General features: G+C 38.7%; 1 protein-coding gene across 2 annotated transcripts; it reads right to left on the bottom strand.

Annotated features, from left to right (window-relative positions):
• Positions 1–46204: 46204 nt before the first annotated feature.
• LURAP1L (leucine rich adaptor protein 1 like) lies at positions 46205–99539 on the bottom strand. Of its 2 annotated transcripts, XM_042913255.1 has the most exons (3): positions 99317–99539; positions 98025–99222; positions 46205–46770 (listed from the first exon to the last, which is right to left on the bottom strand). In XM_042913255.1, exons 2-3 carry the CDS (start codon positions 98334–98336, stop codon positions 46396–46398), a joined length of 687 nt encoding a protein of 228 aa, XP_042769189.1. In that variant the 5' UTR covers positions 98337–99222; positions 99317–99539; the 3' UTR covers positions 46205–46395. The 2 variants fall into 2 exon arrangements, with proteins under 2 accessions (XP_042769189.1, XP_042769188.1); XM_042913254.1 differs by having other exon boundaries at positions 98025–99539.
• Positions 99540–144179: the final 44640 nt, after the last annotated feature.

The following is a 144179-nucleotide window of genomic DNA, read 5'->3' as shown; positions in this document are numbered from 1 at the left end:
GCTCTGTGCTGACAGCTTGGACCCTGGAGCCTGCTTAGGTTTCTGTGTCTCCCCCTTTCTCTGCCCCTCCCATGCTAGCATTATGTCCCTCTCTTTCTCTCTCTCTCAAAAATGAATAAATGTTAAAAAAAATTAAATTTTTTTACAACTTTCTACATATCTTCCACTCACTATATCTTCCACTCATTTTTCTTGCTATATCCCTAAGTAGTTTAATTTTAAAATTTAAAATTTCATATAAAATAGGTATTTAATTGCTTTTCCGATTGGTTCTCGCTGGCATATAGAACCACACACACATAAACATGGAGTGTTTTTATTTATTAAGTGAATGTTTTGGATTGTGTAAGTGGCTTAGCATATTGCCTGCAAATAAAGACAAATGTTTTGTTTTTGTTTTTCAATGTTTGAACTTCTTCATACTTTTAATTTTCATGTTATTCTACTTAGAGTCTCTAAATGATAAAACAGAATTGAGAGTTCTTATTTTGATCCTGACTTCACAGTGAATGGTTCTGTTCTTTTACAGTTAAGACTATAAGCCAGTGACTCTCAGTGCATGGTCAGTGTTGTGGACCACTGATCAACATCACCTGGGCACTTGTTAGAAACTCAAATTCTTTTTCTTTAAATTTATTTACCAATTTTGAGAGAGAGAGAGAGAGAGAGAGAGAGAAGGGGTGGGGAAGGGGAAGAGAGAGAGGGAGACAGAATCCCAAGCAGGCTCCACATTGATTGCACAGAGCCCGGCGTGGGGCTCTGTCTCACGAAACTTGAGATCATGACCTGAGAGCCAAAATCCAGAGTCTGATGCTTAACCTACTGAGCCACTCAGTCACCCTGGAAATTCAGATTATTGAGCCCCACCCCATACCTACTGAATCAGAAACTCTGAGGGAAAGAGGATGATCCCAGAAATCTGTGTTTCAATAATGTCCCCCAGATTATTCATTCGTAGGCAAACTAAAGTTTGAGAATTACTCTTCTAGGTATGCCTTTCATTAGGATAAGAGAAGTCATTTATTGAAATATAGCTGAGTTTTTGTTACAAAAGGATCATATATTTTATAGGGGCACCAGGGTGGCTCAAGTCAGTTGGGCATCCGAATTCAGCTTGGGTCATGATCTCACAGTTTGTGAGTTTGAGCCCCGTGTTGGGCTCTGTGCTGACAACTCAGAGCCTGGAGCCTGCTTCGGATTCTGTGACTCCCTCTGTCTCTACCCCTCTCCCACTCATACTCTGTCTCTCTTTCAAAAATAAACAAACATCAAAAAAAATTTAGAAAAAGAGATGATATATTTTATGGATTCTTTTCTGAATCTATTAAGACCATATGCTATTTTGTTTTTGAACAACATCAATATGATGGATTATATTAATGACTTTTTAAAAATAATTTAAAAACATCATTGTACTTACGAGACAGTCTCTACTCATTTGTGATACACCTTTTGTGGTTGTGAACATTAATTATATTTAAAAAGTTAATATGCAAATTGGAAAACTACAAGGACTGGACATCTAAAGTCATAACAAAGTGCCTTTCAGCATCTTATTTGCCTTTGTCAAATTGACAGTCTGCAATTATTTGTTTATTGCAGTCTGTTTTGCTCTTAGTATTTGCGTGACAAGGGCACTTAGCACTTCTGACATTCCTACCTTGGTCCGATTGCCCTTGTGTCAACAGTGCCTCACAGAAAGCTAGTACTTAGTAACTGTGCTGGGGGAATGAACTCTCTCAAATGGTCTGCGCTAGGAGGCAGGTCCCATACCTGCTGGATTCTCCTCTGGTTTTACGGCAGATTCTCTAAACTCTGTACCTTATCCCGATAAGTTCACTTCCTTAAGAAGAACAAGTCCGTATTCTATCCACATAGACTCTACATTGTGCGATGTCTGAGCAGGGCTTAGGTTCCTGTATTTTCAGTGCATGTCTATTTTGATGAGCCACAAAACCTGTCCCAAGAATATTCTGAAATCACGTGTGGTGAGAGGTGGTTGCTTGAGAGGAGACACAACTGATTTCAGAAACATACTGGCTGGGTCCCTTTGGGCAAGTGACTTCATGCTTCACCTCGTGGAGCACTGTGTCGTCATTTGTGGAGTGGGACAACAATACCTACCTTGTAAGATACTATGATATATGTAGAGACTAGATGAAAAATTAAATGGCCAATATTTATTGAGTGCTTATTCAATCAACATAGCGTTTAGAACTTTGTATGTATAGCCTCATTTAATCAGTAAGTTCATGTGAATGTGGTGCCTAACACCAAAAAACTAATAAATAAGAGTAGACTTTTAAAAAGCTGGTCAATAAGAAAATAGACTGTAGGGGCACCTAGGGGGCTCAGTCGGTTAAGTGCATGGCTTCCACTCAGGTTATGATCTCGCGGTTCCTGAGTTCGAGCCCTGCGACAGGCTCTGTGCTGACAGCTCAGAGCCTGGAGCCTGTTTCAGATTCTGTGTCTCCCTTTCTCTCTGCTCCTCCCTCGCTCATGCTCTGTCTCTCTCTCTTGCAAAAATAAACAAACATTTTAAAAAATTTTAAAAAGAAAGTGGGCTGTAGATAGGAAATGAATGAGCATCAGGCACATTAAAAATGGATATAAATAATTCACAAATGTCTAAGATGTAGTTCGTGTCTTCAGGAGCACCCAGTACATGTAAAAACAACCTATTTGTTAATAGGTTAATTTATTAATGACTTATTCATTACATAAATGATTAAAATATATTATGATTTGTATACAGATCTTACTGGCATATTGCATTTGAAAGGAATACCAGTTAACAAAATAAATATTTTAAATTATATTGTGTTCACTTAGAAAGAGCAAGATTAGCTAGTTAAAACAAGGGATTCTTATTTGGATGTTTATAAAGTCTGAAAGCAAACAATAATTGAAATCAGGTTCAAGGGGCGCCTGGGTGGCTGAGTCGGTTAAGCGTCCGACTTTGGTTCAGGTCATGATCTCACAGTTCGTGCACAGCTTGTAGGTTCGAGCCCTGCTTCTGGCTCTGTACTGACAGCTCAGGGCCTGGAGGCTTCAGATTCTGTGTCTTCCTCTCTCTCTGGCCCTCCCCTACTCATGCTCTGTCTCTGTCTCTCAAAAATAAATAAATGTTGGGGCGCCTGGGTGGCTCAGATGGTTAAGCATCCGACTTCGACTCAGGTCACTATCTCGCGGTCCCTGAGTTGGAGCCCCGCGTCGGGCTCTGGGCTGATGGCTCTGAGCCTGGAGCCTGCTTCCAATTCTGTGTCTCCCTCTGTCTCATGCTCTGTCTCTCTCTGTCTCAAAAACAAATAAACGTTAAAAAAATAATAAATGTTAAAAAAAAATTAAAATCGGGTTCTATTTTTTTTTTTCTTTCAATTGTAAAGACTGAAGTCACTCAGAAAATGCATGCTGTGGGTGAGGCAATTCCTTAGTGGAGACAATGGAAACACAGAAAAGAAAAGGGGACAATCCTGAATCACTCATCACAATGAGTTTGTGTTAAGCCTTAAGTTTCTGTCCAAGGGAAACAATTCGGCAGAGTGATTCAAGAATTATGCAATACCAAAACTCTCTGTCTTGGGTCAGTGGTCAGTGTATGTTAGACTGAAAGAAAATAAAAGAAAAACATTTCTATCGGAGCCTTAACCACTCACAAGCAATGCACAATGCAGTTTACTCAAAGGTAAATGGACTTACTGTGATTGAGCTGGTTTATATGAAGGATGATCCATTACTTAGACTTGCAGAGCATCTATGCAGGTGATACAACTTTTGACATGTAGACTTCCTTAATGTATGGGCTGTGAAAAACCTGCTGGACCCTGAAGACTGTGTTCTGAACAGGAATGATTCAAGCTGTTGCAGACCTTAGTACTTGACTAATGGTAACTTTCACACTATTTCTTGAATTTATTTCTACCCGTACTTGTTAGTGACTACAACCTGCTCACTGTTTGAAGGTTTGCTTCTAACATGATCCTTTGGGCTTTGGGCTTTTTAAACTAACTGAGAACACATCCTTCAATTATTCATTCATCCAGTACATATTTACTGAACATCTACTATGTGCCTGCGACTCTCCTAGGTGGTAAGGTACAACAGGGAACAAAAGAAAAGCAAAGGTTCTCTGCTCTGGCATTTTGGCCTCATGTAATTTGCATGTAACTTTGCTATACTGGCCATGTGCCTGAATTGAGAGGGGGTGGGGGAGTAGGGAGGGGCAGAGGGAGAAGGAGAGAGAATCTTTTTTTTTAAGTTTATTTATTTTGAGAGAGAGAGCGAGAGAGAGAGCACACATGTTCATGCAGGAGTGGGGGCAGGGCAAAGAGAGAGAGAGAGGGAGAGAGAGAATCCCAAGCAGGCTCCAGGCACTCAGCTTGGAGCCTGACACGGGGCTCGACCCCACAAACCAAGAGATCATGACCTGAGCTAAAATCAAGAGTTGGTTGCTTAACTAACTGAGCCACTCAGGTGCCCTGGGAGAGAGAGAGAATCTTAAGCAAGCTCCACACTCGATGCAGAGCCCGAAGTGGGGACTCGATCTCACAACCCTGAGATCACGACCTGATCTGAAATCAAGAGTTAGATGCTTAACTGACTGTGTCACCCAGGTGCCCCATGAAATGCTTCCTTAATTCCTTCACTTCATGCTTGACTAACCCCTATTCATTTAACTTAAATGCTACTTGTTTAGGAAGGCTCTCATTTCCCTCCCTCATACTAGATTGGGCTTCCAATATGTAAATTTTTGTAACTCATTATATTTTCTTCGAAGCACTTACAACAATTTGAATTGGGTAGTTACTTGCATAAGTAGCCTATCTTTGGACTGGCACTATGGTCTGTCTTATTTACCACCAAATTCCCAGAATCTGTAACAGTCCTGGGCACAAAAGAAAATGCTATAATATAATCCAGTTTTTCGGAAAAATTTGCAGGAGATAGATTCATGTCAGGTTGGGTATTTGACATTTTAATGTATCAGCCTTATGTAATATAAAAACACTTTAATGTTTTGTCTGTTTTACCCCCTCCCCTGTACTCTTTCTGGTCACTGATTGCATCATATTATAGATGCCCCAGGTCTCGTTCTTTGACAGATGAAGTATTGAAACCTTCTGCACCACCCCCCCTTTACACATACACCTGTACTTGCCCAGCTTCAGTGTTCACATTTATTCCCCTTCTTGCTTTTGTGTACTGGTTTACAATTTTCTCTATGCCATGGGCTCTAGAAAAACTGGGAGGGCGTCACGGATAAACTTCCCATCCCACACCATTCAATATTGTGTCATGTGTCCACCAAATCCACCTGCATTGTAAAATCCATTTCGGGGCGCCTGGGTGGCTCAGTCGGTTCGACGTCCGACTTCGGCTCAGGTCATGATCCGGCGGTCTGTGAGTTCGAGCCCCGCGTCGGGCTCTGTGCTGACAGCTCAGAGCCTGGAGCCTGTTTCGGATTCTGTGTCTCCCTCTCTCTCTGACCTTCCCCCGTTCATGCTCTGTCTCTCTCTGTCTCAAAAATGAATAAATGTTAAAAAAATTTTTTTTAAAAATCCATTTCATTTCCAGTTTCTTTATTCTTTTAATTTTTTTAAATTGTTTTTTAATGTTTATTTATTTTTGAGAGAGAGAGAAAGAGAGAGAGAGAGGCAGAGCGTGAGTGGGGGAGGGGCAGAGAGAAACGGAGACAACAGAGTCTTAAGCAGGCTCCAGGCTCTGAGCTGACAGTTCAGACAGGGGTGAAATCATGACCTGAGCTGAAGCCAGCCAGGTGCCCCCAATCTCTTTATTCTTAACTAGAGCAAAATAATTTTTTATGTCTCTTTCTTTCCATTCCAACTTTTCTGCTCTCTCTCTCTGCCCCAGGACCAGCTGAATCACTTGTACATATTTGCACAAAGTACCTGGCTTAGTGCAAATGAAAGCGGGAAGGAACCCTTTGTTACAGAATTAAAAATGTTAAGACACCTGACAGCAGGGCATTAAACCCAACTTGGAATCTTTCGAAGTGCAAGGCCTGGCCACTGTACAATGCTCAAGTCCAGGGATCTAGCCTTGTCCCTCTTTAATTTTATTCTGCCCCTTCTTTTCCTCAGTCTCCTTCTATCTATCTACCCCTATTTCTTTCTCTCCCTGACAGATGTGACCAAGTCTCTTTCCTTCCCCCATGAATATTTCCATTTCCTGTGTTAGGCAAATTGGGATCAATCACCAAAAGTTAAAAATGCAAATAAAAACGTTTGTGGGCGGGAAAAAAAAAGAGAAGAGAGAGCCAAGCCATATGAGACTCTTAAAAACAGAATAAACTGAGGGTTGATGGGGGAGGTGGGAGGGAGGAGAGGGTGGGTGAGGGGCGTTGAGGAGGACACCTGTTGGGATGAGCACCGGGTGTTGTATGGAAACCAATTTGACAATAAATTTCATATTAAAAGAAAAAAAAAGTTTGTGGTCTTGTCTGATTTTGTGGGTAAAATCAACATCAATTTCACTGAATACTTGCTATTCATTTTTAAAACTGTATTTTGAATGAACTTCCAAGTTTTAATGACCAGCCTAACACCATTTGCAGTTTCTAGCTTTATTTTTTAAAAGAAATTACAGCTGGAAATTCTTCGAGGATGGCTACTGTACATTTCTGGCTTTGCTCTACAAACCTGGCAGATAGATAATAATGTAATGGGGACCAGAAAAGGAATACATGTGTGGGGAAAGCCCTTGAAAGTATACTGTTATCCCCACCATATGAAGTGAAAATGATCGCTACCTGGGTATTCCAGCTCCAAAATCAGGGCCTGAAAGTCTTCTTTCAGGACCAGATTAAATGTCTTACCTGGTTTCTCCAGAAAGCAGAGCTTGAGGCCAAGTGTTGTGTCCTCCTATTTTCCATTAGGCAATGCAATGCCGGGGAGCAGGAATAAAGAAAAAAGGTAGTGAGGCAGGTTAAACCAATATAAAGTTTGCAGCTTGGTCTTGTGGAAACATTCGCCAAGAAGGCTTAGGCATTACATTATAGGACTGTTAATCATGTGGGAGAAAAGGGAGAGAATCTAGCCACCAGTGACTCCTTCCCGCAGGTCCGTAGTTTGTCGACAGGATATGAACTCCCTTGGGCATGTGTGAGTGTGACCAGGGCCTGCGGTGAGCCAGGCCTCTTGCAGAATGCAAAAGGCGCTGTATCGACACGAAGAAAATTGTGTTAACTTGAGCATAAGAGAATCGGATAGAAATTAGGCAAAGCAGGTCATGAAAGCAGAGCGGAATTAGCAAAAAGGCAGTGTGTTAAGAGGCGAATCTGATTTCAAGCACGGTATGAAGTAAACTGATACGTTGTGTCATTGAACACTAACAGTTCCATGGATCTGTAATATATATTTCATGTCATGGTTTCATTCATGTGCCCTGATCCATTGAAACATTTCCCGACTATTAGATTAGTAGGTTATTTCCGTTGTATTATTAATATATTGTCACATGAAGTACTCCAGCTTAGTTTGGATGCCTTATTAATCCTCTCTTCATATTTAACTCAGACTTAACTCTGGGATCTTGGCTTCAAGCACTCTTGCAAGCGGGCTGTTTTCCCGTGATGTTGGTCTGTGGCTGACATAGAAAAATCCAAAATTCCGTTCAAACCGGATCTTATCTTTCTAAATGGTGTCACTGTTTAACGGGAGAGCCGGGCAGGCTCCCCTCTTTCCATACGATGCTTCATTTGGAGTCCATTTCTTCTTTCAGGATTTGTTGAGCTCTTCCTGTGTTTAGCCAGAGGCTGGAGATACAAAACTAAACGAGACACCACGGTCCCTCGCAAAGCACTCCTAGTTCAGTGCCGAAACCAGCTGCCACAGACAGCAATAGACTTCTTAACATTTCCTGTGTACATAATAACTAGGAAACATAATAGCTAGGAAAATGGGGACGGTGTATTTGCAACTCAAGTAGTGGTAGAGCCCATAACAAGAATTCTGGTTCTACAAAATCCAGGCCAGGTAGGAAGATAACACAGTTTTTGTGGCAGAATGTTTCTCCGAGTTTGGGAAGATCGGATCCAATGTGATCTCCCGGCAGTAATAACACCACAGAGGAGAAAGATAAAATGTTACTGTTGATACATCTCCTTTTACCATCATTTCACTGGGAATTAATTCTCTGTGCCAGAATCGAGTGGGGTCACTTCTCCTTTATGTTGTCCTGGAGTGAGGTTGTTGGGTTGCAGGGAAGGAAATTGGCTTCTTTGCACTGGACATTCAAATATTTACACATTGTCCTTGAGGTAACACTGAAACGCCTATGAGCTGAAAAGCGGGTATTTTATACCTCAGTGGTGACAGTGACAGGATTTTAGGGTGAAAGATGTGGGTAAAATGCAATCTGAGTTAACTAACCCAATTCGAATCTGCATGACTGCCAAAGCACATATTAAACACTGTTCATTTTGCGGTTTAGCACCTTAATGCTCTCTGGCACACTGTAATGCTGGTCATAATCATCAAAATAACAAACGAACTCTCTTTAGTGGATACTTTTCATAAAGTAGTTACGGTCTCTATTCCAAAATCCTGATGGAGATCTCACAGGAATTAGGAGAGTCTGTGTATTTAGAAAATCACAAAGCACTTTTATTGTACTTCTTTCCCTAAGGTGATTAAAGCCATAAAATCTTATAAAATGGGACAGAGTAAAGGGAGAAGCAGCCAAATTAATATTGGTTGTGGGACTTCTCATAGCAATAATGCAAGATTTTCAGTATCCCTATCCATACTCCCTCCCTTCCTTCCTTCCTTCCTTTCTTCCTTCTTCCCTTCCTTCCTCCCTCCCTTCCTTCCTTCCTTTGTTCCTTCCTTCCTTCCTTCCTTCCTTCCTTCCTCCCTCCCTTCCCCCTTTCCCTCCCTCCCCTTTTCCCTATCTTCTTCTCCTTTCAAGGTATTGTAATACTGTGATATTTTTCCCCCACTGGTAAAATTTCAGGTATTTCTTTCAAGTTCACCTGACTGCCATCCATTTCCCATCTTCTAAATGGTGTTACAACAAAGAGAATACTTTACTTAAAAATGTCTGATAATTTTGGAATCACAGGAAAGAAGATGATTTTCTAACTTTATCCTGTTGCTCATGTGACATAAGAATTTTAATCCATTAGAATATGTTTGCTTTAAATATGCTCTGGTATGTTTAAACAGTACATACAAAACCAAGCTTTTTCAGTAGGATTACTCTTCCGTACTGATGACAGACAACATCTTTCTCAATGTTCTGCCGTTAACAATAGATTTTATAGAAATGGGAAAAAAAAGTTCAAGAGGATAATCTTTCTGATTTCTCTTTTCTGTACTATATGTCTTGTCAATATCTCCCGCCACTAATTAAATTCATCTCTGACTTTGTTCTTCTCTGTTAAGTCTTAGTTTTCCTCTATTGCCCAAATACCTTCTTGTCTTTTTGGTCCCATAAGGAAATCTTCTGAAGTTTAACATCAGATAATCTGGGACTGATGGAATTGTGTGTTCTCTCTCCAGGTTGCTTTGTGAGAAAGCTCTACTGAAAAAGCCTTGTGTGCATTTCTAAGTCAATGGCATCTGTCCAGCAATATGTCCAATTTGCAAGAAGGTCTGATTGAAGCCCTTCATGATCATACATTGGCGAAATAATTTGCCTGAAGGGGAAACGGCTCATTAATAAGAGGAATGAATTGCACATTGTTTTTGCCTAATAATCACACAGCTTCCTTGTAACACACATTCCTGGCATTTGCTTCAAATTGTCTACCTGCTTAGTGACCCTGTGTATGAGAGTTGAAGCAACAGCCTTGAAGAGCTCCATGTTGTACATGCCAAAGTTACCTCTGAATCACAGAGCAGATCAGAAAGTCTTCTGTGTGTTCTCCTAAAGGGACTAATTATTACAAAATATATCTATCTAGGCTCATAGGCAGATTCTAGATCTGGATTCAAATTAAGGCCAAAGGTAGTACTGAGAGTGCAGGTATGTATTTCAAGAAACAAAAGGCTCATTTTAGAAAAGACAGCTAGAGTGGCTCAGTGGTTTGAGTCTTGGCCTCTTGATTTTGGCTTAGGTCATGATCTCATGGTTCACAAGTTCGAGTCCAGCATTGGGCTCTGCGCTGACAGCGTGGGGCCAGTTGGGATTCTCTCTCCCTCTCTTTCTTTCCCTCCCCTGCGTGCTCTCTCTCTCAAAATAAATACATAAACTTTAAAAAAGACAGCTTATAGTTAAATATATTTAAGAAATATATCTATGTCTATATCTATATATATCTATATATATATAGATATATATAGATATATATATGTAAAATGGTTTTCTTATAGAAAACCATTTCCCATCCTTTTCTAAAGGGGCTGCTTCCCAGCATCTACGTTTGTTTTGACTCCTTGTAAGGACCACGAAGAAGTTGAGGCAACCTCTCTCCCTCTCTTGAAAACTGAGGATACAGAACAAGAAACAATAAATTTAATTCTGCACGAACTCAGGAGAGTGGAGCATCCATATTCTCCCATGTGCATTTTGAAGCCGAAAGAGCCAGTTTTCACAGAGACATGTATGTAAAGAAAGTTGGGAATTCCCTCAAGGGTCTTGATATATTTCCTGTCCCTTGAGGATTGCCTGAATTCCTTTTTCTTTTTTCCTTTACTTGGACTAGACTGAATACTTGCCAATTATTTGCAGTCAACGATTGTGGACTAATACAAATACATAAGTAAATACAGGTAGATGCTTTCTTCTATTCCCATTTAGAAATCGGAATTGATTTACAATTGTACACAGAAAACAGCCAGAGGCAAAGCATTATACTTGAATAATATGCAGCAGACGAAACACAATAATTAAGAATTGACAAATCCCTTAAATTGTGCACAGGCTTATGCAACAATCAAAGCACTAGAGAACAGAGACACAGCAAAAACTCAAGTTTCTAAGGAGCCCACATCAATGGCAGCTTTAGTGGGAGTAACTCAGGATAAGTTGGGCTGGAACAAATATTTACATAGAAGAGAATTCAGTAATGCAATGTTATGGCAATCGTTATTTGTGAAAACAGATGTATCACTACAAATCATAGTCTCTGGAGGGATAATTTATAACCAAAGCTATTTTAATTGCTTTGCACCACCCTCCTTTATGATTGTTTTACTGGGAAAAGATGTTAAAAACAAAGTATCTGAAAACAAAAGGCTGTGGATTCCTTTTTTTAAATCAAGAAATAATTTATGTAACTAAAATGTGAATACCCAAGACTTTAAAAAATGCATTCCTGGTGTTTTGTTTTTGTTTTTTGTTTTCTGCTGTGGAGAATCTTCATTCTTAAGGGAAAGGCAAATGGTGTCTATGAGTCATCACAATAATGAATAGAACATTTCAGGCCACTGGAAATTACTCTTTAAATTTTCTCATCTCTTATCAAGCAATTATACTCCAATCATATATTTCAAAGGTAATTTTTGTTAATCGTCTAGGGGAAGTATGACTTCATTTCTCCTGAAAAACGAAAACATATTTCTTTATTAAAAAAATTACTCAGTACTTGATAATTGCAACATACATTTATTCAGCATTTCCACCATGGTCAGGAGTAATGTTGTTAGCCTAAAATTAGGAAAGAAATGGGATAACATCAATTTCCCTAGACAACAGTTTATTTTCATATCCATTTCTATTTTTTGAACAAGCGTCATTTCTATTCTTAAAGTTGGAAATACAGATACAAATAAATTATGAAGTTTGTCCACACTTCCAACGGCAGGCTAATTGAGGAGAAGACACTAGGCATGCGTTTGTTAACTGGCCAGCAGACCTGGATACCGGGGGCAGTCAGGGAGACGAAGACATATTGTACTGAAAGGTGAGCTATATTCAGCACTAAATTCCATGTGTCTTACTAGGGACGTGGAACTAGGTGTGGCAAGTGCTGGCAGGAAATCTGAATTATGCAATTATAATCTGAAAGGCTCATCTACTGTAGGGCCTTGGCTGGAATAGGAACTATCAAAATGACAGCATACAGGAACCAAATTAGGACTCTAGACTTAGTGACCCGGATACATAGGAGCTGGTGGATTGAAAACTCGGTGGTGTTGGTTGGAAAGTGGATATGTGAAACTGCTCTCAGGCCTGGAAGGAGGAAATACCGAAGTTGTTTCAACCATGCCTGCTCTATATCCGAGTGGTTTAGGGATATTGGGATGATACTGATTTTGCCCACAGGTCATAGGGAAAGCAAAGGATTAATCCAAGTTTTTTACTCACATAAAACACTATTGTCTTGGGGGTCCCTGAGTGGCTCAGTCGGTTAAGTGTCTGACTCAGTTTTGGCTCCGGTCCTGATCTCAGTTTTGTGAGTCCCGCATAGACAGCACAGAGCCTGCTTGGGATTCTCTCTCTCTCCCTCTTTCTCTGCCCCTGCCCCCATTCATGTTGTCTCTGTCTGTCTCAAAAATAAATAAACTTAAAAAAAAATAAAACTCCATTATCTTACTCCTATTGTAACCAATTTACTTAGGGTTCAGGGGTTTCTTTTGCCTATAATGTTTCAGCTTCATTTCCCTTTTTTTTTTTTTAAGTTTCTTTCTTTTTTAAAATTTATAATAAATATAATTTATTGTCAAATTGGTTTCCATACAACACCCAGTGCTCATCCCAACGGGTGCCCTCCTCAGTGCCCATCACCCACTTTCCCCTCTTCCCCAACCCCCGTCAACCTTCAGTTTGTTCTCAGTATTTAAGAGTCTCTTATGGTTTGCCTCCCTCCCTCTCTGTAACTTTTCTTTTCCCCCTTCCACGCCCCCATGGTCTTCTGTTAAGTTTCTCAGGATTCACATGTGAGTGAAAACATATGGTATCTGTCTTTCTCTGCCTGACTTATTTCACTTAGCATAATACCCTCCAATTGCCTTCATATACTCATCAATATAGTATCATATACTCATCAAAACTTGTCTGTTTTGTCTTCCCTTTGGGCCGTGCAGTTGTGTATCTTTGGAAATTCCTTTCATCCTGTCTTTATTTGTGTTAATTCTATCTGTTCTTCAAATCCTAGTTCAATTCTTATTTTCTGCTATTTCTCCAGAGTTGGAAAAAGCATTAGGGATTCTGAATTCCTTTTAAAAACAGTTATTACTATAAAATATATCACATTAGATATAAAAGTACAGAAAACAATTAATTTGAAAGACTCATCACTGTAACCACAACCCAGGTGAAGAAAAAAGGTAGTATTAACCTCCCAGAAGCCCTTAATGTGATTTACCTCTTGATCATTTCCTGTTTGTTCTTCTTTGGAGGTAATCACTGTCTTGACCTTGCAATAATCATGTCTTTCCTTGTACTTGTTCATTTGGGCTTTCACTGTTCATGCATATCTCCAAGTAACATTGTTGCTTAACTTTGCATAATGGCATCTTACTGTATGCATTTTGTACTTCTTTTGCTCAATATTAAATTTATTAAATTTATGCTAATAAATTTGATCTATTTCACTGCATGTAACCACAGTTCATTTACATTTTTGCATAAGATTCCCTTTTCTAAATATTCCACAATTTATTTATTCATTGTACTGTGTGCATATAGGATGAGTTCTTTGACTATTTAACTGTGTATTTGTATTTAACTTTATGAGAATAAAGAGAATAAAGATTCTCAGTTTAAAAGAGAAAAATGACTTGCCAATGTTGTTGCACACATTTATATTGACTGCTTGTTTTTAGTAGAAAATTGTTTTTGGAAGGGAGACCCAACATATCTTGACTTTAGGATCAAATGATCTCATATTATAACCATTTATCTACATGTTCTTTCTCACCTAAGTCAGGAAAGAGATATCCTTTCTTCTTCTTCTTGGTTGCCAAGGACCACCTAATTTTTTACCTCTAACCAAAATTTTGGCAGGCTATTCTTGATATTGTCACAACTAGATTTCTGATGGAAGGTAGTAAGAACATTAGATTGATTTTAAATGGTAGCAACCTAGTAATTTAATGATCTTGGTGAGAAAAAAATGCATTAGAATACATATGTATGGCAATTGTCTGTTAAACAATTAAATATACTTTATTTTCAGTACTATCTCCAAACCAGGATTTTTGCTGCAGATTGGTTCACATGCACACAATTCTATATAAAGAAAAGAAATGGACAAATGCTTTATTAACGGGAAGGTGAAGTCAGTTTGTCCTTTTCACCAACTCATTACGTTCTTCCCAAATCCGTTTGCCTGAGGCTGACTGACCGTGACTCTCCTTGTTTACTCCCTCAGTGACTGAAATCAGTGGTTGCAATATGTGGAAATAAAAGGTGATGAATGACACTGCTTGTTCCCCCAAATTGGACAATTGCGGGTATCATGAATCAGTGCAATTATGACATTTGTGGAAAGGGGCAATGAAAACAATGACCATAAAATGACCTGCTGAGTCCACTCCTAATAAGGTAACTGGGGGAGTTCAGTAGTCAGCCTTTAGCTGTTCTGTAGGATTCATACAAGAAGAGGCTATTTATTTTATGTTTTTGCTTCCCGATGAAAACGTGTCCTACTTTCTATATACGTCTGTAACTCTGTCTTTTGCTTGTTATAGAAAAGGGACAAAAGTGTGTACGTGTGTATGCACTTTGGTATAGTTTTAGTATAGTTTTCTATATGAATGTATATTAATATATACTAATATGTTTAAAATTTATATCTATGATCAATATATTAATTTGATTATGTATTTACTATTAATATTTAATTCTAAATATTTTCATATTTATATATACTTTTGTCTAAAAATCTTGGTGTATAATAAATATTAATACTTATAAATATTAAATGTTACTATTAAATTATATGTTAAATATTAATATAGTAAGTTATATGTGCATATATTTACATATGCTTTTGTATTAATTATTTATATATTTATATATACTTTTGTCTATCTAAAAGCATGGAGATATATATGTGTATGTACATATATATCCACACTTAAAAAAATTTTTTGTAAATGTTTATTTATTTTGAGACAGAAAGAGAGAGACAGAGAATGAGTGGTGGAAGGGCAGAGAGAGAGGGAGACACAGAATCTGAAGCAGGCTTCAGGCTCTGAGCTGTCAGCACAGAGCTCGACGTGGGGCTCAAACCCACAAACCACAAGGTCATGACCTGAGCTGAAGTTGGACTCTTAACTGACTGAACCACCCAGGCTCCCCAACACTTTTTAGTAATACAAGTAAGATTTCATTTTTTTAAATTTGGAAAAGTGCTTTTTGTGAATTTTAACCACAGCATCATGCATAATACCTTCTAAGACTCATAAATTAACGTTAAAAATACAGGTTCCACATTTTTAGTGCTAGTCTTCTTGAAATGGATTCCTTATCTCTTTTTTTGACCACTGAAACCTTTTTTATTAATGTTCTTTTTTTTCTTTTCAAATTTTTATTTAAATTCTAGTTAACATACGGTGAAATATTAGTTTTCAAAATAGAATTCAATGATTCATCACTTATATACAACATTCAGTGCTCATCACAGGTGCCCTCCTTAATACCCATTACCCATCTAGCCCATTCCCCTGCCCACCTTCCCCCCTTAGTCCTCTGTTTGTTCTCTGTCGTTAAGTGTCCCTTATGGTTTGTTTGCTTTCTCTCTCTTTCCCCCTCTCCTGTATGTTCATCTGTTTTATTTCTTAAATTCCACATAGGAGTGAAATTGTATGGTATTTGTCTTTCTCTGACTGACTCATTTCGCTTAGCATAGTAACACTCTAGTTCCATCCACATCGTTGCAAATGCCAATATATATATCATACATTATATATATCATATATTATATATATGTATGATATATATATGTATATGATGTATACATATATTATATATAAGCTATATAATTATATTTTATATATATACCACCTCTTCTTTATCCATTTATCATTCGATGGGCACTTGGGCCATTTCCATGATTTGGCTATTGTAGATAATGCTGCTACAAACATCAGGGTGCATGTACCCCTTTGAATCTGTGTTTTTCTATCCTTTGGATAAATTCCTAGTAGTGCAATTGCTGAATCACAGGGTAGTTCTATTTTTAACTTTTTGAGGAGCCTCCATACTCTTTTCCAGAGTGGCTGCACCCGTTTGCATTCCCACCAACAATGCAAGAGGGTTCCTTTTTCTCCACATCCTTGCCAACACCTGTTTCTTATGTTGTTAATTTTAGCTATTCTGACAGGTGCAAGGTGGTATCTTATTTTGGTTTTGATTTGTATTTCCCTGATGATGAGTGATGTTGAACATCTTTTCATGTGTCTGTTAGACAACTGGATGTCTTCTTTGGAAAAGTGTCTATTCATGTCTTCTGCCCATTTCTTAACTGGGTTATTTGTTTTTTGGTTAAGTTCTCTAAGTTGTTTATGTATTTTGGATACTAACCCTTTATCAGATATGTCATTTGCAAATATCTTCTCCCATTCCAGAGGCTGCCTTTCAGGTTTTTTTTGTTTTTTTTTTTTTTTAACGTTTATTTATTTTTGAGACAGAGAGAGACAGAGCATGAATGGGGGAGGGTCAGAGAGAGGGAGACACAGAATCTGAAACAGGCTCCAGGCTCTGAGCTGTCAGCACAGAGCCCGACACGGGGCTCGAATTCACGGACCGCGAAATCATGACCTGAGCCGAAGTTGGCCGCTTAACCGACTGAGCCATCCAGGCGACCCTGCCTTTTAGTTTTAACAAATGAAATATCCAATCTTACATCTGGAGCACTTCACTTCTCATGCAACTGCTATGGCTCTTTTCTGTGAAGAATATAGCTTGCTTACTTCCATAGAGGCTTCTTGGAGTTCCTGGGAGGTAAGGGACTCAGGACTGCAGATAGGGTTTCTAAGTTGTAAAAACAGGGTCATTATCTTGATACTAATCTCATCCCAGTAGAGGCCATGGATGATTTGTTTAGTTTTCTCTTTTATTCTTCTCCAGACATCATCTAGATTCTCTTCTAACAGTTTTCCTCATCTCATCTGAGGACAAGAATCAAAGGAATTAGAGGGAATTCAATAAAGATATTACATGTATTTAAAGCCACTTGGCAGATGAAAAAACCCACTGAAGTAGCATGTTAAATATGGATTAACTCTTTGATTCTTCAAACACCCCCTTTAATATTCCCCATAAATTGTTAGCAGTGGCATTTTAAGCTAAGGATTGTGTGATTCTCTTCACTTCATCAGGTAAGCCAATCTTGAAATTGTATGGAAGATGAGATTCTAAAATTGTTTTACTATTTTATTTTTTAAATACCTCAAATTCTTAATGGTCATGGACCCCCATTAGGTTGTAAACATTTCATAATCTTGTCCCATCTAAATTCTTCAGCCTCCCACCACTTATACCTCAAGGTAGTACCTAAACATATTGAATGCCTCCCATTTCACTAAAAATGACATATAATTCTGTTCAAATTCATTCTGGCAGACCCTATCATCCATTCCTAGTCATGCAAAAACAAAAGTTTTATCACCCATTTGCAATCATAGAATAATCATTTCTGTATCCCTAATATTCTTCACTATCTCTTTAATGTTATCCCACATCCCTTGTGCTTGTTGTAAGCATAGCACATACAATATAATTATCGCAGTGTATTTGGCACTCTATCCTTTTTACTTGTTGCATAAATACTACACTAGATTGAAGAATCTCTGACATTTCAGAATAGGTTCTGATATCATAAAATAAGTAAATGAATGAAAGTAGCCAGGGACACCTGGATGGCTCAGTCAGTTGAGCGTCTGACTTCAGCTCAGGTCATGATCTCATGGTTCATGGGTTCGAACCCCGCGTCAGGCTCTGTGCTGGCAGCTCAGAGCCCGGAGCCTGCTTCAGATTCTGTGTGTGTGTGTGTGTGTGTGTGTCTCTTTCTATGCCCCTACTCGCTCATACTCTGTCTCTCAAAAATAAATAAAAATGTTAAAAAAGTGTTAAATAAATAAATAAATAAATAAATAAATAAATAAAAGTAGCCAGTAAAAATATAATAGAAAATACAGCTCTAACCTCACAATTTATGGAATAGGGCCAGATATTTTGAAAATAAAGAATCAATACTTTTGTTTGCCTGTTTATAAGTAAGTAAACTCTCCAAAATTCAATTACCAAATAATATGGATTCAATGTGAGTTGTCTATATAGCTACTTCTAAACCTGGGCTGATTCTTTCAAGTTTTAAAATGGAATGGAGTGGTCTTGTTTAGGGAGATTAAAATGAATCTTATACATAATCTTTGAGGGAAACACTAAATCTGTTCCATTCCATTGTGTTGAATCAGACTAAGCATATTGCATTCAGTGCCTAAAGTCAGCTAGCAAAACTAAGATTTTATTACCACTATGTCACCATGTACATAAAGAAGATTCTCATATCTTTTAATGTAGAGTACTGATCCTTTTTCTTTTTTGGAAAATAGGAGACTGGAATGCAAAATCCAAACTTCTGTGGTTTTTTTTCCCATACTCATTCTTGGAACAGAGATGAATAAAAATATACATATGGGCATTCAGATAATCAAAACTAAGGAGAGATTTCAGCCTTGAGGGCAATTATGCTTTTACTCCCATATGATTTAATATTTTAGTGAAATTTGTCAAATAAAAGTAGTTTCAAATCTACTTGGATTATCTCTAAAGGAATAACAAACTACTTGAGCGACATCATTATAAATGAAATGGAAAAACACATCTAGAATCTAGAAGTTGGTTAAGACTGTGGTTCTTATTATTTCTCTGTGTCACAAACCTCCCGGAGAATCTAAAGAAAATGATGGTCCTTCTCCTCCTAATGTTGTTACACACAATTTTAATCAGTTAAAAAAAAAAAAAAAACAAAACTGCCAAGTTAGAAACACTCTATGCCTCATATTAAAAAAAAAAAAAAAAAAAAAAATACAGGGACCAGAGCAGAACCTAATCCTGAAACAGATTGCTGCGCAAAGTAATCTTTTTCTACTAATTTAATTGAATGCATTCCTCAGATCATGTGAAGGTCAAATGGCAGAAAGCTGATGTATAAAAATTTAGATTTCCAAAGATGGAAACTAAGACTGGCTGAGAAGCTAAAACCGTAGGGGAGACTTCCTAGAAAATTGTATACAGAGAAATGAGTCCCAAAATCTGGTATAAATTCTGCCCAAATCCTTGGCTGCATGCTAAATTATGCAGACCCAGGAGAAAATGCCAGGAAACTAAAAAAGAAAAACAACACAGATATTGAAGCAGATATGTCAACAACTATACACAACAGAAGAGATACAGTTTACAGTTTGAGTTGAGACAAATTAACAGCATATTCAAACAAACGAAAGGTGAACAACACTCAAAAGAGTGCAGAAGAATCCAAAGTTGCTACAAAGGATTTTATATAATGTCTGATTTTCAACTAAATATCATTGGACATACAAAGAAAGAGGAGACTGTGACACAAACTCAGGAAAACTAAAAATCAGTAATATAAATTGACTCACAATAGGTAGAGATATTGTATATATTGTATATAGCAGAAGGAAATTTCAAAGCAGCTACTAAAAAACATATCCAAAAATTTAAAGAAAATACATTGGATCAGATGGACTTGACAGATATATTTAGAACTCTGCATCCCAAAGCAACAGAATATACTTTCTTCTTGAGTGCACATGGAACATTCTCCAAGATAGATCACATACTGGGCCACGAAACAGCCCTTAATAAATATAAAAGAATTGAGATCATACCATGCACACTTTCAGACCACAATGCTCTAAAACTTGAAATGAACCATAGGAAAAAGTCTGGAAAACCTCCTAAAGCATGAAGGTTAAAGAACCCCTTACTAAAGAATGAATGGGTCAGCCAGGCGATTAGAGAAGAAATTAAAAAATATATGGAAACAAATGAAAATGAAAATACAATAATCCAAACGCTTTGGGATGCAGCGAAGGCAGTCCTAAGAGGAAAATACATTGCAATCCAGGCCTATCTCAAGAAACAAGAAAAACCCCAAATACAAAATCTAAAAGCACACCTGAAGGAAATAGAAGCAGAACAGCAAAGACACCCCAAACCCAGCAGAAAAAGAGAAATAATAAAGATCAGAGAAGAAATAGACAATATAGAATCTAAAAAAAAACCCAGTAGAGCGGATCAATGAAACCAAGAGTTGTTTTTTTGAAAAAATAAACAGAATTGATAAAACTCTAGCCAGGCTTCTCAAAAAGAAAAGGGGGATGGCCCAAATAGATAAAATCATGAATGAAAATGGAATTATCACAACCAATCCCTCAGAAATACAAGCAATTATCAGAAAATAGTATCAAAAAATTATATGCCAACAAACTGGACAACCTGGAAGAAATGGACAAATTCCTAAGCACCCACCCACTTCCAAAACTCAAACAGGAAGAAATAGAAAATTTGAACAGACCCATAACCAGCGAAGAAATGGAATCAGTTATCAAAAATCTCCCAACAAATAAGAGTCCAGGACCAGATGGCTTCCCTGGGGAATTCTACCAGACATTTAAAGCAGAGATAATACCTATCCTTCTCAAGATGTCCCAAAAAATAGAGAGGGAAGGAAAACTTCCAGACTCGTTCTATGAAGCCAGCATTACTTGATTGCCAAACCAGACAGAGACCCAGCAAAAAAAGAGAGAATTACAGGCCAATATCCCTAATGAATATGGATGCAAAAATTCTCAACAAGATACTAGCAACTTGAATTCAACAGCATATAAAAAGAATTATTCACCATGATCAAGTGGGATTCATTCATGGGCTGCAGGTCTGGTTCAATATTCGCAAATCAATGTGATACATCACATTAATAAAAGAAAAGATAAGAACCATACGATCCTGTCAATCGATGCAAAAAAGAATTTGACAAAATTCATCATCCTTTCTTAGTAAAAACCCTCAAGAAAGTCGGGCTAGAAGGAACATACTTCAACATCATAAAAGCCATTTATGAAAAGCCCACAGCCAATATCATCCTCAATGGGGAAAAACTGAGAGCTTTCCCCCTGAGATCAGGAACACGACAGGGATATCCACTCTCACCGCTGTTGTTTAACATAGTGTTGGAAGTTCTAGCATCAGCAATCAGACACCAAAAGGAAATCAAACCATCAAAATGGGCAAAGATGAAGTCAAGCTTTCACTTTTTGCAGACAACATGATATTATACATGGAAAACCCGATAAACTTCACCAAAAGTCTGCTAGAACTGATTCATGAATTCAGCAAAGTCGCAGGATACAAAATTAATGAACAGAAATCAGTTGCATTCTTATACACTAAAAATGAAGCAACAGAAAGACAAATAAAGAAACTGATCCCATTCACAATTGCACCAAGAATCATCAAATACCTAGGAATAAACCTAACCAAAGATGTAAAAGATCTGTATGCTGGAAACTATAGAAAGCTTATGAAGGAAATTGAAGAAGATACAAAGAAATGGAAAAACATTCCATGCTCATGGATTAGAAGAATAAATATTGTTAAAATGTCAATACTACCCAAAGCAATCTACACATTCAATGCAATCTCAATCAAAATTGCACCAGCATTCTTCCTGAAGCTAGAACAAGCAACCCTAAAATTTTTATGGAACCACAAAAGACCCTGAATAGCGAAAGTAATATTGAAGAAGAAGACCAAAAAGAAGCATCACAATCCCAGACTTTAGCCTCTGCTACAAAGCTGTAATCATGAAGACACCATGGTATTGGCACAAAAACAGACACATAGACCAATGGAATAGAATAGAGATTCCAGAATTGGACCCACAAAAGTATGGCCAACTAATCTTTGACAAAGCAGGAAAGAATATCCAATGAAAAAAAAAGACAGTCTCTTTAACAAATGGTGCTGGGAGAACTGGACAGCAACATGCAGAAGAATGAAACTAGACCACTTTCTTACACCATTCACAAAAATAAACTCAAAATGGATAAAGGACCTGAATGTGAGACAGGAAACCATCAAAACCCTAGAGGATAAAGCAGGAAAAAACCTCCCTGACCTCAGTCGCAACAATTTCTTACTGGACACATCTCCAAAGGCAAGGGAATTGAAAGCAAAAATGAACTATTGGGACCTCATGAAGATAAAAAGCTTCTGCACAGAAAAGGAAACAATCAACAAAACTAAAAGGCAACCAATGGAATGGGAAAAGATATTTGCAAATGACATATTGGACAAGGGGCTATTATCCAAAATCTATAAAGAACTCACCAAACTCCACACCTGAAAAACAAATAATCCAGTGAAGAAATGGGCAGAAGACATGAATAGACACTTCTCTAAAGAAGACATCCAGATGGCCAACAGGCACATGAAAAGATGCTCAATGTCACTCCTCATCGAGGAAATACAAATCAAAACCACACTCAGATATCACCTCATGCCAGTCAGAGTGGCTAAAATGAACAAATCAGGAGACTATAGATGCTGGCGAGGATGTGGAGAAACGGGAACCATCTTGCACTGTTGGTGGGAATGCAAACTGGTGCAGCTGCTCTGGATAACTGTGTGGAGGTTCCTCAAAAAATTAAAAATAGACCTACCCTATGACCCAGCAATAGCACTGCTAGGAATTTACCCAAGGGATACAGGAGTACTGATGCATAGGGGCACTTGTACCCCAATGTTTATAGCAGCACTCTCAACAATAGCCAAATTATGGAAAGAGCCTAAATGTCCATCAACTGACAAATGGATATTGAAGATGTGGTTTATATATACAATGGAATACTATTTGGCAATGAGAAAGAGTGAAATATGGCCTTTTGTAGCAACATGGATGGAACTGGAGAGTGTTATGCTAAGTGAAATAAATCATACAGAGAAAGACAGATACCATATGTTTTCACTCTTATGTGGTTCCTGAGAAACTTAACAGGGAGGGGAAGGGGAAAAAAAAGTTACAGAGAGGGAAGGAGGCAAACCATAAAAGAATCTTAAAAACTGAGAACAAACTGAGGCTTGATGAGGGGTGGGAGGGAGGGGAAAGTGGGCGATGGGCATTGAGGAGGGCAGCTGTTGGGATGAGCACTGGGTGTTGTCTGGAAACCAATTTGACCATAAATTTCATGTTAAAACAATAAATAAAAAATAAAAGTATAATCGTTATTTTATTCACTATAACTTTTTAGTTTCTCTCATGGTATTCTTATGCATTTTAATATTCTTTTTTTGATCATATCTGTAACAAATAAGAACTTTTGTAACATTTTTCTTTCTTCCAACATCCATTCTTCACCAGTACAATGGTATTTTACTTATTATATATTTTTTAGTTTCTCTGATGTTATTCTTATTCATTTTAGTATTCTTCTTTTGATGTTAATTTTGAGAGAGAGAGAGGAGGAGAGGCATTAAGAGAGGGAGAGAGAGAAAATCCCAAGCAGGCTCCATACTGTCAGTGCAGAGCTCCATATGGGGCTCGATCTTATAAACCAAGAGATCATGACCTGAGCTGAAATCTAGAGTCGGATGTTTCACTGACTGAGCCATCCATATCCCCTGCATTTTAATATTCTTACACCCTTATTACTTTGTTTTAGTCTTAAGTAATTGCGTGCCCCTGTATGTGTGTGTGTGTGTGTGTGTGTGTGTGTGTGTGTGTATTATGTCAACTAAAGTTCCAAACAAACCTGGCGCTACAATAGATAACAACAACAAATGGATAAAAATGTTTAAGCGATATGAATAACTGAATAGAAAATAAAAACAGGCAAATTTTAGAGGTAAGTCAACATTTGGAAGAAGGAAATGGTATATGGAGATTCTGCCATTTGTGTGACTGTTAGAATCCCAAGCAGGCTGAAGTTGCTGATTTATGGAGTGGTTAAAACTCTAATAAGAATCCTGCAGGCTTCCAGGCCTGAAGAACCAAAATACTGAGTTTAAGGCAACCAAAGTCACTAAAAGTGAGGGAGAGTTCTCAAAAGGAGAGTGTGAGGGAGGATTCCCAAATGGCATATAAAACCACGCCCACATCTTTGAACCAGGCACAGAACAAAATCCTGATAAGGATACAAGGCCAGCATGAGATTGGAGCAGATGAATGGACAAAGTTTGCTTTTTCAGTCCAACCAAATTAATTAATTGCTAAAACTAACAAGCCAATGGATTCTTCAGAAGAATATAACGGAAGCCAGAGTCTTTACAATGTAACATTGACAAAGCCCAACATAAAATTCAAAGGTAAGTGACACACAAATCACTTCAAAATTCTTCAAAAAATGAAATAAAACAGAACAAAATGATGGAGACCAAGTCTGAGGTAAAAGAGGTGTTGGAATTCCCAAGGATTTTAAAACAGCTATTCCTTTGGTGTTTAAAGATATACAGGACTGGGGCGCCTGGGTGGCTCAGTAGGGTTAAGCGTCTGACTTCAGCTCAGGTCATGATCTCGTGGTCCATGAGTTCGAGCCCTGCGTCAGGCTCTGTGCTGACAGCTCAGACCCTGGAGCTGTTTCAGATTCTGTCCCTCCCTCTCTCTGCCCCTCCCCTGCTTGCATTTTGTCTCTCTCTCTCTCTCTCAAAAATAAATAAAAACATTTAAAAAATAAATAAAGATATAAAGGATAATACGTTCACCGTTAATGAAAAGATGGAAAATGTTAGCAGAGAAACAGAAAATACAAAGAGAAACCAACTAGAAATTCTAATAATGTGATTTCAGACAGGTAAAAAGGAACAGGGAGAATTTTACTATCTTTACTTTTTAACATTTTATCGTGAAAAATCTAAAAATTATTCAAAAGATAAAAACTATACCAAATGAGCACCTGTGTAATACTGGTCACTCAATTTCAAAAAAACACAACATGAAATGATTCTTTTATTTTATTTTATTCTCTGCCTCCTACGTTTTTGACTAGATATTTTAAAGCAAATTGTAGTTGTCACATCATTTCATCCACACGTATGCAGCTCTGATAAGGAATTTGAAAAATGTATCTATGTTTCCATCTACGAGAAATATCATTATTTCTTTAGTTATCTAATATCAATGATATGTTCAAATTTTAATTTTCCCAAGGAAAGCTTTATATCTAGCCAGTTTGTTTCAATTTAGCTTCAACAAGGTCCACATATTATATTTGTCTGCTAGGTATCTTAAATCTTTTAATTTTTTCACTAAAATTTCCTCTTCCTCCCTTGTCTGGAGAAACCTGGTCTTTTGTGTTATAGAATGGCCATATCCTGATTTTGGGTGATTGCTTTTGCATGTACTTAACTTGCTTATCTATCTCTAGTATGTTTTTATTCTCCGGTCATTAAATCTAGAAGTTCAATTAGAATAAAATGGTTCCTGTTTTCAGGTATTAAAATTTAGATGATGTTAATCACTTCCTATTACATGCCATCATTAGGTCCATAATGTCTGATGTTTCTAATTTTTTCCATTTATTTAAAAAAAAATTTAATGGTTTTATTTTTGACAGAGAGAGAGAGAGACAGAGCGTGAGTGGGGGAGGGACAGAGAGGGAGGGAGACACAGAATCCGAAGCAAGCTCCAGGCTCTGAGCTGTCAGCACAGAGCCCAATGTGGGGCTCGAACTCACAGACCACGAGATCATGACCTGAGCTGAAGTCAGCCACTCAATCGACTGAGCCATCCAGGCGCCCCTCCATTTATCTTAAATTGAGAACTCATCAGCCTTCTTTTGAATATGTTCTCTTTCTCTTGACAACTTTTTTAAAACTTTTTTTAATGTTTATTCATTTTTGAGAGAGAGAGAGAGACAGAGCGAGACACAGAGTCCAAAGCAGGCTCCAGGCTCTGAGCTGTCAGTACAGAGCCTGATGAGGGGCTCAACCTCACAAACTGTGAGATTGGGACCTGAGCCGAGGTCAGATGCTTAACTGACTGAGCCACCCAGGTGCACAGGTAGCATCACATTTTAATTGATAAAACCCCACATAGCTCAGCTTCTGAGTTTCTTATATACATAAATAAACATATTTTCCTCTTCACAAATTCAAGGAATTCTACTAGGTTCTGGGGATTAAAGTGAGGTTTTCAATTCTTTTGCGAGAATTTGATTCAGACTCAATCCCACCCTACACTAGAAACTAAAATAGCAGTTAACTTGGGAAGTTAAGAGAAGAAAGAAAGCAGGCATAAACAGTGGGATATAGATACTCTCAACTGAGTGCTATTTCAGTGAGAACCATTTACCTAGTTTAATTAAGAAACCCAGCAGGGCCACACATGAACAATGTACAAATCAAAAAGGTAATTGTGCCAGGCTAAGAAGTAAAGCACATAATTATAAAATCGAATTATACCAAATCAAATTAGAAACTTGTTTTGAAACTAACTAAACAACATTAAAAGTCTTTCTGGAAAATGACTAGTGGGTGAGATATTTTTTCTGGTATTAATCATACCATACGTACTTACTGAGTGTCTATAATGCATTTGACACTACATGAAACAGATTTATTAATTCTTAGTTCTGATAGAAAACAGTCCTAAGTGCTGATAGCTTTGACTAGTTGTTTAAAAGTCTTTTCGTGGGTGGGGGTCAGATATTCCTTTGTGAAAATCTCAGCGTGAAACCAACACCTTAGGTTTCAGTAATAGCTGGTTACCTTATCTAGTTTTCATGAACCTGTAGCATTTGCAAGAGAATCTTGATTTTTAGAATATTTCATACAGAAGACTTTCAAACGAATCATGGACATCGCAATCAGCAAACAATAAATGATTGATAAGGGCTTCCTCTGAGAGCCGCCTTTTATGGAATAGTGAAGAACCATGTCAGAAGTAAAGCAGGAGGTGTGTTCTCTAAATTTTGTGAAGGATTTTCAGTTAGATACTGCTGTCTGATTTACTCCTCACGCAGTTTTCAAAGAGAACTTTTCCACAGAATGCCCGAGGAAACGGTTTTGCAAAGGATCATGTAGTTTCTCAGTGGAATCTTCACCTTGAAACCAGTTCAGTTGACTATGACCCTGAAGAACTTCGCAGTAGAGCACGGGAACCTCACGCTTACAATGGCGTGAACTTGACATTTCCGAAAATAAACAACTTAACGCTTAATCCATAGAAATCTAACCTATAAAAATAAAATTAAATAATGTATGTGAAAATGCTTTACAAACTATAAAACAATAGAGACATTCATTTCTATACATGAATCCGTGATCAAGATATCAACATATGACACTAAGAATCTAACAGTCTTCATACTTAAAACAGCCTTTTAGAATAGATATTGCAGGGGCACCGGGGTGGCTCAGTCAGTGGAGTGTCCAACTCTTGACTTGGTTCAGGTTATGATCCCAGGGTCATTGAATTGAGCCTTACGTGGGCTCTGCATGGAACCTGCTTCAGATTCTCTCTCTTTCCCTCTGCCCCTCTCCCTCACTCGTGCTCTCTCTCTCTCTCTCTCTCACTCTCTCTTTAAAATACAGTAGATATTGCAAGTTATTTTTACCACTAGTATAGAAAATCATCTACTTAACCATAAACGAAATACCAATAAAAATGGGCAAAAAGTAAACAGTCTAGTCATAGAAGAAAAAATAAATGCCAGTTAGGATCAACAGATGCTCCACCACACTAAATATTAGGGAAACAGAAAAAAATAACAGTTGAAAATATTTTTTAAACTAAATAAGTAAAGTTTAAAAAGTAATGTAATATCTAAAAATAGTGAAGGTGTTGAAAAATGGACTCGTTGGGGTGCCTGTGTGGCTCAGTTAAGTGCATCTGACTCTTGGTCTTGGCTCAGGTCTTCATCTCAGGGTTATGAGTTCAAGTCCCACACTGGGCTCTGTGCTGGGCTTGAATTCTACTTAAAAAAAATTTTTTTTTAAAGGACTCTTAAATGAATATTAATTAGTTGGTATACCTTAGTTTATCTTTATTTAAAAAAAATGTTTATTTTTGAGAGAGAGAGAGAGAGAGAGAGAGAGAGACAGAATGTGAGTGGGAGAGGGGCAGAAAGAGAGGAAGACAGAATCTGAAGCAGGCTCCAGGCTCTGAGCCTTCAGCGCAGAGCCCAACACGGGGCTCGAACTCACGAGTCGTGAGATCATGACCTGAGCCTAAGTCAAGAGTTGGACACTTAACCGACTGAACCACCCAGGCGCCCCTGCCTTAGTTTATGTTTAACTTAAAAAATGTAACTGCTATGTTAAAGTGTTTCGTAGTAAAAATGGAAAAAAATACCACAAAAATGAATAAGATAAATTTCAGATATGCACATATTCCTTTAGAAAGTTGCAATCATTCTTCATAAAAAGTTCAAGTATTTGTCACTTTATATTTCATGAAATATTTTATTTTACTGTGTAAGCTTCAAATTATTGTTATTAATAGTTCTATTAATGATTGTATCAATATCATTTCCAGTGCATACCGTATTAGCTTTTTCCCAATTGCTAGGTATTTAAGTTATTTCTACCTCACTAGTTTAACTAATGTCTTGATAAACATTTGTGTATTTATGGCTTTTTCCTCCTTTGGGATTACCTCTTATATGTTTTGCTCTCAAAACTTTTAAATTTAAATACTTTCAAATTGTAAAGAATAATACAACCTTACTTGTATACAAGCAATTTATGTATACCAATATATTTTTGAAGGTTTGGGGAATTTAAGAAGCAAAATAAAACCTTATTTTTGGTCATTATTTAATAAGTACTGAAATTACTTTCTATTTTGTTAACTGAGTTCCTCTTTTTTGAAATTTTTATGTCATTTATTTATTGGAGCACTGATGCTTTTCTTTCTAATTATATTCTTTTTTATCATTCCATTTGCAGCAATTATATTTGTCAATCTATTTTTTTCTGAATTTCAGAACTTTTAAGTGTTACATATAAAATTTTTCATTGTTTTAAGATCTGATTTTCATCTCAATATGTTTAAATTTTAAGACATTTTCTTCTCTAGCTCTCATGGTTATTTCAAAAATCAGCACTCTAATACACATGGGATTTATTTTGGTTTATAGTATGAGCTGTAGGTCTGAAACAGATTTTTGTCTTAAAATTCCTAACATGTTACCTCAGTGTCATTGATTAAATAAACTATTTCCCTATTGTTTTCATACGTTTCTTTTATAAATATTAAATCTTTATGTATAATTTTATCTATTCTATTCCAGGAGATCTTTTTTCTTATATCAGCAACATATTGTCTTAATTATTATAGTTCTAAAAAAATAATTGTGTGGTAGGGATTTTTTTTTCCTTTTATTCTTCCTTTACTGAATATATTCGTCCATATTTTTCCCAGTCTTCTCCCTAGATGAAAATTAGAGTGGATTCTTTTTTTTTTTTTTTTTCTTCTACAGCCACCTATATTACCATCTTATTTAGCTCCATAAACTAATTGGAAAATTTATGCATTTAAAATATCTTTCTATTTTCCCAAGTTTTATATCATATCTTTCTGAAAGGTTCATAGTTTCTTGGGCTTTGTTTTGTCCAGGTAGATCAAATCATTTCTCATGAATATAATTCTTTTTTTTTTTTTTTAATATATGAAATTTATTGTCAAATTGGTTTCCATACAACACCCAGTGCTCATCCCAACAGGTGCCCTCCTCAATACCCATCACCCACCCTCCCCTCCCTCCCACCCCCCATCAACCCTCAGTTTGGTCTCAGTTTTTAACAGTCTCTTATGCTTTGGCTCTCTCCCACTCTAACCTCTTTTTTTTTTTTTTTTTCCTTCCCCTCCCCCATGGGTTTCTGTTACATTTCTCAGGATCCACATAAGAGTGAAACCATATGGTATCTGTCTTTCTCTGTATGGCTTATTTCACTTAGCATCACACTCTCCAGTTCCATCCATGTTGCTACAAAAGGCCATATTTCATTCTTTCTCATTGCCACGTAGTATTCCATTGTGTATATAAACGACAATTTCTTTATCCATTCATCAGTTGATGGACATTTAGGCTCTTTCCATAATTTGGCTATTGTTGAGAGTGCTGCTATGAACATTGGGGTACAAGTGCCCCTATGCATCAGTACTCCCGTATCCCTTGGATAAATGCTAGCAGTGTTATTGCTGGGTCATAGGGTAGGTCTATTTTTAATTTTCTGAGGAACCTCCACACTGCTTTCCAGAGCGGCTGCACCAATTTGCATTCCCACCAACAGTGCAAGAGGGTTCCCGTTTCTCCACATCCTCGCCAGCATCTATAGTCTCCTGATTTGTTCATTTTGGCCACTCTGACTGGCGTGAGGTGATATCTGAGTGTGGTTTTGATTTGTATTTCCCTGATAAGGAGTGACGTTGAACATCTTTTCATGTGCCTGTTGGCCATCCGGATGTCTTCTTTAGAGAAGTGTCTATTCATGTCTTCTGCCCATTTCTTCACTGGGTTATTTGTTTTTCGGGTGTGGAGTTTGGTGAGCTCTTTATAGATTTTGGATACTAGCCCTTTGTCCGATATGTCATTTATGAATATAATTCTTAACTATTTTATATATTTTTCCTTATTGTGAATGGTATCTCTTGCCCCATCTCTCAGATGATATTATTTTAAAACATTGAATTATTCATTTTACTAACTCTTATTAATTTAAAAATTTTAATATGGCAATTTTGGCTTCTTTTTGAGAGACAGAGTGAGTGAGCAAGGGAAGGGCAGAGAGAGAGGGAGGCAGAAAATCCCAAACAGGCTCTGTGTTGTCAACTTGAGTCCAATGCTAGGCTCCATCTTAGGAACTGTGAGATCATGACCTGAGCCAAAATCAAGAGTTGGGTGCCCAACCGACTGGGAAACCAACTGGCCACCCAACCATTCTAATATGTTGATGGTACAAATGGTAATGGTAATGATAATATGTTGATGGTATGAATACTTCCTTCTAATGATTTTAATGGCTGAGAAATTACTTTTATTTATTTGTCAGGGCTTTAAAACAAAGTCAACTAATTTACTTCTAGAACTATCTGTTGAACACCTACTGAGAATGAATATTATAAATTATATAACCTTATAGGCAATCAGGAGCTGAATGTTTGTGACTCCATCTTCAAAATGCTTATACAAACATACACTCATGTACACATATACTCACATCATATAGCAAATTCTTAAGTAACAAGACATGTAGTATGTTCAGTGCATACTACTGGTTTATGGAAAAGCTGACTGCCACCTGGAAAAGATAGATCTTCAAAGATAAATGGAAGAATTAGCGTGTCTGTTTGGCTCAGTAAGTAGACCATACAGTTCTTGATCTTGGGGTTGTCAGTTTGAGCCCCAGGTTGGGGGTACGCGTTACTGAAAAAATAAAAATAAATAAAAAAAAAACAAAGATGAATGAATTTGGATGGATAGAACGCAGAAGGAAAGGAATTCTTGAGCATGAAGAAGAAAAGGCAAAGGCATGAATAGAGTACTCTCAAGGCATATTCTGAAAATAGGCAGATCCACGTTCAAGGAGAGAACAGGTGGTTTGTTTGACTTTCCGTGGCTCATTTATCTAGCTTGACTCACTCATGACCCATGCCTTTGCTGGTCTCTAGAACTGCCTAATCTCTTGGATAGTGGGTGAGAGTTTACCCATTTGAACCCACACCTCTCTCCCTGGTTTCCTTTGTCAAAAGGTCGCATACTTTTAGCTTGGTATCTTGATTAACTCTCTAATGTGGCCTCTTTCTGTTTATCTCCCTGGCCTCTGGACCTTGGCTGTTGGGCCTGATTTGTAGTAACTTTTGGCAATTTTTTATCATTGACTTTACTTTTGAATTTTATTGTTAAGAAAATCTTCAATGAAGATTTTATCATGTGGTTTATCCTTAGATCTTTATGATGTTTTTTAGTCTTTTTGCTCCTCCTGTTGGGAAGAAAGAATGCCCTTACATTGTAAAGCTAATACTGGGCAGATAAAGCTGTAGGTTTGAAGTATAAAATGAGGACACGATTTGCAATAGAAGGCTCTTAAAGGGAGTATGTTAGAGTACAGAACTACAGAATAACTATGATGAAAGGGAAGTGTTTTTTTCTTAAAGTTTATATTTGTTTTGAGAGACAGGGCATGATCAGGGAAGGGGCAAAGAGAGAGATGGGGAGAGAAAGAGAGAGAGATAGACAGACAGACAGAGAGAATCCCAAGCAGGCTCTGCGCTGTTAGTGTGGAGCCCAATGCAGTGAACCGTGAGATCATGACCTGAGCGGAAGTCAAGAGTTGGACACTTCACTGACTGAGCCTACCAGGTGCCCCACAAGGGAAGTTTTAAGTAAAACATGATTTATAGTTATTTGTTCAAAATTAAGCTGTGTGAAATATGAAATTGGGTAGACTTTCATAGTTAGGAACTCAAGCCTCTGCAAGAATATGGAAGTATTGGCTTCATTAAAGAAAGGGATCACAGTATTTATTTAAAAGTAAAGTGTTTAACTTAAAGCAAACCTAATAATTTCCAGTTGCCAAATCACAACGACACCAGCAATGAATAATTTAGATTTCACTGTAGCATTCTTAAGATATAATCTTGTGGAGGGGCGCCTGGGTGGCTCAGTCGGTTAAGCATCCGACTTCAGCTCAGGTCACGATCTCACGGTCCGTGAGTTCGAGCCCCGCTTCGGGCTCTGGGCTGATGGCTCAGAGCCTGGAGCCTGCTTCTCATTCTGTGTCTCCCTCTCTCTCTCTGCCCCTCCCCTGTTCATGCTCTGTCTCTCTCTGTCTCAAAAATAAATAAATGTTAAAAAAAAATTTAAAAAAAAAAAGATATAATCTTGTGGAGAAAAGTCCATATGATTTGTTTTTCTTTTCCAAGTTTGTGAGCAAAACCTTGAAAGTGAGTTCTTAAGGCTTTCAAATCCTCTGAGTTCATACATGTTACTTATCAAACCTAGTAACCTCAAATCAAAAATGAAGGACTTTTTTTATGGTGATATTTTCATTTTTTTTTCCAAAATAGCATTCAGCAGGCCCAACCTGCGTAACTTTGCAAGTTCTTTGAGAGACCTAGGGTTTTATGTTTCTGCATTAGTCTGCCATCTTAGAATGCGCTAGATGAGATTTCAGCCATTTTTATAGACCTGTCAGTGTTTTGGAATTTGGGTGTATTTGCATTGTGACTCTCATTAACTCAAGAGGAAGCCTCTAGTCATCAAGGTGATAAGGACTTTCACTCTAACGGCAGGCAAATAGATTTTTTTAAACAACAATTTGTCCTGCTAGCAAATACTTTTAACCTAACATCATGCCAGAGAAACTCCACAAGAATTTGAATGTTCCAAAGTTCTACAAGTGGCAACAAATTTGGAAGAAGGTAGAGTCTTGATACAGTTTTGATAAATCACTTGGTAAACTTCTACTGACTTAAAATGATCTCTTTGTTAAATGGCATCTCGGACTATAAATGATATCGCCAGCCATCATTTTTCACCTATTATCTTCTCACTGATTTCACAAACCTAGTAGGAAAAGTAGGTCAGGTTTGGTTAGATTTTTAACTCTACTCTTATTTATATTGGCTGTGTTTTTCAGTCTGTAATAAATCTACCAAAGTAAGTCATCATTTATCTGGTATTATATCTGTAAGGGACCTAAAAGAAGAAAGAGACATACTACATAAATACTTTTCCCCCCATTATTTTAAACATAGCTCCAAGTGAAATTTGTGACAGTAAATTAACAAGGCTTTTAGAAAATCTTGACATCTGAAGAATTCTTTATGAACCTTCGTTGGTTTCCAGAAGCTAAATTTGAGAAGACCGAATCTGAATTTAGCGCCTTCTCATTATTCTGAAAATTTGACTGTTACTCTAAAGCATGTACCACTATAAAGCCAAACACTTGTTTTTCTTTTTAAAAGATCCCCAGATTTATTAGCTACATTATGTTGACCCTGAGGATAGAAGAAAAACAACTGTGTTTAGTTTCCTTAATTCACTTCTGGCACTGTGTGTTAATGGTCCTAAAATACAAGTTGTAATTTTAATGCGTTTTCTTGCAAGAGTTTCACAATGGCCATAGGAAATGAGGATGTACGAATCTCAAAATATTCTGAGTTCAAGAATGGTTTATATAAACAGTTCAGAGTCAGCAAAAGCTTTTCCAGAAACCCCTGTCAACTTTCTACTTACAGCTTATTGACCAAAATTTTGTTTCCTAGCCATGACTGACTACAAGGGTGTTGGCGACAAGTATAACTATTTAACCTCCGCAGTCTCTTTGGAGGAGGTAGTCAATAGAGAAGTTGGTTAGAAACTGCTATTGGATTGGTCTTTCAATGCTATGTATACCTAAATTATTTGCAAGATGATGGGCCAGTCTTCATTTCTTTCTTCTTATATATAAAAGAAGGGTGCCTGGGTGGCTCAGTCGGTTAAGCGTCCGACTTCGGCTCAGGTCATGATCTCGCGGCCCGTGGGTTCGAGCCCCGCGTCAGGCTCTGTGCTGACAGCTCAGAGCCTGGAGCCTGTTTCAGATTCTGTGTCTCCCTCTTTCTCTGACCCTCCCCTGTTCATGCTCTCTCTCTGTCTCAAAAATAAATAAATGTAAAAAAAAAAATTAAAATAGATTCCCTTCATTACTTATTGTAATAACAGTGACGTTATTTATTAAGCATTTCCCTGTACTAGGTAGTATATCAAGCACTTTCCAAATGTGAGCTAATTCTCCAGCAATTCTGTGAGTCAGGTTCCATTATGCCCATTTTACAAATGAGAAAACTGAGATACCAAGAAGCAAAGTTACTTATTTCAAGTGTGCGCATCTTCTGATTGGCAGAACAGAGGCACTCTGTGACAGGGGACTTCACACTTTAAACCACCCCTTAATTATAGGTTAATTACAATGACATTTCACTCCTTAAATGTCTTTTTCCTTTTTACGTTACATTATTTATATTTCATTTTATTTTTTTAAGTTTATTTATTTGTTTTGAGAGAGAGGGAGAGAGCGTAAGTGAGGGAGAGAGAAGGAGAGAGAATCCCAAGTAAGCTCCGTGCTGTCAGCACAGAGCCTGACACAGGGCATGGACTCATGAACCATGAGATTATGACCTGAACCGAAATCAACAGTCTAACGCTCACGTATAACTGCATGTATATACATATTTTATGTAAAATATTTTAAATATTTTAAAAATATTTTATTTACTTTTGAGAGAGAGGGAGAGAGAAAGAGAGAGAGAGAGCACAAGCAGGGGAGGGGCAGAGAGAGAGAGGGAGACATAGAATCTGAAGCAGGCTCCAGGCTCTGAGCTGTCAGCACAGAGCCTGATGCAGGCTCGAAGTCCTGAACTGTGAGATCATGACCTGAGCTGAAGTCAGCTGCTACTGATGGAGTACCCAAGCACCCCCTACATTATTTATATTTTAAATGGAATTCATTATTTTTGTTTGTTTTGGATCAAAAACCTTGAGCCACTCACTCTTTGTGGCAAGTGTGCATCAGGTCATTTTCTGAAACATAATTTGAAAAGACAACTTGGCCATGTTGTCTAGCATATAGTACAAGTTGCCCAAGAATGTCTCATTTTCCTTATTTGCAGAATGAGGGATTATTTTACATGTCCTTCAGCAGATCTTGGAAAACTAATACCATATAATCACTGAATTTTTTAATGTTTATTTATTTTTGAGAGAGAGAGAGAAAGAGAGAGAGCAGGGGAGGTGAAGAGAGAGAGGGAGACGAAGAATCCTAAGTAGGCTCCAGGCTCCAAGCTGTCAGCACAGAGCCCCACGTGGGGTTCAAACTCATGAACCTCAAGATCATGACCTGAGCGGAAGTCGGATGCTTAACTGACTGAACACCCAGGCACCCCCATATAATCTCTGCATTCAAAAAAAAAAAATTAGGTCTTTTAGGGCCCAGTGCAGTTCAATTTTTATGGTGGACAAAATTTTCTGATTGCTCAAGAGAGTCATTGCTAATAAGTTTACAAAGAATCTTCAGTAAAAAATGTGAAGATAATGCTTTGAGGACAAGGCAAAGTGACAAGAAGCTGGAATCCATCAACACTAAAAGGAGTGAAAGATGTTATGACTTTTCACATATATTCTTTTGCATGAAAGGGAAAAATGCAGAGTGGACCACTAGAGCTGTCTTTGATTTATAGGTGGATTTGGGTGATGTAAAAATAATTGCAGTAAATTACTCTGAGGAGAATCTAAAATCATCAAGAATGCAGCATTTATCGGTACATGATCCCTCATTAGTAAAGAATGAAATAATGCAGGCTCTGACAATTCTTTCTCCCACATTGGACAAATGGGCCCTGTGCATGATGTTAATGACTTGAAAGAATGCCAACTTCGGGCAATGTTTGGAATTTAACTAGCACTCATAAATACAGGTAGATGTGATATGATCCCAGCACTGCCTCTGGTTTGACTTGACCAGACCTTAGGTTAAGCATGCTACACAACAATCATTCAGAATGATAGGTGAGGAGATTTGAAAGAGTGTTGCTTAGTGTTTAATGGGAATGCTTTCCTAAACATTTAGGCAATGATAACAGTGATTACATAGGCATCGTGTAAGATTGATGCGTTAGTCAATAAAATCCAAATAGCAACTATGTCCTGCTGGGCAGGGAATTCAAACGTTGTGCAAAACCAATTCTGTCTACTTTCTTCTCTCTCCTTCTATCACGCCCCTACTGCATTTCCACACTTACCCAGAGAAATCCTTCTTCTTGGCAAAACTGGCCTCAAAAAGCACGATATTGGGCCATTGCAAAACTATGTTGGCTGTAAGTATGACTATGCTGACAAACTTTCTCTTGGTTCATCTCAGGTCAGGAAAAGCCACTTTGAGTTAAGTAAAATATTTTCGTGCTATAATCTGCATGCTGTAAGAATTGGAGTCTGTAAAGCTTAAGTTAGTGTCTAAAATCTGACCATTACTATTTGAATGAACTTGAGTCGTTTATGTGGAGATTTCCTAGGATTGAGATAGCATGGGTTTGCTGCCATATTCAAGGTCATCAGACTCCTCCAGCAGAATAGTGTTCTCAATTACATCTAATGCAGCTCCTGATATTCAGTATCTGGTATTAATCACGGAAATAGGTATTTTCATTCACTTTTGTATTTATGTTGGCTGTGTTCAATAACTCTATCCTTTGGAATAGGTAACATATAAGTGCTATGTTAGCAAGGAATCTATTAACAAACTCTAAGTCATCAATTTATTAGCATTATCTTTTTTAAATGTTTACTTATTTTTGAGAGAGAGAGAGAGAGAGAGAGAGAAAGAGGGCACGGGTGGAAGATGGGCAGTGAGAGGAAGACAGAGGATCTGAAATAGGTTCTGTACTGACAGCTGAGAGGCTGAGGTGGGGCTCAAATTTACAAACAGTGAGATCATGACCTGAGCTGAAGTTGGACGCTTAACCAGGTGAGCCACCCAGGTGCACCTAGCATTGTTTTAAATGGTTCTCTTGGAAAATTGTCCAGGACAAGAACATAAGTTAATCTTGGTAAGGTTTATGCAGAGATAATTTTATTAAAGTATCTCTCTTAATAATTAATAAAAGAAACCTAAGATATGGTTTTAACATTTCCCAAATATATAGTTTACTGATTGTTAGAAGGTGAGGGGGACAGTAAAGTATCCCACAACCTGAGAAGGCAAGTTGAGACGAGAAAACAAAGCAGGTGACTCCATGCAATTTTCAGTCTTATTTAGTAACTTATTGATGGGGGTGGGTGGGGGGTGGCGTAGATCTGGTGGAAGATGATCCACGGCAACTGAATGGTTGTTGTCCTCAAAGTCCAGAGCTTAGTCTACAGATTTTCTAGAGCAAGGGAACACACAGAAGGGCATTACCATGAGATCAAAGTGTTTACATGCACCTCAGAGGGTCTGCATGCTCTTAATTGACAGCTCACCTATAATTAGACTTTGTGGGGCACCACTTCTGTGTCAGGAAGCAGAAAGATTATGTTACCCCTAATAGATTCGTGGGAAGCCAAAATAGGCTTCCCTCCATCCTAGTGGGCATCCCTTGGTGGACATTTCTAAGGTATGGATATTAATCTCCAAGTGGCCTGGAAACATGCATCCCTAAGAGAAGTCTTGAGGGAGCACAAACAAGATGGAGGGCCAGGAATGGAGTCAGTATTGTCAGCACTCCTACAGTGATTTTGCAATAATTCAGTGATGCCTCTTTCCCTATTAGACCATGCTTTTTATTTTTTCCTAAAAAAAAAAAAGGTTTTATTTATTTATTTTGAGAGAGAGAAGGGGGAAGGACAGAGAGAGCGGAAGAGAGAGAGAATTCCAAGCAAGCTCCATACTGTCAGCACAGAGCCTGATGTGGGGCTTGAACTCATGAACAGTGAGATCATGATCTCAGCCAAAACCAAGAGCCTGTTGCTCAACCAACTGAGCCACCCAGGCACCCTGACCATGCTTCTTATTTGACAACTATCATACTGTATTATAGTTATCTTCATTCTTCCTTAATTATATGTTCCATATGGGCAAGAAATACGACTTTTCAATATTAATGACTAAAAATATTTTACAAAATGTTGGATTCCTTGCCTGTGGTTCAGGTGGTATTTAAAATATAGAGAAAAAGAGGCGCTGTTACTGGTTACAAATGCACTTTATTGAAACTAATAAGTATAAGTACTTTTTAAATATCCATTTTGACAATACAGAAAGTGTATATGAAGCTCAAAGACTCCTCAAACAAATGACCATCAAGTGGTAAACACTTCACGATGATTGATAACTTTGAAGGATCCATAAGAATCATTGGAGAAATAAGCAAGTGACAATTACAATCTTGTAGAAATTAAAATATGTAGTTTTACAAGATGGATGATCTCCCAGTTGCTCGGTGTGCCAGAGAGGAGATTATAGTGCATACAACTGATCAGTCCATGCAATATGATTCAACTCACCCTCCTAAGTGTTTTTGTGCTTCTCAGGAAGAGAGGACTTTCAGGGATTCCTCCTAGAGTGGAGACTGATAGTGGTGTAACTTTAGCTGTTAGGAGCGCAGGCATATTTACAGTAGACTTCAGGTTTACTTACAAAGTCAGAAGGAATGGGAGTTTTGGGCCACATAAATTGTCTTAAGACATGATTTGTGAAAAATGTGGCCAGGTGGTCAGATCTTAATGTACTCACTTTCTTATCTTTTAGCCCAGAACTCCTCCTTGTCCAGATTTCTACTTTTTTCTCTGGTAGTAAAAAACAAAAAAAGCACAGAACTAGAGCAGAGAGAAAGGCTTAGGTGGAGGCAGTGTATTATTGAGGTAACAAAAGGTAACATAGTCATAGGTTTAAAGATTAAGAGGGATCTTTGATTAGGATGACTCTCTTGGGGGAGAGGGTATTGCACTGCATACCAAAGTTGACTCTGGCCCCCCATAATGCACGTCCATCTTATGTGCAAACTACGTTCACCCCATCCAACATTTGCAAATGCCTCAACTCATACAGCATCAACTTTGAGTCCAAATTCTCTTTTAAATCTCATCACCTCCAAAGTCCCCCATTTCCTTACCTAAATCATCTAAATCAGGTAAGGGTGAGGCTCTGGGGATAATCTCTTCTAAGGCACAATTCCTCTCCATGTTGAAGCCTGTGAAACTCAAGAAACAAGTTATCTGTTCCCCAAATGCAGTGGTGGGACAGGCAGAGGAAACCGGAGCAGGCATTTCAGTTCACAAAAGGAGAAAAGGGAAGGAAGGGTACCAGTCCTAGGGAATTTATTATTTTTATTTTTATTTATTTTTTAATTTTTGACGGAGAAAGAGACAGAGCACAAGTGGGGGTAGGGGCAGAGAGAGAGGGAGACACAGAATCCGAAGCAGGCTCCAGGCTCCGAGCCGTCAGCACGGAGCCCTACGCGGGGCTCGAACCCATGAACCGTGAGATCATGACCTGAGCCTAAGTCGGACGCTCAACCGACTGAGCCACCCAGGCGCCCCAGTCCTAGGGAATTTAAAAATGCAGTTGAGACGCTAACACTGGCCCTAAGAATAACCCTCTATAGTTTTCAGCTCTGCCCTTTGGGTTGATGACTCATTCCGCTGAGGTTGCACCTCCACCCTTGGAGTCACCCCCCACCCCCCTCTTTTTTTCAATGTCAAAGATAGCATGTATTTGTAGCTGAAGAGTTTTACCAGCCTGTCTTCTGCCTATGGAATTATGGGAACTCTACAGCCTTTTTTCATTTGGACCTCTCTGTCGCCTTCAGTCCAAACTGGCAGTATTTCTGCTGGCATGAAGTTACTATGAACTTCATCAGTCTCCTATGTAGGTCACAAGGATTCACTCCATTAGAAAAGAAGCCCCTTCCACGGGCCTTTCTTAGATAACCTCATCTCTAGTTTTGGCTTCCGCTGAAATGGTGGAGGTGGATCCATGAGTCACAGGCCTAATCTCTTCGAGGAAGACGTCTCTTTGTGACTGAATATGTTGACCTTTTGTCCCTTCTGAGGCACTAGAAGATGGTTGTCTAGTCACACTCTTGGCCATCTTTCCAGAACGCTCTTGACAGTGAATCTTGCGGTTTTAGAGTCTTCTGCAATCTGGATAGCTGAGAATTTCCCATTTCATCAAGTCCTGGTTCCTTTTTTATTTATTTCTTCCCCCTTCCCCCTTCTCTTCCCTCCTGCAATTTATTATAAGAAGCAAGAAGAAACCAAGCCCTATTTTCAACACTGAGAATTTCCTCAGAAAAACCCAAGTCCGTCACTTACAAATTCTGCTTTCCATGTAACTGTAGGACACAGTTCCACTCAACTTTCTGCCACTATATAACAAGAATTCTCTTTCTTCCAACTTCCAATATGTTTTTCATTTCCTTTTGAGCCTTTACCAGCAGTGCATTTACTATCCTTACTACCGTTAGTCAGCTTAATGATGATTTAAGTATTCTCTAAGACAATATAGATTTTCTCTCCTATGCTCCTCATTTCCTTCTGAGTCTTTATTAGCAGAGTCGTTAAATTCATCTTTTTACTAACAGTCTGTTCAAAGCAGGCATGGCTTTTCTAACATGCTCCCCAGAGTGGTCCAGTTCCTACCCTTTCCTCAATTCCAAGGCCACTTCCACTTTTTTAGGCATTTGTTACAGTAACATTTCATTCCACTTCCAATTACCAAGATTTGCAGTAATTTGCTGCTGTAATAAATTACTGTAAATTTAGTGGCTTAAAATCCTAATTTATTATCTTACAGTTCTGGACATCAGACATTCAAAATGGGTCTTACTTGTCTAAAATCAAGATGTCAACAGGGCTCTAAGGGCATATCTATTCTTTGGTCTTTTTCAGCTTCTAGAAGCTTCTCGCACTTTTTTTCTCATGGCCCTTCTACTCTCACAGCCAGAAGTTTAATGTCCTCATACTTTTCCCTCTGACACTTCCGCCTTACTCTTATAAGGACCCTTATAATTACATGGGGTCCACTCAGATAATCTAGGGTCATCTTTCCACCTCAAAATGCTTCACTTAATTACATCTGCAATGTCCCTTTTCCCATGTAAGGCATTCACAGGTTCCAGGGATTAGGCCATGGACGTCTCGGAGGGTGGGGCATTACATTTCCTTCCAGAGAAACATACTATAAAAATGAGTTCCTTGAAAGCAGAATTCATACCTTCCTCCTTTCTCTATCATCAGAACCTAGTACAATCATGTTCCAGCACCTAGAAGGCACCCAGCAAATGTTTTTAATTGCTTTAATCAAGAAAAATATGTATTTGGTATCTGCTATGTGACAGACACTCTTTTAGGTGGTTGGGAGAAGTAGTGAACAAAACACAGTTCTTATTCTTACAGGCCTTATATTCTAGTTTGGAGAAGCAGAAAGTACATGCCAAAACTATGTATTAAGTGATGGTATGAAGAAAAACAAACCAGGATAAGGACAGACTGTGTATGTAAGAAGTCCTCTCAGAAAGGATGCCATTTGACTAGAGACCAAAAAGAACTGGAGAAACAAGATTTATGAGTATTTGGGAGAAGAATATTTAAAAAAATAATGTTTTATATTATTTTTGAGAGAGAGAGAGAGAGAGAGAGAGAGAGAGAATGAGCACGGGAGGGGCAGAGAGAGACACACAAAGAACTTGAAGCAGGCTCCAGGCTCTGAGCCGTCAGCACAGAGCCCCATCCAGGACTCAAACCCACTAACTGTGAGATCATGACCTGAGCCGAAGTCCGATGCTTAACTGACTGAGCCACTCAGGTGTCCCTGGAAAAATATTTTAGAAAGATGGAAGATAGGTGCAAAGATTCTGATTTAAGAACGTGGCTTGGATTTTGAGTTTTTAAGGATAGTAAGAATACAAATGAGGGTCACAATGAGAGAGGGAGAGAATAGTATCAGATGAAGTCAGACAGGTAGAAAGGTGACAGAATGCATAGGATTTTGTAGTCTGTGGTAAAGATTTGGATTATACACAGGGAGAGAAATGGAGGTACATTACAGGGTTGGAACAGAGGCTAGTAAATATCTGACTTATATCTGAAAAGATTAATCTGGTTGCTGTGTTGAACACCAACTGTGGAAAGGTTAATGGTGGAAGCAAGGAAATAAGACAGGGCTATTGGAATAGACCCAGGAAGAAGTGATGGTGATTTGGATTAGTCTGGTAATAGTAGTAGGGGTAAGAATGTGTAGTCCATTCTGGACACATTTTTAAGGTGGGGCTTGTATGATTTGCGTGATGGATTGGATGTGGTGTGAGAGAAAGAATGCAATTATCTTTCTTGGATTTGGCTGAGCATTTGATGAGTGGAGACACCATTTTCTGAACTGGAGAAGTTTAGAAAATAAGAACAAAATCCCAGTTTTGTATATGTTGAGACTAATGCTTATCAGACATTAAGTCAAATTCTTATGGAGGCAGAGAGACATGGGAGACTTGAGTTCAGGAGAGAAACTGGGGCAAGAGATATTCTTTTGGGAATCTCAGTACACGGATGCCATTTAAAGCTCTGGAACTGGGTGAAATTCCCAAGGGAGACATTTTAGAATAGAAGTGATACCAAGATTGAGAAAAGGGGCATTCGTGTGTTTGGAAGTCAGGAATATGAAAAGAAAACAGCAACAGAGTGTGCCAACAAGAAGGTAAGTGGGGGATGATGGGACCAAGGGAGAGTGATGTCCTGGAAGCCAAATGAAGAAAGTCTTTCTAGAAATGCATAATCTAATGTGTCATCTGCTGCTAAGGTATAAGATAAGGACCTCAAAACAACTATTTTTTGACAGAATGGAGGTAATTGTGTTTTGCTGGAGTTGGGGATACATTAAATGCCTGATTGAAGTTGTTCGTGGAGCTTCAAATGCCTTTATAATTTACCCAACAGCAAAGAATCCTTATTGCATTTCTAAGTGTTGACAAATACTTAACACTTTATGTTATGCAACTTGGGGCTGACTGGTAGTATAATTAATGGAGGTTTTTGAAATTTAATTAAGGCTTCTAAGTTGGTCAGAACGCCTGGGCTTGCTCAGCCTGTAAAGCACATGACTTGATCTTGGGGTCGTGAGTTCCAGCCCCATGTTGTATGTAGAGATCACTTAAAAAAAAATCAAAAAGTCTTCTAACTGGGTCATCTAGCATGTCTTTATTTGCAATACCCTTAAAATGTATTCTAAATTTTCAAACTTCCTTACCTCCAATTATCTCCTTCTCATTATAAGGCAGATGGGTCTATAAAATGGAGAGATTTATAGAACCAAGGACAGTTTCCATTTCTCTGGGAGAAGGCAGCTCAGTGCAGGCAGAATAGTTCACAAGGCATTTTTGCTTTAAATTTTTACCCCATTTTCTCATGATGCTGACATAGATCAAATATCAGATGCTCCAGGTCAGAGATTAGTTACGGGGATTCTTTAGTTAAAAATGCATTCATTCTTTTGAAACAAATAAATATGTTAGTAATTAGTGTTGTTTGACTGTATATTTTCCTCCACTTAGTAAAATCAACAATCAAAATATTGTTGGCTTCGTAGGACTCTAATATTTAAATCATAGACTTTATAATTGGTACATTTTGCAAAAAAAAAAAAAATAAATCAATAGGAACACATACATACAGTATGTAAAGCACATACAGTAGTGAAACTCATAGAGCCAAAAAAATTCTCGAGTATTCTGCCAGTGTTCATGACAGTTTCCCTTAAAATACAATGGATCAATGAAAACTATTCCACACACTTTTCCCATATTATACTCTTTTGCTTTTATAATATCCTTTCCACAGATGGGACACATATAGAGAACATGGGATTGGCAAATAGCAGGGGAAACTGATTAGGAAGAGGAGGATGTGAAAGAAATTTGCCACATTTGATTTACAATCTGCAGGTATGATCGGAGGACAGAAATCACTGTTCATGTATCTGGCTTGTTCTAGGCAAATGCTGGCTTGTGATGGGGTGAGAATTTTCCCTTGATGCCTCTTATACCCTTGCTGTCTGCTTCCTTCCCTCTTACTGAGGATGTTCTTACAGTGCTAGACATCTGGTTACATATTTCATTACCCTCTGCTTGAACGCATCAGTCTTGGTTCTAAGGATGTTTCTCTGGTAGGTCATAATGAACATTCTCAGATTTTAATTGGGTAAATAATCTGTGCTGAAAACGGCTTGGTTTAATTCTAGGTTAAAACTGAACAGAATAGGCAATCAGCCAGCCTTTGCTAAGTTGAAAGTAAAAATAAGCAGGAAGGGGAAAATACACTAGTAACGGTTGGCATGTCAAATCCCCAATTCACCTGTAGGAACAAAACTGACTCTGGACATGTGAATTCAGGAAAGGGCTTAGAAAGCTTAGTATTGGGAAATGTGGGTTCTCACTCATTGGAAAGAAAATATTGGTCTTTTTTTTTTTTTTTTTTGGTAATGGGCTTATATTTGCTTTTTTATCCATACTTTATTATTTAACTTCAATAGGTATCAAAGGGGCCATTGTTATTGTTATGGCTAAGAGAGACTCAAGTTCAAATCCTAGTCTTGACACTTACTGGTGATTTGATCCAGTTACCTACCTTCCATGTGCCTCAGTTTCCTCAAATATAGAAAAGAGACAATTTTCACATCATGAGATTGTTGCGATGTGGATTATATCAAGTAATTTATGAAAAAAAGACTGGTGTAAAATATAGACCCTATAGATTTTAATTGGAAATGGAATAACATATGTTCTGGAAGCAAACAATACATTTGACAAGAGTGTAATAGTTATATATCAACAAAGGAAATTTGGGGAAACCATTTCTCAAGTATGGACATTTTTCAATTATAAATAGGAAGCCTTTTTGATTCATACTGTAAGGTGTTTAGTACAGAAACATATTTACAAAGAAAAGTTTGAAATCTCAATAATTCACTCATGAGGAATCATTAAGGTAAAAGAATGTGGAAGATTCATAACACACCAAAATGAAATGTTTGTTTACTACATGAGTTGTATTTTTGGATGTCATTTCAGAAAACTAAGAGATTATTTACTCCAGGATGACAGGATATATTAGACTTCACAAATGGTGATTCTAATTCCCACTTCATCCATCCATCCATCCATCCATCCATCCATCCATATATGTGATTTGTGTGTTTGTATATCATATCAGAATCACAAAACACCTATAAACAAATGTCAACAAAATCTCAAAATACAAGTTAGAATCTCTCTAATCACCTTCATGTAGCTAACCTCAATTATTCTTTGAAATCTGGGAGAATCATATATATTATCACACAACTAAGCTTATATAGTTTGAGTTAGAGTCACTAAAGACAAAAGTACGATCCAAAGTATGAACTCAAAGTTGAAGTGAGCAGATTTCACAGAGTTGTGGCTTCCGAATAATTGCCACGTGGAAGTATGTGACTAGCTGTATTGTTTATTTTATACTAGGAAGTTTTTGCCTACAAATAATGCCTACGTTCGTTGCAACTCTTTTGTCCAACCTGTGATACAAATCCTAATAAACTTCAGTATGTTCTGGAAAATGAAACTTTGAATTGTTTAAGCATACAAAGAACAAAATAAACTGTTGTCAGACTTTGGTTTATTGTAAAATTTAGCAAAGATTTATTTTTTGGTAATCCCTGACCCCTTGCTCTGAAAACAAAAGCAAAAACATAATTATTGCTTATTCTTTTTCCCCGTACTTTACTTGTGTCACTGTAAAGAAGGGAGAAAAATCATTGTAATAAATAAAAATAGAGATGTACGAGAGAAAGATCAATCAGTCCAGATAAGAAATATTAGGAGCAACAGAATTATCATCAAGCAGTTTCAAAATAAGCTTCTTTTAAAAAGGTTGTCATATATATATAAAAAAAATCACACCAAAAAGATAGCAGCAGAGAAGAAGGATAAATACAAGTTAATTGCACACCAATCCCATGCAAAAAACTGGGTCATTAGCCAAAGCAGTAGTATTCAGAATCCAGTTTGGGGTGCTTGTGCAGTGCTTGTGAGTCCTCTATTATGGAGCTGTCACTGAATTGGTCCAAGTCTGATGGGGTCTGATGGCCTGGGACATCATCTGCCAGAGTGTCCAGAAAGCTCCCCACGGAGATGCCATCCAACCCATCACTGCCATCATGCAGGCTATTGTAGCTGCCACGTAAGGAGGTGCTCTGACTCTCCAATAAACTGCACAGGCTGCCACTGAGACTGCTTCCTCGGCTGGTAATGGTGGCCTTCTCTTCAATCATCCACTTGATGGACTCAATGCTCTCGTTGATAACAAGCAACTGGCGCATGAGCCTCACATCTGTGGCTCTGAGGTTAACCTACGGGGAAGAGGGGGGAGACGAAAGACACGCCAGTTATTCTACCTGTTTTTAAAACGTGTATTTATTATTGAGAGACAGAGAGAGACAGAGCACGAGCATAGGAGGGGCAGAGAGAGGGGGAGACACAGATTCCGAAACAGGCTCCAGGCTCTGAGCTGTCAGCACAGAGCCCGATGTGGGGCCTGAACCCACGAACCGTGAGATCATGACCTGAGCCGAAGTCGGCCGCTCAACTGACTGAGCCACCCAGGCGCCCCATCTACATTTTTGAAAGACTCAAAATTCATTTGGATCCTGTCTTCTGCAGTCTATAACTTGCAATGCACAGAACAGAATACAAATTCACTCCATCTCAGGATCTTTGGAAATCTCCTGACCGATGGCAAAAGTCATAAACAACTCACTTCCTGCCAGATGCATCGGGTCCAAAGGGGACTGTAAAACTCCCACTGCATCCCTGGCCCTAACCAAGTTGCCTGGGAATACCATTTTGAATGTCAGGTTTTCTGCTCAGAAACACATCCTCTCTCTGGCCAGACTAATCACTTATCCATATTTACCTGGGGATATATATATATATGTAGATGCTGTGAGGTGGGGAGAAGAGAAATGTGTCGAAATTAAGGAATCACTACCATTGTAGCAGCTCCTGGTTTTTGCGTGATAATGTACCAGACATCATTATGCAAGGTCCAACCTTCATTAATAGCAACCCGTTACCATAGATTATTATTTTTATCCCCATTATACAGATGAAGAAGCTGAAATCTACAGAAAAGAGTTAAGACTACAGAAAAGGTCTGCACTCTTTATAGCTATGTTGACAAATATATAGTACTAAATAATGCTTTTATTTTTAAGAACAAATTGCTTTAATATTCCTTGAATCCAAAAGGATGCCAACCAATACTGTTCCACTTTACAAGATGAAGCATACAGGTGTCTTCTATAGACCTGGTTACTTGCCTCAGACATGTCAGGGGAAGTCCCGCTCCAAATTGGTATATGAAAATCTGAGAAAGTTCTAGAACTTCCCTAGGTGCCTTCTAGGTGTGTAGTCCTAAACGACTTCAAAGAAATCTGTCTCACAGCACAAAGTAGAATTTCTTTATAGGTCCTACAGTTAAATGGGGGACATTCACTAATATCAAAAGTGTGGTGGTTCTGTAGAATATGGAAAGAGGTAGGCTGCACGAACTCTCATGATTGCCCCTATTCTAGTTGGAAGTGAAGAGACATAGCTCCCAGAAAGATTCCAGTGCCTAGATTAGGAGCCAGGAATACATTTGGCCACCAGAGGTCCTGGTCACATTCATTATGGTTTGAAATGGATTTCTGGTTTTGTTTTGTTTGTTTGTTTGTTTGTTTGTTTCAATTTGGGGTCATTAATCCAAAAGGCTGGGCCCTGATAATTCTTTCTTTCTTTTTTTTTTTAATTTTTTTAATGTTTATTTATTTTTGGGGTCATTAATCTAAAAGGCTGGGCTTTGCTAATTCTTTCTTTTTTTTAAATTTTTTTAATGTTTATTTATTTTCAACAGAGAGAGACAGAGCATGAGCAGGGGGAGGGCAGAGAGAGAGGGAGACACAGAATCTGAAGCAGGCTCCAGGCTCTGAGCTGTCAGCACAGAGCCCGATGTGGGGCTCGAACTCACAGACTGCGAGATCACAACCTGAGCCGAAGTCGGACGCTCAACCGACTGAGCCACCCAGGCGCCCCGCTGATTCTTTTTTTAAGATACAAGGCTAATTCAGACTTGTGGGTTTCTAGAATTATTAAAGGCATTCAGTCATGAGTGACTCAAGCCTTAAGGGAGAAAGGAGCTATTGTCTTCAAATGTATGCATTCATATTATAAAAGTACTTCCTGGTTAGGAGTTAATCCATAACCGAAGGTGAACTTTGGATTGAGTGATTGTAGTGAACAAACATTAGGAGAGATGGAATGTCTATCAATGACTTCGAAGATGTGAGGTTACCAGTTATGTATGTATAAATACCAAAAAAGCATAAAGTACGATTTTAAACCCTTCATTTTGTGAGGATATTACATACAGTAACCAGGGTAACTTCCTTATCTTCTCTGAGAAAAGACCAAAACCAACTGTGTAGAAGGTAACAGTGACAATCATTCATCTCTGAGGTGTCCATGAACAGAAGAATGGAAACAGTACGTTTTGAGAGGCTTTCCTGTCTTAGTGTCTCAGTGACACTGCTGTCTCAGTGACCTTGCAGCGGTGTTGTGTTGAGGAAGGAGGCTTTCTGGCGGTCTTCATGCTCATAATCACCCACACACCCCATGGGCCATCAAGATACTGTTCAGGTTACACGTGATACAACAGATATTTGTCAAGCAACAAATTGTCTAGGTCCGCTGAAGAGCCCAGAAACCCCATATGAGCCAAAGTCTTACAAAATTCTTCTGTTAGGCATCTGTAGCTGATGAAACATGCTGTGCCCGCTGTAGGCATGGTGCAACATAAATGGGACCGTTTCCCGTCAGCTCACCAAATGAGCCACAGCTGCATTTGTTCGCAGCCCCGCCCTGTCGCGTGAAAATGTTCTGGTCTTTTCCAGCTGCGGGTGTGTTCTCTGTTAGTCCCCTCCCTTGAACTACTTCTTCTCTTCCTCTTCAAATCCTCCCCATTTCTGAAGTCCTCTTCTTCTATCAAGCACTAAAGCTGAGTCCAGCCTCCTCTGCTGGCCCACGTAAGAAATGTCTTACAATTTTTCCATATCTTAACGTCTGACCTGAGGACTGATTTTTTTTTTTTAGAAATAGGCATAATGTTTTTAGAAGTAGGCCCCTGGGTGACGCAGTCAGTTATGCGCCCGACTCTTGATTTTGGCTCAGGTCCTGATCTCAAGGTTCATGGGATAGAGACCCGAGTAGAGCTCTTGTGCTGATAGCATGCGGAGCCTGGCTGGGATTCCCTCTCTTCCTCTTCCTTTGTCCCTCCCCCCCCCCCCAATAAAGAAATAAACTTCAAAAAGAAAAAAGAAATAGGCATAATTTTAGATGTGTGAAAGTTCGGCTCTTAAGGCGGTAATAATGCACATTCCCAACAAATGTGTCACTCTGGGGTTTTAGCATACTCAGGACAATTTTTTTTTCCAGCAATTTTGGTCTGAGTCACACAGTGACTGCATCAGATACAAATTTTTCAATTTCATTGAGGAACGCAAATCAGAGAGGAGTAGACTATGAAGTCACAAAAGCTTCCTTTGACCATTTTTTTTTTTTTTAAATCTTTTTCTACTGAAGGTAAACATTCACAGGCCATTGAACCACGGCTGGGGGAAACATGACGAAAGCAAGTCAGTTAGAACGCGTTGATCTGGCTGATAATGATTACAGATTTAACTTCCACCTCTGTCCTCCTGGGGAGAGAGTAAACAGCTGTCTGCTGTAGGAGTGCCGGGCCGGCCGGTTCACATGGCTGCCTGTCCATTACCTGGAGCTCTAGGCTGCTTCCTACCACTTTCTTCTGGAACTGAGGTGTGGTTTTGCTATCGCCAATGAACCTTGAAAGGCTGAGCAATCTGTCACGGAACTAAATCACAATGATGCTTCTGTCTCCGGTAGCTACCCCGCCTTTCCTCCCTGTTTCTCATGTCCATCTTTAGAACGTCTGGCCATCTATCAAGGAGACAGTAGCCTGGCCCGTTGGTAGGGAACTTCCAGTTCTTTCACCTGAGACCTTATAAGGTCCAGTAACTTTAAGGATATAGAGAGTTGGGAGGCCCTGTTCATGGTCTGGGTTTACATTCCCTTTCTTGGAGAACTCTTTCCTGATCTATCATGGTATCCAATCTCCATGCTGAGTTCCATACTACTCTTCTATGGTTTTTGTGTACCCTTCACAATATTTACAGCTAGTTGAAGTCATCCTGCTTATTACATTTATGCTCTGTTTTCCCCATGAGCATGTAAGCACCACAGAGTGCATGGAATTTGGTCCATTCTGGTCACCACTCTGTGCCCAAGACCTGCAAGAGTGCTGGGCACGTAGCAGGTGCCCGATTGGTATTCATTCAAGGGCAGAATTATTGCTTCAGATTGGACCATCTGTCAAGTACACCCCTCCCTTGGGTTCTGCGGTGGGTCAGTGATATAGGACTTGAGAGGGAGGAGAGAGGCAGTTTCTGGAAAGAGCATTTCTGTACTGAAGCATTCCCAGCGTGCAGTCCCATCTGGATTCATTCACAGGATGCAAACACTGAGTACCTGGCACAAGGAAACTGGCATTCCTAGCTTAAATGTACAGATTCTGAGATAGTGTCTCTGAAAGGACGTGGACTTCAAGGTGTGACTCACATTCCAAACACCATTCTGTTTGTTCTGATGTGATAACTGGTACTAGCACAGCACACACACAGGTATTCTGTAGACACTTGATGAAATGAGTTAAACAAAGGGAACAAACAGGGCATTTACAAAAAGAAAAAGAAAAAAAAGAAAAAGAAAGGAAAAAGGAAAAAGAAAAAGAAAGAAAAAGGAAGAAAGAAAGAAAGGAAGAAAGAAAGAAAAAGAAAAAAGAAAAAGAAAAAGAAAGGAAAAAGAAAAAGAAAGAGAAAAAAAAAGAAAGGAAAAAAGAAAGAAAAAGAAAAAAGAAAAAGAAAAAGAAAGGAAAAAGAAAAGAAAGAAAGAAAGAAAAAGGAAGAAAAGAAAGAAAAGAAAGGAAAGAAAGAAAGAAAGAAAGAAGAAAAGAAAAAGAGAAAGGTTTGTACTGATTGATTCAAAGAGATGTGAATGTCACTCCCTCTTTTCTTCCTCCGCCTTCCCCCACTTTGGTCCTTGTAGTTATCGCAATGTAATTCACCTTCAGGCTTAACCGAAGTCTCTCACGCTTCAGGATTGTAACATAGCAGGTCTCTAGATGGGGTGAATGCTGAAATTTCGTATCATTTTTGGACAAGTAGTGAGCTGGGTGTACAGCAGAACTTGAAATGAGAGATCCGGAAAGAGGAAATCGCCTTTATTTTTTTTTAACATTTATTTATTTTTGAGAGAGAGAGAGAGAGAGAGGGAGAGAGAGCACGAGTGGGGGAGGGGCAGAGAGAGAGGGAGACACAGAATTTAAAGCAGGCTCCAGGCTCCGAGCTGTCAGCGTAGAGCCTGATGCAGGGCTTGAACTCACAAACCATGAGATCATGACCTGAGCTAAAGTCGGTCACTTAACCGACTGAGCCACCCAAGCACCCCAAATAGTCTTTTTAAAATATATATATATATATATATATATATATATATATATATATATATTTTGAGAGAGAGACAGAGACAGAGAGACAGAGAGAGAGCATGCCTGAGCAGGAGAGGGGCTGAGAGAGGGAGACAGAATCCCAAGAAGGCTGTGCGCTGTTAGCACAGAGCCCAACTTAGGGCTCAAACTCACGAACCTGAGATCAGGACCTGAGCTAAAACCAAGTGTCGGGCTCTTAACCGACTGAGACACCCAGGAGCCCCAACAGCAAAATATTCTTAATAATAAGCTTTTCCAGGTCTGTGTTTTCTTCTAGGCCATCATTCTAACACTGAAAGACTACAAAGGTTATGAATTAGCATAATGAATCCATGAAGGCAGGAATGTGGTCAAATTTGCAGTGAACCAGGGAGTTGCTAAACAAGTCAACTTCTTTTGTGCTGCTATGTGAGGAACGCGGCACAGGGTTCCAGTCACTGTCACTGTCGACCTGCGTGAGCTTTGGGCAAAGTGGCTGGGCACACGGGACCTCGGCCTCTGCGTTCATGAGGAACAATGATGAGGCTGTATTCTCAGCTCCAGTGAGTCACCTGCCTAGGTGGAGGTGATACAGCAGTTTGTGAACAAAGGTCATTTCTGCCGGGGTTGAAAATTTAACTCAACTCAGGACCTAGCACTTGTCTGCTTTTCACATTGAGGTTTGTTTGTTTTTTTTGTTTTGTTTTTTTTGGTTTTTTTTTATGATGTTATTTGATCCAAAGGATCTGCAGATAGGATCATGTCAGGATTTCCCTCCATTTTGACATCCCGGATCCTTTGGTCATTCCTGTGGCCATTTGATTACTAGGTTGTTTCTTCTAGGAGAAAAGTACGTGGGCTCTGGAGGAGAGGGAGCCATCAGTTTTGCTAGTCAACAGCTCCAGCCAAAGTTTTAGCTAGTAAGAACTCCTGGCCCGAGCCAGCAGTTTGAGCTCTCCGTGAATTTTAATCTCCTTATCAGAAATTGGGAGATGACAGTAATTTTGGCTCTTTCTGTTTGGCTTCTTGTTTGTGTTCTGCCCCAGGATAAACATACATATCATCTTCCATATGCCTGTTTATGTTCATAAATGTGTACATGGGCTGTGGAATGTGTCTTCCAAATACGGGCAGAGTTGGCTCTGTCTTGTCATACTGGAGGCGTGGACAGCACTCCAGCCCTTTTGTTTACAAGGATCGACTAGTCAGATAAAAGCAGGCCATCTCCTAGGTATGTACTTCTAATGTAAAATCTGCACCATCCATGACCTAAATCCCAAATGTCCAGCAAGCTGCAGTATGAATTAGAAGGGAGAAAGATGACTTTATAAGTCCATAATCACATACACGAAGAAAGGAAAACAGTTCAGATTTGCCTTTTAATGTGATGCTCTAATCCTAGTTCCTAATTCAGAGGAACGTATTTTTCAAATTTGAAATTGGTAGAAGGCCTTTTTTTTCTAGCTGTATTTATTTCCAAATATGCAAAAAAAAAGTTAAAGGGATCTTTTTCTACCTTATTAAAAGGCTGCTATAACAATGTTTGGAATATTGTTTTCCCGGTTTATCCCAGTTTATTTGTGTGTTCCCTTGCCTAATCTAATCGAGTCCAAATTTGCTCCCTCTCCAAATTCACCACATCCTCAATTTGATGATCACAGAAGATTTTCTGCCTACCCATCCTTAAAATTTCTGGCGGTTTTATTAATAGCTGTATTTATAAACCACTTCTCTAACTGTATTCTCAGAGGATCCATAAGGATATTATTGTCTCTTTGCAGTCCGAGAAGGCACTGTACATTTCCATCCACAGCTTTTGGTTTCAAATGCTTCAGGAGAAAAGCCTGCGGCCTTTTACAAGTGCTATTTACCAGAAATTCCCTCTGCCTTCTCACGCAGTTTGAAATTTACAACAAAATTTCTTTCTAATTGGGCAACGGAGGATTCCATTTTTATATCAGCTTTGTCTTCCTCCATTTGTGGTGTTTTTCTGTGGAACTGAACAATAACTAAAACAGTTCTCTCTTTTCCCAAAACCTTATAGAAGAGTAATTTACCCCGAGACTAATTACGTACATAAAACCACTGTCATCTGCATAGCTAACTGATTAATGTTTTGATAAATTAGGAAGCTGCATCTGGTTTATTTGAAAGGGGGCACATGTGACTCTCCCGAATGTCAAATATAAATTCCTGCCACCAGGCCTGCTCACGAGTGCCACACAGTTCCCTGCTGGCGAATCCTCTGATCACCAAAATAAGACCAGGGAGCTTTTCAGTCCTCTTCTGTCCGGTGCTAGAATCCAATCAGCACTTAGAGCCTGCGATGTCAATTTCTTTTCCATACTCTGATACAGCGAATATTGTTTCTCCTGAGTGCTTTCAATATGTATATGCAAAACGTCGTTTCAGGCAATGAGAGAGAATATAAATCACCTGAGCAGAAATTCATTTGGAATGAGTTAAGAAAAACACGGACTTGAGATATCTGTAGCAGAGAAGCGCACGTGACTAGAGCAAGGACCAGACCAGAAGTGTCCCCACTAAGTCGTAACAAATATGCTTTCTGCCTGTGCATTTTTCCCGGTTAGAACTTAAAACGGCATTTTTACATGGCAGATGAGGCTATGACGATGTGCTCCTGTGATATGGAGTGGCCCTGCTCACACTGGGAAGGAAGGAGGAGGCAGGGTGGCGTGGCAAATGTCCAACAACTGACTCCCTGGGAAAACCACACTCACGTGCCACCAGAATCGTGCTGATATAACAGATGTGTAGCACACACTTTACAAATAATACTAAAATATACGTTACCTTTTATTATACTTGTGTATAGTTTTTTGTGTGTGTAACTAGTTGATTCTCAGAAAATGCCTTCTGTACATTTTTTGCTGAATTCTTATATGTACGGCAACCTATCGTTACAGTTCAACCATAATTTAACAAGGAATTGACACCAATCACTCTTTTTTCAATCATTTTGTCATTAATCTATGTGATCTAAAGTTTGGTTTGTTTGTTTGTTTGTTTGTTTGTTTGTTTATAGGCAGGGAGAGGGCAGCAAGAGGGAAAGGGAGAGAATCCCAAGCAGGCTCTGCACCGTCAGTGTGGAGCCCGATGTGGGGCTTGAACTCATGAACCGTGAGATCATGACGTGAGTCAAAATCAAGAGTCGGATGCTTAGCTGACTGAGCCGCCCAGACGCCCCTATGTGATCCACTTTTAAACAATTTCTCACCCTGGCACAAATTATATTCATTAAAGGGAAGCCTGTTTCTGCTTCAGCCTAGTTACGTGGTTCAGCACTAGTCAGAACTTTACAGGTTTATTAGTGATCTTTAGTGACTTGGACAAGAGTTTTTTAATATCTCCCAACTTTATATGCTGTCAAAAATGTAATAACTAAGGACATGACACGCTTCTAAATTTAATCTGCCATATTAACATTGTCTCCATCACTGTCTTAAAGGCAGTCAACAAAATAAAAATCAAGTTCTGATTGACGGCGTTTTCTAATTTCTGTGCTGTCAATACTCCAACCATGGCTAATTGCAAGCTCCCAATGTGACGCCGCTAAACACGAAGCTGAGAAAAGGTGCTCAGTAGCCCAGCATTAGGTAATATTTTCTCCCTGTGGGTACAGTAAATATTTTAAATAACCTCAAGAAAATTAATAGTAAAACATTTAAAAGTGATGGTTTTGAACATTTATAACCTTTGTTTTTCATATGGCGTCTTAGTTTGTAGGCTTCGATGCATAATTTAAGGTTTTTTGAGATACAACTGACATATAACATTGTGTCAGCTTTAGGTGATGATGATGATGATTTGGTGTATGTACATACTGTGAAATAACTACCACAATAAATTATCTTTCGTCACCTTGCATACCTAACAATTATTTTTATTTTTCTTATGATAAGAATTTTTAACATCTACTCTCTTAGCAACTTCCAGATATACGATGCAGTATTGTTAAGAATTTTTAAGATCTACTCTCTTAGCAATTTCCAGATATACGATGCAGTATTGTTAAGAATTTTTAAGATCTACTCTCTTAGCAACTTCCAGATACACGATGCAGTATTGTTAACTTTGGTCACCATGCGGTACATGACATCCCCAGAACGTATTTATCTTGTAACTGGAAGTTTGTCATCCACCTCTGGCTACCACCAAGCTGTTCTCCGACTCTATGAGTTCAGTTTGTTTAGATTCTACATACAAGTGAGATCAAACACTATTTGTCTTTCTCTTTTTCACTCAGTGTAATGTCCTGAGTCCATCCACGTTGTCATGAATGGCAGAATTTCCTTCTCTTTATGGCTGAGTAATATTCCTATGTGTGTGTGTGTGTGTGTGTGTGCATGTGTGTATCACATTTTCTCACATTTTCTTTATCCATTCATCCAGTGATGGGCACCTGGTTGCTTCCATGACTTGGCTATTGTGACTAATGCTGTACTGAAAATAAGGAGTGTAGATATCTTTTAGAGATAGTGATTTTGTCTCCTTCAGATATATACCCAGAAGCAACATAATTTTTAATTTTTTAAGACACCTCCATATTGTTTTCCATAGTGGCTTCAACAATTTACATTCCTACCAACAGTGCACAGGGTTCCTTTTTCTCTACATCTTTGTCAACACTTAATATTTATTTTCTTTTTGATAACAGCCATCTTACCAGGTGTAAAGTAATATCTCATTATGCTTTTGATTTGTATTTCATGATTTGTATTTGATGATTAGTGGTATTGAGCACCTTTTCATATACCTGTTGACCATCTGTATATCTTCTTTGGAAAACTGGCTATATTCCTCTGCCCAGTTTTATTTTATTTTATTTTATTTTATTTTATTTTATTTTTAAATTAAATTTTAGTTAACATACAGTGCAACATTGGTTTCAAAAGTAAAATTCAGGGGTGCCAGCCTGGCTCAATTGGTTGAGCGTTTGACTTCTGCTCAGGTCACGATCTCATGTTCTGTGAGTTCGAGCCCCATGTCTGGCTCTGTGCTGACAGCTCAGAGCCTGGAGCCTGTTTTGGATTCTGTGTCTCCCTCTCTCTCTCTGCCCCTCCCCCACCCCCTTGTGCTCTGTCTCTAAAAAATAAAATTTCAAAAATTTAAAAAAAAGTAAAATTCAGTGATTCATATTGTTTTTTTGCTATTGAATTAAAGTTACAGGAAAAGTAAAGGCTTTGCCTAACCCAGTGCATTTTATTATGATAAGGAGATTAGAGAATTAGAGACTTTCATTTCTCCCCTAAGGGCTTTTATTTTTCTATTCAGGATTAAAAACTTAATGTAATTTTATCCTTTCCACTAAATATAATTTGAGGAAAATTTAAATATTTATCCCAAAGTTATTAGTGTTTTCTATGGAAAGATTTCAAATATTGAATATAGATTATTATTTAAGCATTATTTTTTTTTTAATTTTTTTTTTAATGTTTATTTACTTTTGAGACAGAGAGAGACAGAGCATGAATGGGGGACGGTCAGAGAGAGAGGGAGACACAGAATCTGAAGCAGGCTCCAGGCTCTGAGCTGTCAGCACAGAGCCCGACGCAGGGCTTGAACTCACGGACAGTGAGATCATGACCTGAGCCGAAGTCGGACGCTTAACCGACTGAGCCACCCAGGCGCCCCATATTTAAGCATTATTGAGACATGAAATATACTTGGAAAGGGACTAGAGATATCTAAAAATAATGTAAGCATTTGCATTTTATATTATAATTTTAATGGATATATTTCCAAAATATGCTGCACACTTCCCTATCTTGATAAAAAGAACCATGTAGAACTGAGCTGAATCAATTAGTAATGGGCCACCATTATAAATAGCATTTTTAATGCAGAGTTATTTAGCAATGCACTTAAGAGGTTTTGAGGAAACAGTACTGTAGACTTCTTTTTAAAAAAATATTTTTAATGTTTATTTATTTTTGAGACGGAGAGAGACAGAGCATGAACGGGGGAGGGTCAGAGAGAGGGAAACACAGGATCTGAAGCAGGCTCCAGGCTCCGAGCTATCATCAGCACAGAGCCTGATGCGGGGCTCCAACCCATGTGCTGTGAGATCGTGACCAGAGCCAAAGTCGGACACTCAACAGAATGAGCCACCCAGGCGCCCCTAGACTTCTTGATGCTGGTATTCGATCTGTTCGACATAATCCTCATGCCCCACTTCTTCCCCAGTCTCCCGATTCTCTTTCTTTTAATGTTTATTTATTTTTGAGAGAGAGTGACAGAGGTGAGTGGGGGAGGAGCAGAGAGAGAGGGAGGCACAGAATCCCAAGCAGGCTCCAGGCTCCGAGCTGTCAGCACAGAACCTGATGCGGGGATCAAACTCACGAACCGTGAGATCATGACCTGAGCTGAAGTTGGACGTTTACCGACTGAGCCACCCAGGCGCCCCCGGATTCTCTTTCTAATCTGTCTTCAGCACAGTGGTATTTCCATAACCTTCCCTTTTTTTTTTCTTTTTGTGGGCAGGGGAGAACTGAGTCGTGAGGAAAACTGACTTTGCACTCCTTGGAAAGTAACATCAACTGGTAAGTAACATTAAGCTGAGAAGCAAGCCTCTGTGACAGAATAAAGGGCATGTGCCTTGATCCCTAGAGGAGTGCTTTTCAACCTTTATGTGCATATGGGTCACCTGAGAGTCTTGTTAAAATTCAGATCCTGTTCACTAGTCCCACGATCATGCATTTCTAACACATCCCAGGCCGATGCCAGGAAATCTTTGGGGGCTTCTCAGAGGACTCCTGGTAACCCCCTTCTGGTATCCACACTCCCATTAGTTCCCTGCCCTGGAGTGTGGACTGGGCCTATTACCTTGTTTCTAAGGAACACATTATAGTGAAAATGATGGGATGTCTCTCCTGAGAAAAGGTTACAAAAAGACCGGTTTCCATCTCAGGTATACTCTGTTGCTTGCTCTGAGGCAAACCATCTGCCAGGCGATGAACTGTCCTATTGTGAGATCTACATGATAAGGAACTGATATCACTGGACAGCAGTTAGCAAGGCCTAGGCCCACCAACTGCTACTGGCTATATGAGTGAGGCTGGAAGCAGAGCCTCCTGAGTTGAGCCTGGAGATGACTGCAGCCTTAGCCAACATGTTGACTGAAGACTTGTGAACAGACCCTGAGCCAGAGACACTCAGTTAATCGGTGCTCAGGCTTCTGACTCACAGAAGCCATGACATAGAACATGTCTGTTGTTTACATTGCTAAGTTTGGAGGTATTTGTTACTCAGCATGAACAACTAATAACCAGTGCTTTGTATATGACACGTTGAGTAGCAAGAGCCTAGAGATCTTTCTACTTGTGGATAATGTTGGGTGATGGATGCTGGACCACAGTGCCCATGGAATGCTACTCTGCTGATTCACTGTTGCATAGTTTGTATAAAAGTTAACAGAGTAGTTAAATCTTTATTGATGGAGACAGAAAATGTTCAAGGAAGTTAAGCTCTTCAAGAGGGGGCCATATGCATCTCCCACAGGATCACCATTTTCCCCATAAGAAATGGTAATTTATTACCCTAAAGGAGAAACAATAGATGGTTCCTCTGGTATCTGACACAGGATGCTTTCAATGAAGGTCACTTATAAATATATTCTCTAGGGGAACCTGGGTGGCTTAGTTGGTAAAGCATCCAACTTCAGCTCAGGTCATGATCTCGTGGTTTGTGAGTTTGAGCTCCGTGTTGGGCTCTGTGCTGACCGCTTGGAGCCTGGAGCCTGCTTCAGATTCTGTGTCCCTCCCTGACTCATGGGGAGAGAAAGAGATGTGAATGGGGAGGGGCAGAGAGAGAGAAGGGGAGAGAGAGAGAAAATCCCAAGCAGACTCTGCACTGTCAGCACAGAGCCTGATGTGGGACTTGAACTCACAAACCATGAGAACATGACTCAAGTTGAAACCAAGAGCTGGATGCTTAACCAACTGAGCCACGTGAGAACCCCTATATGCCATATACTTTAAGGGCCATAGAAAGTAGGGTATACAATGATAAGATAATCAACTAAACTTAGACAATAACATTCAGATATAATTTTAAGAGTTTAGAGTATAGTAAGAGATTAATGAAGCTGACATCACTGAATCTTCAATACTGAGGAATCTATCAAATTGTAAGCTTGCTTTTCATAATTCCCCATTTAATCCCCTTCAGTCTGGCCTCACTAGAGAAAAGGGGGAATGAGATTAAGATAGGGATAAAAGTTGCATTTATTTAGTGCCTCCCATAAGCCAGATTTTTTTTCACACGTTAACCCATTTTCTTTATGAAGGGCCTTTTATAGAATGGTCCTTTTGCACAGGAAACATAACTGAGGCCTGGCATTTTGTTACAATCATTCATGTTTACCCAATGTTGATAATTTGGTAATATTTGAAATGTTTCACTTCATGATGCTGAAGATCAATTTTGTTTTGTATGTGATGTCTAAACACTGACCATTTTCATTTGGGAAACTTTGGGTGGGACTTTCCAGATGATATTAGTTAGAGCAGTGATCTCACACCCTGAAGAGTGGCCAAAGACAAACACCTGCCACATTGCAACATTTGCTGATAACGCATTGACTATCATGTCTAGTGATGTATTTTGTCTTGTTTCATTAGCTTTAAGAATATTACTAAAAACATCTGTCATTTATTGAATGCTTTCTACGTGCCATGGTCTTACATAGTAATTTATCTAATAAATTTAATGTCATTATTACAACAAATAAGTAATAAATCTGACTGTTATTCTCATTGGATTCCAGTCTGACATGTAAAGTGCATGGCAATTATCACTCCTATCTTTCTTTTTTAATTTTTTTTCAATTTGAGAGAGAGAGAGAAAGAGAGCAAGCAGGGAAGGAGGAGCAGAGAGAGAGAGAGAGAGACAGAGACAGAGACAGAGACAGAGATAGAATCCCAAGCAGGCTCCATGCTCAGCAGGAAGCCCAATGCAGGTCATGACCCCAAAGCCTTGGGGTCATGACCTGAGCCTAAATCAAGAGTGGGATGCTCAACCAACTGAACCACCTCAGCTTTGTTTTTATTGTGAAGACAGGAGTGATGGGGCTCCTGGGTGGCTTAGTCGGTTGAGCCTCCAACTCTTGATTTCGGCTCAGGTCATGATCCTAGGGTTGTGGGATTGAGTCCCCCCTAGGGCTGCTCACTGAGCATAGAGCCTTCTTGGGATTCTCTCTCTCTCTCTCTCTCTCTCTCTCTCTCTCTCTCTAACTGCCCCCTCCCTGTCTTGTGCATGTGTGCCTCTGTGCATGTATGCTCTCTCTCTCTCTCAAAAAAAAACAAAAACAAAAACAAAAAACAAAAACAAAAACCAACAACAAAAACAAAACAGAGTTTAACGAACTGGAAGTCAACAACTCTTCTTAAATTCATCAGAGAACTGAGGTCACAGGGCAAACCACTGCCCCTGGGAGATAACCAAGTAGATACAGAAACGCATTGGTTTCTAAGAGCATAAGGCCAGAAGCAGAAGTCTCCAGGTAGAGCTGGTATCAGTAGAAACACTTTAAACTCTAACTGAAGAATTGCTGGAGGTTCAGGGTAGACTAGATTGAGAGTTAAAAACTCCAAGAGGCCCAATTTCAGGGAGACCCCCACATGTTCATGAGTGTCACCTCCAGGACCCCCACCAGGTTCTCACTATCCCCTATGCTTCTGGCAGGGGGAGGGGACAAGTTATCATTCTGAAATATTCTCAGAGCCCTCTGTTCTCCTTAACATTGTCTGTCCTCAAGGGAAACTATTTTACCAGAGCCTAACTTACTGGGCTGTTACCAGAGCTTACCCAACACGGGGGAAGGGAAACATCCAATTCAGGCTCACTAATTCTGAGACCTAATCATTCACTACACAAGGGTTCTCCTTCCCTACAACCTACCACCAGGTCAACAAGGCTCCTGGGTACCAACAGGGGATTTCGGCTAAAAGTATCCCAAGCCTCAGACTCTATTTCAGAGTCTCCAGGAGAACCCAAAGATAACAGAATAGACAAAAACAAAGACACTAGAGGCAATTTTAATCTCTGACACCTACTCTACAGCAAACAATAAACAGTCTTACTCCTAATCAGACAAATACAAAACCTCACACTTCAGGCCTATCTATTCCTGTTCCTTTACATCATATCCAGCTTTCAACAAAGAATTACAAGGTGTGCTAAAAAGCAAAACCAAAGCCTGAAGAGACAAAGAAAGTATCAGTACCTGACTCAGATATTATACAGATTTGGGGATTACCAGACTAGGGACTTAAAATAACTATGATTAATATGATAATGGATCTACTGAAAAACAGTGGACAACATGCAAGAACAGATGGGTGATGTAAGCACAGAGATGAAAATTTGAAGGAAAATGGTGTAAATCAACAAAACTGTAATATAGGTAAAAAATGACTTTGATGAATTTATTGGTAGACTGGAGATAGCCAAGGAAAGAGTCCATAAACTTGAAGATATATAAATGGTTTTAATGTCTCCTCAAAGATATGTTAACTCATGGCCAAATCATTATTTAATCATCTAGGGGAGTATATCTTTGTGTGACCTGCTATTTACTACTACTTTGGCCCAGAGTTATAAAGTTATTAGCTAATTTGTAGATTCGTGTCTGGAGAACATGAAAATGAATTGTCTCCAGTTGAAAAAAAGTTCAAAGCTTATAGTTTTATTGTCCTACTGCAAATTGAACAATTTTGCCTCTAACTGAAGAAAATTATTTTATACATTTTCTGAGAAAATAGAGAGACCATTTCTATATTTCTTTTGAACCAGTTGATATCATCTTGCTGGTTCTCTCATTAAATGAACTAAATAAATCCTCAACATGTGCTCCATGTTTATATGACAGTAATGTTTAAAAATTTCATGAAAATTATACTTTGATGGATTTGGAGCTTTCCCTTGAGATTTCCAGTGGCTCACCTGCTACAGCTAGGTAAACCAAGTTGCCCAGGAAGTGGCTTCTGGAGTTAGTCACAAAGACCATTAGAACTTTATCTTTCCTGACTCTGTTTTCTTTTTCTGATTTGGTACCTTTTGTTCTGTTTGTTTGTTTGTTTTTCCTTTGTTGTTGTTCCAGATTCTTGGCCAATAGTTACATGTTTTGTTTACTCATTGTTTAAGTTGTGTCCATTTCCACAACTGAATACTGAATCCTCATGTATAAAACGTATGCAAACAGTCAACTCCAGGGATCCATGGGTACTGAACCACTAGGTTAGTCAAGGTCACATAATCTATTAATTCTTCCCCATTTGGGGTGACAATATTTGGCAATCTGGTATCATGATGGGATCACTAAGTGATCTCTATCAGGAAGATGTGAATCTATTCTCTGTTGGATGAGACTGAGAGACAACACAGAATATGGTTAGCTGGTCTATACCATTCATCTACTGGTGTGCTCAAATCCACGTAGAAGGTATTGCATTTCCACTGAATAGAAAGATAACCCTTTGAGAATGTGTGTTCTGTGTTTTCTAAAAAGTGCCTGAGGTGGCAGAATTGAAATTTCATGTCCTGTTGGAATCTGTGCGTTAAACTGGGAAAAACCTTTTACGGTTCATTGATAAGAAAATGAAATATTTTCCTATTTATAGAGTCTATTGATAAGTTATAAAGTCCCTTAAGAAAAAGGAGACTTTTCTAAATATAGAGGCTAATAAATATTCCCAGAATTTCAGGGAAATGAAGAAACTGAACTCCAATACACTGAATGTCCTGACCTTTTTCAGGGAAAGAGAAAAATAAAAAATCAAAACATTCCTCATGGATAATGCTAACTCAGAAGCATGTTTATGGCAGAATCCAAGTGAATCTTTAGCCATCCACTGGTTTGGAAATTTTAGGCTATAAATAACTAAATATCTTTTCCTTGCTTTTGTCAGTATTGAGAATAAACATATATATGTGACCCCTGAACAGTGCGGGGGTTTGGGGTGCAGAATGCTGCACAGTTGAAAAGTCACATATAAATTCTGACTTCTCATGGCCTCCGATCAAGCAGAAGCCTTATTGATAACATAAATAATCAACACATATTTTGTATATGTATCATATACTGTAACCTTGCAATAAAATCAGCTAGAGAAAAGAAAATGTTATTAAGAAAATCATAAGGAAGCACTGGGTGTTGTATGGAAACCAATTTGACAGTAAATTTCATATATTAAAAAATAAAAAAATAAATAAATAAAAAATAAAAAAAGAATATATACAAAAAAAAAAAAAAGAAAATCATAAGGAAGACAATATATTTATAGTGCAGCACTGTACAAAATTCTCATATCAAAAAAATGTTTAATTTCAGAGACAACATGAGCAGGAGAGGGGCTGGAGGACATGAGCAGGAGAGGGGCTGGAGGACATGAAAGTGAATTCTCTCCAGTTAAAAAAAAAATTTCAAAGATTATGGTTTTAGTGTCCTACTGGTACAGGTGGGGGGAGGACAGAGGATCTGAAGTGGGCTCTCCACTGACAACAGATAGCCCACGTGGGGCTCAAACCTACAAACGGTGACATTGTGACCTGAGCTGAAGTCAGAGGCTTAACTGACTGAGCCACCCAGGCGCCCCCAAAATCCGCATGTTAAGTGGACCTGTGCAACTCAAACCTGTGTTGTTCAAGGTCAACTGTAATTTCATTTTATTTAATTTTATTTTTTTAATATTTATTTTATGTTTTGAGAGACAGAGACAAAGCGTGAGCAGGGAAAAGGCAGAGAGAGAGGGAGACACAGAATCTGAAGCAGGCTCCAGGCTCTGAGCGATCAACAGAGAGCTGGATGCAGGGCCCAAACCCACGAACCGCGAGATCATGACCTGAAGTTGGCTGCTGAACCGACTGAGCCACCCAGGCGCCCCTAATTTTATTTTTAAAGATTTCAATTATCTTCTAATGAGAGAGACTAGGTTAATGTTAACTTCCTAAATCTGTTGTATTGGTTTATTGATAAGAGAAGCTAAAGTTTCTTCCTTATATTGCTTAAGATTAAGAAAATATACAATACTTTCTACACTGAATTAAAATTCTCAATATTTTTAATCCAACTGTAATTATGATCCTTCTGTGACAGCTTGAACACAATCTGCAAGATATTTATTAATTTTAGAACTTAGACTAACATTAAATCAAATTAATAAAAATCTTGAGATCCATATAATTTCTAAAGAAGACAGAATCGTGACACACAGTTTACCAGTTGTCATGGATATCTTTGCTTTTTACTTTAACAGTAATAATGTGGCTATATTTTTGGGTCATTTTAATGAACATGAATTTTGTCATCTACAAAGGTGAAAGGTATGTTTTTCGCTGCGGAGATTTTATAATGCAATTGTGTAAGCTTTGCTGGTCTGCCAGCATATGGACAGGAAATGATCACTCTCCAGTTTTCCTCTGAAAGACTAGTAACTTTAATTAAAAATTTTGGCCTATATGTATGGTTGAGACCAGACTAGGAATAATCATGACAAAGAACTGTACCTAAGATACGGTTTTATCAAAGAGAAGAGTATTTTTGTTGTCAACATCATTTGTTCCAGAATGTGAAAGAAAGTAGTGAAGGATAGAACTTACCTCAATATAGAAAACTGATGTAAACAAACAAAAAAATACCCCCTTTATTGTCCTTGAATTGTGTCATTCACAAAGAATGATTCTGAAAAGTAGTAAAAGGTGTAAAAATTTTTGGGAAACTTTGCTCAGTTTTGAATGGACTTATTAGGAGATACATTTTTAAAAGAGCTCGTGAATAAATTACTGCTAAATATATTCATTCAAATCTAGAACTTGTTTTCATTTTCTTCTGTTAGAATGAAAAATTAGTATGGGAGCATTACCAAGAAATAATAAAGTTATTTTTCTGTGTAATCTGTCCGGATAGTAGAGATTCCATATCTAACCTGAAAAATTTCTGTGCTCTGTCTTGACTTTGCCATGCCCTTGATCCAAAAAAGGATGGCAGGTGGGGGGGGGGGGGAGCAATTTACTTATCAAAATTGTATTGTATTCTTCTTACTCCAAGCAATAATCATTTATTGTTTCTAGGCACATATGATAATGTTTTAATGAAACAGCTTAATCTATTCTAATAAAACTTTAACCTTTTTAGTTTGGCCTTCCTAAAATACAAACGTAAATTCAAGGGAAAAAATTTAAGATGTCTTTTATACCAAAGCTATTCTTGGGAGTCTGCAGGGGCCCCTGGGCAACCCTTACATGAAGGTTGCTGGACAGCAGCCATTGTAAGTGAGCGGGTATGCCTGTGTTCCAATAAAACTTCTACAGAAACAGGCAAGCTGGATTTGGGCAGTGGGTTGTTGGGGTCCCCGTCTTACAGCTATTAAAACAAAAAAGACACTTCCTGGTGAATTTAACTCAGCACACCTTTCCTCATGGACTATTTTCCGCTCCTCTGTTTCTTCCTTTCTCCACTGTTTCCATCTTGATGGTTCTCTCCTCATTAAAGAGTTAAATAAACCTTTGCCTTGTGCTTGTTTTATATTTGTATGAGTCATGTTTTTGACTTTTTTCCTGAAAAATGTACTTGGAAAGAATCAAATAACAGAGCCACAGGGAGAAATCTTATTAGAACTGGCATAAATGCAGACCGGCCTGGAACAGTATAGATAATGCCGATGATGCAAAGGGACTTACTAATGTGACTTTCCTGTGACAAAAGTTTCTGTTAAACCTGCATCCTTAGGTCTTCAACTCCTTTTTACTTTTACCTAATCACTTCTTATCTCCCATTTATTAGGGGAAAAGTTGCCTGTATTGCATGAGAGAACACTCATACCCTGACTTTACTTCTTCAAATTAGACTAAACGATTTTTGTCTTTTGAGTGTGAATTGCATGAGTGAATTGCATGAGGTGAATTGCATGAGGAAGGAATGGATTTCCTCTTTAATTTCCAATGAATTTATCTCTCTGATTCTCTTTGATTCAGCATATACCAAGTATTGTGATGATTCAGTGCTCATGATCTTACAGAGCTGTTTACATTTTATTTCCCACAATTAGTTTAATGATATCTCTGGCACAGCAGATTACTAGTAACTAAATGCATGTGCTTCTAACTTTAGTCTTTTAGAAACTAGAGGATGCAAACTGTCCCTTTGCAGGATATCATTCTGAATAACTATTTCATTTATTTTAAATGAAATGAATGTTGAAATGTTGCCTGAAATACCATGTTCATTTTTCCAATATAGTTTTCTCCTAGAATTTTATGCTAATTAATGTAGATGATTTCACCTGGAAATGGGAGAGTTTGTTCTCCTTTGAATGTGATGTATGTAATTTGTCATGTTTATATACAAAAAAATTTAAAACAGAGGTGATGGCTGATTTGCTATTTATTTACATCTATGATACCCTCTGACCCAACTACCCATTGATGGTGTAGGGTTAGTGAGAACGGCAAGGATACCGACAGCTTGGTTCTGTTAATAACCTAACCTGTGACTTGTAACAAGTCACCTCACCTTCCCGTGTTTCCATTTTCCTGTTGGATGAGAATATTGGAAACTATCTTTAAAATTCCTTCTAGCCCCCAAATCTGATTAATAGCACATTAACAGTGTATGTATGATGACTGTACATTATCATTTGAGCCTGCAATGGGGGAAAAGAAAGAAAGCTCTAGAGATGTAAAAGTTCATTTCATGCTCCGGATGTGGCAAGCCAATCAGAAGGTCTGAGGGTCTCGAATACAGTGGGAGGTGAATGTGGAGAGGTCATTTGTTGGATATCATGCCTGGAATGTTGAGCAAGGATAAGTCTGGAAAGGCGGTGACAGTTGATTCCATAGAAAAGCTCACCGGACTGTCTGAAACAGAAGCTCTTGACGGGACTTCCCTCGCCGCTGTGCTGTCGGTTACTGACTTTGAGCTGCCTTCCAAACACCTTCAAAGGGTTTCATTAGAATCTTAGGCCTGTTCTTTAGTGTGGGCAAAATGTTACTAATTGCAACAGAAAAGGATATCAAAGGAAAAATAACTTGGCTGTGGATGACGTTAGATACGGACTAGAGCTTTTCTGACACCAGCTACCTTTATGCACAGCTCTTTCTGGAATGGATTGATTTTCTAAACTGTAAGTAACGCTTATTTCATTCTCTTCAATCCAAAGTGATACAGTCAGTTTTAGGTGGAATAGGGCCAAGAATTCAAAACAGAGTTCATTTGTATATGTGAAGCAAGGCTACTTTGCATTTTTTTTTCAATCAGAAGCAAAAATGGGGGTGAACGGCTTCAAGTATGTGCTTTTCAAGTATATGACATAGAAAGGCCCAGAGGTCTTGACTCCAAATTCTTATTCTGATCTCTCATTTCCACCCATAAACCCAATCTTATTGTTCTTAAAATTCTCGTGACAAATATGCTTTTCCTCTTGAGTTTTGATTTGTTCGCCCTATCTGAGGACATACTTAAGTTTTTCTGAAGTCTATGTTTATTCTCCCTTTTTTTTTTTTTAATTAGGCACAAAGGAAATTTGTTACATGCCTTTCCAATGCAATAACATTAATTGTTCCTAACTTAATTACTGAACACATTTAGTTTTCAATGAGTCCATTTAAAAAATGTTCTTAAAGCAGGATTTCCTTTTTAAATTATATCCTTATAGCATTTTAATGAAGTTAATATGGTTAAAATTTCTTAAAATGATAGATGATTTGAGAATCTCATGTTTCCTTTTAGGAAAAAAAAAAAAAAAATAGCCTGGTGCTCCATTCAAAGGAACAAGGATACAGATTTCTAAGAAATACTTCCAGTAATTCCTAATTTACTACATTAGAAGCAAAGTTTCTTTTAATTTTTTTAATGTTTATTTTATTTTTGAGACAGAGAGAGACAGAGCATGAGTGGGGGAGGGGCAGAGAGAGGGATTCACAGAATCCCAAGCAGGCTCCAGGCTCTGAGCTGTCAGCACAGAGCCTGACGTGGGGCTTGAACATGTCAATCGCAAGATCACGACCTACATTTAAGTCGGACACTCAACTGACAGAGCCATCCCAGGCACCCCAGCAAATTTTTTTAAACAGCTTTAGCCATCATTAATATACTTAACCACCTTTAAAATAATATCCTGATGTTACTTCAGGGAGACGTAGTATATATATATATATATATATATATATATATATATATACTCAACTAGTAGTTGAGTAGTATATATAACTCAACTAGTTATAGCCTACGGAATGATTAGATGTTCTTGAATGAAAGATATTATTAAAGGCAAGGTGCAATGTGGAACTACAATGCGATTATTATAATTAGGACATCACATCTCAGCTTGTGCAACTTGTTGGGAGAATATTTTTGCACCAAGGATAGGAATTTTATTATCATCATTATGTAAAAATGTTAAGTATTTTCCGTTGCTTTTACACCTTAAGTTTCACAATTAATTTTACGCCTTGTCTAAATTAAAATAAGAGGTACCAGTTTCTGTTTTATCTTGTCAAGAAGGACACTATGCAGACATTATTTCTTTTCCATTGTAAAAACTACAAAGAATCAGCCATTCAGATGATCTTAACAGAGTGTTGCTCACACGCTGATTATATCACTTACGGAAAGATTTTACCTAAGTGCTTTCTCTAAAACCAGCTAATGAACAATAGATTTTGCTTTATTTTGTATGTTTTTTTCCTTTGGGCATTTGAGTGTTTCCTTGCTATATCCTTGTGAAGGTCCAAAGGAAACACTGTAGGAAAATTGTTTCCCAGGCAGACTGGTACCCTAGAAGGAACATGGGTTTGATCTTGAAAGACAAAGGATAAAGTGTAATTCTTCCCCTAATTAGCTCCTTATTTTGATCAATTGGACATGTAACTTAGTATTTTCTCTATGTCAATTTTCTAATCCATAAAATAGTGTTTATTTTCTACTCAATTAGTAGGTTAGTATGATTGGAAGAACTATATGAGATAAAGTACACTCATGGCATGAATCCTGGCCCAATGGCACTCAATAAAATTTAGTTTACCCCTAAAGTTTAGAGTAGTAAAACACCTACATCAGAAAAGGAAAAAAAAATATTTCAAACAAACAACCTAACTTCACACATCAAGGAACGAGAAACAGAAAAACAAATCAAAATTGACAGAAAGAAGAGATCTGAAAAAATATTAGAACAGAAATAAATGAAATAGAGGATAGAAAATAATCAATGAGACTAACAGTTGTTTTTTTTTTTTTTTTTTTGAAAAGATAAAAAAATGACAAACCCTTAGCTAGACTAAGAAAAAAAGAAAAAAAACCTGAAATAACAAAAATCAGAAATTAAAGAGGAGACATTATAACTGATGCCACTAAAATAAAAAGGATTCTGAGATTACTGTGAATAATTATATGCCAACAAATTGGATAACCTAGATGAAATGGGTATATTTCTAGAAACACAAAACCTACCAAGTCTGGATCATAAAGAAATAAAAAATGTGAACAGACCTATGATGGCATTTAGGAAAGAGTGCCTCCCAAAATGGTACCTTGCTGTATTGATTTTTTTTTTTTTTAACGTTATTTATTTTGAGACAGATAGTGAGTGAGTGGGACGGGGCAGAGAAGGGGAGAGAGAGAATCCCAAGCAGGGCTTAAACTCATGAACTGTGAGTTCATGACCTGAGCCGAAATCAAGAGTTGGAAGCTTAACTGACTGAGCCACTCAGGTGCCCTGGTACATTGAACTTAAAAAAAAAAAAAAATTGTATGTTTATTTATTTTTGAGAGAGAGAGAGACAGAGAGAGAGAGACAGAGAGAGAGAGACAGAGTGCAAGTGGGGGTGGGGCAGAGAGAGAGAGAGGGAGACACAGAATCTGAAACAGGCTCCAGGCTCTGAGCTGTCAGCACAGAGCCTGATGCAGGGCTCGAATTCACAAGCTGCGAGAGCATGACCTGACCCCAAGTCGGACGCTCAACTGACTGAGCTACTCAGGCGCCCCGGTGCATTGAACTTTTTAAACTGAAAGAGTTTGAGAAAACAGCAGAAGCAGGAAGGTCACTCTGATCACTTTCTTTCATTCTTCTCTTGAAACAGGTCATAAAAGTTTCATGTGAGAGGTGCTCTCCCTATGCCCAGAGGAAAGCATTCTTTTCTCCAAAGAGAAGTGGATGCTGAGAAGAATCTGAACAAACAGGCCTTGTTAAGATTCCCCAGAGTTACAGTTAGGCATACTCTTTGATCTGTCATATTTCTCCATGACTGTCCACCCTGCACCAAACCTAACATAAAAATACTCAGGGTTAGTCATTTCTGCAGCTTTTCCCATTTGTTTATGTAGGCTCCCATGTCATGCAAAGCTTACATTAAATAAATTTGTATGCTTTACTTCTGTTAATATGTTTTTGTCAATATAATTTTCAGACATAGCTGGGGATCCTGTAGGGGTTAGGAAAACTTTTTCGTCCCGTGTAACTAGTAGGAAAATTGAATAAGCAACCCAAAACTTCCCCCAAACAAAAGAGCCCAGGATTAAATGGCTTCACTGAAGAATTATACCAAACATTTAAAAAAGAATTAACACCAATCCTTCTCAAACTCTTCCAAAAAATTGACGAGGAGGGAACACTTCCAAAGTCACTTTATGAGGCAGCATTACCCGAATACCAAAATCAAAGATACTATAGGAAATTAAAACTATAAACCAATAACTGATTACTGATGCAAAAACCCTCAACTAAATACTACCAGATATAATTCAAAAATACATTTGAAAGGATTATACACATGACCAGGCAGGAAATATTCCCAGAATTCAAGGATGGTTCAACATAGGAAAACTCATCAAATACACCAAATTAACAGAGTGAAGGTCAAAAACCCCATTATCATCTCAATTGATGTAGAAAAAGCATTTGACAAAATTCAACACCCTTTCATGATAAAAACACTCAACAAACTAGGAACGGAAGAAAATTACTTCACTGTAATAAAGGCTATCAATGAAAAACCCACACCTAACTTCATACTCAGCAGTAAAAAGCTGAAAGCTTTCCCATCCAGATTAAGAACAAGGTGAAGACGCCTTCTGTATCACCATTTCTATTCAGCAGGACACTGAAGGTTCTAGCCCGAGAAATTAAATAATAATAATAATAAAAGGCATCCAAATTGGAAAAGAAGAAGTATCTCTGTTCACAGATGATATAATGTTACAAGTTGAAAACCATAAAAATTCTACAAAAATAAAACCCTGTTAGAACTACTAAATAAATTCAGCAAAGTGGAAGAATATTAAGTCAGCGTGCAAAATTCAGTTGCATTTTTATACGGAAACAATGAACAATCTGAAAGGAAATTAAGAAAACAACTTCATTTATAATAGAATCAAGAAGAATAAAATACTTATTAGGAATACACTTAAACAAGGAGGTAAAAGACTTGTATACTGAAAACTGCAAAATGTTGAAAAAATTGAAGAAAAAACCAATAAGTGGAAAGACATTGTGTGTTTCTGGATTGCAAGCCTTACTAGTGTTAAAATATCCATAATTTTAAATATAGAAAATCCTAAAGACTCAACTAAAAAGCTGTTAAATCTAGTCAATGAATTCAGAAAATTGTAGGATACAAAATTAACATAAAAAAATCAGTAGCATTTCAATACACTAACAACAAATTTTCTGAAAAAACAGAAATTGATCCCATTTACAATAGCATTAAAATAATAAAATACTTAAGAATATATTTAATAAAGGAGGTGAACAATCACTACACTGAAAACTATAAGACACGGGCAAAAGAAATCAAAGAAGAAACAAATAAACACAGGAAAGATATCCTGTGTTTATGGAACAAAAGAATTAATAGTTAAAATACCAGTATTACCAAAAGCCATCTATAGATTCATTGCAATCCTTATCAAGATTTCAAGATCATTTTTTTATAGAAATAGAAAAACCACTACTAAAATTTGTATGGAACCACAAAAGACCCCAAAGTGCCAAAGAAATCCCAAGAAAGCAGAACAAAGCAGGAGGTATCACATTTCCTGATTTCAAACTATATAATAAAACTGTAGTAATCAAATAGTGTAGCACTAGCATAAAAACAGACAAATAGATCAATGGGACAAAACTGAGGGCCCAGAAATAAATCCAAGCATATAGAGTCAACAAATATTTGACAAGGGAGCCAAGAATACTCATGGAGAAAAGACAGCCTCTTCAGTAAATGGTTCTGGGAAAATTGGATATTCACATGTAAAAGAATGAAACTGGACCTATATCTCTTAAACCACTCATGGAAATTAACTTAAAATGGATTAAAAACTTAAATGTAAGACTTGAAACCATGAAACTCCTAGAAGAAAACAAAGGAACAAAGCTCCTTGACATGGGTCTTGGTAATGATTTCTTGGCTATGACACCTAAAGCACAAGCAATAAAATAAAAAACAGACAGTGGGGCAACCTGAAACTGAAAAGCTTCTGCACAGCAAAACAAGCCATCGATGCTACAGAACGGGAAAAAATATTTGCCAACTGTATTATCTGATAAGGTGTTAATATACCAAAAATAGAAAGTACTCATGCAACTCATTAGGAAATAAAATGACACAATTTAAAAAATGGACAAAGGATCTGAATAGGCATTTTTCCAAAAATGATATATGAAAGTGCAACAGGTACATGAAAAGATGATAAACATCACTAGTCATTACAGAAAGGAAAATTAAAACCACAATGAGATATCACTTCACACCTGTTAGAATGGCCATTATCAAAAAGTCAAGATGTGACAAATGTTGGCTTGGATATGGAGAAAAGGGAACCTTTGTGCATTTAAAAAAAATAAATAAGATTTATTCCTTTTTTGAGAAACAGAGAGAGACAGAGAGCAAACAGGGGTGGGGCAGAGAGAGAGGGAGACACAGAATCCAAAGCAGGCTCCAGGCTCGGAGCTGTCAGCACAGAGTCCGACGTAGGGCTCGAACTCACAAACTGTGAGATCATAACCTGAGCAGAAGTCAGACCCTTAACTGACTGAGCCACACACTCAGGCACCCCAAATCCTTGTGCATTATTGGTGGGAATGCAAATTAATACAGCAACTATGGAAAATAGCATACAGGATCCTTGAAAAATTAAAAGTAGAACTACCATATGATCCAGCAACTCCAATTTTGTAAACACATCCAAAAATAACGAATATACTAACTCAATGATACCTTACCTTCCGTTCATGGCAGCATTATATACAATAGTCAAGACTTGGAAACAACCTATGTGTCCACTGATGGATGAATGGATTAAGAGGTTGTAGTATATGCATATAAAATAGAACATTATTCAGCCACAAAAAACAAAAAACAAAAACAAAAAAAAAAAAACAAACAAAAAAACAAGGAAATCCTGCCATTTGCAACACCATGGATGGACCTTGAAGGTATTATGCCAAGTGAAATAAATCAGAGAAATATGAATACTGTATTATCTTCCTTTGTTGTGGAGCCTTAAACAAACAAATAAATAAAACTCCCAAACTCACAGAAAAAGGGATCAGCGTTATGGTTACCAGAGTTGGGAGTGGTAGGAGGGAGAGCTGGAGGAAGGTGGTCAAAAGGTGGTACAAACTTCCAATCACTAGAGGTATAGTTTATAAGCTGATGACCATAGTGAACACTGGTATATAATATATAGGAAGTTGTCAGCATAAATCCTAAGAGTTATTACAAGAAGAAAGTATTTATCCTTTTTTCTTGCTTCTTTTTTTTTTTTTTTTATTATACCCCTATCAGAAGATGGATATTAGCTGAACCTGCTGTGGTAATCATTTCACAATATATGTGAATCAAGTCATCATATCATACCCCTTAAACTTATACAGTGATGTACGTCAATTATTTCTCAACAACAAAAATATAAAGTAAAAATAAATAAATAAATAAATAAATAAATAAATAAATAAATAATCTAAACTAAAAAAAAAAAAAATGCCTGCCACATCCAATGATTCTGAAATTCAATGTACATAAGCAGGTCAATGAAACTGAATGAACTGGTTTTTAACAAATCTGGTTGTTCAAAAAGATTATTTATATGTTGGATTCTGCTTAGGAAACCTGCACAATACACATTAGTTAAGTCATTTTTATTTTCATCTGTTAAAGACAATGTTATTTTAGTCTAAATATCTAGTGTGTGTTGCATTCAGAATTAAATGTATACATGAAAAACTAGACTGATGAATTCATATATGATGAATTCCATGCAATCCAAAAGTATATACTCTAAAGACAGGCATAAGCATCTCGGATCGTTAGTGCTAAAGATACCATAGTTAATAATCGAGTCAGGTGACCATTCTATCAGATACTCAGGTTGATGAATTTTGCCCCAGATTTATCACTACTTACTGGAAGACACAGGATTGGCAGCTTGATTGTCTGATTTCAGTTCACTGGTATTTCCACAACACTAAAGGACTGAGAAATTACATTATGATCTGATAAGTGTGGTCTTAGCCTTTAATATTACCTTACCGCCCTCTGATGATAGTTGAGCTCTGGATAAAAATGAATCATCTTTAAAAAAAAAAGAAAGAAAGAAAAAAAGAAAGAAAGAATTCTGTAACTTGGATTAAACAGGCACTGACCTGAATAAGCAATAAACTTCCATGAGCAATTCTAACCTATTATATTTGATGTCGTATTTACTTTGATGTAAATGCAATACATGTTTTATAATCAAGGATCTCTCCTCATATTTTCCTGTTAAAGAAATGGAGCTTTAGGGGTATCCAATTACCTAAAAGTTATACACCTATTCAAAAAAGGTAGCTGGGAATAAATATACATTGCTGATTTCTATTTTTATCTTCTTGCATTTGCTTACATCTGAAAATCAGTGCCACCAGATTAAATGGTTTGCAAATAAGCTGTTCTCTTGTAATAAAAATTAGCATAAACTCAAAGTTAATTCATCACTTCCAGCATTGAAAGACCCAAATGAGGGTGATAAAAGCAGATGCCTGGCATATGGCAACAGATGGGTCACAACACTTAAAAAGAGCTACTGGGAATAGGATGATTCACTCTTCTCAATTCTTATCACATAAGGTAAAAAGGTTGGAGAACGAAACAGTCAAAACAATATAGACCTAATTAGGTCCTAATTTTCTGATATTTTTTAAGTGCCTATTAAATTACCGGACTTGCAATTTGCTAGTAAGTTTCAGGTCCTTGTACTGTCTATAAAAATCATGTAGAAAATTCCATAATAGAAAGAGTCAAGCAAATACAGTAGGAACCTACAATACCCACCGGCAAAATATGGCTGCTGGTGGCAAGAATTATTGGAGCAGATGGTACATGATGAATTCATCAGGATATGTCCCGACACCCAGTTTCATAATCATACCAGGTTTTTTCCTACTATTTTTGCTCACATGACACCTTATCCTAACATTACACTAAAAATGTCATCTGTGAATCATTTACAAATTTTGTAATTATGCATGATTTTCATCGTAAATTAGAAATAGTAATAATGATGCTTATGATAAAAGTCTGATATTCTTTTATCCATTTGGAGTTGGTTTCATAAATACAATTCACAAACTCTGATAGAAAAAAAAGTGTATTCATGCAGGTTACACTAAACAGATGGATTTTAGTGGATATAGCTGTTTGCCACATAAGTAGGAAAGATGATGTCAAGTCATATTTTCCTTTGAGTGTGAGTTTTCTCAATAAGACTGTGTTTGGATCGATTTGACATCTATTAAGGAAAATATATAGTTCTTACTCAACTAAAATCCCTAAAAATTTCCTGAAATTAACATAAAACTCAAAACCTTATCTTAAATTGTAATACAGGAAAAAAAAAGACAAGGTCACCACAATAAAAGCTTAAACTCACTTAAACTATCATTAGAATTTGAGATTATTCTCTACTAACTAAAATCCTGGTGAATGCAGCTTAAAAAATATAATCTATGTTGTATGTAGGCTCCTCTAAAAGTAGTGGGGGGGGGGAAGCCTGTTTTCCTTCCCCACTGTCTATCTCCTCCTTGAGAAATGGAATTTTTGCAATCAGCTGAAACTTGGCTGCTTTTATAAATTAATCAGGGTGTGATTCCCATTGCCACTCCTCAGTAGTAGCAATGGCAACTTTTTAAGCTGGTTTTGCAATGACCAGAATTCACTGCTCAGGAGGTAGGGTAAAGAACAGGTAGAGGTGGTATATGGAATTCTGGAAAATAAGCATAGTACCCGTCAGTAAAGCCTTCCGGTTGAAAGCAGAAATGGGCAGAGCCCTGGTAGCAGTGCCGTTTCAAGGCAGTGTGGGTTTTTGTTGTTGGCCATGCATGTGCTGTTTTGCTTTTTTTTCTTACCGTGTTTGTAACCCCACATAGAAATTTAAACCCATTGACTTGTTAACTTCCACGGTGACAGCAAAGAATACCAACCATGGCATAAATGACCAGAGCTGGCCTTTGATAAAGCACTAGTTCCAGATACCATGAGAAGTACCCTATAGGTGTTTTTTTGCACCTAATCTTCATAAAAATTCTAAATGGTAAATACTATTATCTTCAAATTGCAATGCAGAGAGGATCTGTAACTTGCCAAGGTTACATGATTAGGAAATGATAGAGCTAGGATTCACACTTCGATCTCTCTGGCCTTGAAGCCCACGTGCTTCCTTTCCCCTCCGCAAGAACTCAAAAACACAGCAGTCATGCACCCCTTTAAAGAAAACAAACTAAGGGCACCTAGGTGGCTCAGTCAGTTAAGCATGGACTCTTGGTTTCGGCTCAGGTCATGATCTCACAGTTTGTGGGTTCGAGCCCCGCCTGGGGCTCGGCACCGAAAAGCATGAAACCTGCTTGGGACTTCTCTCTCCCTCTCTCTCTCTGCTCCTCCCCGACTTGCTCTCTCTGTCTCTCTCTCTCTCTCTCAAAACATAAATAAATGTTTAAAAAAACTAATGAATCTACCCAAATACTTAGTCTGACAAAAGAAAAAGATTTCAAGGGTTGGAAAATCATGTTGCAAAAGGAAAGACACGTATTCCCCAACTTAGAAATTATTAAGGAAATAACCTGAAATATTATAACATCACAACAAAAGTATAAGAAACAAGCTATCCAGTACTAGGGGAATGTGCATAAAAGGGACTATTTCTCATACAATACAAATTACGTTTAGGAAAATCATACAGGAAAAGGTTTATGATACAATGTCAAGCAAAAAATACCACAAAAAGTAAGATATAAGGTATATATTCTAGCCTCAACAATGCAAAGGAAAAATTACAGAAGAAAAATACTTCAATAAAATAAGACTAAAGTGTTATAATAACAGCCTCAGAGTAACGTAATCATATTTTTGTCTCCCTTCCTTATATTTTATGTACTTTCATTCAAGAGTACTATCATTTAAGAGTACACATTGCATTTTAATCAGAAAAATCTTTAATTACAAAATAATTCAGTCATAAACAGAATTATATAAATAACTAATCATGGATAAATGTCATTTGGATGATTAAAACATTTAATTATTTTATTTAGAAAATGTCACCATACTAATAAAGCCTACTTAAATTTATTGAGGGCATATTTTGTAATCAATAAAATCTGTGTAAATATGGAACTATATGTGATAGGATGAAAACAAACATTTTTGAAATATGCATATCCTGTGCAAGTATAATCCCTCTTTCTTTGTTCCAAAAATATTTTTATCATTTTTTATTTTATTGCAGACTTTCATTCCTAGGCAATCAGTGAACTTTCAGTGAGCTTTCTTGTTTATGAGTATTTCAAAAGTACAACATACTTTAAGGAGCCCATAATATAAAACACATGGAAACTATTTAGTTGTCATGAAGAGGATTGTTAGAAAAACAAAAACAAAACAGAACAAAAAACGATCGTAAGTATACAAAAATATAGCAGCTTTTATGTCTTAAAATAATAACTATAATTGGTCCTATGGCCCATGAAACCATACTCAAATTTCTCAGCCTAGTATTCCCATTAACTGGGATCATTTTACCTTTTCTATCTTCTTTTCATTAACTTTATTAGAGTTATTCATTCACAGTATCCATGAATTTTCAGTACAGTAGCCCCAAATTTGCTCAAGCTATTACCTTTACCTGTTGTTAACCCCTCTCTAATCATGCCTTTGGAGGTCACTTCCTAAGTAGCTTTGTTAATATATTCTTTGAATCCGGAGCTCTTACACTCTGCTAAATTCTAGAGAGGAAATATCTGGACATGGTTCTACCTATGAAAGAACATATAGTCTAGTGAGGGATATCAATGTAAAAAAAATAAAAAATGAAAACAAAATACTATGCCATCAGTGGGACAGAAGGGTAGAAAGTTAGAGCTAAATGGGTATGTCACCCAGGGGTGGGAGAGGAAGAAAGATACAGGCAAAAAGAATACCATGTATGAATGTCAAAAGCCAGTAATAGATACAAGGCACATCTGAGGAACTGAGATGGGGCTGGGTTCGCACATCAGGATGTAAATGGCCCGTTCCTAGGCACAGTATTAAGTGGTTGTAATATAATTTGTTTCTTATAGAAATTAATTTTTTTAAGGTTATGGATCTTTGGGATTAAGCCAGAACTCTCAGTACCATGGAGACGAAATATTGCTGTTTTAGTAGTAACCTCGTGCCTCGTTTACCTGATTAATTGGTCAATAACCTGAAATCCACGTCTTCAACATCATGTGCATTTTTTCTGGAGCTTACACAGGAATGGGATATAGAAGAGTCTTAAAATTATGTGTCATTTTTACTTGATTCCTATGAAAGAAACATTTCTAGAAGCAGAGATGGCGAACACGTCCAGGGTGGATAGTTACATAGTCAAAATGATATGTAGCTGAGAGTTTCCATCTGTCTCTAAGGCCCAACAAGGAGTGAAGATTTGGAAGTACTTATATTTATTCATCATCATTGTTTAATTCGAGCAACAAAGATTTTTGACCGGGGCAAAATTAATTGCATGTGTGTGGTCAAGAGATGGCAAGTAGATTCTTATTGGACTCATTTTCAAGTGTGTGAATCAGTGTGACATTCTTAGCTTGTACTTATTTTATTTGTTCTCAAAAGAGTTAGAACACTTGAGCAGCACCAAATTCTGCTTACAGAAAGGCACTGGGTTATTTTCATGTAGAGAATTAAGTTTTTCAAGTTATTTGATCCTACTGCACAAAATCAAGTCAATGTAAAAAAAAAAAAAAAAAAAAAAAAAAAAAAAGTAAAAGTGTTTTTCTCCTTAAAGAATTTTGGGTGAAATCCAAATAGAATCAATTTGTCTTAAGACTGAAAGCAAACAAGAACAACCTAACACTTAATGTTATGAAGTTGCTGAACATTCCCAGTAATCATGTCTGGGCTTTTGGAATTAAAGTTTAGCTGGAAATGCATTTCCTCTATTTATAGTGGCTGCTCCACGGTACTCTGGACAACCAGTTTGGAAAGTGGGAAATCTGGCCTTGTCTTTATCTACTATGAATCACTTGGTCTCTGTATCTCCACTTCCAACTCAGCAATGTGAGCATTTGATAGTGCTCCTAGGAGACCCAATTGATGGTTAAGGTTTTGAATAAAACAGTACATAGACTCTAATGATAATCGTTTCAACCCACTTGCTTGTGAATGCCAGTAAGATAAGATGGCTATGCTGTGATTATTTAAAAGGCTCCAACATAGAAAGCAGTATCCATTTATGAGCTCAGCCTTATTATTTATTTACTGACTTCTAATCACCATATTCTGAGCTTATTTTATTTATTAATTAAGTCAAAATGTTTGGGCAGTTCCATTGTGTGCGGGCACTGCCCTTTGGAGCATGTTGGTTTTCCATATGTTTCGTGCCAAGTAAAGATATGGTTCACTAAAACGATTGCTTTGTATCATGACTGGAGGGAACATTGTTGGAAGAAGCTTTTTCACTGTGTTGTTGAAACTGCTCTTTAAAGTCACAGTATGGGGGTGCCTGGGTGGCTCAGTCGGTTGAGCATCCGGCTTCAGCTCAGGTCATGATCTCGCAGTCTGTGAGTTCAAGCCCCACGTTGGGCTCTGTGCTGACAGCTCAAGCCTGGAGCCTGCTTCGGATTCTGTGTCCCCCCTCTCTCTCTGCCCCTCCCCGACTCATGCTCTGTCTCAGAAATAAATAAACATTAAGGTCACAGTATGGATCAGTAGACTACATGACAATCATTAAGATCTTCTCAAAATTCCTGATCTTATCATATAGGAAGCCATGTAAGATTTCAAATTCAACAGAGTAGAAGTAGTCAGTTGCTTCACTAAGTTTCCCATCTTCCATGAAATTAATCTCTTTAAATCCCACTTATAAATGTTAATTATAACATGGTTGGAGGAGGGCAATTAAAAAGTACGGTCATTGCGTAACCAAACAAGTCCGAAAACTGCTTAGCAGGACATACAGGATGTTCATCAGTCTAACTCTCCTCCAAAGTACAGATTAAGTCCCTGGACATCAAATACGTATGCTGATAAAAATCAATTTGATTAACTGACAACCCAAAGAAATCATACCCAAACTGATATCTAAGGAAACAGTTTCATTTTTATATTGAGCACACTGTGTGCAGAATCTAGATTTTATTTCTCCATGGCACTAGATTAACCTTCTAGCAGGATGTACGTTGGTAGACACAGTGGTAATTTATATAATTTCCTAGGCTATTAATGGATGGTGACTGGAAGGAGGGGATTCAGACAGAGTGGGGGAAATTCAACATCCGTTTCTAAGTCCTTAAATTTGTTCCCTATGAAAACAGCATGTAATCTGAATTCATCATCACGAGCCCAATGTCTACCAAAATAAACCTTGTCACACACTGGTTCATTTCCCCCCCACCCCTGACAAAAACACAAATATAGAGAGGATCATTAATCTCTTAGTTACCCTGACTTTCTTCTCACGTATTTATTCTGGCATTTCCAAACTAATTTTTTAAACTTCCAAGTAAGGAATAATTGGAACCAGGACTACATTACAAAGAAAACACAAAAATAAATTTTAAAAATGAAGTAATAAACTCAAAGCTAAGAGGCAGAATACCAAAGTTAAAATTCTATTTCGTTTCACTGGGGTTGTCTGGGCCATTTCCTGGCAAACCCTGAATATAGCCAGATTAAAGGAAAACAAGTGGGTATTTTCAAGAGTTAACTCAACATATGGATTTTACTGTTAAATATAATCTCCAAAAAGAGTTTGTCTGAGTTTTTAAAACTAAATTTCATATGGGTCATGGTAATAGTATCGCTTGATTCATTACTTCTTTGACCAAGTAACTAGAATATGAGGCAGAAGGCTAGTATAATAGTCATATGTATTGGGTAAATACTATATTCTAGCAAACATTACTACAAACGCTGTATTGAACCGTATATAGCAAATACTATATTCATTGTGTTATTATTGTAGCTTCATAGCTCCAGGACTGAGGACGGTATAGCAAATGCTTTGTAAACAATGGTGTAGAGTGCAAGGTAATGACTCACAGGAGAAATATCTTATTAGACCAAAATTCCCAAATATTATTTTCCTTTTCCTGTGTCCTTTTCCTTCTTTTTCCTTACTTTAAAAAAAACAAAAAAAAACAAAAAAAACTGGCTCTCAAATCCTTACTTCCATACAGTTTAAGTTGTAGAAGGTAATAGTGTTTTTACTGTATTCAATATTGAAAACGTATTTACTGCATACCATGTAGAGTCCAAAATCTTCCACTTATTATTTGATATCTTCATCTGAATCAGGAGCTCTGGCTGACAGATGATTTTGTGAGGGCAGAATTTCTAGCATTAAGTCAATAAGAAAGTGAGAAATTGAGGGCATGCTCTTCTAATTGCCCCTACTACCCTTCAGGTAGACCCAATTCTATTATTTAACTGAACGCTAGCCTCAGGCAGCTTTCTGATTGATGCTGAGTGGCCACTTACAGGGCTCTGTTGAAAAAAATTCTTAGGACTTGTCTGAACTCAGCAGTAATGTAAGTCATTAATTATGACCGCAATGTATTCAGGAGGGAGGAAGGATACCACTTAGGTCTTGCTAACTGATCTTGATTTTGAGAAATGGTCACTGAAGTATTTAGAAGTAAAGTAATATCATGTCTGCAACTTTTAAGGTAAGGATGTTTAAGAATATGTGTGTAGAGAGAGAGAGAGAGAGAAGGGAGGGGAAGGGAAGAAGGAAAGGGAGGAAGAGAGTACATGAGAGGACACTGATACCATTCATCACCATCTCACAAAAAATTAAGATATGGGGGGATCTGGGTGAGGGGTATATAGTGATTTTTGTAGCTTTTATGCAAAGTCTACAATTATTTTAAATTATAAAGTTTTGGGGGTACCTGGGTGGCTCAGTTGGTTAAGTGTCCAACTTCTGCTCAGGTCATGATCTCACAGTTCGTGGGCTTGAGCCCCGTGTCCAGCTCCGTGCTGACAGCTCAAAGCCTATAGCCTGCTTTGGATTCTGTGTCTCCTTCCCTCTCTGCCCCTCCCCCACTTGTGCGCGCGCGCTCTCTCTCTCTCTCTCTCTCTCAAAAATAAACACTTAAAAATAAATAAATAAGGGGCGCCTGGGTGGCTCGGTCGGTTGAGCGTCCGACTTCGGCTCAGGTCACGATCTCGCGGTTCGTGAGTTCGAGCCCCGCGTCGGGCTCTGTGCTGACAGCATAGAGCCTGGAGCCCGCTTCCGATTCTGTGTCTCCCTCTCTCTCTGCCCCTCCCCCACTCTCTCTCTTTCAAATATAAATAAACATTAAAAATTAAAAAAAAAAATTAAAAAAAAAATAAATAAGTAAATAAAATTCAAAGTTCAAAAATAAATGCCTGCCCCATATTTGGAATTCCTCCTGTGGGAGATATAAATAAGAAAGACCAAGATTAAAAGTAGGAAAAGCCCATTATAGCAAGAAGGTAGTCAAACTAATATTTTTGGGGAGAGGATGTTAAAAGTTCACACAGGGACAAAAAAAAAAAAAAAAAAAAAAAAAAAAAAAAAAAAAAAAAAAAAAACAGAAGGAAACCCATCCAATTGCTGCTTTAGAGGCAGTACACAAATATTTGGTAGCCATTTTTTTTTATCTTTTGATTGTAGTTCCAAATTAAAAACAGAAAAATGGGTTGATTCCTTGAAATTCCTTTCAATTCTAGAATCTTAGAAAAGCACTCAAGAAGCCTAGCCTTCGTCATCCTGTTCATGCAGCTTACCCACCTGGACATGTATACCCATCTAGACAAGTATCGCAAACCCCTCAGACACGAGTCACACTGTACTCATCAGTTTTCAAGTCTATACCGAGGGCTGTGTCAGGCATAGTCAGAGACTTCATGCCCTCGTGATTAATGCTACCCATGTACGGATTTAGGCTGCCAAATTAAATGATCATTATTTTCAACCAACACCACAGAAACCAGACCATACGTTAATATACTACACATGGAATACTAGACTATAATGTTACTAGAATGTTTTCCTTTTCTTTAAAGTTCTTTCTTTTCACTCCGAAACTTCAAAAGCTCACTCCAAGCAGGAAAAGAGGATGACAAAAATCTAAGGTGTGTACATTCTTTGTTTACTTATCAGAGAAGAAAAACAACTCTTTTCAGTTTTAGGTTCAGCTACTACTCCTGGGAATAATGTTTCCTGAGACTGACAATATCTAAGGATAGAGCAGGTCCTGGGACCAAGAGGAAATTTTGCTGTACCACCTCTAAGCAGGCAGAAACGTTCTTTTTCTCTCTTCCTTTCTTTCTCTCTCCCTTCTTTTCTTTCTCCCTCTCACTCTCTCCCTCTCGGTCTCTCTTTCTCTCTTCCCCTCTTCCCCCCCTTCCTCCTTCTCTCCTCCTTCTTTCTCCCTCCTTCCTTCTTTCTCCTTTTCTTTCTTTCTTTCTTTCTTTCTTTCTTTCTTTCTCTCCTTTTCTTTCTTTCTTTCTTTCTTTCTTTCTTTCTTTCTTTCTTTTTTCTTTCTTTCTTTCTTTCTTTCTTTCTTTCTTTCTTTCTTTCTTCCTTTCCTTTCCTTTCCTTTCCTTTCCTTTTCTTTCATCACAACAACAGATTGGAGAAAAGTTATTTTATTCTTTTTTTAACCAAGGACCTACATTCCTTGTGACTGGGTTTGGCTGGTGGGATACAGAGGATGGACTGAGGTTCTATGTTCCAATCCAAAAAGGAAATGTTGCTAATGTGTTCCAAACACAAAAATTAGAAGCAGGCCTAAAGTGTACTTTAATTCACACATTTAACAAATGGGGGTCCCTAAATACTTGTCTGGCCATTAAGGAATACAAGGATTGATTAGTCACAGCCTCTGCTCACATGATTATAGTGAGGAGGGAAAAAGATAATGAGCAATATTATTAACAAAGCTGGAATATACAGCCTAATTTTAGGAAAATGACAAATGAAGTCACGTATACAGAATTTTGTCAAGACTTTCACTCTGTGGAAATCTTTAGCCCCAGAGACTTATAAATATACTTTATTTTTATAAACATATTTAACATTTTTTTTAAATATTTATTTTTGAGAGGGAGAGAGAGAGAGAGAGAGAGAGAGAGAGAGAGAGAGACGGAGTGAAAGCGGGAGGAGGGACAGAGAGAGAGGGAGACACAGAATCTAAAGCAGGCTCCGGGCTCTGACGCAGAGCTTGAACTCACAAACCGTGAGTTCATCACCTGAGCCGAAGTCGGATGCTTAACCGACTGAGCCACCCATGTCCCCCTATTTTCATAAACATATTTTAAATAATAACGTGCTTTCACTATGGGAAGATTTTTGTCAATGCACGATATTTAGTCTACCATTAAATCATTAAGTGTTATAGTGTGACCAAAAATCACTGATCCATGTGATTAAATTAAGTTCTACTTGGTGGCTCCTTGTATATTATTTCCTGACAATTTTGTCATCAGATTTAAAAATGGAAGAAGCCTAGAGTATGGTTTCAGATTCTCGCCTGTGGTTCTTGGGAAATCCTAAAAAGGTTTCTGTCTATAATCAATTATTTCTAATCCTTTTCTGCATTCTGGGCAAGAACTAATTTCCTCTCTATGTGAACATCTATCTGAGTGCTAATATATTCTACCCACCTATTTCTGGCAAGAGGCATAACGTTCCCATTAGCTCATGTGGAGAGACTGTGGAATGCTTTGCAAGTATTTCTGAGAGTAGCTGTCAATTCCATTACCTTCTTAATGTGGACTTGTCCATGATTTGAATCAGCCACTACGACTAAAATCCTGAGGAGGCAGTTGGTTGTTAATTTACGTTGCTCTACAGAGGGGATGTTCCAGAGTTTGAAGTGGCCAGTTCTCCCTTGGGCACTAATCATTTCAGGTATCATTTCTGTGCAGGGACGCCTAATGCCAAATTTAGCAACTCAGATGAGGTACATGCAAGACAAGAAGTTATTTTATATATTGCCATGTCCCTTCTTCTATGAAATGGAAGAAAAGGAAGAAAGGGAAAGATGAATAGCAGGAAAAATTCTAGTCTCATCCTTTCCTATAAGCGTCAAAAGAGTTAAGTCATTCATCAAATGGAAGGACCAAAAAAAAAAAAAAAATCAATGTTTAATAAGTGCCTACTATTTGGCAGGCAGAATCCCAGCTACTTTACATAATATTAAACTCATTAGGTGCTTAAAACCATAGCACTGGTTAAAGGAAGAGCCGTGATTCCTTGAATCAGCTCTACCTTATTCTAGAGCCCATACTCTTTGATTTTTATTTTTTTAAAAACTCTATCTACCTATAATTTTTTTTCTTATCAAAATACAATATATACTTGGTGTGGAGAAACTGGATAAAACAAAAGAACTCGGGGCGCCTGGGTGGCTCAGTCGGTTAAGCAGCCGACTTCAGCTCAGGTCACGATCTCGCGGTCCGTGAGTTCGAGCCCCGCGTCGGGCTCTGTGCTGACAGCTCAGAGCCTGGAGCCTGTTTCGGATTCTGTGTCTCCCTCTCTCTGACCCTCCCCCGTTCATGCTCTGTCTCTCTCTGTCTCAAAAATAAATAAACGTTAAAAAAATATATTTAAAACAAAAGAACTCAACAGAGAAACAAAAACAGACACCCATAAACCCACCATTTTATGATACCACGGTTAACACTGGATGGTATTTCATTTCAGCCTTTTACTCTATACATGAATATATCCATAACCACTTTCTCTCTTCCATAAACAATTCTGCAACACAGTTTTAATAGCTACATAAGGTTCTATCACACACACATAAATAACCTACTGTCATTTATCATTCAGATTACTCCAGTTTTTTCAGTCACACAGAATACCAAATATATAAACTAAATTTTTGAACAAATCCATTATTGTTTCCTCGGGGTAAATTTCTATATTTCTCCTAAGTATCACTGGCATCAGAACTGCTATGTCAAGGAGATTCTCTTTTCTGCTTTTTCTTTTAGTACAGCATCAAGGTTACCTCTCACGGTTTCTTCAGTGCACCCTCCCAGCAGCAGTACAGGACGGCACCCATTTCTCTCCATCCTCAGCAATGCGCTGCACTGCTGTTCTCTTCTCATTTTGCAACAAAGGCAAGAAAGTCCTTTATTTTAGCCACATACACACAAACCTATGAGAAACTCACTGACCTTTTGTTGCACTTCGTACCTGAAAATGCTTTCATCTTAAATTATAAATCCACAGCTGGAGGCTCACACGCTGGAAAATTCCTCCCTGTGGTGAATGATCATAGAGGTTGCTTTTGATGAGCAACCGGAAGGGCCGAGTAACAAATATAAATGGACGGAAGTGTCTGGAAATGGAATGGTCGGCCTTGGGAGCCAATGAAGTTCTCATCCCTGAGGTCGTTCAAGCAAAGAATGCATGACCACTGGTTAGGGTGATAGTATGGAATTGGTCTAGATGAACTCGGACGTTTCTTCCCACCCTAGGGTTTTATGATGCTCTATTCTACTTCTAGAGATTATTGACTCTGTTTCTTTATCTCATCAACTGCAATCTTTGTATACAAATAGAGTGACTCTTTCTAACTTCTGTCCTTGACAGTAATTTATCCAAAGTGGCCACAATGTAAATTGTGCTTTGAAGCAAAGTGTGTATATGAACATGCGCACATCATATGTTATATATACACACATCAAATATACGTCATATTTGATATAAACCAGAGTATTTGCTATATCTAGAAATCTAGCTGCAACATGAGCTCCAAAGAGTCTCAATTTTAAAATTATACATACATATATCTTTCCAAATAGGTACCTATAATTATAGCTAAAGGTAAAAACAAAAAACAAAAAACTACACGTATGCTTGCATATGTTCAGAAAAATTTTAGGACACACGGAATACTATTCATAGCAGTTATTTCTAGGGAGTGAGAATTGGGAAAAGGGATGCGGGGAACTTATATTTTCCACTTCAGGTCCTATTATACAGTTTGCATGTTTAGTATCATTTTAATAAGTTTTACATTTTATGAAATTAAGAGAAAACCTGGAAACACAGTTAATTTCATACCAATCAAAAGTCAATAGTAGCTATTTATGATTAAAATCTCAGCAAACGAACTATAGGTAGATCTCTGAACTTAACAGCCTTGAAAATTGGACTTCAATCAGCATGAGGAGAGACATTTCCTTCTCAACTTTGATCTCATGCTTTGTTTGGTTAACAATAAAACAACAATGATATAGACAACTTTTGCAAAAGAAAAAAAATCAGGGAACCTATTAGAATAATAGCCTATGCCAGCAATCAGAGTTATAACCGACATAGCTCACTGTTTGGGATGCTGGTGTTACATTTTTGTGAATTTACTCACGGTGATAGGTATGAATAGGACAATTTTATTCTGCCCGTCAAATATATGGAAAGTCAAAGACTTAATTCTAGCTCACTTCAGGTGTCCTAATTTAAATACAGAGGAAAAAAGAGAACATTCCATAATTGTAATTAAAAATAGATAACGCTAATGATTTTGTAGCTCACACACATTATCTAGTGAATTTGTTAAATTAAAAACTATTCTACAAAAGCAACGCTATGCTGATAGTAGAGGGGTGGGGACATGCCTGTGAATGTGATGGAAGGGAAGTGATTATCCTATGAAAATCTGAAATCAATCATAAGACATCACAGGTCAGGTCGAGAACTCACCCCTAAAGACAGTCCAATGTGGCTATCTCCAGACTGACAGGATTAACAAGCACTGTGAATAATAAAATGTATCAGAATTATAGGCTGAGCTGTAATGGCCATGCTGGCAGACCCAATCAAAGAGGGTCCTGTCCTGAAATTGCCAAATGAAGCCCTGGGTCCAGCAGTGCCAGGTCATAATCACATTCCTATTTCACTCATGCCCTGATTCCTTGCTTGCCCAGTCTTCTAGCTTTCCACTGCATAGACCTGCAGAGAGAGGGATTATTAGTCAGTGACATATTATAGTTTTAGTTTTAAACATCACTTGTTTGCAAGAGTCAATTTGAAAGATATGAATCATTTCTTTAATTGAGAACTCAAGTATTCCGATTATGTCTAATCTCTTGGAATATCACGAACGTTCCAGTATCTGACAAAAATCAAAGATGTTTTTTTGGGGGCGCCTGGGTGGCTCAGTCGGTTAAGCGTCCGACTTCGGCTCAGGTCACGATCTCGCAGTCCGTGAGTTCGAGCCCCGTGTCGGGCTCTGTGCTGACAGCTCGGAGCCCGGAGCCTGCTTCGCATTCTGTGTCTCCCTCTCTCTCTCTGACCCTCCCCGGTTCATGCTCTGTCTCTCTCTGTCTCAAAAATAAATAAACGTTAAAAAAAAATTTTAAAAAAATCGAAGATGTCTTTAAGCCATGAAGACTGAAGGCACATGAAACCCGTGGGTTGCCCTTCTGCCTTCTCCATGTGGCATGGATCGCTTTATGACTGTTAGCCTTTAGATCCAAATTTTAGAGTTTGTATTTATATCATTATCACCAGGAAAAAACTCAGTAAAAAGATTATGTTAACATGGTATGTGAGGGGCACCTGGGTGGCTCCATTGGTTAAGCAACTCTTGATTTAAGCCCTGGTCATGATCTCACGATTTATGAGATCAAGCCCCAAGTCGGGCTCTATGCTGAGAGCATGGGGCCTGCTTGGGATTCTCTCTCTCCCTCTCTGTCTCTGCCCCTCCCCAACTCATTCTCTCTCTCTCTCTCTCTCTCTCTTTCCAAATAGGTATTTTTTTAAAAAGCGGTATGTGATTGAAGATGAGTACATTCCAATTGGAAGACTTTGTTATTTCTTAAATCGAAGACTAGTCTAAGTCCGATTTCTAAGAGCAGAATTTACTTTGTAAAAGAACTGTTACAAGTTGGATAATCAGTTATTATGAAAAGTGAAGTAACTACTTTTCTTTCTGATTAGTAATTAATTAGGTTGCTTATAAAAGTGAAGGAATAAGATAAAAATTAACCAGGTAAAAATTTCTTTTTTTTTTTATTTTTCATTTCTTTCTTTTGAGTGAGAGAGAGCAAGCACAGGGGGAGGGACAGCGAGAGATGGACAGAGAGAATCACAAACAGGCTCCACTCTGTCAGCACGGAGCCCAATACGGGGCTCGATCTCATAACCGATCGTTAGATCCTGACTTAAGCCAAAATCAAAAGTCAGACACTTAACCTACTAAGTCGTCCAGGTGTCTCCTAGGTAAAAATTCCTTAAGATGTCAGGAATCTGTTTATATTACCTAACATCCCACAGTGCCTACCTCAAAAGTGGGTGAGGAGTGAGAAAGAAATACCATAATACATCAAACCTGTTTAGAATGCTAACTGGCATACCGTAACCCTCCAATAAATGTCAGGTAATATAATAAAAGATTATTATGTAAAATAAGGAAAACAAAATCCAATCCACACACACACCAAATTTATGTAAGCATATATGTACCATTTATATGCTGGCAAAGATACAGAAAAAGACCTGAGAGGATTCACACCAAACTGTCAGCAGATGAGTGATTCCCTTGGGGTGTGGAGTAATAAGGAGGAGGTGTGGTGTCTGGGGGGAAGGTAAAAGGGCACTTTTTTTTTCTTTTTATAATATATTTCTGGAAGTCTTATAATGAGAAAACAGATGTTAACTTCTAAAAAAGAAAGCAATAACATTTTTAAAGGAATACCAAAAGATCCATTGGTGGCTATGATGAAATTTCTCTAAAAATGTTCATTGGTAATAAACGGGCATTCTCCATGGTACCTAGACACAGTAGGGTTTGGGAGTGAATTGGATCCAGCCTATAACCAGGCTCACAGAGGTTCTTGTTTGAATGGAAGGCTGGGAAACCACTTAGTGACTTAGTGAAATGATTTCACCTCCCCCCATCCCAGCCCCAGAAACAATAGTTTTCCTCTCTGTGAAAGGAACATAATAATAGCTATGTATGAAAATCTAGCTCAATGTTTATTCCCCTTTAAAAAAACGAACTGGGGCGCTTGGGTGGTTGAGTCAGTAAAGCGTCCCACTTTGGCTCAGGTCATGATCTTGCAGACTGAGTTCGAGCTCCGCGTTGGGTTCTGTGCTGACAGCTCAGAGCCTGGAGCCTGCTTCAGATTCTGTGTCTCTCTCTCTCTCTGTCTCTCTCTCTCTCTCTCTCTCTCTAAGAATAAATAAAAAACATTAAAAAATGAATTATTCAGGTTTTATTTTTAAGTCTTAGACTGAGGTGTTTGAAATGTATGTTTGAAAACATAACCTTGTTTCTTGTGAAATCTATCAATACAATTTACATTGGGCTCCATCTGGATCAGTGCGGTTCAGCCACCCAACGTGGGAAGTCCCAGCACAGTGCTGTGCAACTGGTACCACCGCAGAAACATAGGATCACAGAGCTCCTGTCAGAAGAACAGCAATTTGAAGGTGCTGCTCAAATGGACACAAGATGGTGTCACAATTCCCGGTTTTCTGGTTCTTTCTAGTGGGTTACCTAAGATCCAACCTCATCCTGAACAGAATCTCTCAGAGAACCAAAATGCGACCAGTTGGAAGCGTTTAAAAGTGTAGGTCATGAACACTGTTGAGTTCCACTCCTGAGCTCTGGTCTTGAACTGGTCCAGAGAATCCTTCCCTAGCAGCATTTGTGGAGTGGGAGGAGGTATTTATGAAGATATTGGTGACAGGAAGGGTACAGTTGCTGGGAACCAGGTGACTTTTGGATGTGTTCATCCAAGCCTTGGAGCCAAGTCATCCAAGTCTGACACAGGGATGGTCTATGGATGTTACTCGTGAGAGGGAGCCCACAGTAAATAAACACAGAGTTTAACATGTTTAAAGTTTTAAAAATCTGGAAGAGTATATCATCTCGGGTGTCACCATGGGCATCAAGATATTCCGAAGCATGAGAAGTAACAGCACAATCATGGTTTAAAGCTCAGATTCTGACCTTGACCTAGCTCGTCTCTTTACTGTGTCTTGAGCATTGACAATTATCTGCAACGCTTTACCTACAACGTAGATATGAAAATTATATTTAGTTAAGATTATTATAAGGTTTCACTGGGATGATACATGCATGGTGCTTTGCCCATTAGAAAGCTTTTGTTGTTAAAGAACCAAATACTAGTCTCTGTTCTCAGACTTCCTAGGCTAACCCCAAAATTAGGTTCTTACAGCTCCTTAGCCTAGGCTACCCACACACTGCAGAGGGCTTAGTTCACAGCACGTGCTTCATAAATGTTGAGTCTGAAATCAAAATCGACATTTCAGTCGGACTGAAGCTAGGGAAAGGCCTCACGTATTTCTTTTTCACTTCTATATAGAAATATAGTGTCTCCTTGGAACAGTGACGCGGGAGGTGCTGTGATAGTCAAGCAGAGGAGATGCTTAAACTTTAATCAGTCCCCAAACCACACTGCCCATCTGCAGCTACTTGTAGAAGATCAACAGGACAGCCGTGTCATTGACATACTACCTCTTACTGCCATCGTCCTTACTGTTTTGAATGCCTATGTAATTGTTCATTTTCTTGTATTAGTTCATTGAATTCTTACAATGCCTACATAGAGATTTTTTTTTCCCTATGTTAACAAGAAAGTGGAATCCTTGAGTGGTTATATAATTTTCTCAATGCCACGCACAAAGCCAAAAGCAGAAACAGAGCCACTGAGGGCTAGACAGGCCTTCCGTCTGGGAAGATGGGCTAAGAGTCTCCAGAGGGAGAGGGTACAGGGCCTTGGCAGCCGGCTGGGCTCTCCTGGTTTGTATCTCGACTTGCTCTAGACTTGGCCAGAGTCCCAGCTTGTCTAGGTCCAAACCCATGAAGATTCCACCAAACCAGAAGCCTACCACTTGAGTAGTGAAGAATAACCTCTAAAGAAAAATAAAAGGAACATCCTTCAAAGAAAAAAAAAAAAAAACAAAAAAAAACACCACAAGAATGTAACAAGTACTCAGGGACTCCAGAGACTCCAGCCATAAATCCCCATTTCAGAAGCAGTATTTAAAAAACCAGAAATCAGGCGCCTGGGTGGCTCAGCCGGTTAAGCATCTGAGTTCGACTCAGGTCACGATCTCATGTTTCGTGAGATCAAGCCCTGCATCTGCCTCTGTGCTGACAGCTCAGAGCCTGGAGCCTGCTTCTGCTTCTGTGTCTCCCTCTCTCTCTCTCTCTCTCTCTCTCTCTCTCTGCCCCTCCCCCGCTCAGACTCTGTCTCTCAAAAATAAGTAAACATTAAAAAAAAATGTGACAAATTCTTTTAATTGTGACTTATTAACTACAAAATGGAAAGCTAAATATACGGGTTTTGTGCTGTCATGGAAATGAACATAATCTGTCTTAAAAAAAAAATCTCACGATATTTGTGGTCTCTCACAGTATCAGGGCAGTATGGTTGTGCAACTTGAGTGCAATGGAAAGGAATTCTCTTTGGTCAGAAAGTGTTCTTCAAGTATGTGCCAGTAATTCAACATACATTCCTAGGTACAGGGCGGGGCTCCATCAGGTTTTGGAAATGTCACTGTTTTCAAGGTAGGTATAAATTCTCTAAATTGTGTCTATGTGTTTCTAGCAGAATGACACGAGTGCCTTTGTGTTCACTTCTGTCAATTTTCGAGCCACTGTGTAAGGAAACATGTTTCAACAAGATTTGTTTGTCAGGTTTAGGTAAGTATAATGACACTCCATGTGCATAATCGCAGAAGAAGCCACTGTTAGGAATCAGATTTCCTCATCTCCTTGATGTCTTTGTCCCTAATATTAAGCCCCTTACTTCGTATCATTATCAGCAATTTCAATTCCTTGCCCGGGGCGCAGTCAGAAATCTCCTCACTTTCCCTGATAGCCTGATCTCTGCTATGGCATCGGGCACCTGCTGACCTGGTAGTTTGCAATCTTTCTCTGGCCAAATGATACTCCCATTTTATCTTTTCCACTAACTTGTGACCTCATCCAGGAAGGAGCCTTCCACTGTACAGATTCTCAATTACATACATAAGGGGTTTTGCTTAAACTTTTGTCTAACTTTAAAAAATAGCTAAGTGATAAAATAGGAAAAATATTGTTGAAACTGTGAAGTTATGAAAGATGACTAAATTATAGAACAAGTGATCTATAGATCAACATGTATGGAACAAGAAATCTCCTAGCCTACTCTGAAGCATATCCAAAGCAACTGCGAAGTTAATTTAATGAATTTTTTTTTCGAGAGAATATAACTGTTTATTACAAAGTCAGCAAGCCATTGAACGGGGGGTGGAGGGAATTAGAAACGATCCATGAGAGAAAGTATCAAAAACCAAATATAAGTCTACCACTCTTAAAATCTTTGACATTTTGATTTATGTTCTGCTAATAATCATGTATGCATTTGTCTGAGTATACGTGTGTTTGTGTCTAGTCCTGGGTATTGCCTCGAAACTTTATTAAAGCAAGATTTGAGGAACTTGGTGGGGTACTAGAAAGGATCGGTAACTAGCTTGAGATTATTTATTCTATTTGCTGCATTACACAGCTGTGATGTGAACAAACCCCAAAAATATAGAAATTAGAACATAGTATTTCCATAGCAGTTTTCATGATGGCATTGTATCATGTGAAGATTAGCAGTCATCTTGACATAACCCAGAACTGACTGGAACCAGAATGTGGCAACATAGGTTTTGACAGAGATTATTGACATATATTGGAAAAACACTTTTTCTTTCTCTGAAAACAAATACATAAACATTAAAAAAAATAAATAAAACGCTCTGAACAGAAAAGTAGTGAACACATACTGGGCAGACTTTGTACAAGAGGCCTGACATCTCTTTCCAATCTCGTTAGAAATTTCCGAGGTATATCTCTGTGTTTGTTTATTGTATTGTTAAATTTCCTGATCTCTAAATTCAACATAAAAATACTTCACATACTGGGAAAATCTGTCTCAAATAAGAGAGAAGGAAATGATCCATGAAAGCATAAAAGGAGGTGAGAGAAGCTACATAAACTCATGTGTATGTAAAGAACTTTGTGTTCAGACTACCTCCCTTCAAGTCTATGCTATATTGTGTCAATGGTATACACAACCATCTAACAGGAAAAGAAGGGAGGCTTAACTCCTGGAAGTCTCTAGAAAGGTTTGTGCATGGCTCAGGTGTTTCTTAGGGAGAGAGTTCCAAGGGCAGGCCCAAAGCCTGGTAATTCCAGACAATCCAGAAGAACAATGTGTGAACTAAAAGTAATAAACATGAAATGTGGGGTCATGCTTAATACCAAGGAGGTTAACTCAGTGCACATAGTATAGGGCAGAAAAGCACATAAGAAATCACAATTAAGAAGTCATATTCCACTCTATCCCTAACTTCTCCACATGGGGATGTGGGGAGGAGACAGGCAGAACAGCAGAACACCTGCTCAGTGTTTATAACAAACCTGCCAAGTTGACACAAAAAACAAATCTGTTGCTTCCCAGATATGCTGAAGCTGGGGTTTTTACCACCCAAAAGAGTTATGTAAAATGGGGGAAAAGGGTCTCACTGGCAGGGGAATATACCTGTCCCAATCTTTTCTCTAAACTCCCAAGGCTAATGTTATTTTCTTTGTGGAGCACAAATTTGAACACAAAACATCTGTCTGGCGTGAATTCTGTAGATCCTGATGTTAAACATAGAAAATATAACAAACAGTCAAGGTAGCAATCTGCTGCTGATAGCATTGTGGTTTCTGTTTGCTTTTTAAAAATGTATTTATTAATACACCCTGATCATACACAGCAAGTTCTGGTTTGGGGAAAACACAGTCTTACTGCACTTATGGTATTTTCATTAAGAACAACAGATAAGTCTAGAAAGTGTCCTTGGTTGAGAATAACCAGATCCCCGCCCCCCCTGGAGTTCTTCAACACACTTGGCTTAATTTACTACAAATAATAAATGGCAAATGAGTGCAAGAGATTTGAGAGCCCTAAGTAGACAAGCTCTTGTATTTTCAGCACCCATTTACCCACAGTAAATGCTTAGTACTTTTTGAAGAAGTAAGATATATAACCTGTGTGTTAGACAGTGAAACATGAACAGAATAATAATTTGCAATATACATGATGCATGAATATATATGCCTATACATGGATAGGTGTGTGTTTGTGTGTGTGTGTGTGTGTGTGTGTGTGATTTGCTTTCAACATCTGAACACTCCAAGTAGGAAGAAAATAGAACATAAAACTACATAAAACTACAGTTATTAGGTAGACCAACTTTAAAGATCTTAAGATAGGTTTTTAGAGTGTATATCCTAGCACCTTTATGTAGAGAACACGGTGAAAATTCTGAACACAGGACATGATCTCTGAAGACTGGCTTTTTACCCTTATATATTCGCCAAGATTACTTTATGCTGTGGAATTTATTACCTCTTGAGTGTTCCAAATGCAGAAAGAGAGGAACCAGGGGAAACACCTCTGGTTACTTTTTAATGCAAGGCCCTAGGAGACAGGATCCTTTAGGTGGAAAATCCTTGCCATCCTCCTGGTTGACTGCGACCACTGTGGCAACTTCCCTCCGCTCCAAGCTGGTAGAAAATGCTGTTGTTTTGTCATTTTCTTCAAACGATTTAGGAAGGAATTATTTCCTCCAACCAGTTCACTGGATAAATAAACTGAGGTTCACAGAGGCCAAGTGTCTGGCCCCAGAGCTCAGGGCCACTAAAGTTTGCCCGTTTAAGAACATCCGGAATGACAAGTATTTTCAGACCCTGTACTAGTCTCATTGTCTTACTCTTAAGGTAATGTTTGCAAGCATCACAGAAAACAATTGCAGCTTGAGGACTGGGGTGGGGGTAGGGGGAGAGGGTAGGAAGTGGTCGTTAGCAAATCCCTGGGCCTGGGGATCACCTGCTCCCTAGGATCAAAACAGTGAAACAAGCTATTCCTAAGGACATCAAGGACGAGTGGGCCATTGTTTTCAAAGCCAGCTGTGGAGAATCAGCTGAACGGTGGCCTTGGAACAGCTGCGGCTGCCGCACCACTGGGCGGGGGCGGTAGTGGGTGCAAGAGTGAGCCAGGAAGGAGCGCCGGTGGAGACCCTGCCTCGCCACCTCTCGGCAAACCAGGAAGTCCTTTTTGTTGTGGGTGCAAAGGATGGAGCCACCTTTCGAACCGACAGTCTGAACGGCACGCAGCAGCCCCCAGACTGGCTTAGTAACTGCAAACCCTCGGCGGGCAGGGTGCGCGGGAGGCCGCGGACCGGCAGCTACACGGTCAGGGTCTGCAGCACGGAGTCGGCGCTATCACAGAGTACACAGAGCAAAGCAGGCTCTGCCGTCTTAGCAAACCCTGGCCGAGCAAAGTCCGGGGTAAACAAGTCTCCAGACGCGCGCCCCCCGCGCGCTCCTCTGCCCCCCGGATTGCCCACGCGCCCTGCCCTCAGCTCTGCAGCGTCCGCCGCCCTCTCCCCGCGCCCCCCTCCTCCGATCGCCCCACCTTCCGGCGGGGCCCTCATTCCCACAGCTGGCGCGCCGCACTCACCATCTCTCGCCTGAGGAAGTGCAGCTTGGTTTCCAGCCTCTCCAGGGCGCTGCAGTGGCTACGACGTGGGGAGCCAGAGGTTGGAGAGGACGAGGAGGACGACGACAGGGAGGGGGGGAGGCTGCAGCTGCTGCTGCTGCTGCTGCTACTGCAGCCGCCGCCGCCGCCGCCGCCGCTCCCCCCGCAGGGGTCCCTGTCCCTTTCCAGGGGAACCGGCTCCTCCCCACGGAGCGAGCGCACTAGGCTCTCGGGTACTTTGCGCCCTAGCTTCAGCTCGATGTCTCTGAGGTCTGGCAGCGGGCCGTCTTCCATGACTTTTCAAGAACGAGGATAATGGTAATGAAACGCAGCGGAGGAGAGGCGGCCGCGGCTTCCGAGGCTGCGGCGAAATGAACCGACCCCTCCCGGCGCCCGGGTCTCTATCCTCGGCGGCGGATGGAGTGCACCGTCCGCTCCATAACCGCTTGCGCTGTTACCAACCCTGAAATCCGCACAGGACGAGGCGGGTCGCAGCCGCAGTTTCCCGGGTGCTGTGGCTCCCCCGACACTTACTAAGATTTTAGAGATCGCTTCATCCTCTTCCCTTTTGGCCACCCCACTGCAAAATTGAGTCAATTGATATTGCAGAGAGGAGAAAATCCGAGTATTATAAGCCCAAAGAAGTGAGGGGGAAAACGAAGTCTGGTTGTTGGCGTTATGGGGGGAAAATTCACATTATAAAACTGTCCGTTCACATCTCTGCCTCATTCACTGATTGCCCATCTGGTACCACGCGACACAAAGTAAGATGTGGCCATACTCCGGGGTCGTTTCATTTTCCAGCCATATGTCTCCAAGCTTTCGGGATATCCTGGATTGGCAGAAATAATCCCTGGTCAGTGAAAGAGGAGGTCGGTCGTGTGCATGGCCGCGTGAAAGAGGTGGTTAGCTTAGCGGGAGTTTAACGGCTTTCTCCTTGCAGCAGAAATTCCCTTCTTCTCATTTAGGCAGTTTGGTCCCAGTCATTGTGTTCTTCTGAGCCTTGGAAACTTTAAACTCCGCTGGCAGGTGGACCAAACCACGGCCAACCCTTGTACCGTATATCCCAGGCAAGAAGAGCAATAGAAATGTTCCCAGCCCTGCTGTTAGTAGGAGTTTCAGCGAACTGCTTTAGGTCGAAGTACCTCATAGGGGTGTTAGGTCACCTGGTAGCCAGAACCTTTAAAACAGTTAACAGAAGTCGGAGGGAGAAGAATGAGTTGAAATGGACCGTCCTTCCCCGCCCCCGATCTTCCCACACAGCAAAAGTCTACCTTTAGAAAGAAGCCTTTTCTACTTGTACGCTAGTAAAAAGTGAAACTGTTTCACCATAAGTTCAGTGAGAATGCCCGGCCAAAGTGAATTACCTTACCAAATGTTACAGTATTTCACTGCCGGAAGTGAAGACTTACGTAGCCAGAATAATTTAGACGAGTGCGGAGGTAGGGGTGGATTTTAAAAGGCTGAAGTTGCTGAGACACTTTTAATCGGGGGGAAAAAAAGTACTGAACAGAGCTAGTGAAACGTTGTGTTTGATAATTTAGCTATATTTTTCAACTACTCAGAAGATACCCAAAGCTTATAATCTATTTATAAGAAACTACCCAGTAAATTGCCATGGGCTACGTGGATTATAGGTTGGACTCAATATCGAGTTTGTGTGAATGATCTTCAATTAGAGGATACTCTTTCCAATTCAGTAGGTTGATTTGGGGGTTCCTTTGGGATATTTGAAAATATGGGCTCCTCTATTTGGGGGGGACAAATAATTACTTGTGTTCTTGGTCCTTCGTGGGCTCCATTCCCAAACATCGCTCGGGTTTTATACTTGGCACGTAGGCAGATCCCATCTCAGAGTTTGTTCTCTTGTAGAGCCTCATCTAGGAGTGATAAGGATAGACAACACAGGCCTTCAGAATGAAATATTTCACGCCAGGGAGAAAATTGCTAAAGTTCTCTTATCAGCATGCCAGAAATTGGTGTGTTAGTTCTCACTCTTAAAAATGAATGAAGAAAACAGTTGTAAATTTAGTGGCCCATTTTAAAGTTGGAACAACCATTCACGAAATCAAAGGAGAACAATGCTAAATCTCAACTCACTGATAAAGCAACGTGCTTTGCCCTGAATTTGGAAAACCACAAACTCATCAGATAAGAACCGCACTGGGATGGACATATAATCCAGGAAGGTTTGTACTTCCCTCAAGAGCAGTTTGTGCATTGTTGTTGCTGTTGTTGTTGTTTTCAAACCCTCACAAAGTTCAGCACAGGGTGGGCCCAGAGGAATAGCTTTACAAACGCAATAGTTTAGCTTGTACTTGGTCAATTAAAAAGTGTATTGTCAAATTATCAGTGTAACTGTACAAAAACCAAACACCTCCTTTGCTGTGAGTCACGGACAGTAAAGCTGGTATTTGATACTGAGGTTGATAACTCAGAAATAGAAAACTTGTATGTATGTATGTACGTATGTATGTATGTTTTCATTTTGAATGTCTGCAGAGAAACCTTCTCTGAAAGTAAAAATAAGCCCTGTATGTGTCCAGCTTCAGCTTGTATGACTTCTTTAGATAGAAGATAACGTAGCATGCCCTTAAGGATCTGGGTAGTCAGCTTCTTGTTCTCAGTAGCTGTACCACCGGAGGGTGGGAGAAGAAATGAAAACACTCATTTGGAACGTTACTGCCAGATACTGGAGGAAACTAGAATTGAAAGTTTGGTAAGGTCTGATAAAATATGAAAGACGGTAGGTCCAGTTTACAGCCAGATGAAAACCCTCCAAGGCAAAGAAGGACCAGAGTCTGATAACTCACAAAGGCATGCTATACTTTTCTTGTAATTTATGAAACATAAATGTTTCCTATAGTTTACGAAACATGAAATGTCTCTCTATAGTCACCCCCCTTTTTGGTTCTTGTTTACAAAATAAATCTGGCCTCGTTAAGAAAAAAACCTGTATGTAAAGTAATACTTTGTGCTAGTGGAATATACAACAAAGGTAAAAATTTTAAGAAAAGCTTAGTTATGTTGAGCCTTTCCAGCTTTCTCAGTTTAATGGTTTATAACATTTTAGTTTAAAATAGAGACATTCTGGGGGCGCCTGGGTGGCTCAGTCTGTTAAGCTTCAGACTCTTGATTTCTACTCCGGTCATGAATTCACCCTTTGTGAGTTTGAGCCCTGTGCCCCCAGGCTCTGCACTGACAGCGTGGAACCTGCTTGGGATTCTCTGTCTCCCTCTCTCTCTGCCCCCCCCCCCATCCCCCAAGCGAGTACGTGCACTCCCTCCCCAAAACAAATACTTTAAAAAGTAAAAAAATAAAATAGACACATTCTGAATGTCAAAATGCTAATTTTCAAAACACATTAGAATCCCAGGACCCTTACTAGGCTTCTTACAGGTTGTGTTAACTTTTATGTGGTCTGGTATGAGGACATTCCTTACCCAAAAAGTTCAAAAAAAAAAAAAAAGGGTCTTTAAAAACAAAACAAAACAAAACATACAAACAAAACCTTTGGGTCTTGAGAATATTTTTTGTTTGCAAGATTCTCCTATCATTAAAAAAAAAAAAAAAAAAGCATGAGACATTGAACCACTTGCTAACCTTGTATGTTAGCCCCGTGGATTCATTGCACATCTTGATCTGGGGAATCAGCTGTTGAGAACTGGCAGTGGTGGGTCTAAGATGGGAATCTGGACTGGGAGTGAGGTCATCACGAATAAGAGGAAGAACAGAGAGAAATGGGGGGGGGAGGGAAACCTCTCTGGATAACCTTTTCCTATTTCCCCAGCTGTCACTCATAACAGCATACCCTCCCTGCTCTTTCCTGTCCATCTCCAACCAGCGCCTGGTTCCCTGAGCCTGATCTACTGAAAAGTAAAATTATAAAAATAGTTCTCATCCTATTTGTGATCTAACTTTTTAGATTTTCATGCTTCTTTTTCTGACTGCCGTAAATGTGACCTGGATTGGCCTTTCTCTTTTTCTCTTTTTCTATTTAGAATGCCTAGGAAATCTGAGAATGAGGATTAAACTGTGGAGGAGAAGAAGAGACTTTCCTTCCTAGTTGGATTGTGCTCATTGAAAAGGAAAGGGAGCCTCTTGTTTGTCAGTGCAAACAGAACAAAACAAAGCCAACCAAAACAAAAAGAAACTTAGTGGCTAATTAAATAGGAACGCTGTTGGACCCAGATGACAGGTTCTCAAAGAATGCCTCAGTCACAGAAGCAGACTGATGTGGTGCACACTGAGGAGGCTTCCTGGTAGGGGACGCACTACTTTCAGCCCAAGTAGACTCAGCCAGCCCTTGCGTGGTGTGAGTAATGCCACTCCTTAATCTGCTGCTGGCATTGTGGTTAAAAGAAAAAAAAAAAGGCCTCTCACCTTCTCTCTGGCACTGATTGAAAGTTTGCAGCTTTCCCCACTCTTGCTGGCAGAGAGTTCAAGCGCTGGGGCACAGTCTCTAACCTGAGACTCCACTTCCCACAGCGCAGGATAATAGCTCCAGCTAACAGCCTCAAATTACGCTTAAGAATTTTAGGAAGTAGCTATTTCATGGGTAACAGATTCTTTGAATTTCTGCTTTAAATGTGGAGAGCTGCTGTTCCTATAAATGTTTTTGTTCGGCCGATGAACTGCTTAACAAGGAAGATGTCATCGCAAAACTAAAGAATGTTGAGCCTATCCACACACAGTGGAATTAGATATCTGTTAAAGCTGTGAAGACTTTACCCTGCCTGCTTATGGCCATTTAATTCACCTATAATTTTGTAGCTGGGTTGGGTCTGTTTTACTAAGCAGAATCATCTAGTTTATTACCACCCTGAGCAGTTTACACATCTTATGCTGTGTATATTGCTCTATCTATCTATCTATCTATCTGCCTATCTAAAATGTCTCTCCCCCAGGAGCACAGATCCTTTAAATAGTACTCTGATTGGAATCTAATTAATATTTATAATCACAGCTAAACACTTCCCTGGAGATTTAGGAGACAATACTAAAAGTAGGTCACCAGCATCTAAGTCTGCCTTATCCCCTCTCGACAATCCCTGTCAAATCTCTCTGCCTTCATTATTTGTAATGGAGCCCTTTATTTGCTTTTACTTTCTTTCCATGCTTTTCTGAATTCCTACTGAAAGGTGCCAAGCAGGGCCCAGAAGAGTGATCTCTTTGGTGAAGCTAGCCTTGGTCAGTTCCTCCGTAGCCATCCAGGTTGGCTTCTAGAGTGGACTTGTGGGTTGTTTCAAAGGCGTGCTGGTAAATGTTTATACCTAGCTCTCTGCAAATGGAAAAATAACCGATTTGTAGCTTTCGATAGTTCTCCTGGTGTAAGTACTCCCACCATGGCTGATTTCAAGCTTCCAGTGTGAGTTGAGAAAAGATGGCTCCCAGCACAGCATTATAATAGGATTTCTACCATACAGATGCATGAGACATAAATAGCCCCAAGAGCATAGATGGTAGTAAAATGCAGTCAAATAATTAGGAAGAGATGCATTTTGATTACTTATCCCCTTTGTCTTAGCATAAGTTACCTAACTTAAAGCTTACACAGTGTAATTTTTGAAATAATGGCTAAGTCTAGCAATCCACTTGCAAAATTCCCCCAAATTTAACAATCTGCTCCTGAAAGGTGCTCCCAGTACACCTCCGGTTCATAAAATATTGGAGGATGATCATTAATTACAGTTAAGAAAGGAAATAGAAATTCAAAGTCAGAAAAAAGCAGTGCAGTTTGTGGGTTGAAGTTTGGGCAAAGTGATAACTGGGGAAACGTGTACCAAAGTCAAAAGCAGGATGATTTGGAAATTCATAAAACTGTGTGTGGCCGTCTCCTAGGGGGCTGCCGTAACCAAATACCATAAACTGAGCGGCTTAACACAACAGAAATGTACTGTCTTGCAGTTCTGGAGACGAGAAGTCCAAAATCAAGATGTGGACAAGGCCTTGTTCTCTCTAAAGCCTTAGGGAACGGTCCTGCCTCACCTCTTCCGGCTTTTGTTGTCCAAGTATTGGCATGTGGCAACATAGTTCCAGACTCTTCCTCCAACATCACATGGCTGTCTTCTCTCTGTGTCTGAGCCCAAATTTTTCTCTTCTTCTAAGGACACTAGAAGAAGGGCCCACCCTGCTCCAGTATATTTTAACTTAGCAAATTAAAACTACAAGAACCTTGGGGCATCTGGGTGACTCAGTTGGTTGAGTGTCTGTCTGGCTCTTGATTTTGGGTCAGGTCATGATCTCAGGGTCATGGGATCAAGCCCTGTGTTGGACTCCATGCTGAGCCTAGAGCCTGCTTAGGATTCTCTCTCTCTCTCTCTCTCTCTCTCTCTCTGCATCTATCCCGCATTTGTGTCCTCTCTCTCTAAAAAAAATAATAAATAAATAAATAAATAAATAAATAAATAAATAAATAGAAATAAAACTACAAGAACCTTATTCCCACATAAAGTCACATTCTGAGGTAGCATTGAGTTAGGATTTCAGCATATCTTTTTTTGCAGGGGGTCATATTTCAACCCATAACACTGTGGAATGGCATTTGATCTTGGGGGTTCATCTCAGACATGAGACCATGAATAATAAGAAAGAACTGGAATCCACAGCGAAACCCATAGGGAAGAAACAGACAACAGACTTTGCCTCCATCAGGCAACAAATATTGAAAATGATAGTCTAGGGGCACCTGGGCGATTCAGTCAGTTAAGCATCCAACTTCGGCTCAGGTCATGATCTTACGGTTCATGGGTTCGAGCCTTGCGTAGGGCCCTGGGCGGAAAGCTCAAAGTCTGGAGCCTGTTTCAGATTCCGTGCCCCCCCCCTCTCTCTTTGTCCTTCCCCTGCTTGTGCTGTCTCTCAAAAATAAATAATTATATCTTTTAAATGATAGTCTAGTTTACTCCTTTATTAATCATCACCTGTGAGTTAGATAATAATAGCTATTAGATATTTTTAATATGCTTTTATAGGCTAGAAAACTTTGATCAGAAACACCCTTATCCTGCAATACAGTGTCATAGTCAAAGGCATAATTCCTATAATCAACATTTGACATCTTTTACCAAATATCTTGATGATATCTAACATTGAATTTGAGGTGGGCTCTTACAATATATAGTATAAATTCAAGACAAACATGAAAGGCCAAAAAAAAAAAAAAAGAATGCTGTTTCTAGGTCTTAGTTTAGAGGTAATCTTATGAATTTGCTTTGAAAATGACTCCACAGATATCATTTGAAAAATTGGTTTTTACACAGCATGGAAACCAAGCACATTGAATAAGAAGCCCAGTGAGGGTAGAGTAAAGCAATGTTGAACACTCACAGAGAAGATGATATCTAAGAAGTTTAGAGAGAACTGTGAGTTTCTGCAAGGGTTTTAACCCACAGATGTGGCACATGGTGTAAAATACCCACTCGAATACCCTGACTTCATGATCAATGCCCATTTCTGGCAATGCCTTCTGAATACATTATTCCTCGCCCATATCTAGGTATCTAGCTTCTCCTTAGTCTTGGTGTTACAAGTATAAATGAAAGGTAGAACTGCCTTCCAGTAGTCTTGGGAGAAAGAGAATGAGGAATACAAGTTTTTACATATATTTTTTTTAATTTTAAAAAGATCGCCAAGATTCTATGTAAAGAGACACATGAATTAACATTATTTGGGTGTTAAAACTCAAGAACTCCCCATATTAGAATTGCGGATCTTAGTCTTACAACTTAAGAGCATTACTAGACAGTTGAAAGTTAGCCTTCTTAAGCTATTAACTAGCATTGCTACATTGGAGAGAGAATGAGAGAGAGAGATACTGAGAATGTGGTTTTCCTTCAGAAGGAGGTATGATTCAATGACAATACTTCTGTGACCATAATGAGACACATTGGGTATGTGCGCCTTATATAAAAGATAAATACTATAATGATGTTCTCCAAATATTAAGGGGGATAGTTACTGATTATTATATGCATTTGATGCATCAGCAAGAACCCTTTTGAAATAGAAAGCACTTTTAAATGAGAGCAACACAACTCACGGTGATAAAAAAAGTAGGGGAAACTCAAAAATCACTGACTACCAGCGGAGCTGTCTTAAACATTATCGTATGATGAACTCCTTATAACAGCCCAGAAAAACAAATGTTACCAATCCTGGTAACATTAAGATTAATTTGAAGCTCCAAGAGGTGAAGCCCCTTGCCTGATGGTCTGCTGGCCTCAAGAAGGGAAGCTGGGATTGCCCCAAGTTATAATTTACCCCAAAAGCCTTGTTGTTTCCATACCTACTGATGGACTGTTTAGGGTTTTCACTGTTAAACATATAGTTTTGATAAGGCCAACACTGAGTTACTGTTTCTGATGTTTTTGGGCAATTCAAGTGCAAGTGAGGCAGTGATAAAAATAAAATACAGTTGCAAAACAAGAAGATAAATGCATTCATGGAAGATTCATTTACGATAAATCATTAAGGGGCATTAGAATGTTGTAGAAGGCTGTTCCCATTCTCTGCTCTTGATTTCATATGAATTATCACTCCCTTCCAGCATGGGGCCAGTATTTCAGATTGAAGCTGGCACTTGGTGGGGCCTAGATCTGAAAAGAAGTAGAAGTTAATTCTCTGGTCACAAGGTGATGGTCCTAAAAAAACAGAGTGGAAATGTGGGAACAAAGCAATCAGGCAAGGGTGCTGCATGAAAGCTTGTGCAATGATCAGGGCTGGGCAGAAAGGTTTATGACCTTCCTGCCAGTGAGACTGGTCTTTGCCAGTCTGATGAGGCAAATGCCAAGGGCATGATAAATTCACAGGGGGGAAAAAAAAAGCCCAACTCACGCTGCCATTCCAGAAGATAAAAGGCAGCCAAGAGTACAATTGTTCAACCTCTTCTCTCTTTTGTGGCTTTCCTATACCCCACCACGCGTGAGAGCTGATTTTGTGGGACCTGACCCACAGTTCCACACTGACCTTTGGTTGTGGTAGTTCAAACGCTTCCAAGTGGGACTTAAGAACATTGCTAATTCTATTTAAATTTCATCATGTTCTATCAGAAGCACTTCCTGTTTGTTTTGAGCTTTTGAGTCCATGCTGGTTCATAGGGGGTCAGTTGCAAAAACGTGATCATAAATGTCTGAGGTGCTGTCGAATACCCAAAGGGAGGGTCCCCCTGCCACAACAGCAACCAGTTTCGTGTGACAGCTGTGTAGAAATCTGGAACCGAAACCCCTCTTATTCTCATTCTCATTCTCTCAGTCTGTTTTGGTTTCGTGCTAGAGATGATTTGGGGGAATAGTGGGGTCTTGAAAAGATGAACTTTGATGATTTGTACGCAGGTTGTTACAACTTCTTGGCGAGAAAAACAGAGAGCCAAGTGTTGGTTTGTTTGCTAACTTACCTCAAATTTCAAAATACTTAAAGACAATTCAAAACACCCGATGTGACTGTATTGGGGGTGGGTTCAATATACTGTGGTATACTTGTGAATTGGTAACATTGTATTTCTCTTTCTTTCTTCTTTCTTTCTTTCTTTCTTTCTTTCTTTCTTTCTTTTTCTTTCTTTATTTGAAAAATGTTTATTTTGAGGAAGGGAGCGCACGGGCAGGCGTGAGGGGCAGAGGAAAAGAGAGAGAGAGAGAGAGAGAGAGAGAGAGAGAGAGAGAGAGAGAGAGGAAAGATGCTCTATCACAGTCTGGCAATAAGGAATTACTTAAGTAAATTACGTGTAGCCATAGCTTGGACAACACTGCAACTAATAAAATGGAGTGCAGAATACTTAATGGAGAGGGTAGTATTGCCAATATATTGTTAACTGAAAAAAAAAAGATAAAAAATGCAAGTAGCTATGTTTGCATATGCACACATATGTATATAGATGTACATACATATATATGTACACAGACAAATATGCTACTTATAAAAATATATGTGTATTTATCAAATAACGAAGCTATACGGTGGGGTGAGATTATGAGTGGTTTTGATTTATGTCTGTGTTTTTCTACTTAACTTTAATTAATTATAAAAAGAACTCAGAATATCATTTTTTAAATGTCTTTTTAGTGCTTTCCATTTTATTTTTAAATGTTTAGGCAAACCTTCTATAACAAGTATAGTAGGAAAACCTTCTATAACTCTGAAGAAAGAAATTAGGTGGAATATTTTTGAAGGGGAACCTGGGTGTTTTAAGAAGTAAAAATGTCATTTACTGAATATACCTATATCTTAATTATAGGGAATTTTCTGAGTAACCTTTGTCAGTACTAAATATTAAAACCCTAACTGTATACACACAGTGCCAAAAATATTATCATTGTCTGGCTATCTCATGGAAGATTTGTGTCTACCTCTCTCATAGTATGGGGTATGTGGCACAGTATATGATTCTGAAATAACTCCTTTGAATGGAGAGCAAAGAATAACTCTCGAAACTGGGCAGAATTACTGCCTGATGCAACGTGGAATAAAATAATCAAAGCAAACCACACAAGGCTTTTATGAAATGAGTCCTCTATATTTTTCATAAATGATCTAACAAAACTATCTTCTCCACAGCACCACCACTGAAGAAAACAAAAAACAAAACAAAAACCAAAAAACAAAAAAACTTTACCTTTCAATTTCAAATATGTTAACTAGAAAGGAATCTAATACACGAATGTTCTGGAACACCTTAGCCTGATTTGTTGTTATACCACGTTGAGTAGCAAATAACTGAGTAGGGGGTATTGAGATAAAAGATAATATTATAGGAAGGGGTCAAAGCCAAAGCTAGAGTGTAGGGACTCAGTTGGAAGTCCTGTGTAGGGAGAGACAGATGAGTCTCTGGGTATGTGTATCTGGGTATGAGGAAGGGAGAGAAGTTGAAAGGTGATCGGTCATTAAATATAATTGCAGAGACTACATAATTTTTCCTGTGACCAACCCTCAATGTACATGTCTTACAAAGTTTTTACGTGTCGTTCAAAGCTTGAAAAAAATCTCTTGGCGACTAAATCTCTAAATCCCAGTCTATATGAATGATTTCCTTTTTTTCCCTACAGTTTCTTTATTTATTTTGAGAGACAGAGGGAGAGAGCACAGGTGGGGGAAAGGCTGAGAGAGAGAGAGAGAGAGAGAGAGAAAGAAAGAAAGAGAGAGAGAGAGAGAATCCCAATCAGGCTGTGCTAACAGCATGTGGGGCTCCATTTCACCAACTGTGAGATCATGACTTAAGCTGAAATGAAGGGTCATTTGCTTAACCCACTGAGCCACCCAGGTGCCCCAAGGATTTCTTAACTCACAAGGAAATTGCATTAAGTCCTAACTCAGTGAATTTGCATCCCTTGTTAATATTCATTTCCTAAGCATAATATGAGCATCTTAAATTGAGTTATTTTTGGTCCTCGTGGAAGAACTGTAGTAATATATAACAGATACACTACAGACTGAATTCATTTCTTCAACATGCCATCAACTCCAGACAGATTTTTCAGGCATTTGGGTGAGAGATTCAGTAAAAGAATGGTTTAGTTGATATATAACCTGGCATTACATCATTCTGAATTGTGTATGAATAGGGATTATAAAAAAAGGTTTGCTAGTTTGTTGGAATGCAGCCTCTGCTTTACAGGACTTCAGTTTCCTGGTGTAATGTAATATCTTTGCTTTGTATTATAGCACCATTCCTAATGATGTAAGTGTACTTTGTTTAAAACAGTGTATATAGGCCAAACCATATTTGACTAAGAAGGCTTATGTTGTGCATTATTTAAGCAACCATTTTTATATGGCTATAGGAATAAGAAGAAGAAGACACAGAGAAGGATTAGATAAAGTCATATTTCACTCTTTTATTCCATTCCCATATATCCAACACCAGGCACTTTCCTCCCTTACCCTTCTGCTCACCAACCTGGCTTTCCAGTGAGCTTCCAATTAACATTTGTTTCCAGTTTCATTCGGAATTCTATTTGATTGTGTCCTGCTTCCATTTCGATGACAAAGGAACAATATATGGAAATTTCAGACTGTAAGTATTAATTTTAAGAATCCTTTCCTTGTTCCCTTTTACCGTCGCTCTTTGACTTTTTTCCTGTCACTTTTCTCCCTTATTCTCCCTCATTTTTGTCTCATTTCTCCTTCTTTACCTATCTTTGCTGCTGTCTCCTCTCTCCCTCCCTCCCTCCCTCCCTCCATCTCTCTCTCTCTCTCTCTCTCTCTCTCTCTCTCTGTACTAGAAATGACTGCTGTCCTTGTGCTGACTAGTTTTCCTGCTGTTTCCTTTTAATAATGTTAGCTAGTGCTCACTGGGTACTTATCCTGTGTGTCGTCATATCTTCACTCTAGGAGGTGGGTCCTCTTCTGGGCCTCATATTACAAGTTGGGGCTTAGCTGACTTCTGCAATTTTCCCATGGCCACATAGCTAGGAGTTGTGTTTTATCTCAAGATGAACTCTCTTCTGTCTGACTCCAGATTCCATATGCCTACTCATTATCTAATGTTTTCTCCCCTTCATTTATTTGTTAATATTTATTTATTTTGGGGAGAGCACAAGCTGGGGAGCCAGAGAGAGCAGGACAGAGGACCCAAAGCGGGCTTTGCGCTGACAGGCTCACAGCAGTAAGCCCGACGTGGGGCTTGAACTCATGAACCACGAGATCATGACCTGAGCCAAAGTCAAATGCTCAATCTACTGAGCCACCCAAGTGGCCCTGAATGTATCTCCCCTTTAATTAAAGTCCCCTGTGATCAGGTATTTTCCTTCTACATGATTCTACTTCTTTGCAGATCTGTTGTAATTCAGAGAGCCATATATCCTTGTCATTCAGCATCGCTTTCTCCCTCTACAACCTATTCAGAGTCCTCTTCTTGTGTTTGCTGAAGCTTGTAGAACAAATCAGTTAAATCGAAAAAAGGTTGTCTTGTTCTTATTTTATAGTGAGGAAAGCAGAGGTGCTTGGTTGACAGAAGAAAGCTCAGCCAACCCTATGGTTTGTTTTTCAGAAACATAAATCCTGCATTCTCTAGAGTTTGCTATCTTCCGTCCATTTGAAGGTGGATATAGGAGATCTTCCTCTAGTCTTTTGTAGGGCCCTAAAAAGAGGAGATAAACCACCTCTATGGGGATCAGGCAAAAACGCACACCTCTGTTCTGCTCTCTAATTTATAACTTAATATAAGATTAGACAATAGCCACAAGTTCTAACAACCACCATTTTATTGTATTCTCACAATGTGGTAATGAGAGCAGGAGTTTATGTGCCTTTTTGTATCTTAGGAAACATAATTACCTAAAGATGTTAAGTTACTTAATGAAAATAGTAATTCAACATCTTAAGCACCTTCTCCGTGCTCTGCACAGAGCTAGAGATTTGCATGTCTTATCTCTATTATATGTTTCTTTTTATGATCTCATGCTATATAGAATAATCATGTCCAAAATGAAATTTGTCATTTTCCTCCACTACTTATTTTCATTTATGACACCACAACGTGTGAGGGCAACCTCTCTTTCTAGTTAGAAGTTTGGGAATATTTACTCTCTCTGTCTCTCTCTCTCTGTCTCTCTCTCTAAAAGTTCAGTTAATCATCAACCCAATGATTTAAAAAAAGGAAAATCCATTTTGGTGACATTGCTACATAGTTCCAGCTCATCATTCCATGATTACATTATCACAATTGTATCTAAACCAATTTTCCTTCCTTAATGTTTCTTTTCTCTTCCTCCTTGCAATGATGCTGTTTCGAAGTCACTTTGCTAAAAATGCTTTTCATCATCTTAAGAACCTGTAATGGCCCCAGTGCCTCCAGTGCCAATTCTGAATTATTCATTCTAACTTTCACACTATGACCCCCACAGCATGAAAAATACCTTTCTTGTTCAGCATAATGTCCTGTGCCATCATAAAGCAGTTTTTGTTCCAGTTAGAATAGCTTCCACATAGTTTCACACACACATATACATACTCACATGCTGCCAGCTTCAACCACTATTCTTTTGTTGATGATGTCCTTCTTGTCTAGAACTCCTCATTTTTTCATGTATCTGAGTCTATTCTTCAATACCTGGGGCCATCCCTTTCTATTTCAATTCACCTTCCCTTTCTACTTTCCTTCAAACATTGCTCTGTGTTAGGTATCCTGCTAGGACAGAAACACGGGATGCATGTGAAAAAGCCATAATCCTTATGCTTAAGGAACTCATAGTCAAGTACATCCAGAGTGTCTGCAACATAACGTCGTACCAATGTTTCCTGTGGTTGCTCGATTCTATGAATTCATATGCCACTAACAATTGTCATCATTTTAATGATCACCAGGAAAACAAATCAGTAGTGTATCGATTGTGCAAAAGAAAGTGTCTGGCTTTGAAAACCTTCGAATCAATCCTCTATGGTTCCTGAACAAGAGATGTATGATTTAGCTGGGAAAGCAGGTAATATATGAACAAATTTTGAAATTCAAACATCTATATGATAATTGATAAAACATGACTCAACCAGTAAACAAGGGAGGAAACTATGAGCTAGAAAATTCAGGAAAGATTTCACAGAATAAATGGGGCTTTAGTTTTTTTTTTTTTTTTTTTGGGGGGGGAATGTGAGTAACAATAGTGGCTGGATGGGAGCAAGATGATTCGTATCTTTTGAGTCTATATTGTCTTCTAGTGCATTCTAATTCCTTTCTGTCTGTGAATTCGGTCTCACTGACTTCCTGGTAGGCTTCTCCAGGATGGTATGTGTATCATGTGTCTGTTTATGTCTCGTAGGGCATACAGAGTTGACTTGGGCAATACGGGGTGACCGTAGATTGTGTATAAGCATTAAACTGTGCAGGCAATAATATTGTGAAGTTAAATTTGTCACCATCGAGTTACCCTTTCTACAGCTCACTTCAAGTTGTACAATTTTGAGTTAATCGTTGGGAAAACCAATACGTGCATGAATTAGATAATCTCATCAACTACCTTTCAGTAATATTAGAAGAATCCTCAGTGTGACCTAGAATCCAAACACTCACATCTTCCCATTTTCCATCAAGATTATTTATAGATACCTGTGAAAGAAGATTATCATTTGGTTTTTAAATACATCTATCAGTTTTCAAAAGCATTCACTCTTTTGTGTTTTGTCTTCTCTACACGCAGACCCGGTGGAAGCCGACAACAGGAGCACTATTCTTAGTTGTGCTGTTTGCCTTCATTAAATATTTCTTAGGCAAAGATGTCCCCGAAACATTATTTTCTGAGCAATCTTCGTGAATACAGTAAAAGGCATAGAGAGGTCCAAATTGGGAAGAATTGAATAGGATTTCAGAGTAACTGGGCTTTAACCTAGGCTCTCTTGTTCTTAAAGTAAATTAAATTGTGGGTTTGTTACAAATTGCTTACTGTCTCTGAATCCAATGTTCATTATTCATAAGAGCAAGCTAATAATACCTACCTCATAGGATTGTGTGGAGGGTTAAATTGATTCCACTTAACAATCTTGGTGAAGAAAGGTGACCTCTTATTTTCATATCAGAATGTTTTTCTCCATGAAAGAAAATATGAGAACACATAAAAGCCCCTACTGTCCCCCTCTGAAATTAGGAATTCTGCAGTAATTCATTCAAAAAATGACGACAAACCCAGTCTCGCCATTACAGTTTTTCCACACTATAAAGGACAATGAGAAGACCTTGCAGGTTCTCCTTGAGGGAGGTTTGGGAAATGGCTCGCCCTGAGCAAGGACTCATTTGCTCTGGCCTTATTTCTGTACACCTCGAAGGGCACAGAAAGAGTGAAACTCTCTTTAAATGGGCAAGGCACACAGTGTGAGGCCCACAGAGCTGCTAACATGATCTAAGGGAGCAGAGCAAATACTTCAAATTGAAGACAGTTGCCAGAGCTTCCTAGAAACCATGGCACGGACTGTGTTGTCATAGTAATCCAGCCACTGTTTGTGTTTTGTTTGACTTCAGTCGCACAAAGCACGGTCTACTACGCTACGAGTTTCCGTGTGCGTGTGCCTGTTGTGTGTGCGTGCGTGCATCTGTGCGTGTGAGACCGAGAGAAATGATACTGCGTTAAGCATTGTATTTCTGCCATTCGTGACATTTCATCAGAGGGATTCTGTCCCATTTCACTGCCACAAGCTCGGCAAGTTGAACAAAGGGAGATGAACCCCGAGGGTTCTCTACTATTACGCTTTAATTCGTACCTGGTTTTGTTTCAGATCACGCAGAGAGTGTTTGAGGGGTCAAATAAAGGATATGAAAAGAAAAAAAAAAAAAGAATAATTTGTATTTGGGGAAATGAGTACAGGGGTATGATTTTGTCTTCTTTCTGAGTCACTCACCCTTGTTCTGTATGTGGTTAGTGATGTCTGACTTAAAGAGGAGTAGGTAGAAAAGTTGGCATCCAAATACCTCTGCAAAGAAAAAGATTGTTAATTCCGGGAGAAATACTAGATACGGAGACATATGTCAAATTTGTGCCCAACTGCAGCTACTCAGAAAAGACAGGCATGCGAGGTTATTTGCTTCCAGAATTTGCGTCAAGGAATGTTGTTCTCTCCATTTCGGGCTGGAAAAGAGTGTCCCAGTAGATGCTCCTTGAATCTTCAATGTGGCATAAATTGGAACTAGCTTGAAAAACGTACTGATAAAATCAAACATGATTTCTATACACATTAGCCTTGATTTCTATACACATGGGCCCATGTGTAATTTTTAAAAACTTCGATTTTAGTGACACTTCTACCATGAGGCTCTTCCTTACACGATTACTGCTGCCTTTTGATAACTCACTATGTGCCAGACATTTACATACCTCATCTCAATTGTTCTTCAAATAGCTATTATAATTCCATTTTAAAAATGAAAACAGGGGTGCCTGGGTGGCTCACTCAGTTAAGCGTCCGGCTTCCGCTCTGGTCGTGATCTCGCGGTTTGTGAGTTCGAGCCCCGCGTCGGGCTTTGTGCTGACAGCCTGCTTCGGATTCTGTGTCTGGCTCTCTCTCTCTGTCTCTTCCCTGCTCACGCTCTGTCTCTCTCTGTCTCAAAAATGAATAAAACATTAAAAAAAATTTTTTTTAAATGAAAACAGCATGTCCCAGAGAGATAAAGTAACTTGTGCAAGGTCACCTAGAATCCATCCAGTTCTGTTTGAATCCAAAACCATCTCAAATTAGAAACCAACAGTTCCCCCAAATTCCTCTTTTATGGGTAGATCATATGGCTTAAAGGGTAAGACTGATTATACATATTTGCTTACATATTTTTCCTGCTTTTGTACACGTCGTGCCTTGGGCACAGTTTATTCCACTCTTCATTACTCTACAGAATACAAAACACAACGAAAACATGAAAAGTGTGTGTGTATGTACGTGTGCGTGTGCGAATGGGGGAGGGAGGTAGAGAGTCAGAGACAGAAGTTGTCCCCCAAATTATCCTCTGCTAATCCTTGTGATAGAAATGAAGAAAAAATAAAGAAGTGTTAAAAAGTGGTGTTTTGGGGGCACTTGGGGGGCTTAGTCGGTTACGTGCCTGGCTCTTGATCTCAGCTGAGGTCATGACCTCATGGTTGGGTTCATGGATTGAGCCTCACGGCAGGCTCAGGTCGGGCTGCATGCACTGACAGCGTGGGGCCTGCTTGGGATTCTCTCTCTGTCTCTCCCTCTGCTCCTGCCCTGCTCTCGTGTGTATTCTCTCTCTCTCAAAGGAAATAAACTCTAACAAAATAAATAGATAAAAATAAAAATAAAAAGTGTTTTTTCAAACAACGAAGTTGGAGGTAAATGCAGTGTAAAGCCTGATTCTGGGGCAGGTAGTTGGGATTTATGACCTGAATGAATTTACCATGCACCCCTCACAGAAACAGGAAAAACAACGCCACAAACTTTTCCAGTGCATTTTTCAGTAAGGATCGGCATTTGTGCATTTTATGATAGAAATCATATGCAATGGCATAAATGTGATGGCATTTATGAACTTGGGGATTTGTAAAAGCTGGAAAATATATCCTTCCCAACTGACAAGAGGGTACTAAAATGTTTCCCCAAATATGCTATGCAGCGCACTGGCTCACAATATTAATGGGTGTTAAGTGAAAAGAAGAGTTTAGTAGTCTAATCAATTTGGAGAAATTTTTGCCAAAAACAGTTAGATTTCTTTCCTGTGGAGCCACTCAGAACCTTTTACATGGTTAAATACGTTTTAAATTTCCAAGGGGGGGATATAGTTTATAACTCTCCCTAAACTTGTATAGCCACGGGTTCCTTTCTTCTTAGAGCCCTTCGTAAGACTATTCTACATAAAACACTCTATGAGCCACTTGTCTACAGTTTAAGTAAAAATGTATACAACTCATATGTAATCAGTTATAATGGCTACACGTGGGTGAAATGCATCTTTTCTGTGTACTTGTAGGACCACTAATATGACTGAAGAATAGGAAATGTTTTACAAATCGTTGCAGAACATTATTACATTATCGTCACACACAGCTTGTGAAGAGTTTCTGTGCATTCAGTTTGAGTAGTTACATCAGAGATACAGTCTAAGGAAACATAATAAATCTTGTGTCACTCATTTCTCTCTCTGATTTTATGAGTATCTGGAAGCTTAGAAATACGTGGGCAATGACATGTCCAAATGATGCCTGTTAGACACTCATACAGAACCCCTCCTCAATTAAACAAGACAAAATACTGTTTCACTTTCAATTCTTTATAGTAGCAGGAGGGATTTTTTAGGGGTGCCTTTGCTTTATACTAGTTCTTCTTTTCAAGCGTCACATGCTAGAAAATCTTGAATTAAGATAAAGGAGCAGTAGCCCGTTTTGACAAGCTTGTTTAAATGTGAATGCTCCCTTGAAGGAGCATGACTTTAGCAGTTCAGGGTGATTTCATGTATCCTAATAATCCCCCACACCCACCCCCTTATGCAAGAGAGCGGCAAACCTGAGGATCCGAGAATTCTGCTCAGTTACATAGCTTGAACCAAGTGCTGAGAAGACAAAAAGAGGAACTGAAAGCGGAGGCAAGGGAAGAAGCAGGCCACCGAGGTCGCGTCTTCTACTTACACGCTGATTTAGGGTGAATCCATTTCTAGCGTTCAGAGGAGGGTGGGTTCTTCATGTCTAGTGTGCATGAAGAATAATATAGCTCACTCCTTGGAAAAGGTGAAAGACTATCCATTTAGGTGCTGAAGTCATTTTCCTCTGATGAACTAGATTTTAGAAAGCAAGATTAAAGCGTAGTCAGATAATAGTCACTATTGCCAGGAGATGGATAGGTAATAGATTAAACTGTAGTTCCAACCATTGGATTTCAGCAGATAACATAGGTCAAAATTAAAAGGATAAAGATGTATTTCAAACACTGGGCCAGGAGAGAAATGTCTGATATTTTTTGGATATTTCTTTTTTTTTATTAATTTAATCCTTTTTAAAAAGTTCATTTATTTATTTTGAAAGAGAGGGAAAGAGAGAGAAACCAAGTGAGGAAGGGGCAGACAGGGAGAGAGAGAAAATCCCAAGCAGGCTCCATACCACCAGCACAGAGCCCAATGTGGGGCTCAAACTCACCAACTGTGAGATCGTTACCTGAGCTAAAGTCAGTCGCTTAACCAACTGAGCCACCCAAGCTCCCCTGGTTTAGATAGTGAGAAAAGGAAAAGGGAAACATTGAATACATCCCTAAGAGGCAGACAGGGTGGAATTGAGTGGGAGCCCATGAAGTACAGATATAAGAGTTTGGGTGACTTTGTCCAACAGCTTCAGTAGAGCTAAAGCTGAGTGAAGAACAAGGATGCTTAGTTTGATGTTTTGCCAGGTTGGTAGGATTACATTTTAAAAATAAGTAAAGAAGTTGAGAATATTGGCAAAAGTACCTGCTGTAGGTCCTAGTTTGGCAAGAGATGACTGAAAATAGGTAAAGTTCCCAAACCACAGAATCAGAGATTTTCAGGTCTTCCAGAAGAGAAAATGAAAACTTAGAAAAGTAACTTGTCAAAAGCTACATGGACAGTTGGAGTCAGGAAAAAAAGTCTCTTTGTGTTCCTGCCTCCATCCTGTGTTGTCTCTGATAGAAGATGCTTAATACTCTTTGGATTCCTGGTGGTGCAAAGTTGATTATTCTACAGAGCACTCATCCAAAGATATGAAGGAAAGAAAGAAAGAAAGAAAGAAAGAAAGAAAGAAAGAAAGAAAGTTCATAAACATTTACACTCACAAAAAATTCCTAAAATTTCATCAGATTCATAGGCTCTGAAGCTTATCAGTGACGCTTTTAGTCTTTCCAAGAACCAGGTCCTGACAGCCAACTCATTCATGGGCAGTGTGCAGTAGAGTGGGAAACTCAAGCCTTGACTTTCTAGGCAGAAGACCCAAAAGGGAGGCCTCTGAGTGCTGGAGAGTGGTGGAGAGACTGAATGGAGGAGACAGCCTGAGAAGACAATCCTATAAAATACATATGAACTCTTGGGCTCATTCCTAAACCAGAGGTAGATGTGCTGCTAAACAGCATATCAGATACTTTGAGAACTGAATTTACAGGGTAGACCACAGCCCAGGTCCCAGACTGGCTGCTAGGTGATGGTGACACAGCAAAGGGCACGGTAAAGGCTTTGGATAGTGACCTGATGTTGGAACCGTAGTTCCAACCATTGGATTTCAGCAGATAACGTAGGTCAAAAGTAAAAGGATAAAGATGCATTTCAAACACCAAAGGAAAAAAAAAAAGCTGGAGGGATATATTTATATCCAACAAAATAGGCTTCAGAGCAAGGAAAGTTGCCAAGAATAAAGAGGAGTATAATGTAACGATAAAATGGTCAGTTCACCAAAAAGACCTAACAATTCTAAATGTGTGCAGTTTTAATAAAACTTGTAAATACAAGAATCAAAAACTGATAGAACTGAAACAAGAAATAGACAAATCTATAAATAGAGCTGTGAATATTTCAATACTGCTTTGTGTTTGATGAGACAAGTTAACAGTAAATCAGCAAGTATAAAGAATTGAACAACACATCATCCAGTTGGATCTACTCGATATTCACAGGGCATTCTACCCAACAATACAATATGCATTCTATTTTGAGTGTCCAGGAAACATTCATCAAGGCCGACCAAAGTAGGACCGCTGGGTGGCTCAGTCAGTTGAACTTCTGACTTCCACTCAGGTCATGATCTTGCAGTCTGTGAGTTCGAGCTCCGCGTTGGGTTCTGTGCTGACAGCTCAGAGCCTGGAGCCTGCTTCTGATTCTGTGTGTCCCTCTCTCTATGCCCCTCCCCTGCTCATGCTCTGTCTCTCAAAAATGAATAAACATTAAAAAAATTTTTAAAAATAGACCAAAGCCCATCTCATAAAACAAACCTTAGCAAACGTAAAAGAACTGAATTCTACAAAGTATATTCTCTGACAATAGTAGGATTAAACTAGAAATCAATAACAAAATTCTGAAAAATCCTCAAATAAAAACATTCTTATAAATAATTTGTGAGATAACATATGAAGGATTAAGGGAAATTAGAAAATATTTTGACCTGAACTAAAATGTAAATACAGGAATGAAGCTATATCAAGGCTTTGAAGGAAATTTATAGCACTGAATGCTTACATTAGAAATGAAGAAATGTCTCTACTACACAATTTAAGTTTTCACGTTAAAAAACTAGAAATTGAAGAGCAGTATTAGCCCAAAGAGATCATTAAAAAATAAGTAATAAAGGTAAGATCATAAATAAGTAGAAAACAAAACAATATAAAGGAAGAAAACCAATGAAATCCAAAGCTGTTTCTTAAAAATGATTAATAAAGTTGTTAAACCTCTATCTGAAATGACCCAGGAAGCAAGCAAAGAGACAAAATTATCATTGTCAGCAACAAAAGAGGACGTTATTACAGACATTAAAATGGTAATAAGGAAATAACAAGAACACACATTCAACAGTTAGACGAAGTGGATCAATTCCTTGAAAGCCAGAAAATACTAAAACTCACCAAAGTAGATAACATGAGTAAACCTATTTCTACTAGAGAAATTGAACTTACAGTACATAATTTTCCAAAAAGGAAATCACCAGTCCCAGATGGTTTCAGTGGTGAATTCTACCAAACTTTTGAAGAAAGAACAGCACCGAATTTACAATATTTTCCAGGAAACTAAGGGAGAAAATACTTTTGGACTTATTTTATGAGAGCAGAATTCCCCTAATGCCAAAAGATGGTACAAGGAAACTAGAGACCAATTTCCCTCATGAACATAGCCACAAAAAACTCTCCACATAATATTAGCTATTCAAATTCAGCCAGATATAAAAAGAATAGTACGTAACAGCAACCAAGTGTGATTTATCCTGTGATGTAAGACTAATTCAAAATTAAAAAAAAACATTTTATGTAATTAATCATTTTAATAGATTAAAAAGGTAAACCACATATTTATAACTATCCATCATGCACAAACAGCATTTGACAAATTTAACATGTGTTCATGAGAAAAATTGAGGAAACTAGGGAAAGAAGGGAACTTCTTCAAACTGATAAAGGGCATCTACAAAAAAAAAAAAAAAATATATATATATAGTTAACATCATGCTTTCATGATGAAAGGCCAAATTACTTATCCATAAGATTTTGAACATGGCAGGATGTCTACTTTTTCCATGCCAGAAGCATTGTGCCAGAAGTCTTAGCCAGTGCATTCAGGCAAGAAATGGAAGGAAGGAAGGAAGGAAGGAAGGAAGGAAGGAAGGAAGGGAGGGAGGAAGGGAGGAAGAAGGAAGGAGGAAGGAAGGAAGGAAGGAAGGAAGGAAGGAAGGGAGGAAGGAAGAAGGAAGGAAGGAAGGAAGAAGGAAGGAAGGAAGGAAGGAAGGATGGAAGGAAGGAACAAAGAAGGAAGGAGGGAAGGAAGGAAGGAAGGAAGGAAGGAAGGAAGGAAGGAGGGAAGGAAGGAGGGAAGGAAGGAAGGAAGGAAAGAAGGAAGGAAGGAAGGAAGAAGGAAGGAAGGAAGGAAGGAAGGAAGGAAGGAAGGAAGGAAGGAAAAAGGAAAGAAATGGAAAGGGAAAATTAAAATAGTCTCCATTTTCAGATGACATGATTCTACATAAAAATTTCCAAACAAAGAATCCACAATAAAGATCCTGGAACTAATAAGTGAATTTAATAAGTTCTTGTTATACAGTGTTAACATAAAAATAATAAATCATATTTCTTTACATTATCATTGAATAATTGACAATTGCAATAAAAAATACCTTTTGTGGTAGCTCCAAATAGGAAAACACTTGAGTATAAATCTAACAAAATGTGCAGAATCTGTATGCCCAAAACTGTAAAATACTGATTTTAAAAACAAAGAAGAAAAACCACATAAATAAATGGAGAGACGTATAAGGCTTGTGGATTAGAATACTCAACATGGTTAAGATAACAATTCTTCCCAGGCTGATTTACAGTTTTAATGCAGTACAAATCAAAATACTAACATGATTTTTTGCACGTGTAGATAAACTGAATCTAAAATTTACATCTTGGCAATGTTTGGTCAGGGAGAAACCAGCCGCCTTCTAGGTTGTAAGTCTACCTTGAGTTCCCCATGCATGGCTAGAGAGTGATGTTGTCCAGACTACAGAAGTTACAGGATCTTAGCCAGGGCATTGGACATGTGAGTGAAGGACTCATCTTGCATATTTCAGTCCAAAAGACTTTATAAGGAAAAGGACCAGGACCCTGGGTGTATGTCCCACATTGAGCCATTCCAGTGATCTCTAGCTGCCCAAATCACCAAGGTAAAAGTCCAGATATATGCAGCTCTATTAGTCTATTACTTATTTGACAGAGAGACTGAGGTTCTTTCTTTTCAATTTTGTAAACATTTATTGAGTAATAATCGTATGCCAAGTACCATGGTAAGTGTTTTGTATCTTTATTTCCATTAATCCATGAACCCCTATGTAGTAATTACTATTAACACTGCATTATCATTTTATAGATGAAGAAACTGAGATACAGATAGAACATACGTTTTCCTCAAGATTCCCACTCATTCAGTAGGCTGAGAAACTTTTGCCAAACACTCTATTCCAAATTCTCCTCCTAATTGAAGAGTATGCATTCTGCCCTGGTAAACTGGGGCATGGCCATTAGTCATGGGGGTAACATTCAGAGAAAGAAGCTTCAAGAGTCAGGTTATGGTTTGACATGCCTCTTTTCCCCTGGTCTCAGCAGCTGGCAATATTCCAAATGCAGACTGCTTTACTAACCTGATTCCCGGAATGACGACAACATCAAATAGGACTGTGGCTGATCCACTGTAAGTCCCGTAATGTGAGGGAGATCACTGTGATTTTCAAGGTCACTCTTAACCCAGCCTATCCTCACTGGTACTTTCACACAACCACTGATTAGCAGAATTGGGTAAGTGGATTACTTGTTACTACACTTTCTTTTCAGAATCCCAAATAGCGTGCTAGAAGAAATTTAATTTAGAAGACAGTAAGCTACACGTAATAAACTGCTTTGAGAAGATCTACCTCAAATGTCCTAGTGCAATCAGTATTTTGATCTCCGTATATAAGGAAACTTCAGAATATACACTAGGTGAAATTACACATGTTGTTTGTTAGTCTTTCGAGGGAGTTGTTTTCCTCCATTATATGATACAGGAAGATGGCCAAAGTTTCCAAACCAGATGATTAGATGTGAAATCCTGCATGCAATGTAAAATAAGAATAAGTATGAAATAACAAAATATAAATATACTTCCGGGTAAGGTGGAAGAGATTTGAATTTTAAACTATGTCATAAAATTCAAATCCTTCCATTCAGAAAATCTATAGTTGTGTTTCTTGTTTTAACTCACTGGGGTGCAAAGAAAGACTATATTTATGCTTTCCAGAGGCTCACGTTAAGGAGGCGGTGTGCAGGGAGGAGACAGACATCTAGGATGAATAATTAGAGGAATACGGGTAAGTGATATAATACATTTATGACCAATGTGCCATGGGAACATTTAGGAGGGGATATTAAACATTGATGAGATTGAAAAAAGTTTCCTCCACTATGAATAGAGTTTCTCAGACATCAAGAGAAGGGCATTCTGGGCAAGGACCATAGCATATGCAGATCTCTCGAAGTGAGAAAACCCTGGGCTTTTCTGGGAATCGGTATGTAAAGAATCATTGAGGACAGAGTGTCTGTTAGGGAATGGTAGGAGATAAACCACAAACCACAGCTGGTAAACAGCACTAAAGGAATTGCCATATGAATCAAAGCTAACTCATCATTTTCCTGGATCTCTGAATCATCACAGTGTTTCAGAGTTTTCTTATTCTGGGTAATAAACAACCTTTGTCTATGAGAGGGAAATGACAGTGTGGGCCAGATTCACCTGGTCTATTATGACTGGCTTTTGCTGGGGAGGATGAGGCAGGTTTTATAGTATCGATACAAAGTAAAAACTGCTTGTCTTAAATTTCCCTTAAAAATGAATAAGCACATAATACTTTGAACAGATACTTTATAAAAAGAAGTTACAGTAATGGTAATAAACCCAGGAAAAATAATCAGCATCAGTAGTCCTCAGGGAAATTCAAAACTTAAACTACAATGAAATACCATTATATATTCACTGGTAAGTGATTTTTTTGTAAGTCTAGATTTTTTTTAAAGCTATGTTTTTAAGTTTATGTATTTATTTTGAGAGCTAGAGTGCAAGAAGAGGAGGGGCAGAGAGAGAAGGAGAGAGAATCCCAAGCAGTCGCCACACTGTCAGCTCAGAGCCTGATGCAGGGGTTGAACTTACCAACCATGAGATCATGACCTGAGCTGAAATCAAGAGACAACGCTTAACCGACTGAGCCACCCAAGTGCCCCTAGAATTTTTGAATCAGGTAAACCAAATACTGGTAAGAGTGTGGAGCAACTGGCACTCTTACTGTTTGGAATATAAAATTGTACATTTGGAAAATTTTGGAAGTTACTAATAAATCTAAACATGCACCTACGTGATGACCCTGTAATTCTAATCTTAGGTATGTACACAAGAGAATAGCAATATATTTCCCCAAAAGACTTGTTTAAGAATGTTCATAGCGGGGCACCTGGGTGGCTCTCAGTTGGTTCAGTGTCCAACTTCGGCTCAGGTCATGATCTCTCAGTTTGTGAGTTCGAGCCCCACATTCAGCTTACTGCGGTCAGCCTGTCAGCATGGAGCCCGCTTCAGATCCTTTGATCTCCTCTCTCTGCACCTCGCTCACTTGGGCTCTCCCCAACGTAAATATATACTGAAAAAAGAATATTCATAACAATTTACTCATAATAGCAAAAACTGGAACAGCTCAGGTAACCATTGTTACAAGAATGGGTAAACAAATGACGGTATATCCATATAGTGGAATACTGCTCATCAATAAAAAGGAATGAAATACTGATATAACACAATAACATGGATAAAGTTCAAAAACACTTAGCTGACTTAAAGAAAAACACACAAGAGTATCTACTATATAAATTCATTTCCATTAAGTTTTAGAATGGAAGACATCAGAGTATTGATTGATTCTGGGTAGGCAGAAGTAGATTACATGAGAAGGAATATGAGAAATATTTCTGGGATGATGATAATAGTATGTATTTTAACAGGTTTTGCGGTACATAGACGTATAGGTTTGTCAAAACTCAGTGAACGTACACTTAAGAATTGCACATCACATATATAATTATTTTTCACAAATGAAAAAACACATATATTAAGCCTATTTAATGATATGCATGATGAAGTACGCATCGCGGGAAGTGTACTATCGACCGTTTACTTTGAAATGCATCCAAAATTAAGGTGAATTAATGAGTGGAGAAAGAGATGGATAAATAGATATATTATAAAGCACCTCTGCTAAAATATTACTGATGGAATCTAGGTGGTGGGTGTGTAGGTGTTCACTGTAAATTTTTAAAATTTTGCTGCATTTTGAATATTTTTCATAATACAAATATAGAAGATATTACTTCTCACAATTTTCCAGAATATGCTAGGTTGAGAATAATAATTCAGTCTCACAACTCGTAAGCAGACAGCCCTAGAGCCATATCCACCCACCATTCCTTCTATTAAAGCAGAAATGAAGTCACAGGGTGGGTGGATATTGTCATGACTAGTTAATAGGCAGCCTCTTGTCACTCCACATTCCAGCATGCTGCCTCAGGGCCTCGGGCTGACAGCTAAGCAAAACGCAAGTTCCCACTGGGAACACAGACTCCAAGCGGAAGGACAAGAATCAGGCCAGTATGGACAGTGAAGGTTGAAGGTTCTGTTAACAAACCATGGGAAGAGGGTTTTCACTAAAGACTCACATGTCCAAGTTAATAGAAACGTGAACAGATCTTTTTGAATGCTCGCAACCTGAAAAGAAAAAAAAAAAAAAAAGATACGACTGTCATTTCAATTATCCTTTAGCATCTAGTGTTCCCTACTTATTCTCTTGTTTCCCAAGTAACAAATTGCATAGATGGTGTCTTAGAAAACTGTCAGTGTAATTCATATCTTTTCCCCCATCCCACTTATCTCCTCATTCACCATCTCCCATATCTCAGAAGAATGATCAGCTAGCTACACAGTTACACAACCCAGAAAACTAGGAGTAATTTCCAGTTGCCCAATTTCCCTTGCCCCAAGGATTCAATCCATCGCTGTCTCGGTAATTCTCAATGTTCTCACATTCTTCCATTTCTTCCGTCTCTGTCTACAGTCTTTGTCTTTATTCCAGTCCATCTCATCTTGTACTTGGACCACCGCACAAGACTCTTTACTCGTCTTTTATTTTTTTCTCTCCCCATTCCAACCCAATGCCTACGTAACAGCAGAAGGGATTTTTCTCAAGATGTAGCTGCATTATGTCCCTACCTTGCTTAAAATGTTTCATTGCTCTTTCCTTGTGCTTAGCCTCAATCCACACTCTTTATGACAAGTAGGAAGAAACACTGGCACACATCTCACCTCTCTGGAGCCCTGCTACCCACTGTACCCACCGCCAAGAACAGCATGCTTTACCTTTCAGGCTTTGACAGGCTGTACTCTCTGGAATGCTCTTTCCCTGGCTCTGTGTGCCTAGCTTTTCTGTCCTAACACTTTTTGTTATCTCTTTAGGTGAGTAAGATCTAGCTTCTATTCAGGGATGTTCAGGTTTATCTCTTCAGACTCTATTTCAGTAGTTTACCAAATATTCTTGGAGTTCTTTTTGGAGTTATTGTAAAGGGTCCAAGAATCTTTATATAAACTAAGAATTGCTTTAAATTCAATCAGTTCTATTTTGTGTCCACAGAAGCTATTTTTTGAGAGTATATAGATGCTGTTATGATTGCTAAAATAAAAATTAATAAAATGAAAATTCATCAATAAAAAAAAGCGTATTCCTGGATTTCTAGTAGAATTTGATATTATTTTTAATCAATATGTAGCCCAAATAAAAATACTATCACATGTGATTCATAGTGTTATCTTTAACCAAAGAGCTGCCCATCCACAAAATGTTTCCAACCACTCTTCCATATGGTTGCAAATAAATTAAAATTAAATTAATTCATTCTTATGATATATTTTACTTTCTATTAAGTAGGATAACATTTTCTATATTTAGTATTAGAATGTTAGAAATTAAAGAAATCTTTGGTGGTACTTCAGTTTAATCCCTTTATGTTATAGAAAAGGAAATGGTAAGTGAGAAATTTAAAATATCTATCTAATCACACGAATAGTAACAGAGTAGAATAGTAACAGAGTAGAACAGGCGATTTGAATGAACTTAGTTTAGCAGAATAAATATATAAGGGAAGAGCTAATTAAAAGTAGAACAGAGTAGAACTTAAAAAAAAAAAAGTAGTAACAGAGTAGTAACAGAGTAACAGAGTAGAACAGAGTAGAATAACAGAGTAGAATAGTAACAGTGTCTTGTCCTGTAGTCCAGTGTTCTTTCCATCTCCCTCAGCGACATTTGCAAGGAGTGGGAACCAGAATCCTCAGCCAAGTGTCAAATGAGAGGTCTAGTCGATTCATTTTCTTTCTCATTCCTTCCTGCTCGCTCTTCAATTTATCCAGGCTATAATCTCACTGTATCAAGTGTTTATTTTTTACTGGTAGTTAAAGAAATATTTAACCAGCTGCATGTTAACATGAAAATGACCACATAAGAAAAATGGTTGCTAAGCGAAGGTAGTATAACTCCCCACAAATAATCAAGTCATTGTACTGAGGGCTATAAAACATGCACATAATCATGCATCACCACTAAAGCATCCTTTCTACTCACATTTTTCTCATAGCCTCCTAGACCAGCATAAAACTAGTTCCTTGATGCCAATGGCAACAAACTTAAAACCTAACTTGTAATAAAGCTTGGTTCCCAGATGTTCCGATTGGCCATACTGTTACACAACAGATTTAATATCATAGTTGGACATAGATTTCTGCTGCAGTCGAGTTGACGTCAATTTTAAATAGGAGCACTGAAATCCTAAAACTCAGATGGACCAGAATTCAGTCAGCTAGATCTAAATCTACTATGAAGACCTGGGTTTCATTGAAGTAGAGAGTTTCTAAACCCACAGACAGAAATAGAAAACCCTCTCTGTTTAAATTCATTTTCAGACCAAGTTTGTCTTCTGAGGACCACTAGACAGCATGTCCAGATAACGAGTGTATCTCTGGACTGTAATATTACCATTCTACGTTTCCTCTACTGGTTCTCAAATGAATGCTTGAAAGATTCACTTGGGAGCCTTGCAAAAAGCAGATTCCTGGGAAGCACTCGCAAAGACTGATTCAGCAGGATGGGGTTGAGAGCCAGTACTTTATATTTTTAGCAAGCAGCCCCCGAGTGATTCTGATGCAGGTTTCTGTGGACCACAGTTAGAGGAAACGTTGCAATGCCAGCAATGATCATATGGCACACGATCTTTCCTCATCCAGGCCTGTGTGATGCCAGGGTGGCCAGAGACAGGGCAGTGGCCTGGGGGAGCACAGCTTTCCAGCAAGTAGGGCTTGGTTGGGAAAATTCTTCCTGTGATTTATTCATTTTTCAGAGACAGAGACAGAGTGTGAGTGGGGGAAGGGCAGAGAGAGACGAAGACACAGAATCCGAAGCAGGCTCCAGGCTCCGAGCCATCAGCACAGAGCCCGACGCGGGGCTCGAACCCACAAACCGCAAGATCATGACCTGAGCCGAAGTCAGACGCTTAACAGACTAAGCCACCCAGGCGCCCCAATAATTTTAAAAAGACCTATGGCAGTCCTGAAATAAAAGCGTTCTCTTTCTTTACAGACTTTGTGAGAAGATGAACCACAAATCTACTCCCTGACAAGACAATGACATTATCCCAAAATTCGTCTGTGACATTCCTCATTCAGCCCATACCTGAACATGAGGGAGAGCTGCCATCTTTTTTTGTTGTTGTTTGTGTGTGTGTGTGTGTGTGTGTGTGTGTGTGTGGTTTTTGTTCTTGTTTTGTTTTGTTTTGTTTTGTTTTGTTGGTTAATGTTGATTTATTTTGAGAGAGAGAGAGAGAAAGAGTGCTAGCTGGGGAGAGGGGCAGAGAGAGAAGGAGAGAGAATCCTAACCTGACTCCATGCTTAGCATGGAGCCCAATTTGGAACTGGATCCCACGACTGAAATCATAACCTGAGCCAAAATCAAGAGTCAGAAGCTCAACCAACTGAGCCACCCAGACACCACAAAGCTACAGTCTTTTAAATGAAACAAGTAGTTCAAGAACACTCTTTGTTAGAGAGTCCTACGGAAAACTGAAGCTACACATGAGATGATCTCATTCTATTGTTAAGAGCTGGAAAAGCCCCATTAAGAAGATATAAAAATGATATGAGTTCAAGCTCTGCATTGGGCTCCATGCAGACGGCACAGAGCCTGCTTGGGATTCTCTCCCTCTGTCTCTCTGCCCCTCCCCTGCTCATGCTCTCTTTCTCTTTCAAAATAAATAAATAAACTTAAAAAAAAATCATGTAAAAATGAGCAACAGGTGCTGCTTACCCACGTGTAACCACATGGTTAAGACTCTTAAAGGATCTGTAAGTGGAAGAGAGGCCAGATTCACTTTAAAAATGAGCTCATTAATGGAGGCTAATACATTTAATCCCAATAAAAATAAAAATAACAATAAAAATAAAAATAAATAATAATAATAGTATAAAACCAGTTCTAGTATTTACATTATCATCCTTGTCAAACTAATTTAGCCTGGCCACACCTTCCGTTCAAATGCAGTCAAGCCCTGTGGCTTAAAATGAACTCAACCGAAGAGGCTTTGTATCTTTAGACTCAAAAGTTGCTATCACCCTAAATTACCACACATTTTCTGCATTGACATTATGTCACGGCTCTAAATAGGGTGATGGGGCTTCATTTTACTAAACCTAAGCAGGTGAACTAGGCTTCATTGGGCAGTGGATTTGGGGCCCAACCTTGGGGCTGAGAAAAAAACCATTTTGTAAGATCGATCCATTTTCAGTGTCCTTATGGACAAAGGACAACTCTCCATTCTGTAATTTCTCAGTTACTCTCACAGGTGCCGCCACACTTTCAGCCCACGTCCCTGTGTGCATTACTCTGTGTTTATTGGGTTGAAGTCATTTGCCAACTGTGTTCAGATTTAGTACTTGTGTTCCCTGATGACATAAAATTCTGCAACAGGAATCTTATACTCAGGGAACCAATATAGCCCATGCATGTATAGAATTTTCTTAACTTTGAATTTTTCTCCCTATCAGTTTTTCAAACCTTTAATGTCTGCTACCACACATCTATCGTGAGGCTGCAAGTCATGTAGAGTAAAACGATGCATTTGCTTATTTTAACCACGTACAAATACTCTGTAGCGTGTTGCTCAATGACCCATCACTTCCAGGGGCTCGGCCACCTGAATGAGTGTAACCACAAAGGTGCCGACTTAGGCTGCAAATACAAGACTCTGCCTGAGTCATAATGGGACGCCTGTCGACGAAAGCCTTGGGAGCCCACCTTCAAAATGAGATCCTTGCTGGGACAATCACCTGGTAGGACTCGTTTATTCAGATGGGAAAACAGAAGTGAGATGGAAAGCCCTAATGGGACTTCTAGGGGGTCTCCAGTTCTTAACCTTGGAGGTGCCAAGATGTCTACAAGAGAGCTTCTTGGGAGGTGAGTAGCTGATTTCATTCCATTGATGAGGAGACTGGGAGGTCAGATCAGCTGCTGTGATTCTAAAGTTCCAGGGCTGCTCAGAGCTCGTCTCTACCAGTAGAGCCACAGACGTGCTTACATCAAGTCAAAGTTCAATCTCATACCAGACCACTGATGTAAAGGTTAATGCACATGCAGCGTAGCTCACACCCACATGCACACTCTGAAAAGGCGATTTGAATGAACTTAGTTTAGCAGAATAAATATATAAGGGAAGAGCTAATTAAAAAAAATAAACCATTAATATTTCATCAAAATTATGATTGTATATACTTCTTGATTATTAATTCATTTTCTAATGTTTATTATTTATTTTGAGAGAAAGAGAGAGAGAGAGAGAGAGAGAGAGAGAGAGAGAGAAACAGTGTCAGTGGGGGAGGAGCAGAGAGCGAGAGGGGGGAGAGAAAATCCCAATCTGGCTCCACACCTGTCAGCACAGAGGGGTGATGTGGGACCCCATGTGGGACTTGAACTCATGAAACTGTGAGATCATGACCTGAACCAAAATCAAGACTCAGACACTTCACTGACTGAGCCACCCAGGTGCCCCTGATTGTTTATTATTAAATTGATAGGTTAAAAATAATTCACCATGGTGCTTGCTTTTTTGATGCATGATTTATTTATTAAAAAGTTAAATAGAAGCACACCTGGGTAGCTTAGTCAGTTGAGTGTTTGACTCTTGATTCTGGCTCAGATCGTGATCCCAGGGGCATGGGATTGAGCCCCATGCGGGGCTCCACATTGAATGTGGACCCTGCATAAAATTCTCCCCCCCTCCTCTCTCTCTGTCTCTCTGTCTCTCTGTCTCTGTCTCTGTCTTTCTCTCTCTCTCCCTCTGCTCTTCTCCCCTGCTGGCACTCTCTTACAAAAAAATAAAAGTTAAATAGCAATAAATGAAATAAATGAAATGGCCTAGGGAAAGATGTGTTTAAATATTTTAAAAACTGATGATTAAATGTGCAAGTTTGGAAATAGGATCAAAATATTGGGGCAATTAAATTTTAAATAATCTTAAATTTTCCATCCTTGTTTCATTGTCTCTGATGCCTACAGGTATCGTATGTAAAGCATTTCAAATTGTCTTCTCAGTGTAAGCAGATGGAACTGGAAAGGAAGAACAATGATCTTTGTCCCATCACCCATTTTTAGTGCTATTGAATGTGTACGAGCTTTTGTGTATAGCATTATATCCTGTTGTTCCTGTCCTCCTTGCCAAGGGCTCTGCTTTTTAAATTAAAATTGGCTCTCAATAACTGCCTTCAGGAAATCCCCCAAAAGTATTTTTGTAACTTCCTGCATCCTGAGTGCAATTTTACTTGGGATATCTTGAGAAAAGAAGAATCCTTAGAACCTCTTATCCTGTCCTGACCCAGATAGTTTTGCTGCTTGTTCAGTCTAATCAAATGACCTCACGAAAGCATAAGGATGTAAAGCTGTGTTTAAAGATGCAGCTGGTAATAGATATTTAGTCATTCTGTTTTTCACAGTAACTAGGAGACTTTCAGGTATCCCACTTGAGTCTGTTGTAAACTGACCAGATGGACATTTCCATTTACTTTTTAAGGATGCTCAGAGCTACTCAGAACTGGTTTGCCAAAGCAATGCTATTTTATCGTTAAAACTACTACAGTGAAGCACATTGAAAATTCTTGTGCAAAGGTCTAGGAAAATGGACTTCGTTGTGATAGTACGAGGATACAAAATTCCCCTTTGGCCTTCCCAATAATAAGGGAAGGGTCATTAGAGTGCTGATGATGGTGGCTGGATTATACTTCCCTCAGCATGCTTATAACTTTCTGGACATAAGAAATATGGTAGGTTGTCTGTTCCAGAGAGGGTCACACCCACAGCCATATTTAAGGGTAATTGTACATTCATGGGATCCTTACTGAAGGACCGGCTGGAGGCAGCCATATTGGTACCATGAGACCCACGCTACAGCTGAGATCTGACCCAAGAGAAACAAACCCAAAGTAACTTGTGGTATGCTGGGCCAACTCTGTTCACCCTCTTAGGATTTAAACTGGAAAAGAAGGAAATTATTCGGCAGCTGGGAACAGGCATGAGCATGGAAAGGATGAGAAGAGTGATTCCATGATGTGGAATCAATTATGTGAGAAATAATGAAAAGCTAAAATTGTGAGGTGCCACAAGGTCAGAGCAAGGGGAAACTGAGACAGAGGTGAAAAACTCCATCAAGAAAAAGAGGAGATCAGGATATAGAGAAAGCAGGGCATTTGGATAAGAGAAATAGAGGGGAATGAACAATTTCTGAAGCTGCCCAGATCACCAATGGCGTAGCTGCTTCAGTTGCATTCCTATTTATGCTAGTTTCCTGTAGCTGCTGTAACAAATTACTGCAATCTTGGTGTCTCAAAACAAAAGAACACTTAAGGAGACCGGAAGTCAGAAATAATGTATCAGCAGGGCCATGCTCCCTCTGAGGGCTCTAAGGAAGAATCCCTTCCATTCCCTCTTCCATCTTCTGGTGGCCTAAGTCATCCCACATCACTCCAATTTCTGTCTCCGTCTTCGGTTTGCCTTCTCTTCTGTGTGTGTCCAATCTCCTTCTGCCTCCTCCTTTCTTTTTTGTTTTTAAAGTTTATTTATTTATTTTGAGAGACAGAGACAGAGACAGAGCAAGCCGGGGAGAGGCAGAGAGAGAAGGAGAGAGAATCCCAAGCAGGCTCTGCACTGGCAGAGCCCAATGCAGGGCTCAACCCCGTGAACTGTGAGATCATGACCTGAGATGAAATCAAGAGTTGAACACTTAACTGACTCAGCCACTCAGGCTCATCATGTAAAACATAAGGCAGCATTCACATATTGTTGTGATAAGTATACAGACACATCTTTGGGAGCCATTCTTAGCTCACCATATTATCCATTTGATTCTTTATAACAAAGTTGTAATCTCTGAGAGACACTTGACTCTGACAGAGAGCTTCAGAAATAATAAAACAAAATGTACAGAAATGCAATAAAAAGGTAAAAGAAAATAAATATATAAAAGAAAAATCTATGCAAAAGAAAAATACGGAATGAAATATCTAAAATGAAGATCGATAAAAGAGAAACTTCGGTTTCACCCAGTACTCCCATAAGCAGCACCCCCTTCTCACTCTCAAGTTTGAAGTTCAAAGCTGGGGTATAATATGGATGGGGAAAGAAAGAGCGTCATGTCTCATCTTGAGAAAGAAGCCAGGAAACCGTTCAGAAAGTATCCAGGACAATTCCATGATAGTCCCTGAATGTTTATGTTCACAGTTAGGGCCTACAGAGAAAAAAGGGTTGAAATCCCTTGTGCTAAATTAGTAAAATGACCACTGCTTTGCTCTCAATAGTTTTTTTAATCATTTATGCAATAAATGTTGATAGTGTGGGTTTCTACTTTCCCCACAAGGCCTGAGTTGCCAATTTAGAAAACCAAAAGCTTTCCTTCAAGCAGCTTGCAAGCTGGTAGGAAAGAAATACATGCAAACAGTAGCAATGCTATTTGATTTCTGCCATGCTACCAGGCAGTGAGAGTGCAGAGAGAGGAGAGCTTGAAAGCTGGATGGTATTAAGGAAGAATTTGCTGTTGGAGTGACTTTGGGAGGAGGTGATCAGTGAGGAGCGGAGAGCATTTAAGGAACACTGGAAAAGATCTCCCGTCTACGAGAATATCTTTTGCAGTCATCACCTGATGCTTAAATTTCACTATTATAAAGTTTTTTTTTTTTTTTTTTTTTTTTTTTGGCTTAAAGCTTATGTAACCTGGTAAATCCTTTATCAGGTCTTTACATGAGAGCAAGCTTTTTAATGAAGCTGGAGAGAGAGTTAAATGAGGTTGTTGGAGTCAGCCCGTGTGTGTGTGTGTGTGTGTGTGTGTGTGTGTGTGCGCGCGTGCGCGCGTGCACACGCTGAGTGGTTACTGCAAAGGGAGAAGATAAAAAGTATTTTACATTGAGTATGTTCCCGACACTCTGCTCGGCATATTGTGTTATATTAATCAATTACCTTGACAATCCGGCAAGGTACATAATTTTTATTTTCTTACCTCAGTTTCACGGATAAAGAAAGTGAGATTCAAAAAAGAATTAACTAGTCCAAGGCCACACAAGCAATAAAAGGCAGATATCTTAACCTCACTCTGTTAGGGCAGGCTACTTCATTCTCAGGGAGTAGATTGTGCAAGATACAGAGGCAGGAGAGAATATGCTATTGTTTGAGAATGATGAATAATTTGATGTGCTTGAGTAAAAATATACCTGAGACCTTACAGGATATGAGGAAGAGAAGGTAGACAAAGGTTAGCTCCAGGTGACTTTTCAACAGCTGAGAATTATGGAATTAGATCCAGTTTTCCTCAAAGCCTGTGAACATTTGGTAGGAACTTACCCCAAATGGGTTAGCATGCAGTCAGGTGTCAAAGCTCATTGTTTACCGTCCACTTCAGAATTTTATGACTTCTTGCCTGGACAATTACACCTTTCTACCTGTCTCTCTCCACCAGCTTCATTGACTTTTCAGTTCTTCCTCAAAAGTATGGCATGTTTCATCTTCAAAAGCATGTGCCATTCTCTGTCATGTGTGTACGTGTGTATACAATACTTTAGTTTTTAGAGCAGTTTTAAATTCATAGCAAAACTGAGCAGAAAGTGGGGAGAGTTCCCATATACCCCCTGTCACCACTATCTGTAACTTCTCCCCTTGTCAAACCACTAGTGGTACATTTGTTACAACTGAGTCTATCTTGACACGTCATTATCATCCAGAGTCCATGGTTTAGGTTAGGGTTCATTCTTGGTGTTATACTACTCACTGTCTATGGGTTCTGACAAACATATAATGACCTGTATCCACCATTATACCATCATACATAATAATTTCACTGATCAAAAAATCCCCTGAGCTCTGCCTAGTCATTCCTCCCTACTTCCAAAACTCCTGGCCGCCATTAATCTTTTTATTGTCTCCATAGTTTTGCCTTTTCTAGAACGTCATATCATTGGATTCATACAGTCTATGGCCTTTTTAGATTGGTTTCTTTCACGTAGTAATATGCATTTAAGTTTCCTCCTTGTCTTTACACCTCATTTCTTTTTGGCACTGAATAGTATTTCACGGTTTGTTAATCCATTCACTTACTGAAAGTTACCTTGATTGCTTCTAAATTTTGGCATTTGTAAATAAAGCTGATATAAACATCTGTGTACAGATTCATATGTGTAAATGCCAGGGAGCATGGTTGCTGGATTGTATGCTAAGAGTATATTTAGTCTTGTAAGAAACTGCCAGATTATCTTCCAAAATGGCTGTACTATTTTGTATTCCTATCAGCAATGAATGTGAGTTCCTGTTGCTCCACGTCCTTCTTAGCATTTGATGTCATCAGTGCTTTGGATCTGATTCTAATTTGGACCACATTCTAATAGGTATGTGGGGGTATCTTGTTTTAATTTTCAGTTCCCTAATGACATGGTGGTGAACAACTTTTCATGTGCTTACTTGACATCTATAATCTTCTTTAAGTCCTTTTGCTCATTTTCCAATCAGGTTGCTTGTTTTCTTATTGTTGTTTTAAGAGTCTTTTGGTGTATTTTGGATAACAGTTCTTTGTCAGATGTGTCTTTTGCCAGTATTTTCTCCCAGTTTGTAGCTTGTCTTCTCATTCTGCTACATTAATTAATTACCTAACATTACTGTGCATTTGTCCTTGACTCTAAGGTCTTTCAACATCCTTTTAAGAAAAAGTAGCATGCAAAAAAAAAAAAAGAAAAAAAGCCCAAATTCCTCATTTTTGCATTTAAGGATGTCCATAGTTCAGGGGCGACCGCGTGGCTCAGTCAGTTAAGTGTCTGACTTCGGCTCAGGTCATGATTTCATATTTTGTGAGTTCGAGTCCCACTTCAGGCTCTGTGCTTACAGCTGTGAGCCTGGAGCCTGCTTTGGATTCTGTGTCTATCTCTCTCTCTCTCCCCTCCCCTGATATCTCTCTCTCTCTCTCTCTCTCTCTCTCTCTCTCTCTCTCAAAATAAGTAAACGTAATAAAAAATTCAAAAAGAAAAGGATATCTATACTTTAGTCCAGTCTAAGTATCTAATCTACCCAAGTGTCAGCCACTTTTGTACCAGCCAAATATACCCTTTCTGGAACTCAGACACTCTCGGAAGGACTATACGTTGGTTTTGCAATTCTCATTAGCCACTTGGCATTGCATAAAAAACAAAAACAAATAAAACCCACATTCAGAAATATCTTCTTTGCTCTAGCAATTCCTCTTCTCGGAATGAATTCTAAGGACATGATTTTTATATCCAACCACCTTTCCACCTCTCTACCTTTCCTTTCCTAAAGGTGTTTGTTGTGTTGCTATTTATTGTAGTACACACAACTGGTTGCTCATCTAATTTCTTTTCTCCTCAACATTTTTTTTTTTTTATTTGCATTCCGTCATCCACCTCAGCCCTATTGCTTCAGGGCTGATATTTTCCTATTCCAGTCCTGAAGTTGAGCCTTGTAGGTTTTAGGATAAATCCACTTTTTATTTCCAGGCATTAATTCAGAAACACTGGTCTCTACTAAAGTATTGATGACTTCTGACCGACCACAGGAAATGGTTCACAAATGGGTATATGAGACATAATAGAGCACTTGCTGGGGCACTCGAAGAGCTGGTTTCCGTTCTGGTTGTGGCTGTGCTTTGATACGAGGCCCAGAACTGCTGCTCTCATCTCTTTGCCAGCCAGAGGACTAAGCAGACCCTTGGAGAAAAGCAGGGCCAAAAGCGTCTCAGAGGAATGGAGCCTTAGCTCTGATTGAACCGCAGCTGAATGGTAGATTTTAACTGATTGTGTCAGCTTTAATAACCCACCTAATGTTGTTCTAGCTATTTAAATTGGATGCCCTCTTGGGGCGCCTGGGTGGCTCAGTCGGTTGGGCGGCCGACTTCAGCTCAGGTCATGATCTTGCGGTCCATGAGTTCTAGCCCCGCGTCGGGCTCTGTGCTGACAGCTCAGAGCCTGGAGCCTGCTTCATATTCTGTGTCTCCCTCTCTCCGACCCTCCCCTGTTCATGCTCTGTCTCTCCCTGTCTCAAAAATAAATAAACATTAAAAAAAAAAATTGGATGCCCTCTTTTGATCAAATCCATCAAGCTGATACTTGATAGAGGAAAAAAAAAAAACTACAAATATCTTAAATGCCCATCAATTGAGAACTGATTCAATAAATAATCACAGATTTATTTATTTATACAATAGAATAGTAAGCAGGACTAAAGATGACACTGTAGAAGATGACATAGAACAATATTCATAATATTTTTGTGTATAAATGACTTAGAAAACAGTATACATATGATCAGTCTTGGCTTAACATCTATATTTTCGTAGAAAATGAGTGAGAACTTAAAGAGTGCTCAGTACAGTGCTTACAGTACAGCAAATATACAGAAAATGTTACCTATTATTATTTTATTTAACACAATGTTAATAGTCATATTTAGGTGATAGAATATGGAAGACATCATTTTTCTATCTTGGCTTGTCTGTACTTTCTAACTTTAACATATTTCATTTTGTAACAGTAAGAAAAAAACACCTCTTTCAAAATGGTTTAGATCTTAGATGCTACTATATTATCATCATCGTCTACTTAAAAAAATTTTTTTTAAACATTTATTTTTTGACAGACAGAGCATGAGCGGGGGAGGGGCAGAGAGAGAGGGAGACAGAATCCGAAGCGGGCTCCAGGCTCCCAGCTTCAGCACAGAGCCCGATGTGGGGCTCCAACCCAGGAACCGTGAGATCATGACCTGAGACGAAGTCGGACGCTTAACCAACCGAGCCACCCAGGCGCCCCATCATCATCTACTTTTCAAAGATCAATACATCACTGTGACATAAAGAATTCTGATAAAACCCCTGCCTATCTGCTTCTTAAAAGCATTTTCCAGCTGACTTCTCATTCTTTAAGCATTCGCTTCCATTTGAAATACTTATTTTCCCTACTCTCTTTTGAAACGTTTATTTCCTCTTCAAGACACAACTAAAATACTGCCTTTTGCATATATAGCCTTTCCAGGCCATGCTGATCAGATGTGGTTCCCTGCTCTTTTGAAAACTATATGAATAGAATTGGCAAGCTGATTTTTTTTTCTTTTGTGTTTTGTGTATATATGTACTTTTTTAACTTGTATAGTTTTCTTTTTTTTAATATGTAGGCAATACCAATTAAATATTGGGAGATTTCCTCATAAGATAAGCATTCTGGATTTTCTTTTGAAAAATAGTGAGACCTGATAGCCTCACATGTGCAGGATGATGGTGACAGTCAGCTGAGATGAGACAGCAGCTGCCCTTTGCAAGTTCAAATGCTTCCTGAAGCACCCTTTCCTTTGAGTGACCTCCTGACCCTAACACAGATTGTGGGACTATAGCACCTGCAAGGTTATTTTGGTACTTACTTGCATATCCTAGGCTACTTTGCATGGTTGTTTTTCATATGTAGATATCCTAAGCTGTAAATTTCTTGGGGCCCAAAACCCATGCCTTGCACATATTTGTAAACTTAGTGCTCTATGCCCAGTGGGCTTGTAATTCATTACTTGCTGAATGAACCAGTGAACAAATAAATGAAACCTTTGCCACATCTTACAAATTCTTTAACTGAAAAAGCTTTTTTGCAGTTACTTTGATTAGTCAACTGGAGAAAGCATATAAGAAAGCCACGTTCGTACACAAACAGGAAAATTGCATCATGGATCGTGATTCCTGAACATGCCCCTTGTATCGTTGAATTTCAACGAAGTGGTTGGTTTTTAAAGGTGATACGTGGGATCTGATCTACCATCGAACTAACAAATATTATTTGCTTACAAAGGTTTGGATGAATTCACTTTTGTTCCTTTGCTGGTAGAAATGTGTTTACCGCCTGGAAAACAAGACAGTGACAGAAATGTCGAAAACTCCAGGATAGCACCATCACTTTTGGAAAATGCCATTAGTTCTGTCAAGCTGGGTTCACAGTGGTGAACTTGGGGAAAGAATCTTAACAGTAGTCAGTTTCAACTTCTATATTTAATTTTGTGAAGGAAGGCAGTGTAGTATCATATTGGGTTCCCTTACAACATCTCTTATAATTGTAGTTGCTTTAAGTTGGGGAGGAAAAGGGTGGAGAGCAAGTGACATAATGTTTGGTTGTGGGGAAAAGTTCTCCTGGTTATGATATTTTCTGTGAACACTCAGCTTCCAAAAGCCTAGAATTTGAAACATATTCTTGAAGATCCTTACATATATGAAATCAAGCTTATTAACCTGTGTGGCAGGACAAGGGAGAAAGATCTAGACGTACGGGTAAAAGCTATAAAGTTGAGGTTGCCATTTTAACAAAAGGTTCCTTGTTTAGAGAGTTCCTTTTCTCTGAACTGTCCATAACCTGGCAGCTTTCTGGCCGTATGATATGGGACAGGCAGTACATCTTACACTGGACTGTGACATTGATAAAGTCAGTCTTGTCTCGGTCTTATAGTCTGAACTTTGGAGATTATATATATGTGTGTGTGTATATATATATATATATATATATATATGTGTGTGTGTGTGTGTGTGTGTATATATGTGTCTATATATGTATATACACATATATACATATACACATATATATACATGTATATACACATGTATATACATACACATATACATATACACATATACACATATATATACTTATATATGTGTATATATATATACACACATATGTATATACATATATATAGAGATACAGATATTATATATATTATATATGTATTATATATATATATAATATATATATTAGAGATACAGATTTTCATCTGAATACCAGCTCTGCTACTTGATGTTTAATGGTCTCTCTGAGCTTCATTTTATCTGTAAGATGTCAATAAATATCTTAAAAATATGAACTTCATAACGTGGCTGGGAATATTTAAAATCATAGAGTTAGTGTACGGCAAACAGTCTCCCCATTGTCCTCCAGGTTTTGGAACCTTTTTGCTTTCTTTACCTTCGTGTTTTCAAAGTGTGCTCAGTGGGGGAAGGGATCTGATAAGATCACTCATCTTTAGATGCAAATATTTGATAAGGCCTCAAGAGTCATCTGCCCTTGGATGTGTTTACCAGGGGTCAAAGGTTTTAAGTCAAAAGAATGAATCTTAACTGTGGAATTTTAGGAATTAACTACTGATTGAGGGAGATATTCATTGCTCAGATGTTCACTTCCCCATGCTTTTGTGTTCCAATCATGCAAACGGTAGGCAGTCTGCATGCTTCCAGTAGCCATTACCCAAATAATGGGTATGGGACATAAAACGATATTATATAAAAAAAAATACAACATTAGGGGCACCTGGGTTGAGCATCCAGCTGTGGCTCAGGTCACGATTTCAAGTTTCGGTTGGTGAGTCTGAGCCCCGCATCGGGCTCACTGCTGTCAGCTTGTCAGCGTAGAGCCTGCTCCTGATCCTCTGTCCCCCTCTCTCTGTCCCTCCCTCGTTTGCACTCTCTCAAAAATAAATTTTAAAAAACATAAAAAAAAAGTTTTAAAAAATAAAATAAAAAAATTAAAATATTATTGAAAATAATAGTAGCTATTAGTATTAAATATTAAAATATTTTAAAGTATTAAAATGATTTCCTATGTTTCTATTTTAAAGACACCGGGTTTCTTCTGTTCCTTCTATGGTTGCCTGATACTTAAGAAATAAGTGCCTAATCTCTGTTGAAGAAAGGCAGAACTCCAAAATAAAATACTATTGGTAACAATGACATTGTTATCAAACATTTTTTTCACTCAACTAGGGGAAGCACCAGCACAGAAATTAAGGCAGCATCTGTAGGATGGAATTTGCCAGGTAAATAAATATATAGAGTAAGCCAAGGGCTTTGTCTCCTTAAAGGGAAAGAACACCTTGAAGGTGGGAGAGATTACTGAATATACAGTAAGTTTTATTTTTAAAGCCCATTGAAAGACTAAACATTATTTTTTGAATCCAGAATCAGTGGGATCAACATTTTTTTTATTAAAGATTTTTTAAGTTTATTTTTTTATTATTTGAGAGAAACTGAGACAGTGTGAGTGGGGGAGGGGTAGAGAGAGGGAGAGAGGGAGAGCGACAGAATCCCAAACAGATTCTGCCCTGCCAGTGCAGAGCCGATGGGGAGCTCGAACTCACGAACCCGACCGTGAAATCATGACGGGACCAAAACCAAGAGTCGGAGGCTCAACCGACTGAGCCACCCAGGCGCCCCGGATCAGCATTCTGAACTGAAAGGTGAGGTTTGGACTATGACTGGGGACTAATGGATAGAGCTTTGGGCAAATAGAGCTTTTGCCACATCCTGTATTGCTAGCACTCCTGCTCCACCATTACCATTAAACTTGTAGCTAATTTTGAAGTCAACCCCCCTAACAAGCAAATGAGGCAGAGATTTCCTTAAGATCCATTTTATAGCCGATAAAAATGAGGCCTGCATGACTTGTTACACATCAAAAAAAGTGGCTAAAATAGATTCCAGCCTAGGCAACCTGCCAAGAAGAAAAAGCACTTCGATTCTTTAAACTTGTTAAATTAAAGAAACAAGGAGGCTTGATGTAGCTCAGTAGAGCTATGTGATCTAGATACCCACGTTGGTCTAAGCCTGTAAACGCCTCAAGGTTGGGAAATCAAAACACTAAGGACAACCAATCATTAACAGCCAAAGAGGCTTTAAGCTGTAACCAATCAAATAATTTCCTTTCTTTGCTTCTGTACTTTCTTCACTCAGGTCTTTACCCTGGTTCCTGCAGGCAGGGTGCCCCTTGCCACTTTCAGTTTGGCACTCCCTGCTTGCAAATAGATTTTCGGTCAAACTCTTAAAAAATGTTTAATATGTATCAGTTTATCAATTAACGAACATCAAGGCCGCATGAATTTTGTAAATCTCATCTATCTAATTTCCTCAAATAATAATCATCGTATCCTCTATTTCTTCGCTGTGCCAATACTTGAAGTGTCTTATAGGTTGTGCAATGTTTAATGTTTCCCATCAGAATTTAAAGTTAAGCATTACTGTCCAGTGTTTGTACTTGAGACTGTGAATGTCAGTTGTACCCAGCAAAGGCTCTCTGCTCATAAGCCCCCTGCAGTCTTTCCATTCTGTCTCTCTAGTTGGGAATACCTTGAATTATCGCAAGAGTGGCCATTCACTGTCATAACTACTCTGAAAACCTTTGGGGGCTAACGCTATAAAAGAAAAAAAATATACCAGGTCCTTTCTGTTTAGGTAGATTGGCTATGATAACTGCCCAGTAATTTAATATTTTTTAAAACTCTGCGTTTGTAAAGATCAAAAAGGAGACACCAAAACGACGGTCCGTATTTTGCATTGATGTAAGTGGGTATCAGTGAGGAGAGTTCCACTCTGCACATGCACAGACACGTGCGGGATCTATACAAATACACTGAACACCGCCCTTGTACTTCCGGGTGTTGGGATCTTTTTTTGGTCTCTGTTGAAAATAGAATAGTGCCACCCCGTGGAAGTTAGGAGTTGTGCGAGCAGCTCCTTTAAGTTCACTCTGCTCAATTTTGTTCAATTTAGTATGTATCTACTTGCTTCTACCCTGCGCTAGGTAATCTGCGGAGTATCTGGTCACAAAAAACAAGTAAAACATAGTTTCTGTTCTCAAAGAATATGTAGGATCGCAAGGCTGCTAGCATGGAAACTGCCAAGGATAAGCCTTGGTCAAATTGCGGTGCAGAGTAAGACTGGTCAGGTGCAGGAAAGGTGGAGCAGAGAGAAGAGCATGAACCATAGCCAAAAGCAAGAAAAAAACATGCTTTTTTTTGAGAAAAGCCAGTGGTTGGTGGTCCTAGAACTTAACCTATGGGAAGAGGGCGAGACAGCTTGCAAAGCTGTCCCAGACTGGTTGCAGAAGGCGCCAAAGGCATGCTAAGGAGATTGCACTTAAACTGACTCTTTTAGGTGGGGCAGGGGCATAGTTAAGATTTAGCAGAACAGTTTGGTAAGAGGAAGAAGTGAGAGGGGGAAGGAAACAGTGGTTGATTAAATTTCAAGTCCTATCAATGAGGGAGAGGCAGGGCAGAGGGAAGATCTAGGAAGGAGGTGTCATATCGGACTCACATTCACAAAGAACCTCAAACATAGATTAATATCATCTCCAAGTAAAATTATGCATTCAGGTTCAGGTAAACACTGCCAGGTTTGAAAGAATATGTTATGAAGCAGTTTTAAACTTGTGTTCCAATATTAGACATATTTCTTATAATAGAGTCTCAATTTTCAGTAAGTCCTATAATTTTTTCACAAATAGCACAGTGTTACTTGCCCTGAAAGCATTACTCAACCTATGTATTTAATAAATGCTTTATGGTTTGTAACTGATTTGGCTTGTTAACATTCTGAAAGTCTCACTAAATGAAAATATCCAAGTTCCGGAAAAATTCAGCTAGGCAGTGGTAAAAGGGTTAAAGAAAGGGCAATGAAAACTATTTTGGGGGACAAATGAGCAGATATGGTGTGGATTAGTTATAAAGATGATTGGTGGCTAGCTAGCAGATGAAGGAGAAAGGAGGAATCCAAAATGGCTCCCAAGGTTCTAAGTGACTTGTAGATGGCAGCACTTTTACCTGAGGCAAAGGCTGAAGGAGGATGAAGCATTTTTATGTAGGAAAATGAAATAGTTGCATTTTGGAAATATAGCATTTGAAGTTCTTTAGAGCAAGTTGAATGGATTTGTCTAGCCCGCAGTTACATACATGAAACTGAAGCTCGTGGCAGGGGCTAAGGTTAAATATAGAGATTTGGGCATTAGCCACATTGAGAGGGAAATGAAAAGTAGAAGGGTTGAGACCCCTTGGGGAGTTTGTAGTCTGTAAAGAGCAATGGAATGACGATGCCCCTTGGGACACTTTTTAAGTC

The sequence above is a fragment of the Panthera leo genome, chromosome D4 (assembly GCF_018350215.1).
Source record: "Panthera leo isolate Ple1 chromosome D4, P.leo_Ple1_pat1.1, whole genome shotgun sequence".
NCBI lineage: Eukaryota > Metazoa > Chordata > Mammalia > Carnivora > Felidae > Panthera > Panthera leo.
Note: the sequence above shows the minus strand (reverse complement) of the source record. Positions and strands in the feature narration are given on the sequence as shown.

Excerpts from the sequence above, each read along its gene's own strand:
- LURAP1L (XM_042913254.1), bottom strand. The coding sequence starts at position 98,336 with ATGGAAGACGGCCCGCTGCCAGACCTCAGAGACATCGAGCTGAAGCTA. Across the intron at positions 46,771-98,024 it reads ACTTCCTCAGGCGAGAGATG|GTTAACCTCAGAGCCACAGA; the intron begins GTGAGTGCGGCG and ends TCTTCCCCGTAG.